We start from the raw sequence: 121,896 nt of genomic DNA, 5'->3' as shown, positions 1-121,896 counted from the left end.
ATCCACAATGAACTTCTGGAGTGAGTTTCCTGCACTGAAAGTAAAGGGGCCGAATAATATTGCATGCCCCACTTTTCCATTTTTGATTTTCCACAAAAATTTAAAACCAATAAATTTCGTTTAACTTCACAATGGTGTTCCACTTGTTGTTGATTCTTCACCAAAAATTTGCATTTGGTATCTTTATGTTTGAAGCATGATATGTGGGAAAAGGTTGAAAAGTTCCAGGGAGCTGAATACGGTACTTTCACAAGGCACTGTATGTACCATCATTTGTGTTTTGTGCTTTTGAATTCTTCATCTCACCATGTCTTTGATGAAATACCTGCAATTTTGATGCCTATTGGATCCTGGTATACAAAAAAATAACAGTAGTGTTGTTTTACCCATAAATTGCACCATTCTCCTATAAGTGCCCTAGCAGCTGACTAATTTGCATACCAATATAATACCATAAAAAATGTTTACCCCAATGTGTGAAGAGCACCATGTTTGCTACTGATTGATAAGTCATAAATTTGCCATTGCATATGAACAGCTTGTACAGTATATATTTATGGAGGAGTCGGGAGAGATAGCTGATGGCCGAAAAAATTAATCGAGCCATCAAATGTCTGACACCTATCTATAGTTTATGGGGCCCTTTAGAATTTTTCCTCATCAGACGCAGCACAAAAGTCATCTAGCAAAAAAAAATGCCATAAATACCAGATGGTTAACCACAATTCTTATAGTTTTATTTCGTGTTCTTCTTATGATTTTATTTTATAATCATGGTTGTCAAACTGTTGTCAAGACCTGGTGCACCAAAGGCTACAAGGCGTTCATATTACCATGCATTAAAATACATCTTGTTATGAATTAGTTAGTGATGTTGATAATCTTCTCTGCATGAATTCCTTTAATTTGCTTGGAAATGAGCTCCGCTACAATTTTCTTTTCTCCAGCTTTCTTAGGGGCACATATAATCTTGCAACGAAAGATTCGTCCTGGTCCAACATCCCTATGTATGAAAACCGATATTGAAACATGCACAAAAATACAAACCTTAAAATTCTTATATAAATACCTCAAGGTCTTCCTACTATCTCTTTGTTTCTAGGGATTGTATTTTGTACCAGTAGCAAGATAACTATTAGTGATGAGAGAACGCGTTGGGGTAAGGTGTAATCTGAGTATCTTGGGAGTGTTCGAATAACATGTTCGAGTCTCCACGGCTGCATGTCTCACGGCTGTTAGATGTGGGGATTGCCTAACAAACAGGATAATACCATATCCGAGCACATTCGCTCATCACTAATAACTATAAAATGTGGGTCCTCCAGTGCCCATATCTATATACTCAGGAAGGACAGTCACTCTAGGAGCCTAAGGCTACGTGCACACATGAAAGCCTCCTGAAAAAATGGAAAACACTCAAAAGAATGTAAAATCCCTTTGCCGTGCATACATTTAGGCTTTTGAACATCTTTTTACCACTTCAGGGTTCCAAAGGCTGCAAGGTAGTTAATAGAAGTGAGTTGGCCATTCTTCTGGTGTTTTCCGCTTGGATGACGCTCTATACATTACTATACCAGTCAATGGCAAAGTTCAGAAGTCACCCAGACTTCCTTTGGAATGTTTTGCCATCGTTTTGGCTTGATGCATTTGAAAAATTGACCAGAAAACAATGAAAAAGACTTCACAAAAAAGCTCTAAAAAAAACCTACTGGCACCCAAAAACATCTGAAAAATGCTCAGGAAATTACAAAAAAATGACACAAAATGATGCAAAAGATGCTTCATTAAAAAAAAAAAAACAGGATTTCCTGAAGCGATTTCTGCTTGAAAAACTTGTCAGCTTTACTTAAGTTTAAATGATGTCATTTGTACATACCCCTAAGTCTATGCACTATACTTCATGTTTTACCGTGATGTTTTACCAGCAGACCATTCACTCAACAATTGTTCAGCCATCGGCCTACTTCTATCTAATGTGTATGGCCACCTTTACTTACCCTTGGTCAAACTTTTCCAGTTTGAAGATGCCAAGTCCTTCCACGTGCAGCTCACACTTCTCTAAGGGAATGCTTAGAGTGTTCTTAAAGGTAAAGGTACAAGTAAAATCTTCATTGATCTTTCCTGTGTCTGGCATCTGTAATCAATGGATAGAACATACAGTGTCATTGGTCATAGGCATTCACTGCACCAAGTCATTATTGCATCAGTATCAAAGCTAAAGTCATTTTTACTGCAACAGGAGAAAATATAAGGCCATGATCACACAAAGCGTAAATGATACGTTTTTTCGCTTCTTTTTATCCGCATGTTTTCTGCAGTTGTTCGCACCCAAATATGGGATAACCATCCTCTCTGATTGTGTTTTTGCAGTGTTTTTTTTTTTAAATGCGTTTTCTTCTTTGTCTAATGCATTATTGGTGCAGATTTGAAGCTGAGTTTTTTTTAATGTGGTTCATTAGTTCAGAAAAGCTTTGATTCTGCACTTAAAAATGTAATTGCATTTTTATAGGCATTTTTCAAGCTCCCAATGGAAGCCTAGAGAGAGAAAATGCACAATTCAACTGTGTCTTTAAACACACAGTGGGCAGGAGTTTTCTTTCCTTAGACAGATAAGCACATTAGATTTTCTGCAAAAAGAACTGCAATTGAAAATCATGGTGTTTATGCTATGTGACAACATGGCCTTAGGCGTCTTGTCAATTCTGTGAGTTTAGAGGACTATAGGTCAGTTACACTGTATCATCCATTACTATCTTATTTATTTATGTTAGTCGCTTAAATAAGCGCCATTAATTCAACAGCGCTTTACAGATATTATCACGGTCCCCATTGGGGCTCACAATCTAGATTCTCTATCAGTATGTCTTTGGAGTGTGGGAGGAAACCGGAGTAGCCGGAGGAAACCCACCCAAACACAGGGAGAATATACAAACTCCTAGCAGATGTCCTTGGTAGGATATGAATCGAGGACCCCAGCACTGCAACAACACTGAGCTGCAAATTAGCAGCGCAGTACATCGGGTACTGATGAGGAATTGTACACTGACTAAATGCATGATACATAGAGTATAGAACAAACATAATACTAAACAAAAAAAGTGACAATATACCAATCAAAAGGAAGTACCAACCCAGCAGGTTCACTGCACCCCAGCGTACATTTAACTTGTGCTTCTTCCAAGTGGGATAAACCTTACAGCCTTGGAAGAACCAGAAGTGAAACCTACATCGGGGTGCAGAGAGCCTGCCGGGCTGAAATGTCATATTTATTGGTCTATGCACTTGTCATATTTCATATTATTTTTTCATATTACTCTATTCTATATAAATTTGAGGGAACAAACAAGTTTAGAACGCTCCATCAGGTGTTGATAGACATATTCTCCCCAAAAACTATTAGTTCCAGAGAAGAGTATCTGCCTAATAAGTTGTTATACGTCAGCCCATAAAGTGCCTATAGCATACAGACTCTGTACTGGCTCTGTGTGTTAATTCGCTTGCAGGGCTTTAAAAAAAAAAAAAGGGAATTGTGGGTATCCGGTGGGTACAGAGCACATTAGAAAGGTTTCACAAAATGTCACCATGTGTCTATTTATTGGATATTGCCACAAATAATGGGTTATAGTTAACACTTACCTCCACTTTGATTGGTGGGTATAGGAATGGTACGACCAGGCACTCACTATTTTTTTCGTGCCCCTCTTTAGTTTCTGTTATGACATTAAGTCTGATCATGAGCTCGTCATCTACTGTAGTCAGACACTTCATGTATTGGTCCGCAGCAACATTTATGGGAATGGTAGCAACTGCATTTGCGATGCAATAAGAGAAGCAAAATAGGAAGATTAATGCTCATAAAATATTATTGATACATCATTTGTTATAAACGAGGAGCTGTAAGGTCGCATGACATGTCTCAGTGAATCATTTAAATCTCCATAAAATAACAATCCTCCGTTATTTCTCTTGGCAATGAAAAAGTTGACAACCGGGGAGGGTAATATGGGCAATATCCCCTAAACTCAGTGTCAGGTTGCTCAGGGACACACTCTGGATGGAAGAAGAGTAACACCCAGTTATTCCTTTATTGATAGATTTCCAGAAGGAATAAGAGGGAAACAGAACAATGCAGAATTCTAAGATAGGATGTTTCAGATTTGTACATTTATGAGGAATACAAGGACTTGCTAATACAGATGTGTCAGTGATACCAGCAAATACTCTTTAATATATATGTAATGAAATGTGCATACAAAAATCTTATACAGCACTTAAGACAGATATTTCCTATTTAAAGGGAATCTGTCAGCAGGATTTGACTCCCCACCTAAAATATTTATATGTGCATGTAGCTCTTTCAAAGACAAGTCCAGCAATACCTTTAAATGGCCAGTCCAGTCCCTTCATTTAGTGCCTGAATTAATATGCAATTGAGGCAGAAGATCTGAAGACTCTGTCACACCAGCTTTATTTCCTGCTCTGAATCCTCCTGCTTGATGGACAACCTCTGTAATGCCTGACTTCAGGCAAAGGAGCAGTCAGTCAAGCAGAAGGAGACGGCTCTGGGAGGGAAATAGAGCTGGAGTGTCAGAGGCCCTAGATCTGCAAAAAGCTCTTAGGCCTTATTCACATACAGTGCCTTGCGAAAGTATTCGGCTCCCTGGAACTTTTCAACCTTTTCCCACATATCATGCTTCAAACATAAAGATACCAAATGTAAATTTTTAGTGAAGAATCATCAAGTGGAACACAATTGTGAAGTTGAACGAAATGTATTGGTTATTTTACATTTTTGTGGAAATTCAAAAACTGAAAAGTGGGGCGTGCAATATAATTCGGCCCCTTTAACTTAATACTTTGTTGCGCCACCTTATGCTGCGATTACAGCTTCAAGTTGCTTGGGGTATGTCTCTATCAGTTTTGTACATCAAGAGACTGAAATTCCTGCCCATTCTTCCTTGGCAAACAGCTCGAGCTCAGTGAGGTTTGATGGAGATCGTTTGTGAACAGCAGTTTTCAGCTCTTTCCACAGATTCTCGATTGGATTGAGGTCTGTACTTTGACTTGGCCATTCTAACACCTGGATACGTATATTTGTGAACCATTCCATTGTAGATTTTGCTTTATGTTTGGGATCATTGTCTTGTTGGAAGACAAATCTCCATCCCAGTCTCAGGTCTTTTGCAGACTCCAACAGGTTTTCTTCGAGAATGGTCCTGTATTTGGCTCCATCCATCGTCCCATCAATTTTAACCATCTTCCCTGTCCATGCTGAAGAAAAGCAGGACCAAACCATGATGCTGCCACCACCATGTTTGACAGTGGGGATGGTATGTTCAGGGTGATGAGCTGTGTTACCTTTATGCCAAACATATCATTTGGCATTGTTGCCAAAAAGTTCGATTTTGATTTAATCTGACCAGAGCACCTTCTTTCACGTTTGGTGTGTCTCTCAGTGGCTTGTTGCAAACTTTAAACAACACTTTTTATGGATATCTTTGAGAAATGGCTTTCTTCTTGCCACTTTTCCATAAAGGCCAGATTTGTGCAGTGTACCACTGATTGTTGTCCTATGGACAGACTGTCCCACCTCCGCTGTAGATCTCTGCAGTTCATCCAGAGTGATCATGGGCCTCTTCTCCTTGTTTGAGATGAAAGTTTAGAAAGACGGCCGGATCTTGGTAGATTTGCAGTGGTATGATACTCCTTCCATTTCAATATGTGCTCCTTGGGATGTTTAAAGTTTTGGAAATCATTTTCTATCCAACTCCGGCTTTAAACTTCTCCACAACAGTATCACGGACCTGCCTGTTGTGTTCCTTGGTCTTCATGATGCTCTCTGTGCCTCAAACAGAACCCTGAGACTATCACAGAACAGGTGCATTTATACGGAGACTTGATTACACACAGGTGGATTATATTTAGGACAACATTGGATAATTCAGAGATCCACAATGAACTTCTGGAGTGAGTTTGCTGCACTGAAAGTAAAGGGGCCAAATAATATTGCACGCCCCACTTTTCAGTTTTTGAATTTCCACAAAAATGTAAAATAAGCAATACATTTCGTTCAACTTCACAATTGTGTTCCACTTGTTGATTCTTCACCAAAAATTTACATTTGGTATCTTTATGTTTGAAGCATGATATGTGGGAAAAGGTTGAAAAGTTCCAGGGAGCTGAATACTTTCGCAGGGCACTGTATCAATTTAACAGCTGATTTCTGTGTAACAGAGGAATTGTCTGGCTTGACTAGTTTGTGAAAGAGCTACATGTGTATATAAATAGTTTGGGGTGTGAAATCATGCCATTTAAAGGAGAACTCCCAATAAAAATGTTAAACATTTCTATATACTGTATGTGTATGTATAGTATAGGTGCGTTAATACACGTACCCGTTGCCATTTTCCCTGGTTCCCAGTGTCGCTTTGTTCCTCTTCTGACTCACATGACTTCAAAATCTGACTCACCAGATCATACTGAGGTTTGTGTGTGAATAGGAAGTCACTCCTACAATGCAGGTCTATGGAAAAAGCGACTTACGGTCTACACATAAAACCCAATGTGATCCGGCGAGTTGTTATTGCAGTCATGTAAGTGAGAAGAGGACAGGAACAGCACTGAAAACCACTGAAGATGGCAATCGATAAGTATATTAATGCAATTGTCACTACACTACATATATAATTAGAAAGGTTTAGAGGAAAAAAGTTTAGGTACTTTGTTGGGAGTTGATCTTTAAGTAAGATAGAGTTAAAGGGTGTCCAGCATAAAGGTGGTCACTGCAGTGATCATCTGATGACCCTCTCCTGAAAAGGCAGCCAGGAGTCCAGCGAGGGACGTCAGCAGCAGTGCCGAGGAGCGGCAGTCGTGCAGCAGGTGTGTGGTTTTTCTTATTTACCACCACAATGTGCCCATTTTAAAAAGTATATTAATAGGGAGATAATACCATAAAGAATGGGCCATCAATTCTTGTTTAGAAAATGTCACCAATAAAGAGGCTTTATGTGATTTTTTTATTTTTTTTTTCATGCATTTTTAGTGCAATACTGTTCTACCAATGTGAATTCTACCAGTTTGGGAGCGAGTCAGTGAATAGAGGCTATGGTATGAAATAGGAGATTTTTATGTCGAGGATAGTGATAGAAGATATAGCTGCTAGGAGCCAAGTTATTGCTTTAAATACCTTGTTTCTCTGCCACTTCCACAGTCTGAACAATGGATGCCAGCGAGGCTACACTTTTGCCTGTATAGGCCTGCAGCTGACAGCCAGCAGTGACAGTCACTGTTTTTGATTGATCTGATTCATTTTCAATCAATATATTAAGGGACAAGGGATTTCCGGGAGGTAACTCCTTTTCTCCTGTGATCTGTATTCTGATGCCACGTGGAGGAGCTGCTGGAGGAGCTGCAAACACTAAGCTAGCATCTGACTTCAAGTAAGAGCAGGCGTTTTGGAAAGTCTCCCTTTCTTCTGACGAACCTGTAAAATAAAGATGAATTTATATGTTAAACGTCAGATTTCTACAGCCCATACACCTTATGTTATGTTTTTTAGACATATTTTATATTTATTATGTTTCTTTAGAATAGGAGGTTAGACTGCTAGACGTGTACCCGATATTGGGATCCTCAGGGTGGACTTATCCCGATCAAGGCCACGGTAAGGAGTATGATTGATGTACAGGATGTTCATGTATGGACACTACAGCTCAGTACATAGTTAATTCAGAGCTCTCAACTGTTTTTGTAACTTTCATAGAGTTGTGTAGAGCAAAGGCACCTTATACAAACTAAACAATGTCAGTGGTCGGGAGTCCTGGCTAGTTTCTATTTCTGCTGAAGGAATCATATTTTTGTAAAAATTAATTAGTAGATATTACAGCAAAATAAGAAGTCCAAACTTTTGATATGTACATGCCTAATATAGTCAACGCAGCACTAAGGCTCGGTTTACATCATAAATATAGTTTACATTCAGCACAAACTCCGGGAAAACTCACAAAGAATGCAAATGTATACAGATGCATACATCATGCACAGACTGCCATGTTAAAAACAAAGATATAGGGGTGTTTTGTTTCTTTTTTTTTCAGTGGCCAACTTTATAATTAAAACAGCAATATGCACTTAAAGGGGTTGTCCAGCACTTTTATATTGATTGCTTAGGTCATCATAGAATCATAGAGTTAGAGTTGGAAGGGACCTCGAGGGTCATCGTTTCCAACCCCCTGCTCAATGTGGGATTCACTAAACCATCTCAGACAAATGTATGTGCAGCCTCTGTTTGAAGACTTCCATTGAATGAGAACTCACCACCTCACATAGCAGCCTGTTCCACTCATTGATTACCTTCACTGTCAAAAAGTTTTTTCTAATATCTAATCTGTATCTTCTCCCTTTCAGTTTCATTACAGTTTTTCAATGACTTTTTTATAATGTGGTGCCCAGAACTGGACACAGTATTCCAGAAGAGGCCTGATCAAGGAGGAGTAGAGGGGGATAATTACTTTACTTGATCTAGACTCTATGCTTCTCTTAATACATTCCAGAACTGTGTTTGCCTTTTTTGCTGCTGCATCACACTGTTGACTCATGTGCAGTCTGTGATCTATTAGTATTTCCAAGTCTTTTTCACACATGCTGTTGCTTAGTTCTATTACTCCATTCTATAGATGTAATTTTTGTTTTTCTTGCCCAGATGTAGAATCTTGCATTTTTCCCTGTTAAATGCCATTCTGACAGTTGCTTACCATTTGTTCAAGCTTATCTAGATACTTCTGAATCCTTTCTCTGTCTTGTCTTGTGTTTAGCTTTGCATCTTCTGCAAATTTGATTACTTTATCTTCAGTTCCCTTATCTAGATCATTTATAAAATTGTTGAACAACACTGGGGCCAGGACAAAGCCTTGTGGTACCCCACCAGAAAAACTTTTAGCCTTATCTATAGTTGAGTGAATTTGTTCGGGTTCCCTCTTATTCAGCAAGCTATAGTGCTTACAGAATAAGCTGCAGAGGGAACCCGGCTTCCTGGATTGCGCTAGCTGATCAGTTGATCGGCGCCGCAGCTGCAAATGTCGTGGCTGTGTCACAGTCACAGCACATGCATAGAGAGCTGGTTTGTTGGGCTCTCCATGCATATGTGGTGACTGTCATAAAGCCGCGACACATGCAGCTGTGGTGCTGATCAGCCTGCATGATCCAGGAAGCCGGGTTTCCTCTGCAGCTTATTCGGTAAGTGCTATAGCTTGCCGAATAAGAGAGAATCTGAACAAATTCGCTCAACTCTATTTATCAATCCCATACGAAGCCTTGCCAATCCAATACTTGGTCATTTTTTTAATATGGATAGTATGAGATACTTTATCAAATGCTTTGCTGAAGTCGAGATACACTATACTATATCTACCACATTTCCCTGATCTACCTAGTCAGTGAATCCATCATAGAAGGAAATTAGATTAGTCTGGCATGAATTGTGTGCTACAAATCCATGCTGGCTCTGGTTAATTACTGTATCAATATCATATTAATGGCGAATGTGGATATGCAGCTTTCATCCATGGCCACTAAGACCTCAGTCCTAAAAATGCACACAATAAGTGATTACTATATTTACAGCTCTGGCAAAAATTAAGAGACGACTGCAAAATGTTCAGTTTGTCTGATTTTTCTCTTTATAGGTACACTGCCGTTTAAAAGTTTAGGGTCACTTAGAAATTTCCTTATTTTTGAAAGAAAAGCACCGTTTTTTCCAATGAAGCTAACAGTAAATGATTCAGAAATACACTCTATACATTGTTAATGTGGTAAATGACTATTCTAGCTGCAAACGTCTAGTTTGTAATGCAATATCTTCATACATGTATAGAGGCCCATTTCCAACAACCATCACGCCAGTGTTCTTATGGTACTTTGTGTTTGCTAACTGTGTAAGAAGGCTAATGGATGGTTAGAATACCCTAGAAAACCCTTGTGCAACTATGTCAGCAAAGCTGAAAACAGTTTGGCTGGTTAGAGAACCTATAAACCTGGCCTTCCTTTGAGCTAGTTGAGAATCTGGAGCATTACATTTGTTGGTTCCATTAAACTCTCAAAATAGCCCAAAAAAAGAACTTTCAAGTGAAACTCGACAGTCTATTCTTGTTTTTAGAAATGAAGGCTATTCCATGCGAGAAATTGCCAAGAAACTGTAGATTTCCTACAACGATGTGTACTACTCCCTTCGAAGGAGAGCACAAACAGGCTCTAACCAGAGTAGAAAGAGAAGTGGGAGGCCCCGCTGCACAACTGAGCAACAAGACAAGTACATTAGAGTCTGTAGTTTGAGAAATCAACGCCTCACAGGTCCTCAACTGGCAGCTTAATTAAATAGTACATGCAAAACGCCAGTCTCAACGTCTACATTGAAGAGGCTACTCCGGGATGCTGGCATTCAGGGCAGAGTAGCAAAAAAAGCCATATCTGAGACTGGCTAATAAAAGGAAAAGATTAATATGGGTAAAAAAACACAGACATTGGACAGAGGAAAATTGGAAAAAAGTGTTATGGACAGACGAATCCAAGTTTGAGGTGTTTGGATCACACAGAAGAACATTTGTGAGATGCAAAACAACTGAAAAGATGCTGGAAGAGTGCCTGATGCCATCTGTCAAGCATGGTATATATACACGGTGGTTTGCTCAATATTAGATATAACTCCCCCTAGGGGATACTGTACCATATACAATAGAATATATCACAGGAGGGTTTGATCAAGAAATACACTGATCTCAACCATGGTACCATATTAAACACTTTTTATTAGAAAAATTATTTTTGAAACAACATTTGAATATAACTACAAGAAAGGGTCCTGGAACCACAAAAAAGGGACTGATATACCATAGGTCACTCCCTTAAAAAAATTGTGGCTGAATACTAGATATTACTATAGCTGCCCCTGTTGCACTCATAAAATTAATGCTGAATGTCAACATATGATCTCATGTAAGGAGATATAAATTCATTTGCTCATGCGAGCATATCTAAGTAGGTAGCTGCACGCTAATTCTTTTAGTTAGATTATATATATCCCCCACATTATAGAAATAGATGCAACCGTCTATTTAATATGAGGCATACCTGTCTTTAAACCACATGGGAGTGATCCTCGGCGTCCCTCTGCCCCTTGGCAGAGGGACGCCGAGGATCACTCCCATGTGGTTTAAAGACAGGTATGCCTCATATTAAATAGACGGTTGCATCTATTTCTATAATGTGGGGGATATATATAATCTAACTAAAAGAATTAGCGTGCAGCTACCTACTTAGATATGCTCGCATGAGCAAATGAATTTATATCTCCTTACATGAGATCATATGTTGACATTCAGCATTAATTTTATGAGTGCAACAGGGGCAGCTATAGTAATATCTAGTATTCAGCCACAATTTTTTTAAAGGGAACCTGTCACCACGTTTTTGGAAGATGGGATAAAAATAGCGTTAAATAGGGGCAGAGGTGGGCGTTACATTAGTGTGTGTGTTATGCGTTTATTACCCACCTAAGTTGCCGAAATAACTTTGCAAAGTCTCCGTTTTCGCCTGTCAATCAGGCTGGTCAGGTCGCATGGGCGTTGTCTTCCCCCAGATTTGGCGTAGTTTTCCGTTGGTGGCGTAGTGGTGTGCGCATGCCCAAAGTCCGGAATCCTCTTCCAGGGGATTTAAAATAGCGCGGTGTTCGTTATTGCATTGGTGATCGGTGGGCGCGGCCATCTTCCTTTGGCCGCGCGTGCGCAGAAGCGGCGCTCTGCTGGCCGCGGCTTCAGGAAAATGGCCGCCGCGATATCCATCTGCGCACGCGCGGCATCCCGCGGCCATTTTCCTGAAGCCGCGGCCAGCAGAGCGCCGCTTCTGCGCACGCGCGGCCAAAGGAAGATGGCCGCGCCCACCGATCACCAATGCAATAACGAACACCGCGCTATTTTAAATCCCCTGGAAGAGGATTCCGGACTTTGGGCATGCGCACACCACTACGCCACCAACGGAAAACTACGCCAAATCTGGGTGAAGACACCACGCCCATGTGACCTGACCAGCCTGATTGACAGGCGAAAACGGAGACTTTGCAAAGTTATTTCGGCAACTTAGGTGGGTAATAAACGCATAACACACACACTAATGTAACGCCCACCTCTGCCCCTATTTAACGCTATTTTTATCCCATCTTCCAAAAACGTGGTGACAGGTTCCCTTTAAGGGAGTGACCTATGGTATATCAGTCCCTTTTTTGTGGTTCCAGGACCCTTTCTTGTAGTTATATTCAAATGTTGTTTCAAAAATAATTTTTCTAATAAAAAGTGTTTAATATGGTACCATGGTTGAGATCAGTGTATTTCTTGATCAAACCCTCCTGTGATACTGTCAAGCATGGTGTAGCTAATTTGATGATCTGGGGTTGCTTTGGTGCTGGTAAAGTGGGAGATTTGTACAAGGTAAAAGGAATTTTCAAAAAGGAAGGCTATCACTCCATTTTGCAACGTCATGCCATACCCTGTGGACAGCGCTTGATTGGAGCAAATTTCATCTTAAAACAGGACAATGACCCAAAGCACATCTCCAAATTATGCAAGAACTATTTAGGGAAGAAGCAGGCAGCTGGTATTCTATCTGTAATGGAGTGGCCAGCGCAGTCACCAGATCTCAACCCCATTCAGCTGTTGTGGGAGCAGCTTGACCATATGGTATGCAAAAAGTGCCCATCAAGCCAAACCAACTTGTGGGAGGGGCTTCTTGAAGAATCGGGTGAAATTTCTCCAGATTCTCAGTAATTTAACTGCTAGAATGCCAAAGGCCTGCAATGCTGTAATTGCTGCAAAGGGAGCATTCTTTGACAAAAGGAAAGTTTGAAGGAGAAAATTATTATTTCAAATGAAAATCTTTTTTTTTGAACCTTGTCAATGTCTGGACTAGATTTTAACTTCATTTGGCAACTCATTTTATTAATAAAAGTATGAGTTTTCACGGAAAACACAAAATTGTCTGGGTGACCCTAAACGTTTGAATGGTAGTGTATATGCAGCGCCCCAGAGTCCTGGTCGTTGCAGTACTGTGGATCCGCCACTATGGGGAGCCATGGTGCGTTCGATGGCACTGAAGGAGTTCCTCTGAGCAGGTATCACAGACACCAATATGTTTCACAGCTGGGCCTCCGGGGGGAGCTAAGGGTTCTATTCATTAGGCCACTCCCCACCATAGTGGGTAAACTGGGGGTCAGGCAGGAAGTTAGAGGAGAAAGCTGACTGGATTGAACGAAGAAACACCTTGTGGCAGAGGGTGTTGTGGAGGAAGAGACAGTAGGGCCTCTGTCAGGGGTGGGATCCTGACAGAGGCTTGGCATTGGAAAGAACGTAACGGGACCGTGCCTGCTCAGCATAGCGGCGGTGCCCTAAGAAAGGACTAGAAGCGAGATAGATTGTGCTGAGTGAGAAACGAGATCAAGCGAAAGGAGAATACCAGTAGGGGTCATGCTGTAAGACCGGAGCAACATCCTACTGAGGCGCATTACCGGTGGCCGGAACGCCGAGGGAGTGGAATAGCATACAGCTTCAAGCCATACTCCAAACAGCGGCAGGGCAGTCAGTTTAAGGCGGGCTGTCTAACACATATCACCTATGAAGTCTTGGGGGGCAATTGCGGGAGAGGGGCGTCTCTAGGGTCCCGGAAGAACTCCAGGCCTACCTGACAAACGGGTGCCGTTCCAACCTGAATAACAGGGCGGGATGGAATACGAGAAGAACATCAAGTAATCGAGTTGTGAGGGAACTTAAGAAACAGACACAACCGTTGTGGGGTACTTTCCGTGAGCACAGCAGGGAAGGACTACAACACACAGCGCTAGAAGGAGGGCACTGATTTCCACCTGTGAGGAGAACTCTGGAGGTGCCATTGGACCGGTCGGACTTGCGCAGCCTGGTGAACCGTATTCTGGACTGAGGACTCAGAGATCTCCAGTAAAGAGGTAAAGAGACTGCAACCTGGTGTCCTCGTTATTTGCCGCGGCCTGCACCGCTACACCACCATTAACCCCACTTATTGCATCGGACGTCCCCCACTGACAGACAGGGCCACGGACCGGGCCTAGCCACCGTGATAACCCCAGGACTGAGACTCAGAGGCCCGGCTCCGGGTACCCCTCGGCCCTGCGGCGGTGTGGGGGCGCTTCATATATTTTTGAGTAAAATGTAAATTGTTCTTTTAGTCTATAAACTTCTGACAACATGTCTCCGAATTTCCAAGCAATACATTTTGTATTTTTTTCTGAAAAGGAGAAATGGTCAAAAAAAGACAAAAAAAAACCCAGTGCTTTCAGACCTCAAATAATACAAAGAAAACAAGTTCATAATCATTTAGAAACAACAATACCAATGTTTTAACTCAGGAAGAGTTCACAAATCAATATTTTGTGGAATAACCATGATTTTTATTCACAGCTTTCATGCGTCTTGGCATGCTTTCCACCAGTCTTTCACACTGCTTCTGGCGCAAAAATGTAAGCAGCTCTTCTTTGTTTAACGGCTTGTGACTATCCATCATCCTCTTGATTACATTCCAGAGGTTGTAAAGGGTTCAGGTCTGGAGATTGGGCTGCCCATGACAGTATTTTGATGTGGTGGTCTCTTAATTTTTGCCAAAGCTGTATATATTTGGTATATGAGTGTATAGCGCACAGCACACAAGTCCAAGATAGCTACTTACCCTCCTTGTGCTTGTACTCCAATGTGATATCTTCTCTCAGGTTCTTATTGACTGCCTTAGTACTGATGAATTTCCCAATGCTCTTTTTCTCTTCCTTTAGCACGGAGAGCTGCGCATCTCCATACATGTCTTTCACCATCCATTCTATCCTGTCAGCATTTACTTCGGCAAACACAAACTTGGCATCATATGGCAGGTACACCAGTCCCTTTTTTATAGCAGTCAGAGAACATGGGCCGCACTGAAAGATCCCTAGAGATGGAAATATAGAGGAAAGTGAGCATTGATACAAATAGACATGTGTTCTCCAGTGACCAGAAAAATCCCCACAGGAAAAATGCCCACATGGAAAATTGCCCATACAGAAAATTGCCTACACAGAAAATTGCAATTTCAGCATCACAAAGTTTCAGATCTTTGATATTTGAGATGCAAGGAGAGGATGTTCACCTGATATGTGAAAAATGCCCACAGACATGAATACGCACAGGAAAACAGTAGAGCGTTATAGGTGAGATGCTCTGCAGGTCAGAGAATAGTATAGATCTATAGGCTAAATGCACTGCAGGGCAGGGGGATAGTATGCAGGTATAAGTGAGATGCTCTGCAGGGCAGAAGAATAATATAGAATTATAGGTGAGATGCTCCGCAAGGCAGGAGAATAATATGCCAGTAAATGCAGTGAATATGCATGAGGCTTAATGGATGGGAGATTGGTAAGCCTGATCTACTTTTTCTATCGTATATCTATCTGTCCATTCTATTCTATCTATCCTATCCTATCTGTCCGTCTTTTCTTTTCGAACTTTATACAGCATGGAAAAGACCATGTTAAAAACTTAGTGCACACGGCCACCACACAGATGTTACACGGATGTTAGCTGAGAAAAAAAAAATCACATTACACTCGCACCACACTCGTATGACCATACGGAAAGCACTCGCGCGACTGTCATGCATCGAAATCGCTCCGATAATGCACACCCTAATGTGCCTCTACCCTATAGGTGAGATGCTCTGCCGGGCAGGAGACTAGTATAGAATTATAGGTGAAATGCTCTGCCGGGCAGGAGATTAGTATAGAGTTATAGGTGAGATGCTCTGCCGGGCAGGAGAATAGTATAGAGTTATAGGGGAGATGCTCTGCCGGGCAGGAGAATAGTATAGAGTTATAGGTGAGATGCTCTGCCGGGCAGGAGAATAGTATAGAGTTATAGGGAAGATGCTCTGCCGGGCAGGAGAATAGTATAGAGTTATAGGGGAGATGCTCTGCCGGGCAGGAGAATAGTAAAGAGTTATAGGGAAGATGCTCTGCCGGGCAGGAGAATAGTATAGAGTTATAGGTGAGATGCTCTGCTGGGCAGGAGAATAGTACAGAGTTATAGGAGATGCTCTGCCGGGCAGGAGAATAGTATAGAGTTATAGGGAAGATGTTCTGCTGGGCAGGAGAATAGTATAGAGTTATAGGTGAGATGCTCTGCCGGGCAGGAGAATAGTATAGCGTTATAGGGAAGATGCTCTACCGGGCAGGAGAATAGTATAGAGTTATAAGTGGGATGCTCTGCCGGGCAGGAGAATAGTAAAGAGTTATAGGGAAGATGCTCTGCCGGGCAGGAGACTAGTATAGAGTTATACGGGAGATGCTCTGCCGGGCAGGAGAATAGTATAGAGTTATAGGTGAGATGCTCTGCCGGGCAGGAGAATAGTATAGAGTTATAGGTGAGATGCTCTGCCGGGCAGGAGAATAGTATAGAGTTATACGGAAAATGCTCTGCCGGGCAGGAGAATAGTATAGAGTTATAAGGGAGATGCTCTGCCGGGCAGGAGAATAGTATAGAGTTATAGGGGAGATGCTCTGCCGGGCAGGAGAATAGTATAGAGTTATAGGGAAGATGCTCTGCCGGGCAGGAGAATAGTATAGAGTTATAGGGGAGATGCTCTGCCGGGCAGGAGAATAGTATAGAGTTATAGGGAAAATGCTCTGCCGGGCAGGAGAATAGTATAGAGTTATAAGGGAGATGCTCTGCCGGGCAGGAGAATAGTATAGAGTTATAGGGAAGATGCTCTGCCGGGCAGGAGAATAGTATAGAGTTATAGGTGAGATGCTCTGCCGGGCAGGAGAATACTATAGAGTTATAGGGGAGATGCTCTACCGGGCAGGAGAATAGTATAGAGTTATAGGTGAGATGCTCTACCGGGCAGGAGAATAGTATAGAGTTATAGGTGAGATGCTCTGCCGGGCAGGAGAATAGTATAGAGTTATAGGTGAGATGCTCTGCTGGGCAGGAGAATAGTATAGAGTTATAGGTGAGATGCTCTGTCGGGCAGGAGAATAGTATAGAGTTATAGGCGAGATGCTCTGCCAGGCAGGAGAATAGTATAGAGTTATAGGGGAGATGCTCTGCCGGGCAGGAGAATAGTATAGTGTTATAAGTGAGATGCTCTGCCGGGCAGGAGAATAGTACAGAGTTATAGGTGAAATGCTCTGCCGAGCAGGAGAATAGTATAGAGTTATAGGTGAGATGCTCTGCTGGGCAGGAGAATAGTATAGAGTTATAGGTGAGATGCTCTGTCGGGCAGGAGAATAGTATAGAGTTATAGGGGAGATGCTCTGCCAGGCAGGAGAATAGTATAGAGTTATAAGTGAGATGCTCTGTCGGGCAGGAGACTAGTATAGAGTTATAGGTGAGATGCTCTGCCGGGCAGGAGACTAGTATAGAGTTACAGGTGAGATGCTCTGCCGGGCAGGAGAATAGTATACAGTTATAGGGGAGATGCTCTGCCGGGCAGGAGAATAGTACAGAGTTATAGGTGAGATGCTCTGCCGGGCAGGAGAATAGTATAGAGTTATAGGTGAGATGCTCTGCCAGACAGGAGACTAGTATAGAGTTATAGGTGAGATGCTCTGCTGGGCAGGAGAATAGTATAGAGTTACAGGTGAGATGCTCTGCCGGGCAGGAGAATAGTATACAGTTATAGGGGAGATGCTCTGCCGGGCAGGAGAATAGTACAGAGTTATAGGTGAAATGTTCTGCTGGGCAGGAGAATAGTATAGAGTTATAGGTGAGATGCTCTACTGGGCAGGAGAATAGTGTAGAGTTATAGGTGAGATGCTCTGCCGAGCAGGAGAATAGTACAGAGTTATAGGGGAGATGCTCTGCCGGGCAGGAGACTAGTATAGAGTTATAGGGGAGATGCTCTGCCGGGCAGGAGAATACTATAGAGTTATAGGGGAGATGCTCTGCCGGGCAGGAGAATAGTATAGAGTTATAGGGGAGATGCTCTGCCGGGCAGGAGAATAGTATAGAGTTATAGGGGAGATGCTCTGCTGGGCAGGAGAATAGTATAGAGTTATAGGGAAGATGCTCTGCCGGGCAGGAGAATAGTATAGAGTTATAGGGGAGATGCTCTGCCGGGCAGGAGAATAGTATAGAGTTATAGGGGAGATGCTCTGCAGCACAGAAGAATCTTGGCGAAAACTAACCAACACAGAAAATTACCCACGAGTTTATTAGGAACAGTTTATTAAGGAGGTCTAATTGCAACAATAACTTCAGTTTATTAAACAATCATTACACACCTGCAAATAATCAGCCACCTGGTGTAGTCCTGAACAGGAACAGTTTATTAACCCCTTCATGACCTTGGGATTTTCCGTTTTTCCGTGTTCGTTTTTCACTCCCCTCCTTCCCAGAGCCATAACATTTTTTTTTTCCGTCAATTTGGCCATGTGAGGTCTTATTTTTTGTGCGACGAGTTGTACTTTTGAACAACATCATTGGTTTTAGCATGTCGTGTACTAGAAAATGGGAAAAAAATTCCAAGTGCAGTGAGATTGCAAAAAAAGTGCAATCTCACACTTGTTTTTTGTTTGGTGAAAAAAAATTCCAAACTTTGCTTAAAAAAAAAAAAAAATTGTGCCATTTTCCGATACTCGTAGCGTCTCCATTTTTCATGATCTGGGGTCGGTTGAGGGCTTATTTTTTGCGTGCCTGGCGTTTTTAATTATAGCATTCTGGTGCAGATACGTTCTTTTGATCGCCCGCTATTGCATTTTAATGCAATGTCGCGGCGACCAAAAAAAGTAATTCTGGCGTTTCAAATTTTTTTCTCGCTACGCCGTTAAGCGATCAGGTTAATGATTTTTTTTATTGATAGATCGGGCAATTCTGAACGCGGCGATACCAAATATGTGTAGGTGTGATTTTTTTTTATTGATTTATTTTGATTGGGGCAAAAGGGGAGTGATTTAAACTTTTATATATATTTTTTTTTTCACATTTTTTTTTAACTTTTTTTCTTTACTTTTGCCATGCTTCAATAGCCTCCATGGGAGGCTAGAAGCAGGCACAGCATGATCGGCTCTGCTACATTTTAAACAAAACAATTCAGATGCAGTTGAAGTTCAGGCTTTCAGCTTTCATTTGAGGGTATCCACATTAAAATTGGATGAAGGGTTTAGGAGTTTCAGCTCCATAACATGTGCCACCCTGTTTTTAAAGGGACCAAAAGAAATTGGACAGATTAAATCATTTTAAATAAAATGTTCATTTCTAGTACTTGGTTGAAAACCCTTTGTTGGCAATGACTGCCTGAAGTCTTGAACTCCACCAGACGCTGTGTTTCCTCCTTTTTGTTGCTCTACCAGGCCTTCACTGCAGTGGTTTTCAGTTGCTGTTTGTGTATGGGCCTTTCTGTCTGAAGTTTAGTCTTTAACAAGTGAAATGCATGCTCAATTGGGTTGAGATCAGGTGACTGACTTGGCCATTCTAGAATATTCCACTCCTTTGCTTTACTAAACTCCTGGGTTGCTTTGGCTTTATATTTTGGGTCATTGTTAGTGTTGAGCGATACCGTCCGATACTTGAAAGTATCGGTATCGGAAAGTATCGGCCGATACCGGCAAAGTATCGGATCTAATCTGATACCGATACCCGATACCAATACAAGTCAATGGGACTCAAGTATCGGACGGTATCCCTGATGGTTCCCAGGGTCTGAAGGAGAGGAAACTCTCCTTCAGGCCCTGGGATCCATATTAATGTGTAAAATAAAGAATTAAAATAAAAAATATTGATATACTCACCTCTGCGACGCAGCCTGCACCTTACCGAGGGAACCGGCAGCCTTCTTTGCTTAAAATGCGCGCGTTTAATGCCTTCCGTGATGTCACGGCTTCTGATTGGTCGCCTGCCGCCCATGTGACCGTGACGCGACCAATCACAAGCCGTGACGTAATTTTCAGGTCCTGAATGCCTAGAATTAGGCATTTAGGACCTGAGAATTACATCACGGCTTGTGATTGGTCGCATCGCGGTCACATGGGCGGCACGCGACCAATCAGAAGCCGGACGTCACGGAAGGCATTAAACGCGTGCATTTTAAGCAAAGAAGGCTGCCGGTTCCCTCGGTAAGGTGCAGGCTGCGTCGCAGAGGTGAGTATATAAATATTTTTTATTTTAATTCTTTATTTTACACATTATATCGATCCCGATACCGATTCCCGATACAACAAAAGTATCGGATCTCGGTATCGGAATTCCGATACCGCAAATATCGGCCGATACCCGATACTTGCGGTATCGGAATGCTCAACACTAGTCATTGTCCATCTGTAGTATGAAACGACGACCAATCAGTTTGGCTGCATTTGGCTGGATCTGAGCACACAGTATGTCTCTGAATACCTCAGAATTCATTCGGCTGCTTCTGTCCTGTGTCACATCATCAATAAACACTAGTGACCCAGTGCCACTGGCAGCCATGCATGCCCAAGCCATCACACTGCCTCCGCCGTGTTTTACAGATGATGTGGTATGCTTTGGATCATGAGCTGTACCACGCCTTCGCCATACTTTTCTCTTTCCATCATTCTGGTAGAGGTTGATCTTGGTTTCATCTGTCCAAAGAATGGTCTTCCAGAACTGTGCTGGCTTTTTTAGATGTTTTTTTAGCAAAGTCCAGTCTAGCCTTTTTATTCTTGATGCTTATGAGTGGCTTGCACCGTGCAGTGAACCCTCTGTATTTACTTTCATGCAGTCTTCTCTTTATGGTAGATTTGGATATTGATACGCCGACCTCCTGGAGAGTGTTGTTCACTTGGTTGGCTGTTGTGAAGGGGTTTCTCTTCACCATGGAGATTATTCTGCTATCATCCACCACTGTTGTCTTCCGTGGGCGCCCAGGTCTTTTTGCATTGATGAGTTCACCAGTGCTTTCTTTCTTTCTCAGGATGTACCAAACCGTAGATTTTGCCACTCCTAATATTGTAGCAATATTAGCTGTTTTCGCAGCTTAAGGATGGCTTGTTTCACCTGCATGGAGAGCTCCTTTGACCGCATGTTTACTTCACAGCAAAAACTTCCAAATGCAAGCACCATACCTCAAATCAACTCCAGGCCTTTTATCTGCTTAATTGAGAATTACATAACAAAGGGATTGCCCACACCTGTCCATGAAATAGCCTTGGAGTCAATTGTCCAATTACTTTTGGTCCCTTTAAAAACAGGGTGGCACATGTTAAGGAGCTGAAACTTTTCAAACGTCATTTTATTTTGTTAGGATGTTAGAGGGGTTAAGTATTTAGCAGCAATTTCTTTTTTTTTTTTATCCAAGGAGGATATCATTGTTGAAAAAAAAAATCATGGAATTTGCCAAACTACATGTTGACAAGCCACAAAACTTCTGGGTAAATGTCCTATGGACAGATGAGACAAAAATTGAACTTTTTGGCAAGGCACATCAGCTCTATTTTCACAGGTGGAAAAATGAAGCATATGAAGAAAAGAACACTGTCCCTACTGTGAAACATGGAAGAGGCTCTGCTATGTTCTGGGGCTACTTTGCTGCATCTGGCACAGAGTGTCTAGAATCTGTGCAGGGTACAATGAAATCTCAAGACTATCAAGAGATTCTAGAGAGAAATGTGCTCAAATGTGCTAGTGTTAGAAAGCTTGGTCTCAGTCACAGGTCATAGGTCTTGCAACAGGATAATGACCCAAAACACACAGCTAAAAACACCAAAGAATGGCTAAGAGGAAAACATTGGACTTTTCTGAAGTGGCCTTCTATGAACCCTGGCCTAAATCCTATTGAACATCTTTGGAAAGAGCTGAAACATGCCGTCTGGAAAAGGCAACCTTCAAACACGAGACAACTGGAGCAGTTTTCTCTTGAAGCCTAGGCCAAAATACCTGTCGAGAGGTGCAGAAGTCTCATTGACAGTTACAGGAATCGTTTGATTGCATTGATTGCCGCAAAAGGTTGCGCAACAAAATATTAAGTTAAGGGTACCATCATTTCTTTGCAGGCCTATTTCATGAGTTTTATTTTTTTTTTTATTCTGTGGAAGCATTGTTGAAAAACTATGTCTGACTTTCATCTGCTCATTTTTATAGATCTTTTATTTATTATTACTTTTGTGAGGTTCAAGTTATTTCTGTGACTATTGTGGGTTTTTCTGTCATTAAACAAGGGCTACCAACAATTTTGACCACATGTGTATTGGAAACTCCCCAAAAGAATTTTTTTAACTCTTCAACTGCTAAACGCTGAGTGACTGGAGAGTCAAACCCTGCATACATCCCAGGAAACATGAGTCAGAGGTATGATGTCATACTTATCACCTAGTTGGGCAAGTTTTTGTTGTTTTTCAGATTACCTTCACTTGGTTCCTGTGGGGTTGCATCAAGTGCTTGCCAGCCATCATATCCACTGGGAAGGTCTGGTCGTTTCATCCATACATCATTCCACACATGGAAGTTCCTAGAACAGACAAGTTCCGGATAAATTTAGTAATTCTAAATTAATATGTGTAATATGGACGATGATCCATTCCTATATATTTCATTTTGTAACTGTAGATGTATATTTCATAGACATATATAAAACACTTTGCCAGTAACTTGATAGCTAATGACTAGCAAACTTACCAATCAAATAAAATCATTTAAAGGTATTTTGCAAGGCTCTAATATTAATGGCTTATTCTTACAATACACCGTCCATTAAATTTTGATAAGTTGAGGGATCCGACTCCTGTTGGATTGCTGCATTCCTGTTTTATTTTTGTATATAGAACTAGATGCACATTGAGGGCTCCAGGCTTCAGCACATGTAGGGATGAGCATATGTGCCCAATGATACTTGGTTATCACTCGAGTATCACAGTGCTCGGATATATGGTACTTGTAAGAGTGTGTCGGAATCAATTCACTTGCATCCCTTCCTGATAAAATGGGCACATTTTAAGTATAACATGGTTCATTATGTGATGACATACAGAGGCGTATCTAGGGGGGAAGCCGGGGCACGTGCCCTTGGTGCAGCCGGCAGGGGGGCACAGTCAGGCCGCCTAATGCGGCGGTCCGCAGTGTCTCCCCCGGCGGCTGCATTCTGCCACCCCCCAGACTGACAGCCGACTGTTCTCTGTGCCGACTGTCAAGCTGATAGCCTGGAACAGAGAAGCTGCAGTGCGCCCGCACTTCCTCTCACACAGACAGCAGCGCCGCTGGATGATGTAATCATTCAGCGGCTGGCTGTACCAGAGAGAGGAAGGCGACGGTGAAGCTGCAGCAGAGCGGTGAGTGAGTGTGTGTGTGTGTGTGTGTGTGTGTAAATGATAGGGCAGATGGGGAGAAGGCAGTGATGGGGTGATGGAGAGAGCAATGATGGGGATGGTGGGGGAGGAGGAAATGATGGATGTGGTGGGATGGGCAATAGTGGGGTGGTGGGGGAGAAGGCAATGATGGTGGTAATGGAAAAGACAATGATGGGAGTGGGGGGAAGTAGGCAATGAATGGGGGTGGTGGAGGAGAAGGCTGTGATGGAGGTGGTGGAAAGGACAATGATGGGGTGGTGGATGGAGAAAGCAATGATGGAGGTGGTGGAAAGGGCAATGATGGGTTGGTGGGTGGAGAATGCAATGATGGGGCTGGTGGAAAGAGCAATAATGGGGGTGGAGGAAATGATGGAGGTGGTGGAAAGAACAATGATGGGGGTGGTGGGGAGAATGCAATGATGGCGGTGATGGAAAAGACAATAATGGTGGTGGTGGAAAAGACAATAATGGTGGTGGTGGAAAAGGCAATAATGGGGGTGGTGGGGTGGTGGGGAGGAAATGATGGAAGTGGTGGAATGAGCAATGATGGGAGTGGTGGGGGGAGACAATGATGGGGTGGTGGGGGAGGAGGAAATGATGGAGGTGGTGGAATAGGCAATGATATGGGGTGGTGGGGTGAAAGGAATGATAGTGGTGGTGAAGAGGGCAATGATGAGGTGGGGGAGAGGACAATAATGGGATGCGGGGAGAAGAGGACAATGAGGGGGGTGGAAGATTGGGATGGTAGGAAGGGGGACTTTGTTATGATTCGGTGACCTTGGAGCTGCATGAGACTTTCTCAGGAGAAGTGGAATCTGTACTGACCGCAAACCCTGAACTTAACACCGCAACTAGAAGTAGCCATGGGGTGTGCCTAACAAAACCCTAGACACCTCGACACAACCGGAGGACTAAATACCCCTAGAGATGGAAATGGGAAAACTAACTTGCCTCAGAACAGACCCCCAAAGGATAGGCAGCCCCCACAAATATTGACTGTGAATAGGCGAGGAAGGACACACACAGGCAGAAAACAGATTTCAGCAAAAGAGGCCACTCTAGCTAAATAGGGAAAGATAGGACAGAATACTAAGCGGTCAGTATTAAAAACTCTTCAAAAATATCCACAGTAGAAAATACAAAAGTTCCACAACTAAAGGCATGGAATGTATATCTGCCACTCCTGAGAATCCAACCAGACTGAGAAAATACTGACACAGTCTAAGCTGGACAAAAAAACAATGAACAGCACAAAACTATTAAGCACACGAAGCACGTGTGCAAAAAAAGACACAAAGCCAGACACTTATATTTGCAGATATAGCAGCTAGGCAGATGAAACCAGGCAAGGACATAACCTCCAAAAACAATGGACAACTGGCAATGACTAATGAATCCTGCACGCCTAAATACCCCAGTCAGAACTGCAATCAGCGGACACACCTGACCAGGGCTGCAATCCAGAGACAACTGCATTACCATCTACGACCACCGGAGGGAGCCCAAGAGCAGAATTCACAACAGTACCCCCCCTCGAGGAGGGGTCACCGAACCCTCACCAGAGCCCCCGGGCCGATCAGGACGAGCCAAATTAAAAGCATTAACCAGCATTAATCGGCAGCATGGACATCGGAGGCAAAAACCCAAGAATTATCCTCCTGGCCATAACCCTTCCATTTGACAAGATACTGAAGCCTCCGCCTCGAAAAACGAGAATCCAAAATTTTCTCAACCACATACTCCAACTCCCCATCAACCAACACAGGGGCCGGAGGATCAACAGAGGGAACAACGGGTACCACATATTTCCGCAATAAAGATCTATGGAAGACATTATGGATAGCAAAAGAGGCCAGAAGCGCCAATCGAAAAGACACCGGATTAATAATCTCAGAAATCCTATAAGGACCAATAAACCGAGGCTTAAACTTAGGAGAAGAAACCTTCATAGGAACATGACGAGAAGACAACCAGACCAGATCCCCAACCCGAAGCTGGGAACCAAGACCCCGACGACGGTTAGCAAAACGTTGAGCCTTCTCCTGAGACAACACCAAATTGTCCACCACCTGAGTCCAAATCTGCTGCAACCTGTCAACCACAGAATCCACACCAGGACATTCAGAAGGCTCAACCTGCCCAGAAGAAAAACGAGGATGAAAACCAAAATTACAAAAAAAAGGCGAAACCAAAGTAGCCGAACTAGCCCGATTATTAAGGGCAAACTCGGCCAATGGCAAAAAGGCCACCCAATCATCCTGATCAGCGGACACAAAGCATCTCAAATAAGTCTCCCGGGTCTGATTAGTTCGCTCGGTTTTGCCATTTGTCTGAGGATGAAATGCAGAGGACCAATTCGCCACATCAGCGCCTTTCTTTGTCAAATCGGTCAGGGGTTTAACCACGCTGGAAAAGTTAGCAATGAAACGTCGATAAAAATTTGCAAAACCCAAAAATTTCTGAAGGCTCTTTACGGACGTGGGTTGAATCCAATCATGAATGGCCTGAACCTTAACCGGATCCATCTCAATAGATGAAGGAGAAAAAATAAAACCCAAAAAAGAAACCTTCTGCACCCCAAAGAGACACTTAGACCCCTTCACAAATAAAGCATTGTCATGAAGGATCTGAAACACCATCCTGACCTGCTGCACATGAGACTCCCAATCATCAGAAAAAATCAAAATATCGTCCAGATATACAATCAAGAATTTATCAATATAATTCCGGAAGATATCATGCATGAAAGACTGAAAAACAGATGGAGCATTAGTGAGCCCGAACGGCATCACAAGGTATTCAAAATGGCCTTCGGGCATATTGAATGCAGTTTTCCATTCATCACCCTGCTTAATACAAACAAGATTATACGCCCCCCGAAGGTCAATCTTTGTAAACCAACTAGCCCCCTTAATCCTAGCAAACAAATCGGAAAGCAAGGGTAAAGGGTATTGAAACTTGACCGTGATCTTATTCAAGAGGCGATAATCAATACAGGGTCTCAAGGAGCCTGTTGTGAACTCTGTTTTCGGGCTCCCTCTTGTGGTCACAGGTGGTATTGTGTGAGTTTTGTTTTTGGGCTCCCCCTGGTGGCTTTGTTTGTTATCCTGCGGGTCTGTAGATGGATCAGCTGCCTCGTTATTCACTAGGGAGGTTCCTATTTAGCTCTGCTACACCTCCACTTGTTGCCGGCTGTCGATGTATTCAGTGCTATTCTGATTACTCCTGACTATCTTCGTTTTCTGTCTCTTCATGAGAAGCTAAGTTTCTGTTTGATTATTTTTTGCTCATCAGTCTGCAATATGATTTCTGTGTATGATGAGTTTAGTACAGCTTGCTAATATGTGATTTCTTGCTGCTGGTAAGCTCTGGGGTACGGAGTTGCTTCCCCCGCACCGTTAGTTGGTGCAGGGGCTCAAGCAATCTCTGCGTGGATATTTTGAATAGGGTTTTCTATTGACCGCACAGTTCCCTTCCTATTTTCTGCTATCTAGTGTTAGCGGGCCTCATTTGCTTAATCTATTTCATCTCTGCGTTTGTGCTTTCCCCTTAACTCACCGTTAATATTTGTGGGGGCTTTTCTATATCTTTGGGGTCACTTCTCTGAGGCAAGTGAGGACTTTACTTTCCCTCTAGGAATAGTCAGTTTCTCAGGCCGTGAAGAGACGTCTAGGATTTCCAGGTAACGTTCCACGGCTACCTATAGTTGTGTGCGGATAGGATCAGGTTGCGGTCAATCCAGTTACCACTTCCCCACAGCTAGTCGTCGGTTTAGTTACTTAGCTAGTCAGACTTGCGATCCTTGCCACTAGGATCATAACAGGAGCCATCCTTCTTAGCAACAAAAAAACCCCTGCTCCCATTGGTGAAGAAGATGGACGAATATGCCCTTTCTCCAAAGACTCCTTAACATAACTCCGCATAGCGGTATGTTCAGGCACAGACAGATTGAAAAGTCGACCCTTAGGAAATTTACAGCCTGGAATCAAATCAGCCGGCCCATAAAGTGTTAATTGCATGGCAGAAGCAGGAGAAGAGAAGGCTTGAGTAATTTTTTTTTTTTTTTTTCTTTTTGCTGCCGTGTCTCTAGCTGCTGTGTGTCTAGCTTCTCTCCTCCTCTTAATCTTGGTGTGGCTCTGAGTTCAGCTGCTGACATGGATATCCAGAGTTTGGCTTCCAGTGTAGATCATCTTGCTGCAAGGGTACAAAGTATTCAGGATTTTGTTGTTCACAGTCCTATGTCAGAGCCTAGAATACCTATTCCGGAGTTGTTTTCGGGAGATAGATCTAGGTTCCTGAATTTTAAGAACAATTGCAAATTGTTTCTTTCTTTGAAACATCGTTCCTCTGGTGATTCCGTTCAGCAAGTTAAAATTATTATTTCTTTCTTGCGTGGCGACCCTCAAGATTGGGCCTTCGCATTGGCGCCAGGGGATCCTGCATTGCTCAGTGTGGATGCGTTTTTTCTGGCCCTTGGATTGCTCTATGAGGAACCTAATCTTGAGAACCAGGCTGAAAAAGCTTTGCTGGCCCTCTCTCAGGGGCAAGATGAAGCAGAGGTGTATTGCCAGAAATTTCGGAAATGGTCGGTGCTTACTCAATGGAATGAGTGTGCCCTGGCTGCAAATTTCAGAAAAGGTCTTTCTGAAGCCATTAAGAATGTCATGGTGGGGTTCCCTACGCCTGCAGGTCTGAATGAGTCAATGACTCTGGCCATTCAGATTGATCGGCGTTTGCGGGAGCGCAAACCTGCGCACCATTTGGCGGTGTCTTCTGAACAGACACCTGAGTCTATGCAATGTGATAGAATTCTGACCAGAAGTGAACGGCAAAATTATAGACGGCAAAATGGGTTGTGCTTTTACTGTGGTGACTCAGCTCATGTTATCTCAGCGTGCTCTAAGGGCACAAAAAAGATTGATAAATCTGTCACCATCGGTACTTTACAGCCTAAGTTCATTTTGTCTGTTACCCTGATTTGTTCCCTGTCATCTTACCCGGTTATGGCTTTTGTAGATTCAGGTGCTGCCCTGAGTCTGATGGATTTGTCATTTGCCAGGCGCTGTGGTTTTGTTTTGGAGCCTTTAAAATTCCCTATTCCACTAAGGGGAATTGATGCTACACCATTGGCTACGAATAAACCTCAGTACTGGACGCAAGTGACCATGTGCATGACTCCTGTTCATCAGGAGGGGATTCGCTTTCTTGTACTGCATAATTTGCATGATGTTGTCGTGTTGGGTCTGCCATGGTTGTAGACTCATAATCCAGTCCTGGATTGGAAAGCAATGTCTGTGTCAAGTTGGGGTTGCCAGGGAATTCATGGCGACGCTCCTGTGGTGTCAATTGCTTCATCCACTCCTTCTGAAGTCCCTGCGTTTTTGTCGGACTACCAGGATGTATTTGATGAGCCCAAACTCAGTTCTCTACCTCCTCACAGGGATTGTGATTGTGCTATAAATTTGATTCCTGGTAGTAAGTTTCCTAAGGGACGACTTTTCAATTTGTCAGTGCCGGAGCATGCTGCTATGCGGAGTTATATAAAGGAGTCTTTGGAGAAAGGACTTATTCGCCCCTCCTCCTCCCCTCTTGGTGCGGGGTTCTTTTTTGTGGCTAAGAAGGATGGTTCCCTGAGACCTTGTATTGATTATCGCCTTCTAAATAAAATCACGGTCAAATTTCAGTATCCTTTGCCATTGTTATCTGATCTGTTTGCTCGCATTAGGGGGTCTAGTTGGTTCACCAAGATAGATCTTCGTGGTGCGTATAACCTTGTGCGTATTAAGCAGGGTGATGAATGGAAAACTGCATTTAATACGCCCAAAGGCCATTTTGAGTACTTGGTGATGCCTTTTGGACTTTCTAACGCTCCTTCTGTCTTTCAGTCCTTCATGCACGACATCTTCCGCGAATATCTGGATAAATTTATGATTGTGTATCTGGATGATATTCTGTTTTTTTCTGATGATTGGGAGTCCCATGTTAAGCAGGTCAGGATGGTGTTTCAGGTTCTGCGTGCCAATGCTTTATTTGTGAAGGGCTCAAAATGTCTTTTTGGAGTCCAGAAGGTTTCTTTTTTGGGTTTCATTTTTTCTCCTTCTACTATTGAGATGGACCCAGTCAAGGTTCAGGCTATTCATGACTGGACTCAGCCTACATCTGTTAAGAGTCTTCAGAAGTTCTTGGGTTTTGCTAATTTTTACCGTCGCTTCATCGCTAATTTTTCTGGTGTTGTTAAGCCTTTGATGGATTTGACCAAGAAGGGTTCTGATGTGACTAATTGGTCTCCTGCGGCTGTGGAGGCCTTTCGGGAGCTGAAGCGCCGGTTTTCTTCGGCTCCGGTCTTATGTCAGCCAGATGTCTCTCTTCCTTTCCAGGTCGAGGTTGATGCTTCTGAGATTGGAGCGGGGGCTGTTTTGTCGCAGAGAAGCTCTGATGGCTCTGTGATGAAGCCATGTGCTTTCTTTTCAAGAAAGTTTTCGCCTGCCGAGCGGAATTATGATGTCGGTAATCGGGAGTTGTTGGCTATAAAGTGGGCATTTGAGGAGTGGCGACATTGGCTCGAGGGAGCTAAGCATCGTGTGGTGGTCTTGACTGATCACAAAAATCTGATTTATCTCAAGTCGGCCAAGCGGCTGAATCCTAGACAGGCTCGTTGGTCGTTGTTTTTCTCTCGTTTTGATTTCGTGGTCTCGTACCTGCCTGGTTCGAAGAATGTGAAGGCTGATGCTCTTTCTAGGAGTTTTGTGCCTGACTCTCCTGGAGATTCAGAGCCGGCTGGTATCCTCAGAGAAGGGGTGATTTTGTCTGCCATCTCCCCAGATTTGCGACGAGTGCTGCAGGAGTTTCAGGCGGATAGACCTGACCGTTGTCCACCGGAGAGACTGTTTGTCCCAGATAGATGGACCAGCAGAGTTATTTCCGAGGTTCATTCTTCGGTGTTGGCGGGCCATCCTGGAATATTTGGTACCAGAGATTTGGTGGCCAGGTCCTTTTGGTGGCCTTCCTTGTCGCAGGATGTGCGTTCCTTTGTGCAGTCTTGTGGAATTTGTGCTCGGGCTAAGCCTTGCTGTTCTCATGCCAGTGGCTTGCTGTTACCTTTGCCTGTCCCGAAGAGGCCTTGGACGCACATTTCCATGGATTTTATTTCAGATCTCCCTGTCTCTCAGAGAATGTCTGTCATCTGGGTGGTGTGTGATCGTTTTTCTAAGATGGTCCATTTGGTGCCTTTGCCTAAGTTGCCTTCCTCCTCCGAGTTGGTTCCGCTGTTTTTTCAAAATGTGGTTCGTTTGCACGGGATCCCTGAAAATATTGTTTCCGACAGAGGATCCCAGTTTGTGTATAGATTTTGGCGGACCTTTTGTGCTAAGATGGGCATTGATTTGTCTTTTTCGTCGGCCTTCCATCCTCAGACGAATGGCCAAACCGAGCGAACTAATCAGACCTTGGAAACCTATTTAAGATGTTTTGTTTCTGCTGATCAGGACGACTGGGTGACTTTTTTGCCATTGGCCGAGTTTGCCCTTAATAATCGGGCTAGTTCTGCTACTTTGGTTTCGCCTTTTTTTTGTAATTCGGGGTTTCATCCTCGTTTTTCCTCGTGTCAGGTGGAGCCTTCTGACTGTCCTGGAGTGGATTTTGTGGTGGATAGGTTACATCAGATTTGGGATCATGTGGTGGACAATTTGAAGCTGTCACAAGAGAAGGCTCAGCGCTTTGCCAACTGCCGTCGCTGTGTGGGTCCCCGACTTCGCGTTGGGGACTTGGTGTGGTTGTCTTCTCGCTTTGTTCTTATGAAGGTGTCCTCTCCTAAGTTCAAGCCTCGGTTTATCGGTCCTTATAAGATTTTGGAAGTCCTTAACCCTGTGTCATTTCGTTTGGACCTCCCAGCATCGTTTGCTATTCATAATGTGTTCCATCGGTCGTTGTTGCGGAGGTATGTGGTGCCTGTGGTTCCTTCGGTTGAGCCTCCTGCCCCTGTGCTGGTTGAGGGAGAATTGGAATACGTGGTGGAGAAGATCTTGGATTCTCGTATTTCTAGACGGAGGCTTCAGTATTTGGTTAAGTGGAAGGGCTATGGTCAGGAGGATAATTCCTGGGTTGTCGCCTCTGATGTTCATGCGGCCGATTTAGTTCGTGCCTTCCATGTGGCTCACCCTGATCGCCCTGGGGGTTTTGATGAGGGTTCGGTGACCCCTCCTCAAGGGGGGGGGGTACTGTTGTTTACTCTGTTTTCAAGCTCCCTCTTGTGGTCACAGGTGGTATTGTGTGAGTTTTGTTTTTGGGCTCCCCCTGGTGGCTTTGTTTGTTATCCTGCAGGTCTGTAGATGGATCAGCTGCCTCGTTATTCACTAGGGAGGTTCCTATTTAGCTCTGCTACACCTCCACTTGTTGCCGGCTGTCGATGTATTCAGTGCTATTCTGATTACTCCTGACTATCTTCGTTTTCTGTCTCTTCATGAGAAGCTAAGTTTCTGTTTGATTATTTTTTGCTCATCAGTCTGCAATATGATTTCTGTGTATGATGAGTTTAGTACAGCTTGCTAATATGTGATTTCTTGCTGCTGGTAAGCTCTGGGGTACGGAGTTGCTTCCCCCGCACCGTTAGTTGGTGCGGGGGCTCGAGCAATCTCTGCGTGGATATTTTGAATAGGGTTTTCTATTGACCGCACAGTTCCCTTCCTATTTTCTGCTATCTAGTGTTAGCGGGCCTCATTTGCTTAATCTATTTCATCTCTGCGTTTGTGCTTTCCCCTTAACTCACCGTTAATGTTTGTGGGGGCTTTTCTATATCTTTGGGGTCATTTCTCTGAGGCAAGTGAGGACTTTACTTTCCCTCTAGGAATAGTCAGTTTCTCAGGCCGTGAAGAGACGTCTAGGATTTCCAGGTAACGTTCCATGGCTACCTATAGTTGTGTGCGGATAGGATCAGGTTGCGGTCAATCCAGTTACCACTTCCCCAGAGCTAGTCGTCGGTTTAGTTACTTAGCTAGTCAGACTTGCGATCCTTGCCACTAGGATCATAACAGGAGCCATCCTTCTTAGCAACAAAAAAACCCCTGCTCCCATTGGTGAAGAAGATGGACGAATATGCCCTTTCTCCAAAGACTCCTTAACATAACTCCGCATAGCGGTATGTTCAGGCACAGACAGATTGAAAAGTCGACCCTTAGGAAATTTACAGCCTGGAATCAAATCAATAGCACAATCACAGTCCCTGTGCGGCGGAAGAGCACTGGACTTGGGCTCATCGAATACATCCTGAAAATCAGACAAAAACTCTGGAACTTCGGAAGAGGAAGAAGAGGAGATGGACATTAACGGAACATCATTATGAACCCCCTGACAACCCCAACTAGTCACAGACATAGACTTCCAATCCAACACAGGATTATGTACCTGCAACCACGGAAAACCCAGCACGATAGCAGCATGTATATTATGCAACACCAGAAATCGACAATCTTCCTGTTGGGCTGCGCCATGCGCATGGTCAACTGTGTCCAAAACTGGGGCTTATTTTTAGCCAGAGGTGTAGCATCAATGCCCCTTAAAGGAATAAGGTTCTGCAAAGGCTGCAAGGGAAACCCACAACGCTTGGCAAACTCTAGGTCCATTAAATTCAAAGCGGCACCTGAATCCACAAACACCATAACAGAAAATGTTGACAATGAGCAGATCAAGGATACCGATAACAGAAATTTAGGTTGTACAGTACTGATGGTAAATGAACTTGCGGTCTTCTTTATCCGCTTAGGGAAAACTGAAATAACATGAGAAGATTCGCCACAATAATAACACAACCCATTCTGACATCTGAATCCTTGTCGTTCTGTTCTAGACAGAATCCTATCACACTGCATTGGCTCAGGTCTCTGCTCTGAGGACAACGCCACAGCGCGCACAGTTTTGCGCTCCCGCAAGCGCCGATCAATCTGAATGGCTAGAGACATAGAATCACTCAGACCGACAGGCGTGGGAAACCCCACCATAACATCTTTTACGGATTCAGAAAGACCCTTTCTGAAAATTGCCGCCAAAGCATCATCATTCCATTTAGTCAACACAGACCATTTTCTAAATTTCTGACAATACAATTCTGCCGCCTCTTGACCCTGAGACAGGACCAACAAGGTCTTCTCCGCTTGATCCACAGAATTAGGTTCATCATATAGTAATCCTAAAGCCTGCAGAAAGGAATCTACATTAAGCAAAGCTGGACTCCCAGATTCCAGGGAAAATGCCCACTCCTGTGGATCGCCACGCAGCAAGGAGATAATGATTTTAACCTGCTGAATGGAATCACCAGAGGATCGAGGTCTCAAAGCAAAAAATAGTTTACAGTTGTTTTTAAAACTCAAAAATTTAGATCTGTCACCAAAAAACAAATCAGGAGTAGGAATCTTCGGCTCCAACACAGGAGTCTGAACAATATAATCAGAAAATCCCCGCACCCTAGCAGCCAGCTGGTCTACACGAGAAGCCAATTCATGAACATCCATGCTAACACAAGACTCCTCAGCCACCCCAGGATAAAGAGGGAGGAACAGGCAAAACAGACTACAGAAAAAAAAATGGCTCAACACCTTTCTTCCCTTCTTCTGAGATGCATTTAACTCATTCTTGGCCAGTTGTACTGTTATGATTCGGTGACCTTGGAGCTGCATGAGACTTTCTCAGGAGAAGTGGAATCTGTACTGACCGCAAACCCTGAACTTAACACCGCAACTAGAAGTAGCCGTGGGGTGTGCCTAACAAAACCCTAGACACCTTGACACAGCCGGAGGACTAAATACCCCTATAGATGGAAATGGGAAAACTAACTTGCCTCAGAGCAGACCCCCAAAGGAGAGGCAGCCCCCACAAATATTGACTGTGAATAGGAGAGGAAGGACACACACAGGCAGAAAACAGATTTCAGCAAAAGAGGCCACTCTAGCTAAATAGGGAAAGATAGGACAGAATACTAAGCGGTCAGTATTAAAAACTCTTCAAAAATATCCACAGCAGAAAATACAAAAGTTCCACAACCTAACTAAAGGCATGGAATGTATATCTGCCACTCCTGAGAATCCAACCAGACTGAGAAAATACTGACACAATCTAAGCTGGACAAAAAAACAATGAACAGCACGAAGCATGTGTGCAAAAAAAGACACAAAGCCAGACACTTATCTTTGCAGATATGGCAGCTAGGCAGATGAAACCAAGCAAGGACATAACCTCCAAAAACAATGGACAACTGGCAATGACTAATGAATCCTGCACGCCTAAATACCCCAGTCAGAACTGCAATCAGCGGACACACCTGACCAGGGCTGCAATCCAGAGACAAAAAAAACACCAGAACACAGGCATGCTTACCTGTTCAAGGCCTCCAACAATTGCACTACCAAGCAGCCAATTCCTGATTGTAGGTTGGCTGCATCGGTATTATTTGCACCTGTGTTGTTTGCTATCTTTACTTGGGCCTGGTGCACCCTGGGTAGTGCAATTGTTGGAGGCCTTGAACAGGTAAGCATGCCTGTGTTCTGGTGTTTTTTTTTTAGTTTAGTGGAGGTTTTCCTCCAATGGTGTTTTTTTAGATTAGGACTGCCAAGATACAAGGACCCTTGACGTGGGTTGGCAGCTTCAATATTGTGGCCATAATATCAACCAATACCTTGCATACATTGTTATGTTTTTGGTGCACTGTACATTTTTCCAGGGTGCGCCTGGGCCCTAGATGGCTCTGTACACTGTGGCCTCTGTTCACACAGGATGCATCATGGTTAGCCCGCTATATTTATGGCGTCATTAATAGGCTTTTCACCATATACTTTGCAGTCCTGTGTGAACATGCCACATACAGACTATTTTTTTGCATGGGTGCTCCAAGCAGCCAATTCCTGATTGTAGGTTGGCTGCATCGGTATTATTTGCACCTGTGTTGTTTGCTATCTTTACTTGGGCCTGGTGCACCCTGGGTAGTGCAATTGTTGGAGGCCTTGAACAGGTAAGCATGCCTGTGTTCTGGTGTTTTTTTTGAGTTTAGTGGAGGTTTTCCTCCAATGGTGTTTTTTTCTGCAATCCAGAGACAACTGCATTACCATCTACGACCACCAGAGGGAGCCCAAGAGCAGAATTCACAACAGGACTTATAATGGACTTAGGAACAGGGGGAGGTGGAGGAAGACATTATTATCGCTTATTATGTCTAACACAGTCCCTTAGTATAGAGTGTACGTACTTATTATGTACAGCGCCACCCTTAGTTACATAGTAGTGGGGGTCATATTTTTTACAGAGAATATAGTGAGTGGCAATTTTTTATTCAGGAGCATTATAATGACACTTCTATCTTTTAGGGCATCATGTGGAGATTTTCTGCAAAAGAGCGGAGAAGATGGAGGTCTGCAGAGACGAGCTGTGGATGAGAAAACTCATCATGGGGTCTGGACAAGATGAAGAAAAGAAGGAGAACGACTCCAGAGACGACAACATCTATATGGTACCTGGATGTAAATGTTATTTGTGATACTAACTAATTCTCATGTTTTTATTTATGGTAGGAGCATTAAAGGGGTTGTCCAGGTTTGTAATGTGCCTGCAGTCATTCTTTGTGACTGCAGACTTCTGACTTCTCACAGTGCCCACTGCACACTGTCAGGATTCTCTCATGCTGGCGATTTACATACATGCGGTCATGTGATGACTAGACGTGTGGACTCACTCAATGAAAATGAACTGAGCGAGGTCAGACACGTCTAGTCAGAATGTGGTCAGAACAGTATACAAATCGAATGCTTGTGCTGACATGACTGTCCACCGGCAAGGGAGAATCCTTAGGGTATGTGCACATGTTGAGGATTAGGCTTAGGAATTTCTGGTGCAGATTCTGCTTCTCTTGGCAGAAAATGCAGGTGCGGATTTGTCGCATTTTTTGTGCGGATGTTGTGCGTTTTTTGTGTGGATTTGCTGCAGATTTTTTGCAGATTTACTGTGTTTTTTAACCCCTGCGGATTTCTATAATGGAATGGGTACAAAAACGCTGCAGATCTGCAAAAAAAAAAGTGACATGCTACTTCTTTTAATCCGCAGCGTTTCCGCATGGAATTTTCCTGACCATCTGCACAGCGGTTTTTTTTCTCATTGATTTACATTGTACTGTAAATCAATTGCGGATCTGCAGCGTTTCTGCACCGCAAAAAACGGTGCGTATCCGCAGGAAATCCGCAACATGTGCACATAGCCTAAAAGTGTGCAGTGCATTAGTTGTGAGAATTCAGAAGCCTGCAATGTCAGGATTCAGCTCATATGCGACGTTCATACTTGAGGTCCTGTGACAACGAGCTTCTCTTCTGCTTCTCTCAGTTTTTCACTGAACATTGAGAGCATTAGGGAGAGGAGCTTGTGGGTACATGACTAAGTGTGCAAATCCCATATGTCCTTGGGGGATTAGGCACCAAACTGAATTCTTGCCCTGAGTGCCGAATACCTAGGATACACCTCTGATGACATACGTGTAATATACAGTTGTGTATTTTTATAAGACTAGGGGAAGAGTTAGGAAACTAGAGGGTGAGTGTAGGAATTAGTTAATGTAGTAAGAAGGGTAAGGATTGGGTTTGTTACAGTGGGGGGCACTGTTGTGCAGGAAATTAGATATGATCAGAATAGAAGCAGTTAAGGTTATGAGGGATTTTCAGTGTACACCATTGTTCTCAGCAGCGATCCGGCTCGTCAAAGATTGTTCCAGGGGTCTTTCGCATGCTGTTCTCCTTGCATTCAGCACTTTTCCCATCCATTCCAACATTTTCACTGCCTCCAGACCTCTTTGTAGGGTCAGCCGAAAAAAGCTCAGATTTCCCATTGACTCCTATTATATTCGTTACTCGAGAATTAGGAATTGCTCGGTTTGAGCAACGAGCACCCGAGTATTTTAGTGCTTGCTCCTCTCTAAGTATTCCCATGGCAGTTAGAAGGCTTTGTTAAAAAAGTTTGAGCAATAATGTATATTATCATGTGAACCTGCCATAGATACCATATGCAATATAAAAAAATAAGAGTATAAGGGTATGTTTCCATGTTGAGTATTTGCTGCTGATTGGACGCTGCGTACAGCCGCAGCATCTAATCCGCAGCGGCCAGATGTTACAGCATAGTGGAGGGGATTTTATGAAATCCCATCTCCACTATGCATGCAGGGCCGCATCCGGCTTCCCTGCATAACCAGACATGTGGCGCGTCTTTTTAGACCTCAGAATGTCTATTTATCTTGCGGAGACTCTCAGTCTCCGCAAGATAAATATCACCGTTCTATGTATTGCACGCGGTGATTCCGGATGTGTTCAATGAACACATCCGGAATCACCGCGTGTACAAAAGCCAGCAGCGCTTTGGACGGAGCTGCGTCTAAAGCGCTGCCAATCCGGACCGTGGAACCATACCCTTAAGCAGGGCCAGACTGGCCATCTGGCAAATGCCAGAAGGGCCTGTCTGGTCATGGGCCGCCTTGTCTGCTACGTTGTTAACAGAATCGGTGTTCTCAAGACACCCATACTGTTAAGAGTTGTGATGGAGCACAAAGTCGCTGACTCCGTCAGTCACCCCAGCGTGCCACGGGTATCATTAGAAATATTGGTCTTGTAGTAACGCTTCCTTTTCTTCATCCAGGGTAATATTAGTAATATGTCCCATCTGGTGCTTGGGGACGGGGAAAACATGGGCCTGTGTGATTTCAAATGCCAGGGCTGAATTTCAGTCCCAGTCCGTACCTGCCCTTAAGAGTACACCAGAGCAGTGTGTCATTATTTTGGAAGCACTTCTCTTACCAAATGGAATCAGTGCAGAATTCATCCATCTTTTCTCCATTCTCATTCATGTAAAAATCAATCTTAAGATTCTCCTCAGTATCATGAGCTGAAGAAAAGTTAGTGATACTTCTTGCTGGGATCCCAATGCAGCGCATAACTATTTCAGGGAAAAATAAAAAAATTAAGGGACTTATCAGGTTAAATTCATCCCAGCCCCAGAAATAATTAAGATGGATTGTTAAATAAAATGGTGGAAAATAATAATAGCAATAATGAGCTACCATTTATTGTAACAAATTAGATATCAGATTCGATAAGGGTTTCCAAAGCCTTTACATTGAAGATCCTTAGAAGAGCCCATCAATGTTTTATCAAAGGGGTCTGAACCACAGAAACCCCTCCTACCGGCCAACATAACTTAATGCTCCAGTTCATGTTTTAATGTTTTTCTATCTTGGGTTTTGTATGTGTATGTGGCTCAGTCACATTCATTTGAATTGAGCTGAGCTACAGTACCACTAGGCATCAAGTCTCCTATGCATGAGCATCTATATAACCGCATGCCATCTTACCGGTAGTCTGTCAACAGGTGTTTGCTACCCAACTGGAAAGAAGCATAATTTATAGGTATAGACCCTGATTGCAGCGATGTATCATATGTAATATGCAGTTTTGATGAAATCACTGTTTTACCTGCTGCATATCTATGCGTTACCTGACTGCAAAGCTCTGTATAATCTTGCCTACACCACTGATTGACTGCTTTATGCCCAAGAACAGTGTACACAAAGCTGTCAATCAATGATGTGGGTGGGTTTATACAGAGGTCCTGAATATGGAGGACCACATAGGAGCAGGTTTCCTCTAGTTATAATCTCCTGTTGATAAAACACGGATTTCATTGAAATTACAGCAGGGAGCCCATTACTAACATATTGCTGGAATCAGGGTATCTGTCTCTACATTATGATAATCTCTAATTAGGTGGTAAAAACCTGGTATTAGATTCCCTTTAATATTATAAAGTCTTTTTTAGACCAGCCATGGGTCTTCTGATCATTGCCCCACAGTCTTATAGGTATAAATGAGGCATTTAGGTTTGAGCAAGGAAATCCATGGTCAGTCCATATGTCGTGGTCTGTAAGACACAGATGTGTGAAACTGGCCTTAGGCCTCTTTCACACTTCTGTCTTTTTGTTTCAGTCAAATTTCGTCGCTTTGTGAAAAAAACGGATCCAGCAAATGTTTCTGCTGGATCCATTTTTTTCTCATAGACTTGTATTAGCGATGGATTGTGATGGATGGCCTTCCATTTCATCCGTTGTGCGCTCGATCCATTGTAAAATCGCTGTCCATCGGGCGTAGAAAACGCACATAGAAATGTTTTTTGTGTACGTCGGAAAATCGCTGACCATCAAAAGACAGAATCCGGTGAAGGAACTGAGCATGCCTGGAAGAATTTCCAGTCAGGGAAATTCTCTCTCCCTTTTTACTATTGATGCTGCCTATGTAGCATCAATAGTAAAAGGATATAATGTTAAAAATAATAAAAAATCGTGATATTCTCACCTTCCGGCGTCCCCCGCAGCCTTCCCGATGGTTGCAATGCTCCCGGCAGCTCCCTTTCCCAGTGATGCCTTGCGACAATAACCAGGTTATTGTCACAAGGCATCACTGGGAACGGGAGCTGCCGGGAGCATCGCGAGCATCGGGAAGGCTGTGGGGGACGCCATAGGTGAGAATATCACGATTTTTTATTTTTTAAATTATTTTTAACATGGGTTGTGTTGTGTATGTGTTTTCGCAGCAAAAAAACGCGGCAAAGACGCACACAGAACGTGTGCACATAGCCTTAAATTCTGGCAACAACTGCCTCGACTGATCCTTTAAAAAAATCGGACCACTGCATCAGTTTTTTGCAAACTGCACAGGATTCGTCTTTTCAACATTTTGACGGATTGTGACTGATTGTAAAAAACGGAAGTGTGAAAGAGGCCTTAGTCCTACCTAAACTAATCTATGAGATCAACAATGCATGTTGAATTTAAGGACCATTTACAGATAGAGATGCTACTTTAAAAAAAAATCCCATATCTAAAACATATTTAAATCATAAGCAGTAGATCGATCCGGAGCCATCCAACAACTCCTCAAGAGGGGACCGTTTTGTTAACACCTTCTGACTGAGGGATATTGTGGTGCTAAACCAAATGAGTAATGGCAGTGCAAAATTCAGGGATTGAAATAGTTGCTCTCGCAATCCCATGAAAACGCTTTTATTCAAACCTTCATAAAAACATGGATGCAGGAGGATAAGTCTCATAACTAACTGTCCAACCTATCTCATATCGTGGACCTGTGTGGTCCATGCTCGATTAATGGTAACATAAAATTAATAAAATCATTTTTTCATGTTTTTGGCTTACTTGTTGTCACAACTCCGGAGAATACCCAACACTGGCCAAACAGAACAGGCCTTTTAGTTTTGTAATAATTCTGTATAATGGCAGTGCTTCCTGTCCAGGAGGTGGGAGAACATCCTGCAGAATAATTTCCTGACCAATTTCCTGTCAGTACTCCATTGTCATCTTGTGAATTAATCTAAGGAAAGTATACCGGTGGTCAGTTCTGGCATGGCATGTCCGTAAAGATTACAGTGATGCATAAAAAGAGTTAGAAAACTGGGCAACCTACTAATCCTGTAATATCGTAATAGCACTTTAAATAAGTAGAATATTAAATAGAATAATAGTTCAAAAGCTAAGCATCCAACATCTGTATTAGGCTACGTTCACATTTGTGTTGTGCGCCGCAGCGTCGGCGACGCAACGCACAACGCTAATGTGAACGCATGCACAATGCTGCTTTTTGCGCCGCATGCGTCCTTTTTTTCATTGATTTTGGACGCAGCAAAAATGCAACTTGCTGCGTCCTCTGCGCCTGGACGCGGGCGCCGCAGTGACGCATGCGGCGCAAAACGCAAGTGCGACGCATGTCCATGCGCCCCCATGTTAAATATAGGGGCGCATGATGCATGCGGCGACGCTGCGGCGCCCGACGCTGGTAGCCTTACATGTGTGACAGATAGAAGCTGCACTGTTGATTTAGAATCATCCCTCACAATAGGGGTTAAAATGGTTATAGCAGACAGGGAGTGGTTAGCTTGGCCCTAGGGGATACTGGGAAAGTCCTTAGTGTGTCCTAGACATCAAAGAGTGAGGTGTGTGTTAGAGAGTCTCCTGTCAAATGGAACTCAGATAAGCTGTTTAGACCAGTTCTATCAGGGAACTGACACTGTGTGTAGAGAAGTTATATGAAAAGAGAAGTTTTATGTGAAGAGACTTTCATATATGGTAATGAAGTATTGCATGAAGAGAAGGGATTCTGTGTGAGGAAAAGAAGCTTGAATAAAACCCCTGTGATAAGCTTCAGATCAGAACTATGTCATAGCTGTGTGCCTGTAAACCATTACTTTCCCTCTACTGTGAAGAATTATAAGTAATGGTCACCCTGAGTAAGATTTCCCCAGTATTCCAAAGAGAACTCATGTTTCCTTTATATAGCCCTCATATCCTGAGTGGCGTGCATGCAACACATGGAAAAACAACTGCCTCTTAAAGGGTTATCTCATGACATACATTTATGGCATGTCATAAATGTCAGCTTTTCATTTTTATATACACAATGAAGATCTCCAAAATCTTAAATCTGGTGTAAAACATACTAAAGCTGAGAATTTTCTTGACAAAATGACAGGGTCCCTTCTTGCTGCTGGTTTGAGCCCACTACGGTCAAGAAGAAAGAAGCAACAGTCCAACACGTCTTCTTCATACTAAAAATAGAAAGCAAATCATAATAGACACATGTTGTGGATAAAACTCTATTCCCATCACGCACTGTTAATTTTTCAGTTTTATTATTTTTTTTAGAGAGAGTTGTCCACTACCCGGACAACCCTTAGGTTTACTCCCAGTTAAATAATAACACTTACACTCTCCTCCAGTGACGATGCCATTCTAGCATTGCGGCACTGATTCCCCCTGAGCTCACTTGACATTATGTCATGTGATCCCTGTGGCAATCATGCTTTACCCTCCTTTCCTATGGACATAATTGACATCCACAGGAAGTGAGAGGGCAGCAGCAGCTTTCACTTCCTTCGGATGTCTTTATTCCCAACACCTCCGATAGGGCACAGGCATGGGAGGTGAGTAGAAGTGTTATATTCTATTTGCAGAATTCAAAAAGAGTTGTCCAAGTACTAGACAACCCTTTTAAAGTCAATTAATGACCTCCCTACTGTGTGAGGCTCTGCTTTGCTTGCATTGGATACTCTGTTAGGAGTCTCCATTAGTGATACCAACAGTTTTACCTGGAGACATAGCTTGCAGCTTTTCAGAACACATTAATACAAGTCAATAGATTTAAGGCTGGTTTCACGTATGGCTGCGTACATCCTCTGTTAAGCTCTGCCTAAGTGCTGCCTCCTTCTGCATGTGTCCTGCGCCATCCTGCGTACCTATCTTTAACATTGGGTACGCAGGAACATGCGTTGTATGCGGATGTGTCTGAATGCGGCGTTTTGAAGTGCCCGCTGACCGTACGGGAACACAACTTTTTGTTTTTTAGCCCTTTCCACCCCCTGCCAACTCCAGCTCAAAAATATTTCCCAGATTTATACATTCCTTAACCAAGAATCTGCAAAAACACTAGTGCATGCCATCATCATCTCCCGCCTTGACTACTGCAACCTCCTGCTCTTTGGCCTCTCTTCTAACACTCTTGCACCCCTCCAATCTATTCTAAACTCTGCTGTCTGACTAATCCTCCTGTCCCTTCACTATTCCCCGGCCTCTTCTCTCTGCCAATCCCTTCACTGGCTCCCCAATGCCCAGAGACAAAACCCTAACCATAATATACAAAGCCATCCACAACCAGTCTACTTCCCTCTTATCTCCTCTTTCCATAATTGCATGGAAGATTTCTCCCATACTCTGGAACTCTCTTCCCCCAACATATCAGGCTCTCGTCTACCATGGATTCCTTTAAAAGAAACCTGAAGACCCACCTCTTCTGACAATCCTCACTCTACTATACCTCGGCACAACTAACTCTACCCTCATCTACTGTATCCTCACCCATCCCTTGTAGACTGTGAGCCCTAGTGGGCAGGATCCTCTCTCCTCTTGTACCAGTCGGAGTCACCGGACTTGTATTGTTCATGATTATTGCACTTGCTTTTTATTTTTTTACCCTTTTCAAATGTAAAGCGCCAAGGAATAAATGGCGCTATAATAATAAATAATAATATGTAGCTAAACTCACCTTATGCCGTTTCTATGCTCACATATATGACATATGGGGATAATGTTATGAGGTAGGGTGTAGAATATCATTCTTCAACCTGAACTACAAAGCTTGCCTAATTGATATATAAATAAATATGGCTTATACATAATGCATAATTTAAATTCCTGTTTAAATAATTTCCCCAGGGTCCAAACATATTCTTAGCATCACAATCCATAGAGAATGTTCTGCTTCAATTCTACAATAGAATAAAAGCACAGATTTTTTCTTTATAATGAGAAAAGCCACTGTCATGTTCGGCACAAGATTGCCAAACCATTACTGAAATCTACAAGTTAAATCAGGAATCAGTCTTTTCTAAATCATCTAATATAAAAAAATTAAGCAGTGCATTAAAATGTCAGAACATTAGGGCAGCTTTTACCGGCAGTGTATAGAAAGAATGAGGCTGCTTTGTATTACTAAAGAATTGATAATTCGGCTTACTATCCCTTTCGTATTAAAGGACACAATCCCAACAACTAAAAGTTGCTTTTATGATTTTTTAAAGGTTGTCCTCTTTGCACAATCCATTTGTTTTATAAGGGCTCATTTCCACTTGAGAGCAAAAAAACGGTCCGTAATCTGGACCGAAAAAACGGATGAAAACTATGCGATTGTCATGCGATTGTCATGCGAGTTCAATGCGATTTTTAATCGCACCATCCGTTTTACATCTGTATGACATATGTATGCAATCCGTTTTTTTTCTCTGCAACTATTTTTATCAAATTATTTACAGGACCATTTACAGTGTTCTATGCCACAGAATGGTAATGTATCCGTAAAAAACGTACGGAAAATGGATGGTCCGTATTCCGTGCGTTTTTTTTCTCGCACCCATTGACTTGCATTGGCGAGTCTCGTCCGAGACTCGCAGCAAATCGCAGCATGCTGCGATTTTTTTCTCAGTCCGATTTCGGCTGAGAAAAAAAATCGCAAATGAAAAGACACCTATTGAATAACATTGGTCCGAGTGCAATCCGATTTTTTATCGGATTGCACTCGTCCGTTTCCCTCGCAAGTGGAAATGAGCCCTAAGGGTCCTAATCTAATACGCTGATAACAATGTCCCACTGCTAGGTTTTACACAATCCAGCTTAAATGGCAATTTGTCATGTAATCTGAGAGCAGTATATTGTAGAGACAGAGACCCTCATTCCAGAGATGTATCACTTACTGGCTTGCTTGAGTTTTGATAAAATAATTGTTTTATCAGAAGGAGATTTTCTGTAGAAAACTAGTAAACTAGCTGCCACATAGTCCACCATATTCTTGAGCTCTGCATAACCCCGTCCCTACCACTGATTGCCAGCTTCCTGCCTATGCACAGAGTATACAGAAAGCTGACAATCTGTGTTGTGGGTGGGGCTATACATGGATATGCAGCAGATAAAACAGTGATTTCATCAAAATTGCAGCAATCCGCCCAGTGACACATCACAGAAAACAGAGTCTCTGTCCCTATTTCATGCTGCTCTCAGGTGCGAAGCAAAACCTGAGGACAGATTCCCATTAATCAGCAAAGAAATTGTAAGGAAGCGTTAGATTTCTCTGCAGCAGGAGAAATTAGATGCTACACTTTTTTCACTAAATAATGCACTAACATGCTGGTTCTAAGGGAGCAAGAGGGAGCATTTATAGATAATTCCTCAAGATGTTGAATGGGTGACCCTCATTCCCTTCCTATTACCTAAGAATTCCCTAACAAAGTACTGTATTTAAAATTAGCTTTCTAGACAAGCTTTATTTATCTTTGTTATCTTTGTTTACCTTATTTTTAATAATTATATTAAAATAATCTCTGGAGGCAGATTCTTGTGCAGATCAGTGTGCAGCCCATAATCCTGAACAGCTCATTTACATATAATAAAAACAGAGATTTCTCTGGAATAAGACGTCAGGTTGCAGATATCAAGGTATCATGTTATTCAGTTTCCTATGACCTGCATACCCATATACATAGCTTCAGAAGTTTGATCCTACTAAAATACTCCCTTTAACCCCTTAGCATCCAATGACGGATATATCTGACATAGTTAGTAAGGCCGAAAAAAGACATTTGTCCATCCAGTTCAGCCTATATTCCTATATTCCATCATAATAAATCCCCAGATCTACATCCTTCTACAGAACCTAATAATTGTATAATACAATATTGTTCTGCTCCAGGAAGACATCCAGGCCTCTCTTGAACCCCTCGACTGAGTTCGCCATCACCACCTCCTCAGGCAAGCAATTCCAGATTCTCACTGCCCTAACAGTAAAGAATCCTCTTCTATTTTGGTGGAAAAACCTTCTCTCCTCCAGACGCAAAGAATGCCCCCTTGTGCCCGTCACCTTCCTTGGTATAAACAGATCCTCAGCGAGATATTTGTATTGTCCCCTTATATACTTATACATGGTTATTAGATCGCCCCTCAGTCGTCTTTTTTCTAGACTAAATAATCCTAATTTCGCTAATCTATCTGGGTATTGCAGTTCTCCCATCCCCTTTATTAACTTTGTTGCCCTCCTTTGTACTCTCTCTAGTTCCATTATATCCTTCCTGAGCACCGGTGCCCAAAACTGGACACAGTACTCCATGTGCGGTCTAACTAGGGATTTGTACAGAGGCAGTATAATGCTCTCATCATGTGTATCCAGACCTCTTTTAATGCACCCCATGATCCTGTTTGCCTTGGCAGCTGCTGCCTGGCACTGGCTGCTCCAGGTAAGTTTATCATTAACTAGGATCCCCAAGTCCTTCTCCCTGTCAGATTTACCCAGTGGTTTCCCATTCAGTGTGTAAATGGTGATATTGATTCCTTCTTCCCATGTGTATAACCTTACATTTATCATTGTTAAACCTCATCTGCCACCTTTCAGCCCAAGTTTCCAACTTATCCAGATCCATCTGTAGCAGAATACTATATTCTCTTGTATTAACTGCTTTACATAGTTTTGTATCATCTGCAAATATCAATATTTTACTGTGTAAACCTTCTACCAGATCATTAATGAATATGTTGAAGAGAACAGGTCCCAATACCGACCCCTGCGGTACCCCACTGGTCACAGCGACCCAGTTAGAGACTATACCATTTATAACCACCCTCTGCTTTCTATCACTAAGAACCTAACCCTCGAAATTATTGCACACACATCAGTGCATCAGCAATACAAAGGGTACAATATGCGCTCCAATCTCGGAGTGTTTGAGCACAACCATATATCACACAGTTGTAACCGTCAGCTGCCCCCACATGTCATATGGAGATGCAGTATTTGAACATAACCCAAAGGTTTATATGTCCATGAGCGATCGCATACCAACTGCCCCCACCTGTCATAAGGAGATGCAGAAAAATGCGAACCAATGCCAAAATAATTGGAACAATCTCACCTCGGACCTTCCTGTGATATGGGTGAGAGCTCCCGTGAAAAACAGCATCCAGAGGGGGGGGGCTATAATTCTGGCCACACATCAACCCGTCCACACTGTTCAAGCGAATAATCTGGACCCCATAAATCACCGCATGTTTCCCTACGCGTTTCGTTATGATAAACTCATCAGGGGAAAATTATAGAGGGATCCCCACTGATTCCGTGGAGTATCCGTAACAAAGGGGTATATCGGCATATCGATGATGCCGATATACCCCTTTGTTACGGATACTCCACGGAATCAGTGGGGATCCCTCTATAATTTTCCCCTGATGAGTTTATCATAACGAAACGCGTAGGGAAACATGCGGTGATTAGTGTTGAGCATTCCGATGCTGCAAGTATCGGGTATCGGCCGATACTTGCTGTATCGGAATTTCCGATACCGAGATCCGATATTTTTGTAATATCGGATATCGGTATCGAAACAACATTAATGTAAAAAGGTGTAAAAGAAAGAATTAAAATAAAAAAAATCGCTATACTCACCTCTCCGACGCAGCCGGGACCTCAGCGAAGGAACCGGCAGCGTTGTTTGTTTAAAATTCGCGCTTTTACTTGCTTACGTGAATTCCCGGCTTCTGATTGGTCAGGGCGGCCATGTTGCCGGGACGCGGACCAATCACAGCAAGCCGTGACGAAATTACGTCACGGCTTGCTGTGATTGGTCCGCGTCCCGGCAACATGGCCGCCATTAACCAATCACAAGCCGTGACGTCACGGGAGGCTGGACACGCGCTTATTTTGAAAAGCGCGCGTGTCCAGCCTCCCGTGACGTCACGGCTTGTGATTGGTCACGGCGCCATATTGCCGGGATGCGGACCAATCACAGCAAGCCGTGACGAAATTACGTCACGGCTTGCTGTGATTGGTCCGCGTCCCAGGAACATGGCCGCCATTAACCAATCACAAGCCGTGACGTCACGGGAGGCTGGACACGCGCTTATTTTGAAAAGCGCGCGTGTCCAGCCTCCCGTGACGTCACGGCTTGTGATTGGTCACGGCGCCATATTGCCGGGACGCGGACCAATCACAGCAAGCCGTGACGTAATTTCGTCACGGCTTGCTGTGATTGGTCCGAGTCCCGGCAACATGGCCGCCCTGACCAATCAGAAGCCGGGAATTCACGTAAGCAAGTAAAAGCGCGAATTTTAAAGAAACAACGCTGCCGCTTACAATCGCCGAGGTCCCGGCTGCGTCGGACAGGTGAGTATAGCGATATTTTTTATTTTAATTCTTTATTTTACACATTTATATGGTTCCCAGGGCCTGAAGGAGAGTTTCCTCTCCTTCAGACCCTGGGAACCATCAGGAATACCGTCCGATACCTGAGTCCCATTGACTTGTATTGGTATCGGGTATCGGTATCGGATTGGATCCGATATTTTGCCGGTATCGGCCGATACTTTCCGATACCGATACTTTCAAGTATCGGACGGTATCGCTCAACACTAGCGGTGATTTATGGGGTCCAGATTATTCGCTTGAACAGTGTGGACGGGTTGATGTGTGGCCAGAATTATAGGCCCCCCCCCTCTGGATGCTGTTTTTCACGGGAGCTCTCACCCATATCACAGGAAGGTCCGAGGTGAGATTGTTCCAATTATTTTGGCATTGGTTCGCATTTTTCTGCATCTCCTTATGACAGGTGGGGGCAGTTGGTATGCGATCGCTCATGGACATATAAACCTTTGGGTTATGTTCAAATACTGCATCTCCATATGACATGTGGGGGCAGCTGACGGTTACAACTGTGTGATATATGGTTGTGCTCAAACACTCCGAGATTGGAGCGCATATTGTACCCTTTGTATTGCTGATGCACTGATGTGTGTGCAATAATTTCGAGGGTTAGGTTCTTATACTATTCCCCTGAATTGGGGATTTTTTTGTAGAGTCTTTTGTGTGTTTTATATAGTTGGACATACCAACTTTTTAATAGATATATATATATATTAAAAGTTATATTTTATATTATTAGTCACACCTTGCTTTTTGACAATTTAATAGACTGGTGCATATCAATATTTGATTTATTTCTATCACTAAGCCAGTTGCTAACCCATTTACACACATTTTCCCCCAGACCAAGCATTCTCATTTTGTGTACCAACCTCTTGTGCGGCACGGTATCAAACGCTTTGGAAAAATCGAGATATACCACGTCCAATGACTCACCGTGGTCTAGCCTATAGCTTACCTCTTCATAAAAACTGATTAGATTGGTTTGACATGAGCGATTTCTCATAAACCCATGCTGATATGGAGTTAAACAGTTATTCTCATTGAGATAATCCAGAATAACATCCTTCAGAAACCCTTCAAATATTTTACCAACAGTAGAGGTTAGACTTACTGGCCTATAATTTCCAGGTTCACTTTTAGAGCCCTTTTTGAATATTGGCACCACATTTGCTATGCGCCAGTCCTGCGGAACAGACCCCGTCGCTATAGAGTCCCTAAAAATATGAAATAATGGTTTATCTATTACATTACTTAGTTCTCTTAGTACTCGTGGGTGTATGCCATCCGGACCCGGAGATTTATCTATTTTAATCTTATTTAGCCGGTTTCGCACCTCTTCTTGGGTTAGATTGGTGACCCTTAATATAGGGTTTTCATTGTTTCTTGGGATTTCACCTAGCATTTCATTTTCCACCGTGAATACCGTGGAGAAGAAGGGGTTTAATATGTTAGCCTTTTCCTCGTCATCTACAACCATTCTTTCCTCACTATTTTTTAAGGGGCCTACATTTTCAGTTTTTATTCTTTTACTATTGATATAGTTGAAGAACAGTTTGGGATTCGTTTTACTCTCCTTAGCAATGTGCTTCTCTGTTTGCTTTTTGGCAGCTTTAATTAGTTTTTTAGATAAAGTATTTTTCTCCCTATAGTTTTTTAGAGCTTCAATGGTGCCATCCTGCTTTAGTAGTGCAAATGCTTTCTTTTTACTGTTAATTGCCTGTCTTACTTCTTTGTTTAGCCACATTGGGTTTTTCCTATTTCTAGTCCTTTTATTCCCACAAGGTATAAACCGCTTACAGTGCCTATTTAGGATGTTCTTAAACATTTTCCATTTATTATCTGTATTCTTATTTCTGAGGATATTGTCCCAGTCTACCAGATTAAGGGCATCTCTAAGCTGGTCAAACTTTGCCTTCCTAAAGTTCAGTGTTTTTGTGATTCCCTGACAAGTCCCCCTAGTGAAAGACAGGTGAAACTGTACAATATTGTGGTCGCTATTTCCTAGATGCCCGACCACCTGCAGATTTGTTATTCTGTCAGGTCTATTAGATAGTATTAGGTCTAAAAGTGCTGCTCCTCTGGTTGGATTCTGCACCAATTGTGAAAGATAATTTTTCTTGGTTATTAGCAGAAACCTGTTGCCTTTATGGGTTTCACAGGTTTCTGTTTCCCAGTTAATATCCGGGTAGTTAAAGTCCCCCATAACCAGGACCTCATTATGGGTTGCAGCTTCATCTATCTGCTTTAGAAGTAGACTTTCCATGATTTCTGTTATATTTGGGGGTTTGTAACAGACCCCAATGAGAATTTTGCTACCATTTTTCCCTCCATGAATTTCGACCCATATGGACTCGACATCCTCATTCCCTTCGCTAATATCCTCCCTTAAAGTGGACTTTAGACAAGACTTTACATAGAGACAAACCCCTCCTCCTCTCCGATTTTTACGATCCTTTCTAAACAGACTGTAACCCTGTAAGTTAACTGCCCAGTCATAGCTTTCATCTAACCATGTCTCGGTTATTCCCACTATGTCAAAGTTACCTGTAGATATTTCTGCTTCTAGTTCTTCCATCTTGTTTGTCAGGCTTCTGGCATTTGCGAGCATGCAGTTTAGAGGATTTTGTTTTGTTCCAATCTCCTCGCTGTGGATTGTTTTAGAAATGTTCTTACCTCCCTTGGACGCCTCCTCCTGTTTGCTGCGGGCTCAGGCAGGGGCGTGCACAGAAATCATGGGGGTCCCATAGCAAAAGTCTGAATGGGGCCCCCTCCAAAAAAATAAATAAATAAAAAATTCACCGCCGGTCCCAGCTCACCGTCTTGCATCTCCACACAGCCTCAGCTCCTCACGCTCCGCTTCCAACAGCCGGTAGCCGCCCTCACATATGCCACTACTTCCAGCCAGGCCCAGCATACACTGCCCTCTCTGGCTGGAAAGCTACATCAGCCAGGAGGCGTGACATCCTTATGCAAACCCAATCAGAGAGCCCGGAGCAGTGCAGGACTACTGTAGTTAGGAGGAGCCAGGTACAGAGTCACGGCGGCATACACATTTAATTAAAGGCACACGGCACAGCACAGCCCAGGGGCGGACACTGACAGCTTGGAGCCCCTGTGCAAGAAATGTGTTGGAGCCCCCTCCTTTTATGGCGACAAAGGTACATATATATATATATATATATATATATATATATTCACACACACACATGCATTTATATATATTACATTGTTTCCTTTATTATGTATTGCTGTCCCTTATACAGTGCCCTCTCTTGCTATGTACAGCACCGTCCCTTACATATTGGATTATATAGAGCCCTGTTTTTTATTACATATAATCCTCTTTTGTTAGATATGTAATGCAATGATGGCCGATGGAGTATGGGAAAGTTTCTTTTCTAATGGAGGAGATGATGGACTGGTAGTCTGGTCACAGGCTCCTCCATCAGCAGTCATTTTATATCTAACAAGAGAGTGGACTATGTAATAAAAGAGGGCGCTGTGAATACTAAACATAACAAAAATACACTATGTAAGAGACAGCACTGTACATAACAACAGATTAAGTTAGATAATAAGGGAAGCCACCATATACAGTATAACTGGAGAGGATGGTATGTAATAAGGGACGGTATTATACATGATGAGACTGCCATCACACTAGCAGTATTTGGTCAGTATTTTCCATCAGTATTTGTAAGCCAAAACCAGGAGTGGAACAAATAGAGGAAAAGTATAATAGAAACATTTGCACCACTTCTGCATTTGTCACCCACTCCTGGTTTTGGCTTACAAATACTGATGTAAAATACTGACCAAATACTGCTAGTGTGATGGCAGCCTAAAAGAGGAAACTATGTAACTAAGGATGGTGTTATACATAAGTGAGTACACTATATACTAAGGGACTGTGTTAGACATAATGTGAGTACATTATATACAAAGGGACTCTGCTATACATAAGTGAGTACACGATATACTAAGGGACTGTGCTATACATAAAAAGTGGCTACACTATATACTGAGGGATGGCGCTTTACATAAAAACAAGTACACTATATACTAAGGGACTGTGCTATACATAAAAAGTGGCTACACTGTATACTGAGGGATGGCGCTTTACATAAAAACAAGTACACTATATACTAAGGGACTGTGCTATACATAATAAGTGAGTGCACTATATACTAAAAGGCTGTGCTATGAATAATAAGTGAGTACACTATATACTAAGGGACTGTGTTAAACATAATAAGCGATAATAGCGTCTTCCTCCACCTCCCCCTGTTCCTAAATCCTTTATAAATTCCTCTTCCTCCCTTCCCAATCCCCCACATGCCTCCCCCTCATCCTATTATTGTCTTCTCCCCCACTCCCATCATTGCCTTCTCCCCAGTCCCCATCATTGCCCTTTCCACCACCTCTATCATTGCTTTCTCCCCACTACCCCATCATTGCCTATTCCACCACCTCCATCATTGCCTTCTCCCCTATCACCCCATCATTGTCCTTTCCACCATCATTGTGCTTTCCACTACCACCATCATTGCCTTTCCCCCATCACCCCCATCATTGCCCATTCCACCACCTCCATCATTTCCTTCTCCCAGCCCCATTATTGCTCTTTCCCCCACCCCTTCATTACTTTCTCCCCCACCACCTCCATCATTGCCCTCTTTGTCACCCCATCATTGTCTTCTCTCCAACACCCCATCATTGCCTTCTCCCCACCATTGTCCTCTTCTCCACCTACATAAACACAGACACATACAGCACCATTAAACTCTCTGCACATTCAAACGCAGCGCTACGCTTGCATACACAAACACACACCACCATTCATCTCTTCACACACACAGCATCTCTCACCTCTCCGCATGCTCTCCCGCAGCCACAGCATCACTGTCGCATTTCCGGCAGCTTCCTCTCACTGGCACAGCGGCAGTGGCACTGAATGATAATGTCATCCATCCCGCCGCTGACAGCTGTGTGAGACAGGAAGTGAGAGTAAGAAGCATGGGCAGGAAGCAGGATGGATCGCTGCAGCTCCGCTGCCATTTTCTCTTGTGGGCAGCAGAGCTGCAGGGATCTCCCCCTGCCCATCGCACATGAGAGTAATCTGGTTGGGGTCCCCTGGAGCCTCGGGGCCGGATAAACAGGCCAGATTGACCTCATTATTAGCTGCCCTGCAGGGGCCCCTGGGAGCCAAGGTATGTCCGCCCCTGGCACAGCAGTTGCTGCTAGCAGTAAGCCACTGTTTTCCGACACATGTCAGCTGATCTGATCAGCTGTCATGTGTTCCTAACAGCTGCGGGTGGAATCGTGATCCACTCGTGGCTGTTAACATGTTAAGTGCCGCTGTCAAATTCTGACAGTGGCATTTAACAAGCACGGGCAGGAAGCACTTCATTAACCCCTCCAATCGGCACCTGTGTCACATGACCGCAGGTCGCCGATGAGTTGGCATGACAACCCAGGGTCAGCAGGAGACCTCTGTGATTGTCACAGCCAGATAGCTATTGGTCGACGCTCATAGCAAGTGAGCATTTCTGCTACATAAAGCAGGGATGCAGTGATCGGATGATCACAGCTTCTAGTCTCCCAAGGAGACTATTGAGACGTGTGTGTGTGTGTGTGTGTGTGCGTGCGTGCGTGCGTGCGTGCGTGCGTGCGTGCGTGTGTGTGTGTGTGTGTGTGTGTGTTCAAACCACCCTCCATTCTCCCATTTCAAAATGAAACAATAAAAAATTAAATATACACATATTTGGTATTGCCGCCTTCAGAATCGCCGGATCTACCAATATATAAAAAGAATTAATCTGATTGATAAGGGAGAAAAAAATCAAAACACCAGAATTACCTTTTTTGGTCGCTGCAACATTGCAATAAAATGCAATAACGGGTGATCAAAACATCATATTGACACCAAAATTATATAAAAAAACCATCAGATTGGCACGCAAAAATAAGCCCTCATCTGGCCCCTGATCCCGAAAAGTGCAGACGCTACGGGGCTTTGAAAATGGCAACATTTTTTATTTTTTTTTTACAAACTTTAGATTTTTTTTTCACGACTTAAATAAAAAAGAACCTAGACATGTTTGGTGTCTATGAACTCGTAATGACCTGGAGAATCATAATGGCAGGTCAGTTTTAGCATTTAGTGAACAAAAGTCCAAAATACAATTGTGGAATTGCACTTTTTTTTGCAATTTCACAGCCCTTGGATTTTTTTTTTCCAATTTTCCAGTACACGGTATGGTAAAATTAATGGTGCCATTCAAAAGTACAACTCCTCCCACAAAAACAAGCCCTCACATGGCCATATTGATAGAAAAATAAAAAAAAGTTATGGCTGTGGGAAGAAGGGGAGCAAAAAATGAAAATGCAAAAACGGAAATACTCCTGTTTCTTAAGGGGTTAAGTAATCATAACATGTAAACATCAAGAAACTTTGACAGAAAAGTTTCCCAACTGATGGAATAACTTTCATAAATTCTTTTTGCCACCACAGTTGCAGTGATATGAAATCAATGAAATCAATGAAATGCCATTTACTGGATTATTTCTTATCTACTCAACCTTGATTGATGACTCCCCTTTTTGAAATGTAATCATTATGTTTTTTCTCTCTTGCAGTTTATTGATTGGTTCATGAATCTCATTGATATTTCCGAATGAGCCTTATCAGAGGCATCAAAGAATGTTTTGGAAGGTATGGCTACTCTTGGATTATATGAACGCTGGATTCAAGTCTAGAAAACTTCAGGAGACGTGACAAAGCAGTCTATGGTTCAGTTATACCATTTAGGTATGTGTACACAACGTCTGTTTCTTGTGTTGCAGCCTTCTTTTTTAACTTTTTTTTAACCAAGAATGAAAAGAGATTAAGTATTAACTGAGCAGCAACAGATCTTTAGGAAAATATTTTCCTGCTTAATCTGTAAGGATCCCATGTGATACTTAGTATACTATAACACAGCTATAACTATAGATACAGACCTGCCCAAAATTCCATGGCCTTGCTTTGATGTTGTTTTGCGATCCCACATAAATGTAACCAGTGTCATTCAGAACATATTCTTTCCTCTCATCCTCGTTTGGCATGTATACGTTATCATCTAATAACAAACATTAATTAGCAAAATTAAATCTGAGTTATCTTGGTATCACAAAGTCATAAAACACCAAGTGGAAGACCTGTTGTGACCACAGCGTCTCCTGACCTGAACTAACTGTCTCATAGGTGAGCATGACCCAATGAGCTCAGGTCAAGAGACCCAGTTGGGTTGGGACGGGACAGATGTGTGAGACCAGACTAAGTTTTAGTTTCATTGTAGAACTAATCGACTTTAAGTTTTCAGAATGATGGCACCCGGACACTTAGACCAGGGTTACAATATAGACAGAGTTAGAAATGTCTCAAATAGAAAGTGTTAATTATGCAAATTGTCTCTTCAGAGAGGAAGAGAACTAGAACTCTAGTGCCACCTATTGGAAGGTAGCAATCCTAGGAGTCAATGTCGACCCTTTAACGAGCCTTGTCACATGACTTAGGATAATAGCCAAACCAGAATCTCAATTTGCAGACACGGTGTTTCGGGGTACTGCCCCTCATCAGTGCAAGTGGAGATCTGGTTTGGCTGATTGAAAGAAAATGTTAGCACTTTATTGTTAGTGATTAAGCAAGAGAATACTTCACATGCCCAGGATCAGGATGGCGCATGAGAGTATCAGCTAATCCTCCATTAGGCCCAGATTCTTATATAGTAGTAGGTGTGAAAGGTCGAACAGAAGAGAAAGACATTACCGCTGATCAGCTCCTACAGATAATTTTTATGAAGCTGGAGAAATAATATAATATAAAGTTTTTTTAGTCACTTATTTTACATGTAGAATAAAAAGTATGGACTATTTTAGCTCCTTTTTGATTGGTGATCAGGGTCAGTACAGAAGAACATGCAGCATGTAAAACGCTGATAATTCATCTTTACTGAACTAAGCATATAATCTGTAGGAAGCCTGTTTTGCAAACAATTATTAGTATCCTATATTTATAGATAATAAAGATGATTTTCTCTTCATACTTAATTAGTGGGCGCTTCCTGGTGCGATGCCAAGTCGGGCAGTGCTCTGTGGGCTCGGAGCCAATTAGATCCCGCTCCCATTCACTTTGCAGATTGGGAGATATACTGCAGCTGCATCCCACTCCTCTTCTAGTGCTCAAAGTGGAAAGCATGAAAAAGTATTTGGCACTACGTCTTAGCTATATCTTGTGGCCTACAATGAATTAGTTTTGAAGGCCTTTGTTGTTTGCATACGCTATGGCTGGTGTTGGGGCACTGTCATGCTGGTCCTGTGGATGTCAGTTATAGGGACCTAGTGACTGACACTATTAAGGCTCAAGCAGGCATCCGTGCCAATTGATCCAATCTCAGACTGCAATGCACTGACTGGCTGCAGCTCTCCCAACCCGATTGTGACAGCCTCATAGAAACACCTGAAGCTGTCATGCTCTGGTCTGGAGACTAGCCTGTGCATTGCGGTCTGAGATCAGACCGATTTGTACAGAGGTCTGTATGAGCCCTTATGGATATATTTATATGTATTCGTACCTTGGTATTGAAGACAATTTCCCTTGTTCTAGATGGATTTTAGAAGGCTTAAGATTTTTATGAACATCAACAGAGAGTCACATTTTACTATGGACTGCAAGCTGCGTCAGTTGTTGATTGGTGCTGGTAAAGTGGTAAGACCTAAGACATTTTAGGCATAAATCTCAGCACACGCAGAACTATGAGAAATGCATTATTTTAACTGTTATCCTCATGGTATGCACCCGGTCATCCAGGGGCCAGGTGTTAATCACAGTCAGCTGTTCAGCAAGCCACAGGTGTCACAGCGGTGCTGGTTTTCTCCTTTTCTCCACGATAAGACCAATAGGGTTAATCATCATTGTGATATATCTTGAGTAAATACATGGTATGTACAGTATGTCAGGATAAACAAGCCCTGTTACAGATGCCTCTCACAAAATTAGAATATAATCAAAAAGTTAATTTATTTCAGTTCTTCGATACTTGGAGTGAAACTCATATATTATATAGAGTCATTACAAACAGAGTGATCTATTTCAAGTGTTTGTTTCTGTTAATGTTGATGATTATGGCTTACAGCCAATGAAAACCCAAAAGTCATTATCTCAGTAAATTAGAATACTTTATAACACCAGCTTGAAAAATGATTTTAAAATCCGAAATGTTGGCCTACTGAAATGTATGTTCAGTAAATGCACTCAATACTTGGTCAGGGCTCCTTTTTCATCAATTACTTACTTAATAAGACGCTTCTGCAGCGCCCCAGAGTCCTGGTCGTTGCAGTAATGTCGCTCTGCCACTAAGGGGAGTGATGTTACGTCTGATGGCACTGAAGGAGTTCATCTGACCAGGTATCACAGACACCAATACATTTCACAGTCTGGCCTCCAGGGGGAGCTAAGGGTACTATTCATTAGGCCACTCCTCACAGTCTGGTAAAACGGGGGGTTAGGCAGGAAGTTAGACAGAAAGCTGACTGGGTTGGAACCAGGCAACACCTTGTGGCAGAGGGTGTTGTGGGGGAAGATTCAGAAGGGTCCCTGTCAGGGGTGGGATCCTGACAGAGGCCTAGCGAACAGAGAGAACGTAACGGGACCGCGCCTGCACGACATAGCGGCGGTGCCCCAAGAAAGGATAAGAAGCGAGATTTATTGTGCTGAGTGAGAAACGAGATCAACGCAACAAGGAGAATACCAGTAGGAGTCGTGCTGTAAGACGAGGCAACATCCTACTGAGGCGCACAACCGGTGGCCGGAACGCCGAGGAAGTATTAGGCTCCAGGCAATACTTCAAACCTACGGCAGGACAGTCAGTTAGAGGCGGGCTGTCTCAACCAATTGACCTAGGAAGACACAGGGGGGTAACAACAGGAGTGGGGCGACGCTTGAGTCCCGGAAGAGCTCCGAGCCTCCCCGTCATACGGGTGCGTCCTAACCTTAACATCTGAGGGACGAAGAAGAAGAACATCAGAATCGAGTTGTGAGGGAACACGAGAAACAGACACAACAGTTGTGGGGACTATTCCGTAAGCACAGCAGGGGAGGACCACAACACACAAGCGCTAGAAGGTAGGCACAGATTTCCACCTGAAACGGGAGCTCTGGATGTGCCATCGGACCGGCCGGACTTGCGCAGCCCGGTTAACCGTATTCCGGATTGAGGACCCTGAAGCCTTCAGTAAAGAGGTAAAGAGACTGCAACCTGGTGTCCTCGTTATTCACCGCGACCTGCACCGCACCACAGCATAACTTCATTAAATATCTCCACCTCTATTGTATGTCCCCCACCTCAGCAGGGCCACGGACCGGGCCTAGCCACCGTGACAACCCCAGAACAGAGACTCAGAGGCCCGGTACCGGGTACGCCTCGGCCCAGCGGCGGTGGGGGCGACTCAACTTGGCGTCACGAACAGGATCTACTTAAGCCTGAAGAATCGGGTCATGTGTGCCTTGGAACTGTGATTTACTGTGCTTTATTGCAAGGACTGTGTATTGCCATTTACCGCCAAAATCCGCCATTACAGCGCCCTGAGGAGAGCGCGGGAGAAGAAGAGGGGCGTGAAGTGGGCGTAGACAAGCTGGAGAGCGCGAACAACAATGGCCGCCCAGTCTAAATATTTCTGCACCGTGAGGACGTGTCCGTCAGCAGCCGAGATCCGCCTCCTAATCCTCAATGGAGGGCGGAGACAGAGAAAACGGAACCGCCCACGAAGGAGAGAGCGGGAAAAGGACGAGGAAGAAGAAGTGAACCACGTGGGGGACGCCATGGCGAGCTGCCCGGAACCGGAGCGTGGGGTCGGAGCAGAGGACTCCCCCAGCTATCCGGAGGGGCACCGCAACCAGGCTTCCACTGCTGATGCTGATCTCCTGCAGGCCGGCGTGGAAGAGCTCAGCGACCAACTCCTGCGGACGCAGCTGAGCACTGAGGCCGGGTGGAAGAAGACCTTCATCGGGAGCCTCACCAGACGCCTGTCGGCAGCCTCGTCTGGTCCGGAGCAGGGAAGAAGTTCCGGCGCTCCGAATCTGGAAAGCAAGGCCCTGCTGGAAAGCGGGATGCTGCAAGCAGAGATGACAACGTCGCAGCACAAGGCCTCGCAACCAGAGTTCCAGACCCCAGCGGAGACGGAGCAGACCGGCACCGGAGGGACCACGTCTGAAGCAGGTATGAAGGACGACCCTGCCCTGACGACTGACACCACTTCAGTGACTGCTAGTGCCACAGCTGCTGACTCTGTTCCAGTGACTGATCTTGCAGCAGCTGCTACCTCTGCTGCAGCAAATGCCCATACTCAAGCTGCGCGGACCTCCATCGCTGCGCATGATTTAACCGTACATGAAAGACGGATTAACGGCGTGTGTCCAGCACTGGGTGTAACCCTGGACCTCACTTTTCCCAGGCCAAGAAGAGTTAAGTGCCAGGTGCAGCCCTGGAAGCCGTCCAACTAAATCTCGGAGAACCGAAGATTGTAAATAGTTAACTGTTTGTTTCCTGCTGTTTTGCTGCTAATACCCGACTAGGGTTAACTCTTAAAGGGGTCCCTTAGTTTACACGGGACCCCTATTGCTTTTATTTTTGCTTTTACTTTCCTTTTTGCTCCCTGTTCACCCATGTTATAAAGACTACCGAATCATGGACGGTGAATGGTTCACAAACTGATGCTGTAAATAGTTTGCACCTTCATAAAGGTGTCCTCTACTGGTTTTACACAAAGAAAGGACTCTTTGCGAAGACACTGGTCTTGGAACCAGCACTGGAGTCCTTACTGCGAACGGACTTGCAGCTTGAGAAGTTGCACTACCTCATAGAGACTTGGTTCCCTCTTAAAGGGAATGTTCGCATATTGCACTTATGAACAGTGTTGCCTTAAGATGGTTAGATGGCAATAATGTCTTGACAGAAGAAGTTCAATGTAGCTAACTAGTTGATTGTAAGAAATGTTTAATAATGTTGATAGAAGAATGAGGACAGAAAGTGAACCCGTACGGGGTTTGTCATGATCTCCATGGCCAGAGAACTAGCATAAGCCTCTATAGGAACAAGCTCTTGGAAGATGTAACTGTACTGACCATGAACTAAACCTACCGCATCATCTAGAAGTAGCCAGGTAGCATGTCCTACTTTTTATCCCTATATGCCCAGCGCCGGCCGGAGAACTAAATAATGCTAGCAGAGGGAAATATAAGACCTGACTCACCTCTAGAGAAATGCCCAAAAGGAGACAGAAGCCCCCCACATATATTGGCGGTGATATGAGATGAAACAACAAACGCAGCAGGAAAATAGTTTTAGCAAATTTGAGGTCCGCTTTCTAGATAGCAGAAGACAGAAAGCATACTTTCATGGTCAGTAGAAAACCCTAACAAAACACATCCAGAAATTACTTTAGGACTCTGGCATTAACTCATAATACCAGAGTGGCAATTCCTGATCAACAAGAGCTTCCAGACACAGTAACGAAACTGCAGCTGTGAACTGGAACCAAAATACAAAAACAAAACATGGACGAATGTCCAACTTATCTAGTAGATGTCTGGGAGCAGGAACAAGCACAGAGAGGCTTCTGATAACATTGATGACCGGCAAGCATCTAACAGAGAAGCCAGGTTATATAGCGACACCCAGATCTAATCAGAACAGGTGAACAGGGAAGATGATGTCACAAGTTCAATTCCACCAGTAGCCACCGGGGGAGCCCAGAATCCAAATTCACAACAGTACCCCCCCCTCAAGGAGGGGGCACCGAACCCTCACCAGAACCACCAGGGCGATCAGGATGGGCCCTATGAAAGGCACGAACCAGATCAGAGGCATGAACATCAGATGCAGTGACCCAAGAATTATCCTCCTGGCCGTATCCCTTCCACTTGACCAGATACTGGAGTCTCCGTCTGGAAACACGGGAGTCTAGGATTTTTTCCACAACGTACTCCAACTCACCCTCAACCAACACCGGAGCAGGAGGCTCAACGGAAGGCACAACCGGTGCCTCATACCTGCGCAATAACGACCGATGAAAAACGTTATGAATAGAAAAGGATGCAGGGAGGTCCAAACGGAAGGAAACAGGGTTAAGAATCTCCAATATTTTATACGGACCGATGAACCGAGGCTTAAACTTAGGAGATGAGACCCTCATAGGGACAAAACGAGAAGACAACCACACCAAATCTCCAACACAAAGCCGAGGACCAACACGACGGTGACGGTTGGCAAAAAGCTGAGTCTTCTCCTGGGACAACTTTAAATTGTCCATCACCTGCCCCCAGATATGATGCAATCTCTCCACCACCGCATCCACTCCAGGACAATCCGAGGATTCCATCTGACCGGAGGAAAATCGAGGATGGAACCCCGAATTACAGAAAAACGGGGAAACCAAGGTGGCAGAGCTGGCCCGATTATTGAGGGCGAACTCCGCCAATGGCAAAAAAGCAACCCAATCATCCTGGTCAGCAGACACAAAACACCTCAGATATGTCTCCAGGGTCTGATTAGTCCGCTCGGTCTGGCCATTAGTCTGAGGGTGAAAAGCAGACGAAAAAGACAAATCTATGCCCATCCTAGCACAAAATGCCCGCCAAAATCTAGACACAAATTGGGTTCCTCTGTCAGAAACGATATTCTCAGGAATACCATGCAAACGAACAACATTTTGAAAAAACAGGGGCACCAACTCGGAAGAAGAAGGCAATTTGGGCAGGGGAACCAAATGAACCATCTTAGAAAAACGGTCACACACCACCCAGATGACAGACATCTTCTGAGAAACAGGCAGATCTGAAATAAAATCCATCGAGATGTGTGTCCAAGGCCTCTTAGGAATAGGCAAGGGCAACAATAATCCACTAGCCCGAGAACAACAAGGCTTGGCCCGAGCACAAACGTCACAAGACTGCACAAAGCCTCGCACATCTCGTGACAGGGAAGGCCACCAGAAGGATCTTGCCACCAAATCCCTGGTACCAAAAATTCCAGGATGACCTGCCAACGCAGAAGAATGCACCTCAGAGATGACTTTACTGGTCCAATCATCAGGAACAAACAGCCTATCAGGCGGACAACGATCCGGTCTATCCGCCTGAAACTCCTGCAAGGCCCGCCGCAGGTCTGGAGAAACAGCTGACAAGATAACTCCCTCCTTAAGAATACCTGTGGGGTCAGAGTTGCCAGGTGAATCAGGCTCAAAACTCCTAGAAAGGGCATCCGCCTTAACATTCTTAGAACCTGGTAGGTACGATACCACAAAATTAAACCGAGAAAAAAATAATGACCAGCGCGCCTGTCTAGGATTCAGGCGCCTGGCGGTCTCAAGATAAATCAAATTTTTGTGGTCAGTCAATACCACCACCTGATGTCTGGCCCCCTCGAGCCAATGGCGCCACTCCTCAAACGCCCACTTCATGGCCAAAAGCTCCCGATTCCCAACATCATAATTCCGCTCAGCGGGCGAAAATTTACGGGAAAAGAAGGCACAAGGCCTCATCACGGCGCAGTCAGAACTTTTCTGCGACAACACTGCCCCAGCTCCGATCTCAGAAGCGTCGACCTCAACCTGAAAAGGAAGAGTCACATCAGGCTGACGCAACACAGGGGCAGAAGAAAAACGGCGCTTAAGCTCCTGAAAGGCCTCCACAGCATCAGGGGACCAATTAGCAACATCAGCACCCTGTCTAGTCAAATCGGTCAATGGCTTAACGACATCCGAAAAACCAGAAATAAATCGACGATAAAAGTTGGCAAAGCCCAAAAATTTCTGAAGACTTTTAAGAGAAGAGGGCTGCGTCCAATCACAAATAGCTTGAACCTTGACAGGATCCATCTCAATGGAAGAGGGAGAAAAAATATATCCCAAAAAGGAAATTCTCTGAACCCCAAAAACGCACTTAGAACCCTTGACACACAGAGAATTAGACCGCAAAACCTGAAAAACCCTCTTAACTTGCCGGACATGAGAGTCCCAGTCATCCGAAAAAATCAGAATATCATCCAGATACACTATCATAAATTTATCCAAAAAATCGCGGAAAATATCATGCATAAAGGACTGGAAGACTGAAGGGGCATTAGAAAGACCAAAAGGCATCACCAAATACTCAAAGTGGCCCTCGGGCGTATTAAATGCGGTTTTCCACTCATCCCCCTGCCTGATCCGCACCAAATTATACGCCCCACGGAGATCAATCTTAGAGAACCACTTGGCCCCCTTTATGCGAGCAAACAAATCAGTCAGCAACGGCAATGGGTATTGATATTTAACCGTGATTTTATTCAAAAGCCGATAATCAATACATGGTCTCAAAGAGCCGTCTTTTTTTGACACAAAGAAAAAACCGGCTCCTAAGGGAGATGACGATGGACGAATATGTCCCTTTTCCAAGGACTCCTTTATATATTCTCGCATAGCAGTATGTTCAGGCACAGACAGATTAAATAAACGACCCTTTGGGTATTTACTACCCGGAATTAAATCTATAGCACAATCGCACTCACGGTGCGGAGGTAGTGAACCCAGCTTGGGTTCTTCAAAGACGTCACGATAATCAGACAGGAACTCAGGGATTTCAGAGGGAATAGATGATGAAATGGACACCAAAGGTACGTCCCCATGAGTCCCCTTACATCCCCAGCTCAACACAGACATAGCTCTCCAGTCAAGGACTGGGTTGTGAGACTGCAGCCATGGCAATCCCAGCACCAAATCCTCATGTAGATTATACAGCACTAGAAAACGAATAGTCTCCTGGTGATCCGGATTAATACACATAGTCACTTGTGTCCAGTATTGTGGTTTATTATTAGCCAATGGGGTGGAGTCAATCCCCTTCAGAGGAATAAGAGTTTCCAAAGGCTCTAAATCATACCCACAACGATTGGCAAAGGACCAATCCATAAGACTCAAAGCGGCGCCAGAGTCGATATAGGCGTCAGTAGTAATAGATGACAAAGAGCAAATCAGGGTCACAGACAAAATAAATTTAGACTGTAAAGTGCCAATGGAAACGGATTTATCAAGCTTTTTAGTACGCTTAGAGCACGCTGATATAACATGAGTAGAATCCCCACAATAGAAACACAACCCATTTTTCCGTCTAAAATTCTGCCGCTCGCTTCTGGACAGAATTCTATCACACTGCATGCTTTCTGGCGTCTTCTCAGTGGATACCGCCAGATGGTGCACAGGTTTGCGCTCCCGCAGACGCCTATCGATCTGAATGGCCATTGTCATGGACTCATTCAGACCTGCAGGCACAGGGAACCCCACCATAACATCCTTAATGGCATCAGAGAGACCCTCTCTGAAAGTAGCCGCCAAGGCACACTCATTCCACTGAGTAAGCACAGACCATTTACGGAATCTTTGGCAGTAAATTTCAGCTTCATCTTGCCCCTGCGATAGGGACATCAAAGTTTTTTCTGCCTGAAGTTCCAAATGAGGTTCCTCATACAGCAAGCCCAAGGCCAAAAAAAACGCATCCACATTGCGCAACGCAGGATCCCCTGGTGCCAATGCAAAAGCCCAGTCTTGAGGGTCGCCGCGGAGCAAGGAAATCACAATCCCAACCTGCTGTGCAGAGTCTCCAGCAGAACGAGATTTCAGGGACAAAAATAGCTTACAATTATTTCTAAAATTCTGAAAGCTAGATCTATTCCCTGAGAAGAATTCCGGCAAAGGAATTCTCGGCTCAGATACCGGAGCATGAATAATAAAATCTTGCAAATTTTGTACTTTCGTGGTGAGATTATTCAAACCTGCAGTTACACTCTGAAGATCCATTATTAACAGGTGAACACAAAGCCATTCAAAGATTATAAGGAGAGAGAAAAAAAAGAAAGACTGCAGCATAGACAGACTGGCAAGTGATCCAATTAAGAGCACAGAGGAAAAAAAAAAAAAAACTCTCAGCAGACTTCTTATTTCTCTCCTTTCTCAGCCAAGGATTTTAACCCTTTAGTGGGCCGGTCAAACTGTCATGATCTCCATGGCCAGAGAACTAGCATAAGCCTCTATAGGAACAAGCTCTTGGAAGATGTAACTGTACTGACCATGAACTAAACCTACCGCATCATCTAGAAGTAGCCAGGTAGCATGTCCTACTTTTTATCCCTATATGCCCAGCGCCGGCCGGAGAACTAAATAATGCTAGCAGAGGGAAATATAAGACCTGACTCACCTCTAGAGAAATGCCCAAAAGGAGACAGAAGCCCCCCACATATATTGGCGGTGATATGAGATGAAACAACAAACGCAGCAGGAAAATAGTTTTAGCAAATTTGAGGTCCGCTTTCTAGATAGCAGAAGACAGAAAGCATACTTTCATGGTCAGTAGAAAACCCTAACAAAACACATCCAGAAATTACTTTAGGACTCTGGCATTAACTCATAATACCAGAGTGGCAATTCCTGATCAACAAGAGCTTCCAGACACAGTAACGAAACTGCAGCTGTGAACTGGAACCAAAATACAAAAACAAAACATGGACGAATGTCCAACTTATCTAGTAGATGTCTGGGAGCAGGAACAAGCACAGAGAGGCTTCTGATAACATTGATGACCGGCAAGCATCTAACAGAGAAGCCAGGTTATATAGCGACACCCAGATCTAATCAGAACAGGTGAACAGGGAAGATGATGTCACAAGTTCAATTCCACCAGTAGCCACCGGGGGAGCCCAGAATCCAAATTCACAACAGGGGTTAGTCAGTGAGTCCTCCTAGGAGCCATACAGAGATGGCTCAGTGATCCTGAACTGAAAGCTGGATGATAAGTTCTATACTGTGTATAGTAGTAGAAAAGGCAGAAGGCCCGGGCGGAAAGGGGCGGTCCTGTACAGAAAGGAGAGGCAGCAGGCCTGGAGCAGTTAGGACAGGCGGTCCTGCAGACATGAAGTAGGAGAATGCAGAAAAGTTGATTAGTATTACAATGTTTTATAAGAAAGTCTTTAGTGGATTGAGCGTGTACGTCCTTAAAGGCAATGTTAAATTATTGTTCAAAAGTTTGCACTAAGTAGAATACCCGGTTGGGTATAAGCAGTTATTTATAGTAAGTTATTTTAACCATGTTTGTAACGTTCAAGTGTCCTCACCTCCCATAAAGGGAAGCTCTGTTAAAGTTTACTTGTTATTGCATTTCAAAATTGTATGTCTTTTTGCTGACATGTATTGTTGTTTTCTTCCCAGTCCAGGAGTACTGGATTTAACCGGGGGGGGGGGAGTGCAGCGCCCCAGAGTCCTGGTCGTTGCAGTAATGTCGCTCTGCCACTAAGGGGAGTGATGTTACGTCTGATGGCACTGAAGGAGTTCATCTGACCAGGTATCACAGACACCAATACATTTCACAGTCTGGCCTCCAGGGGGAGCTAAGGGTACTATTCATTAGGCCACTCCTCACAGTCTGGTAAAACTGGGGGTTAGGCAGGAAGTTAGACAGAAAGCTGACTGGGTTGGAACCAGGCAACACCTTGTGGCAGAGAGTGTTGTGGGGGAAGATTCAGAAGGGTCCCTGTCAGGGGTGGGATCCTGACAGAGGCCTAGCGAACAGAGAGAACGTAACGGGACTGCGCCTGCACGACATAGCGGCGGTGCCCCAAGAAAGGATAAGAAGCGAGATTTATTGTGCTGAGTGAGAAACGAGATCAACGCAACAAGGAGAATACCAGTAGGAGTCGTGCTGTAAGACGAGGCAACATCCTACTAAGGCGCACAACCGGTGGCCGGAACACCGAGGAAGTATTAGGCTCCAGGCAATACTTCAAACCTACGGCAGGACAGTCAGTTAGAGGCGGGCTGTCTCAACCAATTGACCTAGGAAGACACAGGGGGGTAACAACAGGAGTGGGGCGACGCTTGAGTCCCGGAAGAGCTCCGAGCCTCCCCGTCATACGGGTGCGTCCTAACCTTAACATCTGAGGGACGAAGAAGAAGAACATCAGAATCGAGTTGTGAGGGAACACGAGAAACAGACACAACAGTTGTGGGGACTATTCCGTAAGCACAGCAGGGGAGGACCACAACACACAAGCGCTAGAAGGTAGGCACAGATTTCCACCTGAAACGGGAGCTCTGGATGTGCCATCGGACCGGCCGGACTTGCGCAGCCCGGTTAACCGTATTCCGGATTGAGGACCCTGAAGCCTTCAGTAAAGAGGTAAAGAGACTGCAACCTGGTGTCCTCGTTATTCACCGCGACCTGCACCGCACCACAGCATAACTTCATCCAATATCTCCACCTCTATTGTACGTCCCCCCCCTCAGCAGGGCCACGGACTGGGCCTAGCCACCGTGACAACCCCAGAACAGAGACTCAGAGGCCCGGTACCGGGTACGCCTCGGCCCTGCGGCGGTGGGGGCGACTCACTTCTGGCATTGTCTATTAGTCATGCGTGGCATGACAAGAATTGCGGCACTTGTAGCCCATGTACACACATCTGTGTGTGGTGGCTTTTGAAGCAATGACTCCAGCAGCAGTCCACTCCTTGTGAATCTCCTCTAAATTTTTGAATCGCCTTTTCTTCACAATCCTTTCAAGGCTGCTGTTATCCCGGTTACTTGTGCACCTTTTTATACCACACTTTTTCCTTCCACTAAACTTTCCATTAATATGCTTGGATACAGCACTCTGTGAACAGCCAGCTTCTTTAGCAATGACCTTTAGTGGCTTTCCCTCCTTGTGGAAGTGTGTCAGTGACTGCCTTCTGGACAATTGTCAAGTCAGCAGTCTTCCCCATGATTGTGGAATTGTGGAGCCTACTAAAACAGACTAAGGGACCTTTTTAAACTCATAGGAAGCCTTGGCAGGTGTTTTTTGTTAATTATTCTAATTTACTGAGATAATGACTTTTGGGTTTTCATTGGCTGTAAGCCATAATCATCAATATTAACAGAAATAAACACTTGAAATAGATCACTCTGTTTGTAATGACTCCATATAATATATGAGTTTCACTTTTTTTGTATTGAGGAGCTGAAATGAATTAACTTTTTGATGATAATTTAATTTTGTGAGGAACACCTGTATATAGTCTGAGGGACATACATGATAAGTATATCCATTAATGAATACATAATGTGTTAAAATAAATTCCACAAGATGTCTGTAAGTAATGTGAGAAATACATACTGTATTATTGGAAGCCTATAATATGTGTAATATGAATCACTGATCTCGCAATTTCACCCATGAAGTCTGGTTAGTGCCAAAGGTCATCAAGAAGTCTGCATGAAAAAGATAGACCATGTGCTGTAGGGGGTCGTAAAACCTGTGAGGCAGGATGGCAATTGTGTGTCCTGTGGCGTATTACATAGGTATCTTTTTGTTCTGTTGATAAACATCTTGTCTCTGGCCTCATGTAATATACATCTGTACACAACCCCTGTGGTGTTTGGCATCTAAGGGTACCGTCACACATTGAAATTTTCATCGCTGCGACGGCACGATTCGTGACGTCGCAGCGTCGTATGAATATCGCTCCAGCGTCGTAGACTGCGGTCACACGTTGCAATCACGGCGCTGGAGCGATGCCGAAGTCCCCGATGTTTACCCTGGTTACAAGCGAAGACATCGCTGGATCACTGTCACACACAACGATCCAGCGATGTCAGCGGGTGATCAAGCGACGAAAGAAAGTTCCAAACGATCTGCTATGACGTACGATTCTCAGCAGGGTGTCTGATCGCAGTAGCGTGTCAGACACAGCGATATCGTAAGGATATCGCTAGAACGTCACGAATCGTAACGTCGTAGCGATGGAAATTTCAATGTGTGACGGTACCCTTAAACAATGTTCTTGAGATGGATATCTTATCTCCTGCCCAAATAAAGTTTGAACCTGTCCTTAGGCCATTGGCCAAAATACTTTTTCTAATGCAAGAACTCCATCCGCAGGAAGATGAAGACTACTGCAACCATCTTTGTAAAGACTCTTGACCCTCTAATCCATTCTGGACTTAAGACCGCCACCTTCATAACATCCATGTGCATGTCCCTGGAGAACGCAAAACACTGCGACATGATGGCATGGTACTAGTACTTGGTTGTGTTTCAGGGAATGGGCAAAGTATGGGCTATGTTTGACTGTATGGCTGATATAGATGTGCCACACCAAGCTAGTTAAGCATATCCCATCTTCCCCCCCCCCCCCCACTCTCCTATTACCTTTTCCCTTTCATTGTACCTTTAGTTATGCATGTCATTGTAAATACCCTATTTGTAATAAATCCCCTTTTAAAAATCCAGTTACTCTTGTTAATTATTAACTGGCACCCCAAAAGTTAGCAGATTCTACACATATCCCTTAGTTCAGATGGCAAATAGTTAAAAGGGTTGTCTGGTCAAAACAATGTATCATGTATCTACAGAATGGGTGATATTTTACTGATGGTTTCAGATCCCAGTGCTGGAACCTGCACCAATCAGAAGAACAGGGATTTTTTTTCCCTGAAAGGGCTACTTTATCAGTGTAACAAAATAGAGCATCAGATAAAATTCCTCATCATCTTTGTATTCATTCTCTATGTGGCTGTTGGAAAAAGCAGAGTGGAGCGCTCAGTAGCCCCATTGGGATTAAATGGCGCATCGGTCAAAATTTCTAATGGAGGTAAAACTTTCCCATTCTGTGATTGGAGTGGGTACCAGTGGTTGGATTCCCATTGATCAACAAGTTATTATTCACAAGATAGATGAAAATTTGTTTCCACTGAACAACACCTTTAGTGAATCACTTTGTAGATGGCATAATGCGTACTGTTAATCTTGATATGCAAGAAACATCAGATAATTAGTATCAGTGGTCCTGGAATATGTAAGGGTACCGTCTCACAGTGGCACTTTGATCGCTACGATGGCACGATCCGTGACGTTCCAGCGATATCCAGGGACCCCGCTGAGAATCATACGTCGTAGCAGATCGTTTGGAACTTTCTTTCGGCGCTGGATCTCCCGCTGTCATCGCTGGATCGGTGTGTGTGTGACACCGATCCAGCGATGCGTTCGCTTGCAACCAGGGTAAACATCGGGTTACTAAGCGCAGGGCCGCGCTTAGTAACCCGATGTTTACCCTGGTTACCATCGTAAATGTAAAAAAAAAAAAAAACAGTACATACTCACATTCCGGTGTCCGTCAGGTCCCTCGCCGTCTGCTTCCCGCACTGACTGTGATTGCCGGCCGTAAAGTACAGCACAGCACAGCAGTGACGTCACCGCTGCGCTCTGCTTTTACTTTATGGCCGGCTCTCAGTCAGTGCGGGAAGCTGATGGCGAGGGACCTGACGGACACCGGAATGTGAGTATGTACTGTTTTTTTTTTTTTACATTTACGATGATAACCAGGGTAAACATCGGGTTACTAAGCGCGGCCCTGCGCTTAGTAACCCGATGTTTACCCTGGTTACCCGGGGACTTCGGCATCGTTGGTCGCTGGAGAGCTGTCTGTGTGACAGCTCTCTAGCGACAACACAACGACTTACCAACGATCACGGCCAGGTCGTATCGCTGGTCGTGATCGTTGGTAAATCGTTTTGTGTAACGGTACCCTAAGTCTCACACATACATACTAAGTGGAGGATGAGCAGGAGTTTAATTTCGCAATGAAAGAGTCAACCCGGATGTTGGGGAGCAGGGATCTGGAGCATGCGCAATAAAATATGAGTCTGAATGTTGGTATTATCCATGCACCACATACCAGTGCAGGAATAATGTAGAATATGATAATAGAAATATAATTGCTGTTCCCACAGTTCAAAGGATAATACGCCAGACATTATGCTTACAGTAGGGAGAGAACAATCTAAGTGGGATGTGACAATATTGTATGGGGCATGTCTGCAGCACAGGAGGGATGTGTTGGAGTGGTATGAAGAATGCCCAGATTATAGGGACAGGATTGAGTACTGTGAAAATTTGTGGGCGATGGACAAATGGAGAATATATGAATAACTGAAATGGGTGCGAAAGGAAATGAAGTCCAGCTATAATATATAAAAGAATAAAGGAATAAAAGATCAGTAAGGCAACTAAGAAAAGGAAAGAGATGAAGAAGTAAGAAAAACCAGAGTGTGGCACAGAAATCTTTCTGGAATTATCGAGTCTAGAAAAAAATACCTACAGTGTCATGTAAAAGTTTGGGCACCCCTGGTCAAAATTACTGTTATTGTGAACAGTTAAGCAAGTTTAAGTTGAAATGATCTCTAAAAGGGCTAAAGTTAAAGATAACACATTTCCTTTGTATTTTAGGGAAAAAATAAAATATATGTATACATATATTGTAACATAGTAACATAGTAACATAGTTAGTAAGGCCGAAAAAAGACATTTGTCCATCCAGTTCAGCCTATATTCCATCATAAATACCCAGATCTACGTCATTCTACAGAACCTAATAATTGTATGATACAATATTGTTCTGCTCCAGGAAGACATCCAGGCCTCTCGACTGAGTTCGCCATCACCACCTCCTCAGGCAAGCAATTCCAGATTCTCACTGCCCTAACAGTAAAGAATCCTCTTCTATGTTGGTGGAAAAACCTTCTCTCCTCCAGACGCAAAGAATGCCCCCTTGTGCCCGTCACCTTCCTTGGTATAAACAGATCCTCAGCGAGATATTTGTATTGTCCCCTTATATACTTATACATGGTTATTAGATCACCCCTCAGTCGTCTTTTTTCTAGACTAAATAATCCTAATTTCGCTAATCTATCTGGGTATTGTAGTTCTCCTATCCCCTTTATTAATTTTGTTGCCCTCCTTTGTACTCTCTCTAGTTCCATTATATCCTTCCTGAGCACCGGTGCCCAAAACTGGACACAGTACTCCATGTGCGGTCTAACTAGGGACACTTACCGAAGGCTAACGTCTGTATGCTTGGGTGAATATGGACACCTCTCTCAGCAAAGCCTACATATGGGTTGACCGGAACCAAGTGTGATTAGATGTAATTAAAAACAAGATGGTGAAGGGAGAAGTGCTCAGTCAGTAAGCTCATATTTGACGTGTTTTGGCACGATAGAGTGCAACCTTTTTTTGTATATTATATATGGAGGTAGCTGCTCCTGGTATGCACCTATTCACACTAGTTTGGATGTGCCAGTCATTTTTCTGTCATTTCTATGTTAGCTTACTGACTGAGCACCCCTTCCTTCACCATCTTGTTTTTAATTACATCTAATCACACTTGGTTCCGGCCAACCCATATGTAGGCTTTGCTGAGAGAGGTGTCCATATTCACCCAAGCATACAGACATTAGCCTTCGGTAAGTGTTCACATTTGGACAGGGAGGTCAGGTACCCATCAGTTTAATGAGACCACCTTGACGATGGTTGATGGGCTCACACTATTTGGCCAAATTCTGTGCTAAGCGTCTCAAAATTTTTTTCCTAATGTTCAAAAGCCATTTTGCTATTCATATTTCATGTATTTCATATTTGACGTGTTTTGGCACGATAGAGTGCAACCTTTTTTTGTATATTATATATGGAGGTAGCTGCTCCTGGTATGCACCTATTCACACTAGTTTGGATGTGCCAGTCATTTTTCTGGCATTTTGTAAACAAGTCCTGTGGATTGATGATGTTAAAATAGAACTCTTTGGGCACAATGATGAAAGGTGTGGAGAAAAAAGGGAACAGAATTTCGGGAAAAGAACATCTTGACAAGCATTAGGCATGGTGGTGGATCAATCATGTTTTCGGGTTGTGTTGCAGCCAATGGCACATGGAACATTTCACGGGTAGAGGGAAAAATGGATTCAATCATACTTCAACAAATTTTTGATGCAAACATAACTCCATCTATAAAATAGTTGAAGTTGAAAAAAGGATAGCTTCTACAAATGAATAATGATCCTAAACACACATCAAAATCCAAAATAGACTACTTCAAAATGTACAAGCTGAAGGTTTTACAATGGCCCTAATAGTCCCCTGATCTGGACATCATTGACAATCTGTGGCTAGACCTCAAGCTAGCAGTGCATGCAAGACGACCCAAGAATCTGGAAGAATTTTCCAAGGAAGAATGCATGAAAATCCCTCAAACAAGAATCTTTGGCTGGCTACAAAAAGTGTTTACAAGCTGTGATGCTTTGCAAAAGAGGGTGTTACTAAATACTAACTATACAGGGTGCCCAAACTCTTGCATCAACCCATATTCCTTTTTTTAATTCTTAAACTGTAAAAAATGGCAATTTGTTTTTTTCCCCCTAAAATACAAAGGAAATGTGCCAACTTTAACTTTAGGCCTTTCAGATATCATTTCATTTTCAACTTGTTTAACTGTTCACAATAACAGTAATTTTGACTAGGGGCGCCCAAACTTTCCCATGCCACTGTATTCTAAACTCAGATTCCAAACCTCATATTAGACAAGAAATCAGCGATTTAGTAGTCATTACTGAAGCCCCAGGTCTTTCCTAGGTAGCATCTCTCCTTTTCCCATCCTTTTGGAAATTTTTTTTACTTCCTTCATCGAAGACATTTTGATGATTTATACTAAATGCCAAACATTTTTTTATGCAAATTGTCTCTTCAGAGAGGAGGAGGACATGAACTCTATAGGTCCACCTGTTGGAAGTAGCGATCCTACAAGTCACTTTCAACCTTTTAACGAGTCTTGCAATATGACTTAGGATAAAAGCCAAATCAGAATCTCAATTTGCAGACACGGTTTTTCGGGGCATTGCTCCTCGTCAGTGCAAAGCATGAGAACTAATTTGGCTAGTGAGAGGCTCTTTTTCTTAGGAACCTAAAAACCTTTCTAAGTTACTTCAAGATTCTACAACCCTAAGATACATTTGTTATACTAGATGTTACTAGTTGTACACCACTATCCATCATGACATGGACCTGGTAGCCATACTAAGGATCTTGTAATGATCCAATATTTCTGCAAGGATCATGCAGTTTGACCTACTATACCTTGTATTACATAAAAATTACTTGTTATTTGGGGCAACTTTTATGTGCAGAAACACAATGGGCTCAAATGTAGAGCCAGCTTTTGCAAATGGATGCATGACCGGCTTTGTGAATGACTTTGTGTCCAACAATTCGTAATTCAATCAGTTCTTAATTTGTTGGTATAGATTTATAGATGATTTTTGTATTTGGAATGGCAGCGTGGATGTTTGTGGAATACTTTGACAGTATCAAAACTTAGCTCCAAATCACAGTCAACTATGACCAATATTGACTGAGCTTCATAAAGACCCTAGTCCTGAGAGATAATTTAGCAGGTATAACAACAGATCTATGGACAAAACCTATTGACCGGAATGGTCTCTTCCTATATATTAGTTGCTATCTGAAAGCCACCAAGAACTCATTACCCAGGTCACAATGCTGCAAAGTATTTTGCAGCCACAGACCAACGTGTTAGATCTGTGACCAGTGCATGGATACTACCTTCATCTAGATTCACTCCTTTCATTGGACATGTAATTGATCATGTCACAGGCGAAATCTCATAGACTGTTTGTTGTGTTCATCTAGATATCATTCTGGTACTCTGGCTCACCCACCGAATTGAACTATATGTGCCCCCTCATCACCACAAGAACATATTGTGTTGCTGCCCAATATTTGCCTATGGCAGGTGCATCCTCTCGTAACGTTCGGAGAGCAACATATTGTACACACTTCACTTTTTGTTTCTGGTAAGTCTCTTTAACTTTGACCGGGTATACATCAGACATTGTTGCCACTATTCCACTTAGTTTAACTAACTATAACTTGTCTATTGCATATATGTGCATGCAGGGCGGCGTCAGCACTCGGCTTACTTGGGCAAGTGCTGGGACTCTGAGCAGGCGGGGACAGTCCACTGGCTGCTGGGGACACCGGCATGCTATGGGGGCCTGGTGCCACCACCCGCCACCCACGAGTGGGCCCCCCTCCGCTTGCCCAGGTCCCGCGTACTTGCAATACTTACCTCTCCCAGTTCCTATGCTGCGGCGTCTTCTTTCTGTGACATTTCAGGTCAGAGGGCATGATGACGTTAAGACAGCGTGTCATCTGCTCTGAACAGTCACAGTGAGCCAGAAGTGCCCCCCAGGCGTTTTTAACTAAAAGAGCCACCTTGTGCAGCAGTAATGCTTCATTCTGACAAGGTGGCTCTTTTAGTTCTGGGTGCTGTAACTGCCGAAATAATCAGTTTTATAACTTGTCCTAAATACCTTGTCTTCAGTCAAGGAGGCAGGCATTTCCCCCCCTGCTTCAGACGCCGCACAGCCGTCAGTCATGTCTTCTTGGCGCCGGGCGCCGCCTCCTCACCGCTGTTTTGAAATATGCCGGCGCCTGCGCTCTTTTCTTCTGCTTTGAGCAGGCGCAGTGAGCGCTGCCCGTCCGTCCTCATATGCAGTCTAGCTGACTGCGCCTGTGCGGCCGCCCTGCCTGTGAGTCCCAGCCCCACAACTATTCACATTGCGGGGCTGGCATTCACAGGCAGGGCGACCGCACAGGCGCAGTCAGCTAGACTGCATATGAGGACGGACGGGCAGCACTCACTGCACCTGCTCAAAGCAGAAGAAAAGAGCGCAGCCGCTGGCAGATTTCAAAACAGCGGTGAGGAGGCGGCGCCCGGCGCCAAGAAGACATGACTGACGGCTGTGCGGAGTCTGAAGCAGGGGGGAAATGCCTGCCTCCTTGACTGAAGACAAGGTATTTAGGACAAATTATAAAAATGATTAATTCGGCAGTTACAGCACCCAGAACTAAAAGGGCCACCTTGTCAGAATGCAGCATTACTGCTGCACAAAGTGACTCTTTTAGTTAAAAACGCCTTGGGGGGGGGGGGGGTGTCAGGTTCCCTTTAACAAAAAAGTGTGAAACAACTGAAAATATGTCTTATATTCTATGTTCTTCAAAGTAGCCACCTTTTGCTTTGATGACTGCTTTGCACACTCTTGACATTCTCTTGATGAGCTTAAAGAGGTAGTCACCGGAAATGGTCTTCCAACAATCTTGAAGGAGTTCCCAGAGATGCTTAGCACTTGTTGGCCCTTTTGCCTTCACTCTGGGGTCCAGCTCACCCCAAACCATCTCGATTGGGTTCAGGTCTGGTGACTGTGGAGGGCGTAGCACCCCATCACTCTCCTTCTTTGTCAAATAGCCCTTACACAGCCTGGAAATGTGTTTGGGGTCATTGTCCTGTTGAAAAATATATGATAGTCCAACTAAACGCAAACCGGATGGAATAGCATGCCTGTTGTGAATTTGGATTCTGGGCTCCCCCGGTGGCTACTGGTGGAATTGAACTTGTGACATCATCTTCCCTGTTCACCTGTTCTGATTAGATCTGGGTGTCGCTATATAACCTGGCTTCTCTGTTAGATGCTTGCCGGTCAACAATGTTATCAGAAGCCTCTCTGTGCTTGTTCCTGCTCCCAGACATCTACTAGATAAGTTGGACATTCGTCCATGTTTTGTTTTTGTATTTTGGTTCCAGTTCACAGCTGCAGTTTCGTTACTGTGTCTGGAAAGCTCTTGTTGATCAGGAATTGCCACTCTGGTATTATGAGTTAATGCCAGAGTCCTAAAGTAATTTCTGGATGTGTTTTGTTAGGGTTTTCTACTGACCATGAAAGTATGCTTTCTGTCTTCTGCTATCTAGAAAGCGGACCTCAAATTTGCTAAAACTATTTTCCTGCTGCGTTTGTTGTTTCATCTCATATCACCGCCAATATATGTGGGGGGCTTCTGTCTCCTTTTGGGCATTTCTCTAGAGGTGAGTCAGGTCTTATATTTCCCTCTGCTAGCATTATTTAGTTCTCCGGCCGGCGCTGGGCATATAGGGATAAAAAGTAGGACATGCTACCTGGCTACTTCTAGATGATGCGGTAGGTTTAGTTCATGGTCAGTACAGTTACATCTTCCAAGAGCTTGTTCCTATAGAGGCTTATGCTAGTTCTCTGGCCATGGAGATCATGACAGTTTGACCGGACCACTAAAGGGTTAAAATCCTTGGCTGAGAAAGGAGAGAAATAAGAAGTCTGCTGAGAGTTTTTTTTTTTTTTTTTTCCTCTGTGCTCTTAATTGGATCACTTGCCAGTCTGTCTATGCTGCAGTCTTTCTTTTTTTTTCTCTCTCCTTATAATCTTTGAATGGCTTTGTGTTCACCTGTTAATAATGGATCTTCAGAGTGTAACTGCAGGTTTGAATAATCTCACCACGAAAGTACAAAATTTGCAAGATTTTATTATTCATGCTCCGGTATCTGAGCCGAGAATTCCTTTGCCGGAATTCTTCTCAGGGAATAGATCTAGCTTTCAGAATTTTAGAAATAATTGTAAGCTATTTTTGTCCCTGAAATCTCGTTCTGCTGGAGACTCTGCACAGCAGGTTGGGATTGTGATTTCCTTGCTCCGCGGCGACCCTCAAGACTGGGCTTTTGCATTGGCACCAGGGGATCCTGCGTTGCGCAATGTGGATGCGTTTTTTTTGGCCTTGGGCTTGCTGTATGAGGAACCTCATTTGGAACTTCAGGCAGAAAAAACTTTGATGTCCCTATCGCAGGGGCAAGATGAAGCTGAAATTTACTGCCAAAGATTCCGTAAATGGTCTGTGCTTACTCAGTGGAATGAGTGTGCCTTGGCGGCTACTTTCAGAGAGGGTCTCTCTGATGCCATTAAGGATGTTATGGTGGGGTTCCCTGTGCCTGCGGGTCTGAATGAGTCCATGACAATGGCCATTCAGATCGATAGGCGTCTGCGGGAGCGCAAACCTGTGCACCATCTGGCGGTGTCCACTGAGAAGACGCCAGAAAGCATGCAGTGTGATAGAATTCTGTCCAGAAGCGAGCGGCAGAATTTTAGACGGAAAAATGGGTTGTGTTTCTATTGTGGGGATTCTACTCATGTTATATCAGCGTGCTCTAAGCGTACTAAAAAGCTTGATAAATCCGTTTCCATTGGCACTTTACAGTCTAAATTTATTTTGTCTGTGACCCTGATTTGCTCTTTGTCATCTATTACTACTGACGCCTATATCGACTCTGGCGCCGCTTTGAGTCTTATGGATTGGTCCTTTGCCAATCGTTGTGGGTATGATTTAGAGCCTTTGGAAACTCTTATTCCTCTGAAGGGGATTGACTCCACCCCATTGGCTAATAATAAACCACAATACTGGACACAAGTGACTATGTGTATTAATCCGGATCACCAGGAGACTATTCGTTTTCTAGTGCTGTATAATCTACATGAGGATTTGGTGCTGGGATTGCCATGGCTGCAGTCTCACAACCCAGTCCTTGACTGGAGAGCTATGTCTGTGTTGAGCTGGGGATGTAAGGGGACTCATGGGGACGTACCTTTGGTGTCCATTTCATCATCTATTCCCTCTGAAATCCCTGAGTTCCTGTCTGATTATCGTGACGTCTTTGAAGAACCCAAGCTGGGTTCACTACCTCCGCACCGTGAGTGCGATTGTGCTATAGATTTAATTCCGGGTAGTAAATACCCAAAGGGTCGTTTATTTAATCTGTCTGTGCCTGAACATACTGCTATGCGAGAATATATAAAGGAGTCCTTGGAAAAGGGACATATTCGTCCATCGTCATCTCCCTTAGGAGCCGGTTTTTTCTTTGTGTCAAAAAAAGACGGCTCTTTGAGACCATGTATTGATTATCGGCTTTTGAATAAAATCACGGTTAAATATCAATACCCATTGCCGTTGCTGACTGATTTGTTTGCTCGCATAAAGGGGGCCAAGTGGTTCTCTAAGATTGATCTCCGTGGGGCGTATAATTTGGTGCGGATCAGGCAGGGGGATGAGTGGAAAACCGCATTTAATACGCCCGAGGGCCACTTTGAGTATTTGGTGATGCCTTTTGGTCTTTCTAATGCCCCTTCAGTCTTCCAGTCCTTTATGCATGATATTTTCCGCGATTTTTTGGATAAATTTATGATAGTGTATCTGGATGATATTCTGATTTTTTCGGATGACTGGGACTCTCATGTCCGGCAAGTTAAGAGGGTTTTTCAGGTTTTGCGGTCTAATTCTCTGTGTGTCAAGGGTTCTAAGTGCGTTTTTGGGGTTCAGAGAATTTCCTTTTTGGGATATATTTTTTCTCCCTCTTCCATTGAGATGGATCCTGTCAAGGTTCAAGCTATTTGTGATTGGACGCAGCCCTCTTCTCTTAAAAGTCTTCAGAAATTTTTGGGCTTTGCCAACTTTTATCGTCGATTTATTTCTGGTTTTTCGGATGTCGTTAAGCCATTGACCGATTTGACTAGACAGGGTGCTGATGTTGCTAATTGGTCCCCTGATGCTGTGGAGGCCTTTCAGGAGCTTAAGCGCCGTTTTTCTTCTGCCCCTGTGTTGCGTCAGCCTGATGTGACTCTTCCTTTTCAGGTTGAGGTCGACGCTTCTGAGATCGGAGCTGGGGCAGTGTTGTCGCAGAAAAGTTCTGACTGCGCCGTGATGAGGCCTTGTGCCTTCTTTTCCCGTAAATTTTCGCCCGCTGAGCGGAATTATGATGTTGGGAATCGGGAGCTTTTGGCCATGAAGTGGGCGTTTGAGGAGTGGCGCCATTGGCTCGAGGGGGCCAGACATCAGGTGGTGGTATTGACTGACCACAAAAATTTGATTTATCTTGAGACCGCCAGGCGCCTGAATCCTAGACAGGCGCGCTGGTCATTATTTTTTTCTCGGTTTAATTTTGTGGTATCGTACCTACCAGGTTCTAAGAATGTTAAGGCGGATGCCCTTTCTAGGAGTTTTGAGCCTGATTCACCTGGCAACTCTGACCCCACAGGTATTCTTAAGGAGGGAGTTATCTTGTCAGCTGTTTCTCCAGACCTGCGGCGGGCCTTGCAGGAGTTTCAGGCGGATAGACCGGATCGTTGTCCGCCTGATAGGCTGTTTGTTCCTGATGATTGGACCAGTAAAGTCATCTCTGAGGTACATTCTTCTGCGTTGGCAGGTCATCCTGGAATTTTTGGTACCAGGGATTTGGTGGCAAGATCCTTCTGGTGGCCTTCCCTGTCACGAGATGTGCGAGGCTTTGTGCAGTCTTGTGACGTTTGTGCTCGGGCCAAGCCTTGTTGTTCTCGGGCTAGTGGATTATTGTTGCCCTTGCCTATTCCTAAGAGGCCTTGGACACACATCTCGATGGATTTTATTTCAGATCTGCCTGTTTCTCAGAAGATGTCTGTCATCTGGGTGGTGTGTGACCGTTTTTCTAAGATGGTTCATTTGGTTCCCCTGCCCAAATTGCCTTCTTCTTCCGAGTTGGTGCCCCTGTTTTTTCAAAATGTTGTTCGTTTGCATGGTATTCCTGAGAATATCGTTTCTGACAGAGGAACCCAATTTGTGTCTAGATTTTGGCGGGCATTTTGTGCTAGGATGGGCATAGATTTGTCTTTTTCGTCTGCTTTTCACCCTCAGACTAATGGCCAGACCGAGCGGACTAATCAGACCCTGGAGACATATCTGAGGTGTTTTGTGTCTGCTGACCAGGATGATTGGGTTGCTTTTTTGCCATTGGCGGAGTTCGCCCTCAATAATCGGGCCAGCTCTGCCACCTTGGTTTCCCCGTTTTTCTGTAATTCGGGGTTCCATCCTCGATTTTCCTCCGGTCAGATGGAATCCTCGGATTGTCCTGGAGTGGATGCGGTGGTGGAGAGATTGCATCATATCTGGGGGCAGGTGATGGACAATTTAAAGTTGTCCCAGGAGAAGACTCAGCTTTTTGCCAACCGTCACCGTCGTGTTGGTCCTCGGCTTTGTGTTGGAGATTTGGTGTGGTTGTCTTCTCGTTTTGTCCCTATGAGGGTCTCATCTCCTAAGTTTAAGCCTCGGTTCATCGGTCCGTATAAAATATTGGAGATTCTTAACCCTGTTTCCTTCCGTTTGGACCTCCCTGCATCCTTTTCTATTCATAACGTTTTTCATCGGTCGTTATTGCGCAGGTATGAGGCACCGGTTGTGCCTTCCGTTGAGCCTCCTGCTCCGGTGTTGGTTGAGGGTGAGTTGGAGTACGTTGTGGAAAAAATCCTAGACTCCCGTGTTTCCAGACGGAGACTCCAGTATCTGGTCAAGTGGAAGGGATACGGCCAGGAGGATAATTCTTGGGTCACTGCATCTGATGTTCATGCCTCTGATCTGGTTCGTGCCTTTCATAGGGCCCATCCTGATCGCCCTGGTGGTTCTGGTGAGGGTTCGGTGCCCCCTCCTTGAGGGGGGGGTACTGTTGTGAATTTGGATTCTGGGCTCCCCCGGTGGCTACTGGTGGAATTGAACTTGTGACATCATCTTCCCTGTTCACCTGTTCTGATTAGATCTGGGTGTCGCTATATAACCTGGCTTCTCTGTTAGATGCTTGCCGGTCAACAATGTTATCAGAAGCCTCTCTGTGCTTGTTCCTGCTCCCAGACATCTACTAGATAAGTTGGACATTCGTCCATGTTTTGTTTTTGTATTTTGGTTCCAGTTCACAGCTGCAGTTTCGTTACTGTGTCTGGAAAGCTCTTGTTGATCAGGAATTGCCACTCTGGTATTATGAGTTAATGCCAGAGTCCTAAAGTAATTTCTGGATGTGTTTTGTTAGGGTTTTCTACTGACCATGAAAGTATGCTTTCTGTCTTCTGCTATCTAGAAAGCGGACCTCAAATTTGCTAAAACTATTTTCCTGCTGCGTTTGTTGTTTCATCTCATATCACCGCCAATATATGTGGGGGGCTTCTGTCTCCTTTTGGGCATTTCTCTAGAGGTGAGTCAGGTCTTATATTTCCCTCTGCTAGCATTATTTAGTTCTCCGGCCGGCGCTGGGCATATAGGGATAAAAAGTAGGACATGCTACCTGGCTACTTCTAGATGATGCGGTAGGTTTAGTTCATGGTCAGTACAGTTACATCTTCCAAGAGCTTGTTCCTATAGAGGCTTATGCTAGTTCTCTGGCCATGGAGATCATGACACATGCCGCTGCAAGATGCTGTGGTAGCCATGCTGGTTCAGTATGCCTTCAATTTTGAATAAATCCCCAACAGTGTCACCAGTAAAGCACCACCACACCATCACACCTCCTCCTCCATGCTTCACGGTGGGAACCAGGCATGTAGATTCCATCCGTTCACCTTTTCTGCGTCGCACAAAGACACGGTGGTTGGAACCAAAGATCTCAAATTTGGACTCATCAGACCAAAGCACAGATTTCCACTGGTCTAATGTCAATTCCTTGTGTTCTTTAGCCCAAACAAGTCTCCTCTGCTTGTTGCCTGTCCTTAGCAGTGGTTTCCTAGCAGTTATTTTACCATGAAGGCCTGCTGCACAAAGTCTCCTCTTAACAGTTGTTGTAGAGATGTGTCTGCTGCTAGAACTCTGTGTGGCATTGACTTGGTCTCTAATCTGAGCTGCTGTTAACCTGCGATTTCTGAGGCTGGTGACTCGGATAAACTTATCCTAAGAAGCAGAGGTGACTCTTGGTCTTCCTTTTCTGGGGCGGTCCTCATGTGAGCCAGTTTCTTTGTAGTGTTTGATGGTTTTTCCAACTGCACTTGGGGACACTTTCAAAGTTTTCCCAATTTTTCGGACTGACTGACCTTCATTTCTTAAAGAAATGATGGCCACTCGTTTTCTTTACTTGGCTGCTTTGTTCTTGCCATAATACAAATTCTAACAGTCTATTCAGTAGGACTATCAGCTGTGTATCCACCAGACTTCTGCTCAACACAACTGATTGTCCCAACCCCATTTATATGGCAAGAAATCCTACTTATTAACCCTGGCAGGGCACACCTGTGAAATGAAAACCATTTCCGGTAACTACCTCTTGAAGCTCATCAAGAGAATGCCAAGAGTGTGCAAAGCAGTCATCAAAGCAAAAGGTAGCTACTTTGAAGAACCTAGAATATAAGACATATTTTCAGTTGTTTCACACTATTTTGTTAGGTATATAATTCCACATGTGTTAATTCATAGTTTTGATGCCTTCAGTGTGAATTTACAATTTTCAGTCATGAAAATACAGAAAAATCTTTAAATGAGAAGGTGTGTCCAAACTTTTGGTCTGTACTGTATGTTTGGAGGAATATATGGGGCCCATTCTGAATGGAGCATTATATTGGGTCTATTATATGTGGAGCATTATATGGGGCCCATTATGCAGTATATGGAACAATATATGGGGCCCCTTTATATATGGAGCAATATATGGGGCCCATCATTTACTGGAGCATTATATGGGGCCCATGATATACTGGAGCATTATATGTTGTCCATTCTGCTTGGAGCATTATATGGGGCCCAATCATGTACTGGAGCATTTTATGGGGTCCATTCTGTATGGAACATTATATGGGGCCCATTATCTATGGAGCAATATATGGGGCCCATCATATAATGGAGCATTATATGAGTCCCATTATATATTAAGCAACATATGGGGTCCATCATATACTCGAGCATTACATGGGGCCTATTATGTATGGAGAATTATATGGGGCCTATTATATAAGGAACAATATATGGGGCTCATTATTCTGTTTGGAGCACTATGTGATGCCCATAATACTGTATGGAGCAATATATGGATATCATTATTCTGTATGGAGCACTATGTAATGCCGATAATACTGTATGGAGCAATATATGGGGCTCATTATTCAGTATGGAGCACTATGTGGTGCTCATAATTCTGTATGGAGCAATATATGGGGTTCATTATTCTATATGGAGAGCTATGTGATGCCCATAATATTGTATGGAGCAATATATGGGGCTCATTATTCTGTATGGAGCACTATGTGATGCCCATAATACTGTATGGAGCAATATATGGGGCTCATTATTCTGTATGGAGCGCTATGTGGTGCGAATAATTCTGTATGGAGCAATATATAGGGCTCATTATTCTGTATGGAGCGCTATGTGGTGCCCATAATATTGTATGGAGGACTATACTGTCCAGTTTCTGAGCTATTGTACAATTTACAATAGATATCACTCCTGTAATGAAAGAAGTAAGTGAAATCTTAGGCATTGTACTATACCTATTTGTTTGCCTTATAAGCGCATCATGAATTGTGGTATGTGTCAAACGGGCCCACTGAGACTCTTTCGTCTGGGGCCCATGAAAACCTGGAGCCGGCCCTGTGCGCATGACTAATATATTCTTAGAGCAATGATACCATTTAGCTGATGCTTCTTACAAATCCGGAATTAGCACAGTGTGATTCACCATAAAGATGGAATGCTCTATTGGCAGCTGCACCTGTACAGCATGAATTAATAGCTATGTACTTACAGACAACTTGTGTTTTTTTTTTTTACACCCGTTATGTACCCAACTCTGCTCATACTGATCATGTATTTCACTCAGACTACAAAACCTTGCTTATTTGTTCTGACAAACCATGTTTATTAAGGCTATATCACACTGATTATTTACCCTGCTTCTCTCACCTTAGCAACAAAACTGCATGACTTATTGCTTGTCTCAGCTTACATGTTGCACTGATCAAAAATGCATCAAAACTGAGTAGAAATGCCAGTTGGGCACAGGAGGTGAATTCAATTTCCAGATGGACCACATGATGTGGACCATGGACTCCAGTTGCCCAGGTCTGCAGTAGTGTGTTTTATATTAAAAAAGGCTTCATCATTTTTTTTAAACAAAACACAAATTGAAAAATGTCAGAAATAGACCATATACCTTCTGAACTCCACAGATATGAAATTATGAGCACCATGAAAAATGCATATAAAAAAATGATATAAAATCTGGTTACCTTTGCACCACGGGTTGCACAGGAGATAAACAGGAGAATCTACTGCCATAAAAACAATTCCTCTTCCTGTTATTATATTTAGTAAGTATTTTCCGATGATCGCATTGGCTGGAGGAGTCACAGCTACAAGACACTAAGAATAACAATAAGATTGTTGGTACAACAGAACAGATTCATGTAGTATTTCATACCTGAAGTAAAGGGTTAATGTTAGTAATTCTTAATATCTGGACCAATGAGAACAGCCTAAGCAGAAATGAAAAGTACACTATTTTACGATTATTCACCTCTTTCCCATGACATTCTTGTGTTTTAGCGCTCCATTCATTGGGACGATGTGAAGAGTTGACCTCAATAGCTACAAGGGATCCATTTGTTTTTGATGGTCGGGACCCTAGAAGTAACCCAAAAATATATTGAATACATATACAAAGGCTCTTATTTTTTTGGTCACAGTTGTCTCTCTACTCAAGTTTTAATAATGCTTCAAGTTCTCATTTTTTTAAGCCCGTCAGGTCTGTCATTCATGTTTCACACTGGATTTTACCAGTTCATTTGGATCTGACTCCTGTTTCAGATCAGGTTCAATTAACCAGAATCTAGATTTCCAATAGACACATCATCAACAATGTCTATAAAGATAGTGTGGGGTATTTTAGATTGTTTTTATACTGTACTCACCAGTTGTAAATTGCAAGGTTACTTTATCTCTCTGAGTCACATCCCTGTCAAAAGAAATCTTCAATATGAAAGCCTGTCCACGTCTCACAATGAGATGGGAGTTGTCATACTCTGAAGTATTGTGCTGACAGGCATTCTCCTGCTTGAGAAAGTCCACTCTCATTGCTCGCAAAGCCATTTCTGCAAATCGAACCAAAGAAAACGAGTTTAAATGTATGGTCTAACGTTTATTAATTTTTACTTACTTTTTGTTATTAGTCCTCATGCACATGGTTATATTTCATAAAACATGGAACTAAAATATAGCACTCAATATTGTCAAAGAAGCAGTCCAGTTATTTGTTTTACAACCCTGCACATTTTTCTTAATTGTCTATCACATTCTACAGTTATGCTATATATGGTGTACTTATTATTATTATTATTATTAATAATAATTTATTTATTTATTTATAAAGCACCATTAATTCCATGGTGCTGTACATGAGAAAGGAGTTGCATACAAGGTTATAGATATCGTTTACAGTAAACAAATTTACAATGACAGACTGGTACAGTCTGTTTAGTTTCCATTTTCTTTTCTTCAGAATCCATCTTGATTCATAGCTCACATCCTGCATTTTATTCCTCTGTGTTCTGCTATAAATACCATGATGCATTAACACAGCATCAATTGGGCAGATATACCTGGTCCATCCAGCTGTGGGAACTGTCATGGTTAGGACAAGGTTAATGTCCTGTTCTCTCAGGGTTAATTTTGCTGGCCTCTGTTTGGATCTGGGAGGGGTATTTATACTCACTCCAGACTAGGATTCACTGTCAGCTATACCTTCCTCTTGTCTGTGTGCCTGACTCCTGGAGTGTGTGCTCGGTTTGCAATTGTGTTCCTTTCTCTCCTTGCTTTACTCTGCTCGTTTGATCTTTTGGATTTCTGACTTCTAGCTTCTCTTCTCACAATCCCCTGTTTCTCCCCTTTGGTACCTCGTGATCTTCTGGTTCTGATCTTAGCTTGTTTGACTACTCTCCTGTGTGTATCGTCTCCTCTGCACCCTGGCGTATGGCTCTGCCCCCGACCACCTCCCACTCTGTCACATGGTTCAGGTCCTGTTTGTTACCCGGTTAGTAACCCAGCTCTTTGTTCAGCTCCCTTGCTGCTATGTGCAGCTCTCCCCCAGCAGTAATACCCGGGAGTCATGACAGGAACAATGTCATAGTCATTCTCCCTACATTATACTAAATATGGCAGAAAACTGAATTATGATCTCCTTTATTATTACTGTGGAAAAGAAAATGTCTAGCCATAATCAGTATCTGTGATAGCAGTTTCTTTTCCACTCTGTGAGGAACTTCAGCGGTACAATTCATGCAGTTTCAGCAAAGACGCAGTTCTGATTACTGAAATCATGACCTCCTTCTGAGAACATAAAGACATGTAATTTCCAAGGGGTCAGCTATGCAACACTACCTTTACCAACCTTTGGAATTCCCTGATGTACCTTCAATGATGTTAGGAAACAGGAAAACATGTTGGGAATTCCTAAGTGGAGTATTATCTATGAAGAATATGGCCAAATTAGGCATATACTGTTTTCAGATAGGGGCATAAAAGGGAAACCTTCTTTCAAACATCTTGACTGCTACCCCCAATTATATTATGAATACACAATATCATGAAGCTAAGAGGAAGAACTCTTTTGAAAAAATATGTTTTATATACTGTAAGTGTTATTAAAAGTTTTAGTTCTTTTGTTTGCTGTAATACTAAAGACACATGAAGGTTATGATAGTATGCCAAGTGCCTTGAGGTTTATACTTCATTGTGTAATCTATGCGCTTTGATATTGCTTCATATTAACAACATTGCCCAATCTGAGACAACATCCTGAAATCACTGATGTTGGTTGGAATTAGAGATGGTCGGAACACTTCCCGCAACCCCGATCCATGGTCCAAGTCAGTGGTTTCTGGCCATGCACAGGAGCTACACAAATTTAATGAACGTCCTCGATGCGGCATTTGATTTGCCCAGCTGGGGTGATGTCATCTGTGCACTGAGGTGACAGCGCACCAGCACAGCATATCGTAAAAGGAAACTGGTTTCCCGGAAGGTCAAGAAATTTGCACATCTCCTGTTTGTGGCCAGAGAGCACTGACCTAGACCATGGACCAGTGTTGTGTGAGGCGATCCACTCATCTTTTGTTGGAATGGCATATTCTTTAGAAAGTTGTCTGGTAAAAGAAAACTACTATTGCAGAAAAAAAAAGACATGGGCTGCACATCCAAAACTCATACATTGATCTATTGCTAAGCAAAAATGTACAAAACTGAAAACAAAATTATTAATTAACATACTGATCAGACTGTATGAAACCTACTTACACGTCACAGCCATGAGGGATTTGCCTTGCAGCACATGTGCTGTGGGGCATTCGGGTCACTCCCATGCTGATGCGGTATCACTTTGGCACTGGTCAAGATTTTTAGTGTTTTCATGTCAGTTTTGGCTAGCTACCTCCAAAATGGAGGGGTGATGACCGTCCATCGAATGCATCATGAGTTGTGGTGTATTTTACTCCAGTCTCTGTATTTGTGAATCAGGCACCTCTGACTCCACCAAGCCATCTCATCAAGACTGGCGTTAACAAGGTTGGTATTGATGAATCAGGGTCCTCATGTTCAGTTTTGTAAAAATGTTTTGTAAGATGTACCGTCCAATTTTTTTTCTACAGTTATAACCGAAAGCTAGGTACTACCCATGGGAGTATCTCTATGACGTTATTATTTTAGGGCCATTTATTCCATGGCGCTTTACATGTTAGGAGGGGTATACATAATAAAAAACAAGTACAGTAATCTTAAACAATAGAAGCTATGAATGGTACAGGAGGAGAGAGGACCCTGCCCACGAGGGCTCACAATCTACAAGGAATGGGTGAGAATACAGTAGGCAATGTTCTTTCTTTCTAGAACTTAACAGTGACAGCTTTTATTTAGAACCACTCAATTTCATTGCAAAAGTAGTCAACATGGTGGAGTCAGAGACGACTGATTCATTAACAGGGGTACACTTCTTAAGGAATGGAGCATGTCCGACTTGAATATAACTCTTCATGAATTAGACAAACGGGCATCACTGCGCTCCAGTCCTACCCCAGCTGGTCAAAACTACAGTGAAAAAGTGCCAAAAGTGGCAAAATTTCTGTGCAGCCTTGTGATGCACAAAAATGTGCCTGTTTTCAAAGTATTTTGAGCCAAATTTTGGCGTAAATACTTTGGAGAATCAGGGACATACCTTTTTTGGGATGATCTGACCTATGAAAGCACTACAGGTCGTGCCATTTCTTTGCCTGGGTTAGCAGGTTAAGATTGAGTTTCCCTATGGTGACATTATAAGATATCTAAACACTTGCTGCAAGGACTCTGCACAGATTACAATTGATGTTTAGGAATCTAGGCAGAGGGACTACCTATGATCAACTTCTATTCAGAAGACCGTACTAATTCGTGGTATTGCCCTGTAAAATACTCCACATTTGCTATGTGCATAAATAGCCGCATTTACATGTAGGCAGCTAATGAAAGTCATAAACTAATCATGTATATTCATGGGCTGCAAAGAAACTAATGGCAATCTGAATTTTCCTTCAGATGAAACAACAAAATGAGGAAATAAAGAACATTGTATTGGGGATTTGCCATTGATAGTAACATTCAGATTGATAGATTGATAGTAGTACCAATTATTCCTATTATTAATGAAGCTCACTGTATCAAGAAAAAATGCTGTTTGAAATTTAGCATTTTGTTAAAAGAATGGAGCAGCAATAATATTAATAATGGACATTCTTTAAAATGGTAATTGTCAGCAGACAGAGCTTCTGGTGTTAGAGGGACAGTAGGATGCCCTGACAACTACAAGGTGTTGGTGTTTTCAGGAGAACCCCAGGCCTCTATACTTTAGTAATTTGGGGGAGTCCAAGTCCATTGACATCCAATAATGCCACCTATTTTAAGGATGTGATCCAAAATACATATTAATTTTCATTCTAAATCCCTATTTATTTAATGCCATAATCTAAACTATTTTCTAATATACTTTAATTAAAAATTCCCTATTCTTCCCTAACTGCACTAACTGCTTTTCTTTTTTTCCTACTTCCCTTTTGATGAATTTGGAGAATCCCTGTGCATGCTGGGATACTCAAACGACATCAGAGGTCAGAGGCTGCAAAAGCTTTTTATCCCCCTCCCTGAAATGTTGTATAATCAATGATGTTCATTTCAGGGGCTGGGCTAGTCCCTGCTCTGTCACTGTGCACAAAGACAGTGCGCTCTTTCTCTGACTTAGATCAATAACAATGAGCCGCAACAAAGCGCACTGTCAGTGTACGTTGTAACATGAACACCCAGCTTGCAGAGACCAGCACCATCCCTGCAAGTAACATGTCTTTAATGTCTTAGTGACAAGTTGCTACATGAGTGTAAGTGGAGATACTCACAGATTTACCATGACATTACGATATTATTAATGTCCTTCTATTTTTCTTTGGAGACCAATGTTTGTTGGCCTAACTGATATAACGTACAATAGTATGTGAGCCAACACAAACAAAACTGGTAATACGAAATAAACACACACTGAAAGAACTCATAGATTAGTGTCATGGTCGGTACAAATCCACTTCAGCCTTGTACTTAAAGAAGTCTTTTAATTTACTGTAAATAAAGCTTAATCCCCGCATAATGGAAAGTTCTGCAACTCTCTAATGCACTGTGGGAGATATCTATCAAGCAGGTTGTGTCATATTATCATATAAACTGCACCAACATTTTGCCCTTCATGATTTTGACTTACACTATGTATATTATTAGATACTTTTTAAGCCTTGTTTGAATCGTCTCTTCAAAAAAGAGTATGGTATATTGTGCAACTCTGGGTGCCAAGAAATGCAGGAGAATTGTGACGCACATTTCTAGAACAAAGTACGCCAATGAAAATTTGGTATATTAAAGGTCCATTTATACAGACCGACAAATAGCACGACGATCGGTGTACTTCTCTTAAATGCCTATGTGGTCTGCATGTGGAAAGTAAGTGATGCTTACTAAGCAATGAGTTTTGGATCGCTCAGTGCGGATCGGCTGCCATAATGGTCGGCCGTGTGAGTCCTGTTTCCACAGAAAGATGCGCCACCGAGAACGATGATTTTTAGTGCTGCACGAAAGATCATTTCATCCAATCTAATGAACAAACATTTTGCTCTTTTTCATCAGGTAATCACAAGCCTTTTACACAGCAAAATAATTGTGAAACAAGCGTTTTTTACAACACTCGTTCATTATTATCTTGCAGTCTAAAAAAATTTCCCTTGCCTGACTCATAAAATGCTCATTTTTCTTTCAGTATTATATAGCAACTCTGACTTTGATTTTCAAAGTAAGTACCCCAACCTCATCAGGTCTGAAAGATTTAATAATGTATGATATATGCAGTTTGTATTGAGTGATTTGGTGAAAGATCTTCTTTAGGCTAAGTTCACATTAGCGTTCGGGGGCTTTGCAGAGGGCTGCGTTCGTCCTCCACTAAGCCCCGCCTACTTCCACATACTTCTGCATGCGTCCTGTGTACCTATCTTTAACATTGGGTATGCAGGACATGTGGATGTATGCAGATGTATGTGGATGCATTGTTTTGACGCGCCACCGACCGCACGGGAACGCAACAAGTTGCATTCCTGTGCGGTTGGCAGGCGCGTCAAAACGATGCATCCGCATACATCCGCATGTCCTGCGTACCCAATGTTAAAGATAGGTACACAGGACCCATGCAGATGTATGCGGAAGTAGGCGGGGCTTAGCGGAGGACGAACACAGCCCTCTGCAAAGCCCCCGAACGCTAATGTGAACCCGGCCTTAAAAAGAATCTGTCAGTATGATTCAGCACTATAAAGGAAAGGCATTGCCATAATGGCGACGTTATGCTGATTAAATTGATACATGCGGTGAAGGAATCCAGTTAGTGGTTATTGTTTAATTAGCCTCTAAAGTCTTCTGATGATGATATATCTGTACCATGTCGTTACTTTATATTGTAAAATCCTGCTTATAGGTTCTCTTTAAGTAGATGTAATATAGTCATACACTCTGCATTAACAGACTGCAATTAATGAATATGGAGCGCCCCCAGAGGCAGGGCCGCGGGGTACTCGGTACCGGGCCTCTCAGTCTCGGTCCTGGGGGTGTCACGGTGGCTAGGCTCGGTCCGTGACCCTGCTAACTGGCGTCCAATGAAAGGTGTGATGGTGGTGTGTGGTGCAAGGCGCGATGAATAACGAGGACACAGGGTTGCAGTCTCTTTACCTCTTTACTGAAGGCTTCGGGATCCGCAATCCAGAGCACTGCTAACAGGGCTGGCTGAGACCGGCCGGTCTGAAGGCACATCCAGAGTTCCCTTTGCAGGTGGAAATCAGTGCCTACCTTCTAGCGCCTGTGTGTTGTAGTACCTCCCTGCTGAGCACCACAGGATAGTCCTCACAACTGTTGTGTCTGTTTCTGATGTTCTTTCTCACAACTCGTATCTGTTCTGATGTTCTTCTCCGTCCCCCAGATGATATAATAATAATTTTATAATAATAATAATTTTATTTATATAGCGCATATTATATATTCCACAGCGCTTTACAACTTATAGAGGGGACTTGTACAGACAATAGACATTACAGCATAACAGAAATCACAGTTCAAAACAGATACCAGGAGGAATGAGGGCCCTGCTCGCAAGCTTACATCCTATGAGGAAAAGGGGAGACACGAGAGATGGATGGTAACAATTGCTTTAGTTATTTCGACCAGCCATAGTGTAAGGCTCGGGTGTTCATGTAAAGCTGCATGAACCAGTTAACAGCCTAAGTATGTAGCAGTACAGACACAGAGGCTATTGACTGCATAAAGTGTATGAGAACATGATGCGAGGAACCTGATTATGTTTTTTTTTTTGTTTTTATTAGGCCACACAGGGATAGTTAGGTTAATGCGTTGAGGCGGTAGGCCAGTCTGAACAAATGTGTTTTTAGGGCATGCTTAAAACTGTGGGGATTGGGGATTAATCGTATTAACCTAGGTAGTGCATTCCAAAGAATCAGCGCAGCACGTGTAAAGTCTTGGAGACAGGAATGGGAGGTTCTGATTATTGAGGATGCTAACCTGAGGTCATTAGCGGAGCGGAGGGCACGGGTAGGGTGGTAGACTGAGACCAGAGAGGAGATGTAGGGTGGTGCTGAGCCATGGAGTGCTTTGTGGATGAGGGTAGTAGTTTTGTACTGGATTCTGGAGTGGATGGGTAGCCAGTGTAATGACTGGCACAAGGTAGAGGCATCGGTGTAACGGTTGGTGAGGAATATGATCCTGGCAGCAGCATTCAGGACAGATTGGAGCGGGGAGAGTTTGGTAAGAGGGAGGCCGATTAGTAGAGAGTTACAATAGTCCAGACAAGAATGAATAAGTGAGACAGTAAGAGTTTTTGCAGAGTCCAAAGTAAGAAAAGGGCGAATTCTAGAAATATTTTTGAGATGCAGATAAGAAGAGCGAACCAGTGATCGGATGTGGGGGGTGAATGAAAGCTCGGAGTCAAGGATGACCCCAAGGCAGCGGGCATGTTGCTTTGGAGTAATGGTGGAACCGCACACGGAGATGGCAATGTCAGGCAAAGGTAGGTTAGTAGAGGGAGAGAACACGAGGAGTTCAGTTTTTGACAGGTTCAGTTTCAGATAGAGGGAGGACATGATGTTAGAGACAGCGGCAAGACAATCACTGGTGTTTTCCAAGAAGGTCGGCGTGAAAGCAGGAGAATAATTGGGTGTCGTCAGCATAGAGATGGTACTGGAAACCAAATCTACTGATTATTTGTCCAATAGGGGCAGTATACAAAGAGAAGAGGAGGGGGCCTAGGACTGATCCTTGAGGAACCCCAACAGTAAGGGGAAGGTGAGAGGAGGAATCAGCAAAACATACAGTGAAGGATCAGTCAGAGAGATAGGAGGAGAACCAAGAGAGAACGGTGTCCTTGAGGCCGATGGAGCGGAGCATAGTGAAGAGGAGCTGATGATCCACAGTGTCGAATGCTGCGGAGAGAGCCAAGAGAATTAGCATGGAGTAGTGACCATTAGATTTAGCTGTTAGTAGGTCATTTAGAGACTTTAGTGAGGGCAGTTTCAGTAGAGTGTAAAGAGTGGAAGCCAGATTGAAGAGGGTCGAGAAGAGAGTTATCTGAGAGATAACGGGTAAGACGGGAGTGGACCAGGCGTTCAAGGAGTTTAGAGATGAAGGGAAGATTAGAGACAGGTCTATAATTAGCGGCACAGTTTTGGTCGAGGGAGGGTTTTTTAAGTAATGGATGTATGATGGCATGCTTAAATGAGGAGGGAAGAATACCGGAAGTGAGGGAAAGGTTGAATATTTTTGTTATGTGAGAGGTGACAGCCGGGGAAAGGGACTGGAGGAGATGTGACGGAATGGGGTCACTGGTGCAAGTGGTCGGGTGAGAAGATGCAAGGAGCCTGCTTACTTCTTCTTCTGTAACTGGTTCAAAGTCAGAGAGTGAACTAGATGCAGTGGGGGAGGGAGGACAGTGCCTGGTATGAAGAGATTGGGAGATGATTTCCTGTCGAATGTGGTCAATTTTTTCTTTGAAGTAATTGGCCAGATCGTCAGCGCGGAGATCTGTGGTTGGGGCCTGCTCTCTTGGGTTGAGTAGGGACTGGAAAGTGTCGAAGAGACGTTTAGGGTTATTGGACAGCGAGGTGATGAGGGTGTTGAAATAGGTTTGTTTGGAGAGGTGAAGGGCAGAGTTGTATGTTTTTAGCATGAACTTATAATGGATGAAATCTTCGGGTAGATTAGATTTTCTCCACAGACGCTCGGCGCACCTGGAGCACCGCTGCAGGAAATGTGTTTGCAGCGTGTGCCACGGTTGTCGCCGTCTGTGTCAAGTTGCTCTATGTATAGGAGGAGCAGCTTCATCCAGGGCACTTTGCAGGGTTTCATTGTAATGCTTCAGAGCAGAATCAGGACATGAGATGGAGGAGATTGGGGCCAATGAGGACTGCAAGTTCTTCATAAGTTTCTGGGTGTTAATGGCCTGTATGTTTCTATAAGTGTGGAAAGTGGGGGTGACCTGAGCGGGATGGCAGTTTTTGATAGAGAATGAAAGAAGGTTGTGGTCAGAGAGCGGGAGAGGGGAGTTTGTGAAATCATCCACTGAGCAAAGCCTGTGAGAAGACCAAGTCAAGGGAGTTTCCATCTTCATGCGTTGGAGAGTTAGTATGCTGCGAGAGGCCGAAAGAGGAGGTTAGAGATAAAAGGTGAGAAGCAGATGGGGAGAGGGGAGAAGCAATGGGGATGTTGAAATCACCCATGATAAGGGTGGGGGTGTCACAGGAGAGAAAGTGTGGAAGCCAGGTGGCAAAATGATCCAGGAACTGATGAGAGGAGCCAGGAGGATGATACACCACCACCACTCGCATGGAGAAGGGGACGTAGAGTCTGACAGCATGGACCTCAAAGGAAGGGAACACAAGTGAGGGTACTTGGGGGATAACTTGGAAGGTACATTTGGGTGAAAGGAGCAGACCAACGCCTCCACCTGCTCTGTTGTCTGATCTTGGGGTATGAGAAAAGTGTAGTCCACCATATGAAAGAGCAGCAGCAGCGGTGGTGTCTGACTGCTGGATCCAGGTTTCAGTAAGAGCCAGGAGATTAAGAGAGTTAGAAAGGAAGAAGTCATGAATGAAGGAGAGTTTATTACACACAGAGCGAGAATTCCAAAGGGCACAATTGAAAGAGACAGAAGGCATGCAGAGAATATTAATAAGGTTAGAGGGGTTTCTGGGTGTAGCAGTTGGGAGGTTTGACTGGCTATAACATGGGGGGCCGGGGTTTGGAGAGATGTCTCCAGCGACTAGGAGAAGGAGGATAGAAAGAATGAGCAGGTGGTTAAGTGATTTGTGAGAGCGTCTCTTGTGTTGGATGGTGGGACTGAATGGATCTCCGCTGTTAAGTAATGTGAACAGAGCATGAGTGCTATACATAGGAGAGGCAAGGACAGAGGGGCTGATATGGATGGAGTTTACAGAGTTTATGCAAGGGCGGTGAATGTGAGTGAATGCAGCAGCCAGGATATAGATTATACAAATACATATGGTGAATATTTGTTCTGTTTCAAGTGAATAGGGAATTGTTTTAGATTGTCTTACCTGTCTCCTGCACTGTCTAACTGCCATGTTATAACTGCTGCATACTTAGAAAAAATACTTTGAATAAAACTACATGAATAATAGTGCACGAATGCACCCCTGCATGAATGCATCCCCAAGCTATGTCTACATTTATAGAAGGCTAGCTCTTAGATCTCTTTTTTTTTTTTTTTTTTAAAAAGGGTGTTTCTCCCCCTCTCATTACCAATCAATCTAACTCAGTGGAGACAGCAGGACACAATAAATGTAGTGATCAGATAAACAAATGTCCAGGTCTACATGGATCATGGATGATATGGATAGGACGCACCCGTATGACGGGTAGGCCTGGAGTTCTTCCGGGACCCTAGCATCGCCCCTCTCCCACAATTGCCCCCTATGTCTGCTTAGGTGATTTAGGTGAGACAGCCAACCTATAATTAACTGTCCTGCCGCTGTTTGAAGTAATGCTTGGAGCCTAATACTTCCTCGGCGTTCCGGCCACCGGCTACGCGCCTCAGTAGGATGTTGCCACGATCTTAAGGCACGACTCCTACTGGCTTTATCTCCTTTTTGCTGCGATCTCGTTTCTCACTTCTCCACAGTAAGCCTCGCTTTGTTTCCTTTCTTAGGATGCCACCGCAACGGGTGCAGGCGCGGCTCCGTAACGTTCTGTTCTGTTCGCTAGGCCACTGTCAGGATCCCACCCCTGACAGAGACCCCCCTGAATCTTCCCCTGCAACACCCTTTGCCACAGGATGTTGCCTGGATCCAACCCAGTCAGCTTCTGACTAACTTCCTATCCAGCCCCCAGTTTTACCAGATTGTGAGGAGTGGCCTAATACATAGAACCCTTTGCTCCCCCTGGTGGCCAGAGTGTGACGTGTAATGTGTGAATGTGATACCTGGTCAAGTGCCATCAGACGTACCATCACTCCCCTTAGTGGCGGAGCGTCAGTACTGCAATGACCAGGACTCTGAGGCGCTGCAAATACATGAACACTAATGCTATATACATAAAAAGCCATACAACCGCTACAAGGTGACCTAATTTTGGATGGTCGCTATCATTAATGTCCTACCTTCCTATGCGCCGAACCTGGCCTCATCTGAACGGGGAAGTGAAAAGAAACAAGGCGTAGCTCATATACATGACCCTGTTTGGGAAAGCTGATTGTATATATATATATATATATATACAGCTCTGCCAAAAATTAAGAGACCACCACATCAAAACCCTGTCATGGGCAGCCCAATCTCCAGACCTGAACCCCATTGAAAACCTCTAGAATGTAATAAAAAGGATGATGGATAGTCACAAGCCATCAAACAAAGAAGAACTGCTTACATTTTTGCGCCAGAAACAGCGTGAAAGACTGGTGGAAAGCATGCCAAGACGCATGAAAGCTGTGATTATAAATCATGGTTATTCCACAAAATATTGATTTCTGAACTCTTCCTCAGTTAACCCCTTCCCGACATGCGCCGTACTAGTACTGCGCTGCCGGCACTGCATTAGTGACAGCCGCAGTACTAGTACGGCGGCTCGATCACCGCGGTCTCGCGCTGAGCGCCGCGGTGATCGGGTGCGGGTGTCAGCTGTATATGACAGCTGACACCCCGCAGCAATGCCCACGATCGGCGCTATCGCCGATCGCGGGCATTTAACCCCTCTGATGCCGCTGTCAATAGTGACAGCGGCATAGAGGGGGATCGCGCAGGGACGGGGGCTCCCTGCGCTCTCCCACCGGAGCAACGCGACGAGATCGCGCTGCTCCGGTGACCTGGAAGGAGTCCCCGGATCCAAGATGGCCGCGGGACTCCTTCCGGGTCATTTACTGACCCTGCTTGCCGGCGCCTGCTGAGAGCTGCTGAGTGCAGGCGCCGGCAAGCCTCTGTAACATGCCTCTCAGATCGTTGATCTGACAGAGTGCTATGCACACTGTCAGATCAACGATCTGATGTAAAACAGTGATGTCCCACCCTGGGACAATGGTAAAAAGTAAAAAAAAAAAAAATACAATGTATAAAAATAAAATAGAAAAATCCCCAAATAAAGAAAAAAAAACCATTTCCCAATAAATCCATTTATTTATGTAAATAAAAAAAAAAATAATAAAAGTACACATATTTGGTATCGCCGCGTCCGTAACGACCCGCTCTATAAAACTATCCCACTAGTTAACCCCTTCAGTGAACACCGAAAAAAATAAAAATAAAAAACAAGGCAAAAAACGCCGCTTTATTATCATACAGGCGAACAAAAAGTGGAATAACACGCGATCAAAAAGACGGATATAAATAACCATGGTACCGCTGAAAATGACATCTTGTCCCGCAAAAAAAAAGCCGCCACACAGCATCATCAGCAGAAAAATAAAAAAGTTATAGCTCTCAGAATAAAGCGATGCAAAAACAATTATTTTTTTATATAAAATAGTTTTTATTGTGTAAAAGCGCCAAAACATAAAAAAATTACATAAATGAGGTATCGCTGTAATCGTACTGACCCGAAGAATAAAGCTGCTTTATGAATTTTACCACAGGTGGAACGGTATAAACACCCCCCTAAAAGAATTTCAGGAATTGCTGGTTTTTGTTCATTCCGCCTCACAAAAATTGGAATAAAAAGCGATCAAAAAATGTCATGTGCCCAAAAGTGGTACCAATAAAAACGTCAACTCGTCCCGCAAAAAACAAGATCTCACATGACTCTGTGGGCCAAAATATGGATAAATTATAGCTCTCAAAATGTGGTGATGCAAAAACAATTTTTTGTAATAAAAAGCATCTTTTAGTGTGTGATGCCTGCCAACCATGAAAATCCGCCAAAAAAACGGCTATAAAAGTAAATCAAACCCCCCTTCATCACCCCCTTAGTTAGGGAAAAATAATAAAATTTTAAAAAATGTATGTATTTCCATTTTCCCATTAGCGTTAGGGTTAGGGCTACGGTTAGGGCTAGAGTTAGGGCTAGGGTTAGGGTTAGGGTTAGGGTTGGGGTTGGGGTTGGGGCTAGGGTTAAGGTTGGGGTTACGATTTCAGTTAGAATTGGGGGTTTCCACTGTTTAGGCACATCAGGGGCTCTCCAAACGCGACATGGCGTCCGATCTCAATTCCAGCCAATTCTGCTTTGAAAAACTAAAACAGTGCTCCTTCCCGTCCGAGTTCTCCTGTGCGCCCAAACAGTGGTCCCCCCCAACATATGGGGTATCAGCGTTCTCAGGACAAGTTGGAGAACAACTTTTGGGGTCCAAGTTGTCCTGTTACCCTTGGGAAAATAAAAACGTGGGGGCTAAAATATCATTTTCATGGAAAAAAAAAAGATTTTTTATTTTCACGGCTCTGCGTTATAAACTGTAGTGAAACACTTGTTGGTTCAAAGTTCTCAAAACACATCTAGATAAGTTCCTTGGGTGGTCTAGTTTCCAATATGTGGTCACTTTTGGGGGGTTTCTACTGTTTAGGTACATCAGGGGCTCTGAAAATGCAACATGACGCCTGCAGACCAATCCATCTAAGTCTGCATTTCAAACGGCGCTCCTTCCCTTCCGAGCTCTGCCGTGCGCCCAAACAGTGGTTCCCCCCATATATGGGGTATCAGCGTACTCAGGACAAATTGGACAACAACTTTTGTGGTCCAATTTCTCCTGATACCCTTGGAAAAATAAAAACATGGGGGCTAAAATATTTTCGTGGAAAAAAAAAAGATTTTTTATTTTCACGGCTCTGCGTTATAAACTGTAGTGAAACACTTGTTGGTTCAAAGTTCTCACAACACATCTAGATAAGTTCCTCGGGGGGTCTAGTTTCCAATATGGGGTCACTTGTGGGGGGTTTCTACTGTTTAGGTACATCAGGGGCTCTGCAAATGCAACATGACGCCTGCAGACCAATCCATCTAAGTCTGCATTTCAAACGGCGCTCCTTCCCTTCCGAGCTCTGCCGTGCGCCCAAACAGTGGTTCCCCCCCATGTATGGGATATCAGCGTACTCAGGACAAATTGGACAATAAAATTTGTGGTCCAATTTCTCCTGTTACCCTTGGGAAAAAACATTGTGGGCTGAAACATCATTTTGTGGAAAGAAAAAATGATTTTTTTAATTTTCACAGCGCTACATTCTAAACTTTAGTGAAACAATTGGGGGTTAAAAGTGCTCACCACACATCTAGATAAGTTCCTTAGGGGGTCTTCTTTCCAAAATGTCGTCCATTGTGAGGGGTTTCCACTGTTTAGGCATGTCAGGGGCTCTCCAAAGGCGACATGGGTTCCGATCTCAATTCCAGCCAATTTTGCATTGAAAAGTCAAATGGCGCTCCTTCCCTTCTGAGCTCTGCCATGTGCTCAAACAGTGGTTTATCCCCATATATGAAGTATCAGCGTACTCAGGACAAATTGCACAACAACTTTTGGGGTCCAATTTATCCTGTTACCCTTGGGAAAATAAAAAATTTGGGGCAAAAAGATCATTTTTTGTGAAAATTAATATGAATTTTTTTTTACGGCTCTACATTATAAACTTCTGTGAAGCACTTGGAGGTTCAAAGTGCTCATCACACATCTAGATTAGTTCCTTAGAGGTTCTACTTTCCAAAATGGTGTCATTTGTGGGGGTTTCCACTGTTTAGGCACGTCAGCGGCTCTCCAATCGAGGCATGGGTTCCGATCTCAATTCCAGCAAATCTTGCATTGAAAAGTCAAATGGCGCTCCTTCCCTTCCGAGCTCTGCCATGTGCCCAATCAATGGTTTACCCCAACATGTGGGGTATCGGCGTACTCAGGACAAATTGTACAACGACTTTTGTGGTCCAATTTCTCCTGTTACCCTTGGTAAAATAAAACAAATTGGATCTGAAGTAAAAATTTTGTGAAAAAAAAGTTAAATGTTCAATTTTTTTTGAACATTCCAAAAATTCCTGTGAAGCACCTGAGGGGTTAATAAACTTTTTGAATGTGGTTTTGAGTACCTTGAGGGGTGCAGTTTTTAGAATGGTGTCACTTTTGGGCATTTTCTGTCATATAGACCCCTCAAAGTCACTTCAAGTGTGAGGTGGTCCGTAAAAAAAATGGTTTTGCTAATTTTGTTGCAAAAATGAGAAATCGCTGGTCAACTTTTAACCCTTATAACTCCCTAACAAAAAAAAATTATGTTTCCAAAATTGTGCTGATGTAAAGCAGACATGTGTGCAATGTTGTTTATTAACTATATTATGTGATATAACTCTCTAATTTAAGGGCATAAAAACTAAAAATTTGAAAATTGCTAAATTTTCATAATTTTCAACAAATTTCTGTTTTTTTCACAAATAAATGCAAGTCATATCGAAGAAGTTTTACCACTATCATAAAGCACAATATGTCATGAGAAAACAATGTCAGAATCAGCAGGATCCGTTGAAGCGTTTCAGAGTTATGACCTCATAAAGTGACAGTGGTCAGAATTGTAAAAATTGGCCGTGTCACTTAGGTGAAAACAGGCTTCGGGGTGAAGGGGTTAAAACATTAGTATTGTTGTTTCTAAATGATTATGAACTTGTTTTCTTTGCATTATTTGAGGTCTGAAAGCACTGGGGTTTTTTTTTTTTAATTTTGACCATTTTTCTTTGTCAGAAAAATAATGCAAAATTTATAGCTTGGAAATTGGGATACATGTTGTCAGAAGTTTATTGAATTTTAAGAACAATTTACATTTTACTCAAAAATATACCTATAAAGACAAAAATCAGACAAACTGAACATTTTGCAGTGGTCTCTTAATTTTTGCCAGAGCTGTATATATATATAGAGTGCCAGACAAATAAATCTTTATTCTTGTGTGTTGCAAAAAAAAAATGTTACATGTAAAATCCACCGCTATGATTTCACTTCTTAAAAGTGTACACAATGAGGGAGATGATCAAAAATATTAAACTGGCCTATGGCTGGAGATGGTGATAAAATGTGAGAGTGACATGACGACATACTATTTGGAACAAAATATCCACAAGAAAACACTTGTATATTAAGATTTTGTAGACTTGTTGAACTTGTAAAGAATTTTTTTTGCCGGCACTGTATATGTACACATAACATGCAGAGACATCTAAGATATGTGGAATATAAAAATATGAATACAAATATGTACAATAAAGATAAAGTAACAGAAGTAAAATCTTTATGGAAACCAATATCAAGGTTACATGCAAGTTTGGAAGAAGCGCTAAGAATATTTACCAACTAAAATCTCTGTGAATGTTCTTTGTTTAACAAATATAGTATAAGTTCAGGTCAATAGAAAATCAGTAAGATGTTAGATTGTTTCTCAGATATTGACCTCCGCAAACACACATAGTAAATCGATGTGAATATGTCACTCACCGGTAGCCTCTCTGATCCTTTTATTAGACTGCTCTCAGGTCAGATGTTGGGTGTAAAGAATACAACCTTTATATGTAATCTGAGAAAGACGTTCACCAATGAGATAATATTTATTTAACATTAACCATGAACTGGAGCAAACAAGGAATGACAAGGTGATAAGAGGAGCAGCAGGTTAGTGATGATGGCGATTGTTGTATAGCTGTGATCCCAGGGAGAAATCAGTGAGCGCAGCTAACAGTATCCCGTCCAAAACATGAACAGTATGGTACAAAGAGGGACGGCAGAGAAGCCCTGATATGCCACAACTCTAGGCATCACTTAAGGTGGGAGAGCTGCTGACATGGCTCCTTGACTTTAGCACCGCATTGTCTTTCACTTACCAGAATGCCACTTCCACTTTGGATGCACTTTTGACTTTTAGCTCTGGCGCTTTAGGGGGTTACTTTTAGGAAATTTAAGACTTGATGCTGATTTAGTATGGAATCCCCTGTAGGGAAGCAGGATAATGACTGTGGCCATGTCTTCCACCTGTGCAAACGTTAAGACTAGTGATGAGCGAGTGTACTCGTTGCTTGGGTTTTCCCGAGCACACTCCGGTGATCTCCGAGTATTTATTAGTGTTCGGAGATTTAGTTTTCATCGCCTCAGCTGAATGATTTACAGCTATTAGCCAGGCTGAGTACATGTGGGGGTTGCCTGGTTGCTAGGGACTCCCCACATGTAATCAAGCAGGCTAGTAACTGTAAATCCTTCAGCTATGGCGATGAAAACTAAATCTCTGAACACTAACAAATAGTCGGAGATCACCTGAGCGTGCTCGGGAAAACCCGAGCAACGAGTACACTCGCTCATCACTAGTTAAGATCTCACAAACCAATGGGAACAAGAAAATAACCATCCTGAGCTGTTCCATTGCCCTCACCAAGGGTCTCAGTTGCAAGGGAAACCTCTGTGCTATATGCTCTTGGTAATAATTTGGAATCGGTCAGCCATGTCATAGTATTCTGGGTCCTTTCCTGGACAGCTTGTTTTCAACAATTTCAAGAGCAACTAAACTTTATTTTTTTTAATTCTATTGTCCAGCATGTAAAGTTGTGAAATGTTGCAAATCACTTTATTCGGGAATCTGTCGTCATTCCTGTAAAAAGCTGCATGTACAGTAAGTGGCTTCCAAACCCCTGCTTTTTCTCAGACTATTTGCCTACCTTGAGCTACATTGATATCAGATCGTACAGATACTGTCAGTGAAAGGATCAGTACCTGTTTCCTCCTTTGAGTATTCTGCTTATCAGGAGAATGGGGGCGACTCATTAAGGCTATGTGCACACATAGCGGGTTTTACCACGGAACCGCAGCGTTTCTGCAGCTGCGGGTCCGCAGCAGTTTCCATTGCGTTTACAGTTACATGTAAACCCTATGGAAACCGCAATCCGCTGTGCACATGCAGAAACGCAGCGGTTTACATTCCGCAGCATGTCACTTCTTTTGTGCAGAATCGTGGCGATTCTGCACACATAGGAATGCATTGATCCGCTTACTTCCCGCATGGGGCTGTGCCCACGATGCGGGAAGTAAGCGGATAATGTGCAGATGGTACCCGGGGTGGAGGAGAGGAGACTCTCCTCCAGGCCCTGGGAACCATATTAGTGTAAAAAAAAAAGAATTTAAATAAAAAATAATAATATACTCACCTCTCAGCGCTGCACGCGGCCATCCGGTCTCAGGGTTGCTATGCGAGCAGGGCCTGAGATGACGTCGCGGTCACATAACCGTGACGTCACGAAGGTCCTTCTCGCACAGCATCTTTGGAACCGGACCGCCGCGTGCAGCGCCGAGGAGATCGGGACGTCAGAGGGTGAGTATAACCATTTTTTATTATTTTTAACATTACTATTGATGCTGCATATTGCTGCATATGCAGCATCAATAGTATAGGAGTAAACTCGCAGCGGAAACCGCAAAACAAACCGCGATAAATCTGCAGGGATAACCGCAGCGGTTTTGCCCTGCAGATTTATCAAATCCACTGCGGGAGAACCCGCAGAGGATCCCGCAAAGTGTGAACATGGCCTAAAGGGATTCTCTGGTCAATACTGATAAGTCTGCAGTCACTCTGTGACTCTGATTCCCCCAGCGCACGCACTGTGAACGGTGGGTATTTCAGACCCGGGCCCAGAGGGTATGTATGCGCTATACATATTCCCGGCTAGTGGGTGTTGCCTCACTCCATATACATGTGATGAGCCGAGGCCATGCCCCATTCAGTGTCACAGACCGCTAGCGGGCGTGGGCAACTGGAGGGCGCAGCCTCGCTCCATACAAGTTTATGGAGAGCGAGTCTGCACTGGCCAGGAGTATGTATAACTGATATATACCCTCCTTTCCCCAGCCTCAACAGGCAAATCACACAGAGTGACTGCAGACTTATCGGTTTTGACCAGATAACCCATTTAAGACTGGTGTAGTGCACTTTAGTGGTGTAACTTATGATGAAGGCGAGTGTGACCACACTCCATCCTGCACATGCCACATACATATTGGCATAGTTGGCTGGGACTGGTGTGTAAACGTCACATCATTTTTGTACAAAAATATTGCGAGTTATTAAAAATGTTTACACTAGAATTCTGGCATAAGCACCTTAATGAATCGCCCCAATGTCTTGCAGCAGCTTATCCCCAGAGTTGGTGAGACACTGGTGCTGAGCTGACCCTTTTACTGCCATCATCTGTACTCTAAATGAGTATGTTTTGATATCAATGCAGCTGAAGGCAAGAAAATAGGCTGGGGAAGAGCAGGGATTTGGAAGCCACTTGACTGGAATTTTTGTTACCGGGATGAATACAAATCTCCTAATAATGTGTTTGTGAAGCTCCATAAGTTTCCATACTGAACAAATTATTAACAAAATAAAATAAAAGTTTAGTTAATCCTTAAGAAAAATACGACAAATGCATATGCGTACGTTATATATGCTGCCGCTGCCAGCTTCCTGCAGCAGCGTGTCTGCCTCCTGTGACCCCGCTCCACTGCATCCGCCCCCCATCGGTAAGCTACATTCAGATTATAAGACGCGCTTCCATTTCCCAAACAAATTTTAGGGGAAAAAAGGTGCATTTTATAATGTGAAAAATACGGTAACTGCAATCAATTGCTTCGTATTATCATCAACAAGCTTCTTACACCTCTCAACTGGAATTTTGCACTACTCTTCTTTTGCAAACTGCTCCAGGTCACTAATATTTGAAGCGTGTCTTCTCCCAACAGCAATGTTAAGATCTAGCCACAGGTGTTCAATGGGATTTAGATCCGGACTCATTGCTGGCCTCTTCAGAATTCTCCATCCATTCCTGGGTACTTCTTTTTTTAAACTGGTTTTATTGAAAGATTCCACAGAATAAGATAACAAACATATGACAATGTAGTATAAAGTCAAAATAATCCGTATGATCACAATTCACATTGACATAGATAAGACATCACATCACACTTTCATTAATAAAATAAACAAAAATAACAAATGAAACATAGCATTCAGCACAATATACTCTACCAGGCATTGCACCTCTTAACAAACAGATTCTTCATAAGATTTTTAAACTCATACCAGGTCAGATTATAATAGACACATATTATTAAGCCTACACAAATCATCACTTTCATGGTCTGGAAGGGATATACATCAGGGACTGTATCGTGAGATCGAGGAGACCATAGCACTAGGAGCCAAGTACGTCAAGGTCGAGTCACACCACCTTTCCCAAAGCCTATAAAACTTCTGGGGACAGCCTCTCTTTCTATATAATATGTTTTCATAAGGAATTATATCATTCACAAGTTTCTTCCACTGACTAATCGAAGGAGATTTCCCCCTCTTCCATCTTAACGGAAGAACTTCCCAAATAAATATTCTATCATGGTGGACCCACATCTCCTCATCCACGGCACCCAGGATGCACAACTCCAGACTACATTCGATCGGTATCCCCATTATCCGCTCCAATGTAGCTATGACATCACTCCAATATCTTCGTATTATTCTACAGTTCTAAATAAGGTGCCAGAAATCCGCTCCTGATTCCCCACACCTGTGACAATCATCAGCTGCCCCTCTACCAAATTTATGTAATCTACTTGGGGTCAGATAGGATTGGTGAAGAATGTACAATTGTATCAACTTGTTATTTGCAGCTGGCGACACCATCGTATGTTCCTCTAGAGCATCGTTCCACTGATCATCAGTGATAGAGGGGATTAAGTGTCACCACTAACTTTCTACAGCGAGCTGAGTGGATGCAATTTTAGATTTTAACAGAAAGGTATAAAGGGAGGATATCACAACTGTGGGTCCTTGAGTTGATAATACTCCTATCAATGGATATTTAGATATTCTCATTCTAGGAAACGGGAACTGATACTTTATGGCTTGTCTCAGTTGCAGATATCTATAAAAGTCCCTATGGGGAATTCTGAACCTGACATGGATTCATTCAAACAATAGCAACGTTTAGTTTTCAAAAATCTGATTAAGTGTTGTTATTCCATTTTGTTTCCAGCCTGGATCAAGCCTGGATCTTGTAAATTTTGAAGGTGCAGGAATTCGGGATTATCCCATATCTGAACTTCCCCAAGTTGATCAGTGAACTTCATAATACGTTTACTTCCTTGTCAAACCTGTATTTGTAGGCTATGCGCAAATAACAAGCCCTGGGATGGTCTGTATGAACCCTCCAATATTGCCCACGGTGTATGACCATCCAAATGCATTATTGTGTCCATCCTGAAATTGACCAATGCTTTAAGTAACGTAGTTGACCAACTAGATCAGGGGTCCCCAATAAGGTTGAGCGACTTTCATTTTTTTAAGATCGAGTCGGGTTTTGTGAAACCCGACTTTGTCCAGAGTCGAGTCGAGTGCAGTCGGCCGATTATCGCTAAAAGTCGGGGATCGTCCGAAACACGAAACCCAATGCAAGTCAATGGGGAAGCATAGTCGGCAGTGAGTGGAGGCCAGGAAAACACCTACAGTGCCCATTTTAATGCCAAAAACATCCATTCTTGTTTCTGAAGCTTGTCAATCTTAATTAACTTTATAATAATAGTTGGGCATAGGAAATTGGGGGTCATTTTTCAAAAGTTGTGGGGGGTAGGGCTGGTTCAAGGCTTTAGTGGGCCCAGGAAACGTGGACTACGTCACGGCGGTGGAGCAGGGAGAGGTAAGTATTTCAACGTTGCAAGTGCTGTGATCCTGAGCAAGCAGGGGGGGCCCACTCGTTCGCATTGGCACTGGCACAGGGCCCCTCAAAGTACGGCGGTGTGTTTGCACGGCGGGGGCGCCTCCCACCAGCAGCGACACTTTTGCGTACTCTGAGGGGCCCTGTGCCAGGGACGTCGCCAACGAGTATGCCCCCCCCACCTGATGAAGGAACCTGCACTTTCATCTGCACCTTCCTCTTTGTCCCTGTGTAAGGTGGTATAACATGCGGGAAGGGGAACCTTACTTTCAGCAGGGTCAGATTCTGGCTGTGTAGAGTGCAAGGGGAATGTAGTGGTCTAGGTCAATGTACCAGCAGACTCATCTAGCAGTGGCTGGGCAATGGGCAGGATGAGGAGGAAACAGGTATAGGGCCAAAGAATAAAGTAGGCTAAATGCAGTTCAAAATTGGTAACAGGACTAAACATTGCTTTGTTCAGTGGAGTAGTAAACCCAAGAGCAGCAGACACTGTTTTAAGGGCCCAACCACACTAGTAGGCCAAATGCAGTTTAATATCTGCTACTGTAGGCCAAAAGCCAGAAGGTTGAAGCTCAGCTGTATTCAGTTGAGGTCAACACCAGGGAGGGGCAGACACCGTTAGTAGGCCCTAACCACCAATTTTTAAAAACACAGCACTTAATGAGAGCCAGAAGGTTGAAGCTCAGCTGTATTCAGTTGAGGACAAACACCAGGCAGGGGCAGACACCGTTAGTAGGCCCTAAATACCATTTTTTTTTTAAAACAGCACTTAATGAGAGCCAGAAGGTTGAAGCTCAGCTGTATTCAGTTGAGGGCAACACCAGGGAGGGGCAGACACCGTTAGTAGGCCGTAACCAAAGTTGAAGGTCAAATGCAGTTTAATATCTGATACTATAGGCCGAAAGCCAGAAGGTAGAAGCTCAGCTGTATTCAGTTGAGGTCAACACCAGGGAGGGGCAGACACCGTTAGTAGGCTGTAACCAAAGTTGAAGGTCAAATGCAGTTTAATATCTGATACTATAGGCCGAAAGCCAGAAGGTTGAAGCTCAGCTGTATTCAGTTGAGGTCAACACCAGGGAGGGGCAGACACCGTTAGTAGGCTGTAACCAAAGTTGAAGGTCAAATGCAGTTTAATATCTGATACTATAGGCCGAAAGCCAGAAGGTAGAAGCTCAGCTGTATTCAGTTGAGGTCAACACCAGGGAGGGGCAGACACCGTTAGTAGGCTGTAACCAAAGTTGAAGGTCAAATGCAGTTTAATATCTGATACTATAGGCCGAAAGCCAGAAGGTTGAAGCTCAGCTGTATTCAGTTGAGGGCAACACCAGAGAGGGGCAGACACCGTTAGTAGGCCGTAACCAAAGTTGAAGGCCAAATGCAGTTTAATATCTGATACTATAGGCCGAAAGCCAGAAGGTAGAAGCTCATCTGCATTCAGTTGAGGTCAACACCAGGGAGGGGCAGACACCGTTAGTAGGCCGTAACCAAAGTTGAAGGTCAAATGCAGTTTAATATCTGATACTATAGGCCGAAAGCCAGAAGGTAGAAGCTCAGCTGTATTCAGTTGAGGTCAACACCAGGGAGGGGCAGACACCGTTAGTTGGCCGTAACCAAAGTTGAAGGTCAAATGCAGTTTAATATCTGATACTATAGGCCGAAAGCCAGAAGGTTGAAGCTCAGCTGTATTCAGTTGAGGGCAACACCAGGGAGGGGCAGACACCGTTAGTAGGCCGTAACCAAAGTTGAAGGTCAAATGCAGTTTAATATCTGATACTATAGGCCAAAAGCCAGAAGGTTGAAGCTCAGCTGTATTCAGTTGAGGGCAACACCAGGGAGGGGCAGACACCGTTAGTAGGCCGTAACCAAAGTTGAAGGCCAAATGCAGTTTAATATCTGATACTATAGGCCGAAAGCCAGAAGGTAGAAGCTCAGCTGTATTCAGTTGAGGTCAACACCAGGGAGGGGCAGACACCGTTAGTAGGCCGTAACCAAAGTTGAAGGTCAAATGCAGTTTAATATCTGATACTATAGGCCGAAAGCCAGAAGGTTGAAGCTCAGCTGTATTCAGTTGAGGTCAACACCAGGGAGGGGCAGACACCGTTAGTAGGCCGTAACCAAAGTTGAAGGTCAAATGCAGTTTAATATCTGATACTATAGGCCGAAAGCCAGAAGGTTGAAGCTCAGCTGTATTCAGTTGAGGGCAACACCAGGGAGGGGCAGACACCGTTAGTAGGCCCTAACCACCAATTTTTAAAAACACAGCACTTAATGAGAGCCAGAAGGTTGAAGCTCAGCTGTATTCAGTTGAGGACAACTTGAATTAGGGACTGCAGACAGACTTAGCAGGCTGTCCCCTGTGTGGACCATGCATCCAAGACATTAACCCATTGCGCCATAAAGGACACGTAACCTTCCGTGGCCATGCCTACAGGTCCATGTGTCTGTTGTCAGGTGTACCTTTGGACTTACAGATTGACAGAGTGCATGGACAATGCGGTCTTTTACATGCTGGTGGAGAGGTGGGATGGCTTTTCTCGCAAAAGAATTGTCAACTGGGTAGCTCATAGCGTGGTACAGCATAGTCCATCATGGCTTTATTAATATTAAATAAAATTAAAAAATAGGCTCTATGCACTGTAAAATAGGTTCCAGGGGTAAACGGGCAGCATTGTTGTGGTCAGTGGAGGAGGATTGCAAGGAGGCACCGCAGACAGGCTTACTAGGCCTAAAATACCTAAAAATAGGCTCAAGGCAGTTTAAAATAGGTTACATGGATACACAGGCAGCTTTGTGGTCAGCGGAGGAGGAGTAATGCAAGTAGGGGCCGCAGACAGGCTATCAAAGGCCTAAAATAACAAACAATAGGCTCATGGCAGTTTTACATCGGTTACATGGATACACAGGCAGGCAGCATTGTGGTCAGTGGAGGAGTAATGCAAGTAGGGGCTGCAGACAGGCTATCAAAGGCCTAAAATAACAAACAATAGGCTCATGGCAGTTTTACATCGGTTACATGGATACACAGGCAGGCAGCATTGTGGTCAGCGGAGGAGGAGTAATGCAAGTAGGGGCTGCAGACAGGCTATCAAAGGCCTAAAATAACAAACAATAGGCTCATGGCAGTTTTACATCGGTTACATGGATACACAGGCAGGCAGCATTGTGGTCAGTGGAGGAGTAATGCAAGTAGGGGCCGCAGACAGGCTATCAAAGGCCTAAAATAACAAACAATAGGCTCATGGCAGTTTTACATCGGTTACATGGATACACAGGCAGGCAGCATTGTGGTCAGTGGAGGAGTAATGCAAGTAGGGGCCGCAGACAGGCTATCAAAGGCCTAAAATAACAAACAATAGGCTCATGGCAGTTTTACATCAGTTACATGGATACACAGGCAGGCAGCATTGTGGTCAGTGGAGGAGTAATGCAAGTAGGGGCCGCAGACAGGCTATCAAAGGCCTAAAATAACAAACAATAGGCTCATGGCAGTTTTACATCGGTTACATGGATACACAGGCAGGCAGCATTGTGGTCAGTGGAGGAGTATTGCAAGGAGTGTCTGACCCAGTACTCCCAAAATATAAATAGATGTTAATGTCTCGCAAAACAAACAAAAAAAAATAAAAAGGGTGGCATACTTAGGTACAGGGGTGGGCTCATCTGCTGAGTTTCTGACATAGTAATTTGGCAGTAAATATTTAATGGTGCCAATATAAGACACTGACCCAGACTACTTTAAGTAGCATCATAGATGTCTACAAATTGGTATTGTCAGTGCCAGACATTGAATGATGTCAGCGAATAGACTAAACATTGGTGGAGCTGTGCGAGATAATTTTGCACGTGGTAGAGCACAGTTTGAGCTGGGGGGGGACTCTCTTGTGGCCGGCGGTACCGCCCCAGGGCCCCTCATGTTACAACGGTGTGTCTGACGTTGGGTGCGCACCACCACCGCCAGAGACACTACATTGTACTATGAGGGACCCAGTGGCAGTGCCGTCGACCAAAAGCGGGCACACCCACCTCTTCAGACAAACAGCACTGTAACGGGTGCTTGAGCCAAGTGGCGAGACCACGGCCCCGTGGGGGGAGTTTTCACATTGCGGGAGGTGTAAACATGTCGTATGCTGGACAAACAGCTGCTGCAAATTAACAGATTGGAACACTCAGTAAGACCAGTCCACAAGCAAGCACTTTTTATAGGAAAGCTAGGTGTCAGCCGGGAAAGGTGGGGCAAAATAATTTGAAATCCAGGAGTGGTTCATTTTAATGAAGGTGAGATCATCCACATTTTGGGTAGCCAGATGAGTCATTTTTTCGGTTAATATTGAACCAGCAGCACTGAATACTCTTTCTGATAGCACACTAGCTGCTGGGCAAGCAAGCTCCTGCAATGCATATTCTGCCAATTCAGGCCAGGTGTCTAATTTTGATGCCCAGTAATCAAATGGGAATGACGCTTGAGGGAGAACATCGATAAGGGCTGAAAAATAGATAGTAACCATTCTGGACAAATGTTGTCTCCTGTCACTTTGAATGGATGCTGCAGTACCTGTCCTGTCTGCGGTCATTGCGAAATCACTCCACAACCTGGTCAGAAAACCCCTCTGTCCAACGGCACTTCTGATCTGTGCACCTCGAACACCTCTGCCATGTAGCCCCCTGCAGCTTGTGTGAGACTGAGAACCATCACCGGCGCTGTGTGCTGGGAATGCCTGAATCAAACGGTCTACAAGAGTAGCTTGTTTGGTTGCTAATATTTGTTCGAGGTTCTCATGTGGCATAATATTTTGCAATTTGCCTTTATAGCGAGGGTCAAGGATGCAGGCCAACCAGTAATCATCATCGCTCATCATTTTAATAATGCGTGTGTCCCTTTTGAGGATACGTAAGGCATAATCCGCCATGTGGGCCAAAGTTCCAGTTGTCAAATCTGCGGTTGTGCTGGTTGGAGGGGCAGTTACAGGCAAATCTACGTCACTTGTCTCCCTTAAAAAAACAGAACCCGGCCTTGCAACGCCACTAATTTCTGTTGGCCCAGGAGAAGCTTCCTCATTCAAAAAGTACTCATCCCCATCATCCTCCTCGTTCTCCTCCACCTCTTCGCCCGCTACCGCGTCCTCAACACGGCCCTGACCAGACAATGGCTGACTGTCATCAAGGCTTTCCTCTTCCTCGGCTGCAGACGCCTGCTCCTTTATGTGCGTCAAACTTTGCATCAGCAGACGCATTAGGGGGATGCTCATGCTTATTATGGCGTTGTCTGCACTAACCAGCTGTGTGCATTCCTCAAAACACTGAAGGACTTGACACAGGTCTTGTAGCTTCGACCACTGCACACCTGAAAACTCCATGTCTGCCATCCAACTGCCTGCCCGTGTATGTGTATCCTCCCACAAAAACATAACAGCACGCCTCTGTTCGCACAGTCTCTGAAGCATGTGCAGTGTGGAGTTCCACCTTGTTGCAATGTCGATGATTAGGCGATGCTGGGGAAGGTTCAAAGACCGCTGATAGTTCTGCATACGGCTGGAGTGTACGGGCGAACGGCGGATATGCGAGCAAAGTCTGCGCACTTTGAGGAGCAGGTCGGGTAACCCCGGGTAACTTTTCAGGAAGCACTGCACCACCAGGTTTAAGGTGTGAGCCAGGCAAGGAATGTGTTTCAGTTGGGAAAGGGCTATGGCAGCCATGAAATTCCTTCCGTTATCACTCACAACCTTGCCTGCCTCAAGATGTACAGTGCCCAGCCATGACTGAGTTTCATTCTGCAAGAACTCGGACAGAACTTCCGCGGTGTGTCTGTTGTCACCCAAATACTTCATTGCCAATACAGCCGGCTGACGCTTGCCACTAGCTGTCCCATAATGGCACACCTGGTGTGCAACAGTGGCAGCTGCGGATGTAGTGGACGTGCGACTGAGGTGTGTGGACGAGCTCTCGCGTCTGCATGAGGAGGAGGAAGAGGAGGAGGGGGGGCGAACGCCTACAGCCAACTCTTTCCTTGACCGTGGGCTAGGCAAAACTGTCCCAATATTGCTGTCCCCTGTGGACCCTGCATCCACCACATTCACCCAGTGTGCCGTGATGGACACGTAACGTCCCTGGCCATGCCTACTGGTCCATGCATCTGTTGTCAGGTGCACCTTTGCAGTCACAGACTGCCTGAGTGCATGGACGATGCGGTCTTTAACATGCTGTTGGAGTACTGGGATGGCTTTTCTAGAAAAGAAGTGCCGACTGGGTAGCTCGTAGCGTGGTACAGCGTAGTCCATCAGCGGTTTGAAAGCTTCGCTTTCAACTAACCGGTAGGGCATCATCTCTAATGAGATTAGTCTAGCAATGTGTGCGTTCAAACCCTGTGTACACGGATGCGAGGATGAGTACTTCCTTTTCCTAGCAAGAGTCTCATGTAGGGTGAGTTGGACTGGAGAGCTGGAGATCGTGGAACTAGCAGTGGTGCCGGTGGACATGGGTGAGTGAGAGAGGGTTGGAGATGGTATTCTTGCCGGTGCCCTACATGCAGTGTTTCCTACTGCAAACCTGGCGATTCCCTGACTTCTTTGGCCTGGCGACGAAAGCTGCACAGATACTGCAGGTGGTGCGGGAAATGGTGGGTTTACAGTGAGGGAAGGGATGTAGCGTTGCTGACTAGCTTCATTGGCCGAGGGTGCTGCAACCTTTAGGCACGTTTGGTAGTTAGTCCACGCTTGCAAATGCATGGTGGATAAATGTCTATGCATGCAACTTGTATTTAGACTTTTAACATTCTGACCTCTGCTTAAGGTAGTTGATCATTTTTGACAGATGACTTTGCGCTGATCATTTGGATGTTGTTTAAAAAAATGCCAGACTGCACTCTTTCTACTATCGGATACCTTTTCAGGCATTGCAGACTGAGCTTCTTTAACCGGATGGCCACGCTGTCCTCCAACTGGTTTTGGTTTTGCCACGCGTTTTTGGCCAGATACGGCCCGGCAGATGGAACCTGTTGTGATGTTGATGCCTGCTGCGGCTCCTCCTCCTCCGCTTCTGAACTACTGCCACCTGCACCCTGTTCCCCCAATGGCTGCCAATCGGGGTCAACAACTGGGTCATCTATGACCTCCTCTTTTATGTCGTGTGCAACTTCGTCTGTGTCACCGTGTAAGCCGGTGGTATAGCGTTCGTGACGGGGCACCATAGTCTCCGCTGGGTTTGATTCTGCCTCAGTACACTGCGAGGGCAATGTTCTGGTCTGAGTCAAAGGAACAGCATAGTAATCTGGCTGTGGCTGTGCATCTGTGCACTCCATGTCCGATTCAACTTCTAATGGGCATGGCCTGTTAACTGTTTCACTGTCTAACCCAGGAACGGTATGTGTAAAGAGCTCCATGGAGTAACCTGTTGTGTCGACTGACGCATCCTTCACTGTTGTTCTGGGTGAAGGACACAAGGAAGTGACTTGTTCCTGACCGGGAGCATCCACTGATGATGCACTGCTCTGACATTTTGCACTTTCCGAGGAGGAGGCGAAAGAGCTAGAGGCAGAGTGAGCAATGAAAGCCAATACATGTTCCTCCTGCTCCGGCTTCAAAAGTGGTTTTCCTACTCCCAGAAAAGAGAGCGTTCGAGGCCTTGTGTAGGCAGACGACGTTTTTGGCTCAACAACTCGAGACTTAGGTGCTGTACTGCTTTTACCACGACCACCTGATGCTCCACCACCACTACCATCATTACCAGCTGACAATGACCGCCCACGGCCACGACCTCTTCCACTAGACTTCCTCATTGTTTGCAAAACGTAACCAAAGTAACGCTATTTGTTACTGTAAAACAACTTATAAGTTGAACTCAAACTTCTGTAGGATTTATATATACCTTTATAGGTGCCTGACACTGAAAGGAAAATCAGGCCCAATGTTACACACTAGGTTTTCTGTGCCCCAATAATCTTAGACAGATGGCACACACAGGAGCAGCACTCAAGCAGACTTGCCAATATTTATCTCCCACTAACTATTTTTTTTTGAAAAGGGAGAATTTACCCCAAAAAAACAAAAAGGCCCAGTATTACACAGTGCTTTTCGGTGGCACACAATGAGAGACAGATGGCACACACAGGACTGGCACGGAGGCAAACTTGCCAATATTTATCTCCCACTAACTATTTTTTTTTGAAAAGGGAGAATTTACCCAAAAAAAACAAAAAGGCCCAGTATTACACAGTGCTTTTCGGTGGCACACAATGAGAGACAGATGGCACACAGGACTGGCACGGAGGCAAACTTGCCAATATTTATCTCCCACTAACTATTTTTTTTTGAAAAGGGAGAATTTACCCCAAAAAAACAAAAAGGCCCAGTAGTACACAGTGCTTTTCGGTGGCACACAATGAGAGACAGATGGCACACACAGGACTGGCACGGAGGCAAACTTGCCAATATTTATCTCCCACTATTTTTTTTTTTTGAAAAGGGAGAATTTACCCCCCCCCCCAAAAAAAAGGCCCAGTATTACACAGTGGTTTTTTCGGTGCCACACAATGAGAGAGAGATGCCACCCACAGCAATGGCACGGAGGCAGACTTGCCAATATTTATCTCCCACTCATTTTTTTTGGGGAAAAGGGAGAATTTAGCCAAAAAAAAAAAATGGCCAAGTATCACACAGTGGTTTTTTCGGTGCCACACAATGAGAGAGAGATGCCACCCACAGCAATGGCATGGAGGCAGACTTGCTTATATTTATCTCCCACTAATTTTTATTTTGGAAAAGGGAGAATTTAGCCCAAAAAAAAAATGGCCAAGTATCACACAGTGGTTTTCGTTTTCGGTGCCACACAATAAGAGAGAGATGCCACCCACAGCAATGGCACGGAGGCAGACTTGCCAATATTTATCTCCCTGCAGTTATCTCAGAAAAGTATGGCAGGCAGCTATAAAAAGGACTGCTGCACACAAAAGTGTGGACAAACACACAAGATAGCTGTGCAGAAAGGAAGGAAATACAGGATTTGTGCTTTGAAAAAAGCAGTTGGTTTGCACAGCGGCGTACACACACAGGCACAGCAACGCAGCTATCAGGGTCAGGGAGCCTTCTAGGGCAGCCCAATGAGCGACAGCGCTGAGGAAAAAAAAATGTAGCTTCCACTGTCCCTGCAAACAAAAGGTGGTGTTGGACAGTGGAAATCGCTACAGCACAAGCGGTTTGTAGCTTTATGTACCCTGCCTATCACTATCCCTGCTTCTGAAGAAGCGGCAGCAACCTCTCCCTACGCTCACATCAGCAGCAGTAAGATGGCGGTCGGTGGGAACGCCCCTTTATAGCCCCTGTGACGCGGCAGAAAGCAAGCCAATCACTGCAATGCCCTTCTCTAAGATGGTGGGGACTGAGATCTATGTCATCACGCTGCCCACACTCTGCGTCCACCTTCATTGGCTGAGAAATGGCGCTTTTAGCGTCATCGAAACGCGACTTTGGCGCGAACGTCGCGTACCGCATGGCCGATGCAACGCTGGGATCGGCTCGGTTTCATGAGACGCCGACTTTGCCAAAAGTCGGCGACTTATGAAAATGAACGATCCGTTTCGCTCAACCCTAGTCCCCAACCCGTAGCTCGCGAGCAACATGTGGCTCACATGCCCCTGACATGTGGCTCGCCGACGATCACAGAAAAAAAGTCCCTAGGGAGCCACCCTGCTGCCTGTAATACCAACCCAGGACGGGCGTCAGCTGCTGGGCAAGTGGCGGGGCCCTGAGCAGGCAGGGGGCTTACTCGCTGTCGGGGACACTGGCGTGCTATGGTGCCGGCCCCCGTGAGTGGATCCCCCGCCTGCTCCGGGCTCCGGCACTTGCGATACTTACCTCTCCCGGTTCCAGCGCTGCAGCATCTTCCATCCTCTGACTGTGACGTCACCAGTGTGCGCCCTCTGCCTGAGCAGTCACAGCGCAGAGCAGGAAGATGCCGACGGTGAGGAGTCCAGAGCAGCGACAAGCAACGAGAGGTGAGTATTTCATTTTTTTAAAATATTTGGAGCAATATATGGGGACCATCAGTCGGGGCCCAAATATGGAGCATTATATGGGGCCAGTAATATAGGGAGCATCCTATGGGGCCAGTAATATAGGGAGCATCTTATGGGGCCAGTGATATAGGGAGCATCTTATGGGGCCAGTGATACAGGGAGCATCTTATGGGGCCAGTGATACAGGGAGCATCTTATGGGGCCAGTGATACAGGGAGCATCTTATGGGGCCAGTGATACAGGGAGCATCTTATGGGGCCAGTGATACAGGGAGCATCTTATGGGGCCAGTGATATAGGGAGCATCTTATGGGGCCAGTGATACAGGTAGCATCTTATGGGGCCAGTGATATAGGGAGCATCTTATGGGGCCAGTGATACAGGGAGCATCTTATGGGGCCAGTGATATAGGGAGCATCTTATGGGGCAAGTGATACAGGGAGCATCTTATGGGGCCAGTAATATAGGGAGCATCTTATGGGGCCAGTGATATAGGGAGCATCTTATGGCGCCAGTGATATAGGGAGCATCTTATGGGGCCAGTAATATAGGGAGCATCTTATGGGGCCCTTAATATAGGAAGCATCCTATGGGGCCAGTAATATAGGGAGCATCCTATGGGGCCAGTAATATAGGGAGCATCTTATGGGGCCAGTAATATAGGGATCATCTTATGGGGCCTGTAATATAGGGAGCATCTTATGGGGCCAGTAATATAGGGAGCATCTTATGGGGCCCTTAATATAGGAAGCATCCTATGGGACCAGTAATATAGGGAGCATCCTATGGGGCCAGTAATATAGGGAGCATCTTATGGGGCCAGTGATATAGGGAGCATCTTATGGGGCCAGTGATACAGGGAGCATCTTATGGGGCCAGTGATACAGGGAGCATCTTATGGGGCCAGTGATACAGGGAGCATCTTATGGGGCCAGTGATATAGGGAGCATCTTATGGGGCAAGTGATACAGGGAGCATCTTATGGGGCCAGTGATACAGGGAGCATCTTATGGGGCCAGTGATACAGGGAGCATCTTATGGGGCCAGTGATACAGGGAGCATCTTATGGGGCCAGTGATATAGGGAGCATCTTATGGGGCCAGTGATACAGGGAGCATCTTATGGGGCCAGTGATATAGGGAGCATCTTATGGGGCAAGTGATACAGGGAGCATCTTATGGGGCCAGTAATATAGGGAGCATCTTATGGGGCCAGTGATATAGGGAGCATCTTATGGCGCCAGTGATATAGGGAGCATCTTATGGGGCCAGTGATATAGGGAGCATCTTATGGGGCAAGTGATATAGGGAGCATCTTATGGGGCCAGTGATATAGGGAGCATCTTATGGGGCCAGTAATATAGGGAGCATCTTATGGGGCCCTTAATATAGGAAGCATCCTATGGGGCCAGTAATATAGGGAGCATCCTATGGGGCCAGTAATATAGGGAGCATCTTATGGGGCCAGTAATATAGGGATCATCTTATGGGGCCAGTAATATAGGGAGCATCTTATGGGGCCAGTAATATAGGGAACATCTTATGGGGCCCTTAATATAGGAAGCATCCTATGGGGCCAGTAATATAGGGAGCAACTTATGGGGCCAGTAATATAGGGAGCATCCTATGGGGCCAGTAATATAGGGAGCATCCTATGGGGCCAGTAATATAGGGAGCATCTTATGGGGCCAGTAATATAGGGAGCATCTTATGGGGCCAGTAATATAGGGAGCATCTTATGGGGCCAATTCCATATGGAGCAGTATATGGGGCTAATTCCATATGGAGCAGTATATGGGGCCAATTCCATATGGAGCAGTATATGGGGCCAATTTCATATGGAGCAGTATATGGGGCCAATTCCATATGGAGCAGTATATGGGGCCAATTACATATGGAGCAGTATATGGGTCCAATAATATATGAAGCATCTTATGGGACTGTTATAGGGTATTGACTTTTAAGATTGCTACTTCCAATAGGTGGCACTAGAGTTCAATTTGCATAACAATAATGTAAAATACATACGGATAGAGTGAAAGCGAAAATCTGCATGTTATTATTTGTGCCTTCTCCTAGGTATTTCTATGACTATCTGCATTGTGGCTCTTGATCAACTTTCATAGCGGAATGTGGCTCTCAAGATAAGAAAGGTTGGGGACTCCTGAGCTAGATAATACAAATATAAGTTGGGATTGCATATCCACCTTGATTTTTGGGCCTCTGCAGGGATCCAATATTTAATTTAGGTCTTGATGGACCCCATATAAACGCTGCCATCATGCTATGCATTTTCCTGAAGAAATTCTTAGGGACCCTTAAAGGGAACCTGTCACCCCCAAAATGGAAATTGAGCTAAGCCCACCGGAATCAGGGGCTTATCTACAGAATTCTGGAATGCTGTAGATAAGCCCCCGATGTATCCTGAAAGATGAGAAAAAGAGGTTAGATTATAATCACCCAGGGGCGGTCCCGCTGCGGTTTGGTCCGATGGGCGTCCTGGTCCGGTCCAAGGCCTCCCGTCTTCATAGGATGACGTCCTCTTCCTGTCTTCATGCTGCGGCTCCGGCACAGGCGTACTTTGTCTGCCCTGTTGAGGGTAAAGTACTGCAATGCGCAGGCGCTGGGAAAGGTCAGAGAGGCCCGGCGCCTGCGCACTGCAGTACTTTGCTCTGCCCTCAACAGGGCAGACAATGTATGCCTGCGCTGGAGCCGCAGCGTGAAGACAAGAAGAGGACGTCATCGTAAGAAGATGGGAGGCCCCGGACCGGACCGCAGTGGGACCGCCCCTAGGTGAGTATAATCTAACCTCTTTTTCTCATCTTTCAGGTTACATCGAGGGCCTATCTACAGCATTCCAGAATGCTGAAGATAAGCCCCTGATGCCGGTGGGCTTAGCTCAACTTCTTGGGGGTGACAGGTTCCCTTTAATGATGTGTGTTCCACAATATGTAAGTATGGCGCCCCTAGGGGTATTTGCCACAAAAATAGTTATTGACACCAAATACAAATATTAAAATAGCAAGACTGCACTACCATCTCTGGCCAGAAGGGGGAGCTCCAGAGACTCCCCTTGATCTATTCTGGTCTGAGAAAAGGACTGGCAGTTGGGTTGAGGAGTTGAAAGTGAGAGGTCGTATAACTGAACTCCTAACAGCCCTATGACGGATTATAGGCCCGTGATACCCATAGTAGGAAAAGAGGAATAGAGAAAAAGGACATTGTGAGAACCGGGTAGCAATAACCTCTACCCAGAATAGGCGCAGAGACGGATACCGGATCCGTGGCTATATTCATTATATATAATACAGCAACCGGAAGGAAGTGAGGTGATATCAGCTTCACCAGGGTAAGACGCAGCAACAGACACAGAGTTCAGCGGTACTCCCAGAGGGGGTAAGCCGACAAAAAAAGGACTCGGGTTGTCCGTCGAACCAGAGCACAGAAGAGACAGATTGGGTCGGCAGCCAGTTCACAAACAGCAGCAGGGCCACACAGAAACTGCGCATAATAAGAGGTGGAAATCCTGACAGGGTCAAAGTAATTCAGAGTTCTTAAACAGACTCCGTTGAGAGTATTGGTTGCAAATCCCTTTTTGTTGAAGTAAATTGGTTAAATGTTTCAGCGCCTCAGTCTTTCATTTGGACAATAGCCATCGATCCAGGGTCGGGGTCATCACAGCTGAGAGGACCTGCTGCTGATCAAGTAAGTGTCTGTTCCTTCATGATATCCCTTACATTGTGCATCGCCTGAGGCCACAGCACCGGGTCAAGCCACTAGTGACATCTCCCTCAAGAGACGGACCTCATTGATCTGGTGCTGGGTACCTCGGTCTCCCGGGCGTCACAACTGGCGTCACGAACAGGATTGGACCAGCCCGTACACCGGGTATTGTGTGCCGTAATTGGAGTCTGAAACTGTGAAAATTTGGATGAAAAATCTTGGAGATTGACTTTGTTAAAGAAAATCCCGTTCCCCATTGAAAACTATTGAAAGTGACTTTTCTCCATTGGTTATAATGGGGTAAAAATGGCCGCCATACCCTGATGTAATCATCTCATAACCGTTAGGCACAAAACTGTTAATCGAGCTACATCATTACCCAAGCCCCAGTCTAACTGAAAAACTTCAAAATCCATCATCACAGAGCGTGCGGCAGTTAGAGGCAGCAGGGGGCGTGTCATTGTCATCCTGGTGCACAGAGGAACGAATCTACATTATCTAGACGGAAGCTGGGACCGGAGGAGTCTGGATTAACTAAGGGGGTACAGTATGTCGCAGCACGGAGACGCCGCAGCACCCGGCGACGCTAATGCAGCTGAAAGACAGAGTCTGGCAGCGCAGCAGTGCAAGGAGTGGTGCCCATCATGCCGGTGTTGATGCCATATACCCCGGGTGGCCCGTGGCTTCCAATGTATGAAG

General features: G+C 44.1%; 1 protein-coding gene across 1 annotated transcript; it reads right to left on the bottom strand.

The window, feature by feature from the left end:
* Nucleotides 1-717: 717 nt before the first annotated feature.
* TGM4 (transglutaminase 4) lies at nucleotides 718-102,278 on the bottom strand. The gene is made up of 14 exons (XM_077269101.1): nucleotides 102,234-102,278; nucleotides 85,645-85,824; nucleotides 85,251-85,357; nucleotides 84,964-85,096; nucleotides 55,156-55,274; nucleotides 41,858-41,965; nucleotides 40,560-40,734; nucleotides 38,152-38,290; nucleotides 22,400-22,503; nucleotides 14,740-14,991; nucleotides 7,187-7,483; nucleotides 3,637-3,806; nucleotides 1,998-2,134; nucleotides 718-1,003 (listed from the first exon to the last, which is right to left on the bottom strand). Exons 2-14 carry the CDS (start codon nucleotides 85,820-85,822, stop codon nucleotides 862-864), a joined length of 2,061 nt encoding a protein of 686 aa, XP_077125216.1. The 5' UTR covers nucleotides 85,823-85,824; nucleotides 102,234-102,278; the 3' UTR covers nucleotides 718-861.
* Nucleotides 102,279-121,896: the final 19,618 nt, after the last annotated feature.

Source organism: Ranitomeya variabilis, chromosome 6, assembly GCF_051348905.1.
Source record: "Ranitomeya variabilis isolate aRanVar5 chromosome 6, aRanVar5.hap1, whole genome shotgun sequence".
NCBI lineage: Eukaryota > Metazoa > Chordata > Amphibia > Anura > Dendrobatidae > Ranitomeya > Ranitomeya variabilis.
This window is presented reverse-complemented; position numbering and strand designations above follow the sequence as displayed.

Bases quoted from the DNA above. Each gene is read 5' to 3' on its own strand.
- TGM4 (XM_077269101.1), bottom strand. From the start codon at position 85,822: ATGGCTTTGCGAGCAATGAGAGTGGACTTTCTCAAGCAGGAGAATGCC. The intron at 85,358-85,644 runs GTGAGTACAGTA...GGTTACTTCTAG, and splicing joins AACCTTGCAATTTACAACTG to GGTCCCGACCATCAAAAACA. The intron at 14,992-22,399 runs GTAATCTGAAAA...TTCCATCTCTAG, and splicing joins CCCACAGGAACCAAGTGAAG to GGATCTTTCAGTGCGGCCCA.